A 132,886-nucleotide genomic window follows, 5' to 3' on the forward strand; every position below is an offset into this window, starting at 1 on the left:
ACCATGTTGTTACTAATATTAAACTTTTGAAAAACATAAGGGATGTGACAGGAACAGCAGTGACTTTGGCTGATGGAACTGAGAGAAAGTTTAACAAATGTGGCACTGTGTTCATCCCTTGTTTGAATGTAGATTGGGAAAATGTACTTTACATCCCAGAATTAAGTTCTAATCTGTTAAGTGTAGTTACCTTAACTGAGAACGGATATAGAGTGGTTTTTAGTGGAATCTATTGCTATATTCAGAGAGATGGCCGGGTAGTGGCCAAAGGTGTTAAAAAGAACAAAATGTACATGTTATTTGACAAGAATAATTTTCCAGATGGGGCACAAGTTCATTGTGTGAAGCAGAAGATTATGCATGACAGGTGTATCCATCATCTTCACAGAGTGATGGGTCATGCACGTATAGAGGTGCTCAGGAAGACTTTAGAAATATGCACAGATTTTGAGTGTGAGAAATATGAAAATTTGTTAGACTGTGCAGTTTGTTCAGAGATGGCAATTGAAACAAATGAGCTCCCTAGAAGATCTGGAATCAAGGTAAAGGAAATGTTTGAAATAGTTCATTTACATGTGACAGAATCTGATGTGAAAAGCCAGGGAGGTTCTCAATTTTCTTTGCTGTTAGTAGACAGACACACAAGATTTGGTTATATTTACTTCCTTAATGATTTGAAGGAAACAGTCACAAAGGTGTCTAATTGGATAGACATGGTTCAAAGGGTCTATGAAAAGCATGTAGGTCAAATAATTTTTGAAAAAGGTATTAATGTGTGTAATGAAGAGATGAAGACAATGTTGAGTGAAAGGAATATAGGATTTAAAAATGTAAAATCATTTAAACCATTTGAAGAAGGTGTGGCTCAAAATAGGATGAAGCAAATTCTTCACATGAATGAGTGTTTAATTAGAGATTCCAAAAGCTCAACTAAGAATTGGCCAGAGTGTTCACACACAAGTAATTATATTTTGAACAGGTTATGGGATGAGGAATTGGATGACATCCCATTTCGGAGAATGTACAAAAAAACCCCAAATCTCGGATATCTAAAAATATTTGCTCAAAATGGTAATGTACTAGTTCCAGCCAACCAGATGAAAAAGGGAGAGCTTAAGTGGAGAAGAATGCAATTCTTAGGCTACTACCAAGACAAGCTTAAATTTCACAGTGGTCTTGGGAGGCTTATTTTCTCAAAGAAGGCGTACTTTGAGAAGGATGAAGGCTGGGACAGGTTACATTTGAATAAAGAGATTTTGTTTAATAACAATTCCACTAAGGAAGCGGAGGTACAGAGAGCTTCAGGTGGAGGGGATTGTGTTGCTGAAAAAGGTGTGCAACAAACCATTAACAAACAAATGGTTACTCCAGAGAAACACGGGGAAGTACAGACTCCCCAGAAGAGTCAGAAGAGAGGGGGTAAAAGGAGAAAATCACCTAAGCTTGAGAGTGAGGAGCAGGTGACAGAAAAGAGTGAAGATGTATCTCTTCTCGAGACCGATATTGAATCGGATGATTGGTGGTCTCCAACATGTCAATTGGCACAAGTGTTGCCAAAACGCCAGAAGTGGTAAAAAGAGTGTGACTGTTTAATTGTCTGAACGGAAAATGAAGAATGTGTATATGTTCAGAGAGAGTTAATCATTTATTGAGAATCATTGGTGTGAAAAATAAAAATGTAATAGAGATAGAGAGTGAGAGAAAGAACTCTCTAGATTTTTGGGTGAAGTATGATTGTGAGATGACTTGGATTTAAGAGAAACTGAAATCCATTAATGAGCCAGCAGTGAGTTGAAATATAGCCTGGCAGCATTAAATGAGTCAATGTAGCACAATGAATCAAGTTTTCAGAGGTTGGGAAAACTATTAATGAACTGAAACAAAAGTGTATTGTGATATATTGCTAGCATCGATTGTGTTAATAAAGATGCGAGAAGAGTATTGATGTATTGTAATCAATGCAATTTACATGTGATTGAAAAAGACTGTATATATACATGTGTTATCTTGGAGAAGTTCAAGAGAGAGTTTGATCAAATGTGTAAAGTGTTTAAGTATGTAAAATATTGATTTAAACATTTCGGAGGGGAATTGTCAGGGTATTGTGAATTGTGTGAATTGTTAAAATCAATCTAGGCTTTTAGAAATGCCTTCTGTGTGAGTTTTGGCAAGGCATTTCAGTAACTATGGAGTTAATAAGAACCTGCTTTGATTGACGTATCACAGGACCAATGGGGTCAGGTTTGTTTGACCGGGACTTCCTTCTTGGTCTGTGGAATGCAGGGCAGTGTCGTCTGTGTGTGTGTGTTTTCGACGTTGAGCATTCGCTGGAGATGGACTATGAATGCAATGCTCTGAAGCCGAGAAATGCAACTGTAAATAGATTTGTAAATAAAGTTTAACAACAGTTGATTTTCAACTGACCCCTTCGCCTGCTGGAGTGTTTCTTGACCAGTGCTGATTCTCCACATGGGAATACAGTCTGGAGAAGGAGGTGAGACCAGGATGATGAATTTTGGAATCCACTCTGCACCCCATCATCCCCTGACATCAAGTACCCAGCCTTCCAAGCAGCAAGCCTATTCCATTGTATTCCAGCTCACCAAACAAGGATTCACATAAGAAGAAAATGGCCAGGCTTTGAGGCTGCAAAACTATTCATTGCTATTCCACCTGGTCAACAAATGATTCCCATAAGCTACGGCAACGCGTAGCCAGGCACAGCTAGTATTTTCATAAAATACATATTGAAATACACAAAACAAAAATTAGACATAGAATGAAAGTTTAAAATTCATCATTTAGACTGGGTAGGCCTGCCGGAAGAGACAGGTCTTCACTTGTGTCTTAAATTCTGACAGCTGAATGGAGCCGCACTGGTAAGTTGTTCCACAGTCCTAGGGTGGCCGATGAAAAGGTCCTCTGGATGGTGGTTGTCAGTCGGGTTCTGGCAGGCTGCAGCAGACCCTCCCAGAGGACCTCTGTGTCCGGAGCAGATCATGTATCCACAGGGATGGGATGTTGGAACATCTCTGCAGGTATTCTACTTGGTCTGTTTAGTTATGTATGCATAGCTAAGTAGCATCTTCTGGCCTGACACTTCCAGACTTATCAGGCAACCACTGCATCAAGAAATTGATGCGATCTAGTCAGATCGCCATTGGAGAGGAGGAGGAGGAAGTCTGCGACCCACCGCCAAGCAAATGATGCTCTCACAAGGAATTGTACCACAGTTCTGCTTGTTGCAGCCTCTCTTGCTCTTGGGAGAGGCTGGAAATCTTATCTTGCTGTGTCTTGATCACACACTGAACAGCTCTTTGGCTCTTGGTGCATCTACTGCATGGTAAAGAAGGTTTGTGAGGGCATCTTCGATTGTGGCAATACTGCCATGATTACAAGTTAACTTTACAATGTAAAGTTAATGAAAAAGGAGCAGTTATGGCTCTGTAGGAAATTGTCTATAAAATAGATTTCTTTTCTTTATATTCTGTCACCAGGAGGAGTTCACCAAGGCATCTATTATGTAGATGGAACCACTCTTTCTACAATGAAATATATTTTTATTGAAAATAATTATTTTTGTTAAAACTCTTTTGTATCTGCACATATCTAAACTGCTTTTTTCTTTTTGTTTAGTACAATAATTGTATTTGAATTGTAAGTTTCAGTATATTTCCACAGGAAAGTGTTGATTTCCTAAGTATTGCACAATTTAGCGGTTTTCATGTGACATTATCTGAATCAGGGTTTTCAAAATTCTGATGAAAAAGCTTTTAGCCAAATGTTCCCTTCCTTGAAACTCTGCAAAGATGCTGAATGGGCACAATGGATGTCAAATCCTTTAGAGAAAAACGTGACTGAGCTGATTTCTCTGGAAACCAAGTAACTGAGGGCAATTTCTTGCAACCATTTTTATTACAGCACAATCAATGTAATGTGTGACTTTTCCCAGTCATTTTGGCAAATTATTGAGCTGGTACCTTACTTACACTACAATAGTATTTCTTCATCCAATAAAATCGTCTCCAAGCAGGATGACGAAGGAAGGGCACGGTGACTTGAGTTGTGCTGTACCATTGTGGATAATGGGATACCCAAACACCAACTATCACAGAATCATAGAATCGTAGAGTTGGAAGAGACCTCATGGGCCATCCAGTCCAACCCTCTGCTAAGAAGCAGGAAATCGCATCCAAAGCACCCCCGACAGATGGCCATCCTGCCTCTGCTTAAAAGCCTCCAAAGAAGGAGCCTCCACCACAGTCCGAGGCAGAGAGTTCCACTGCCGAACAGCCCTCACTGTGAGGAAGTTCTTCCTGATGTTTAGGTGGAATCTCCTTTCCTGTAGTTTGAAGCCATTGTTCCGCGTCCTAGTCTGCAGGGCAGCAGAAAACAAGCTTGCTCCCTCCTCCCTATGACTTCCCCTCACATATTTGTACATGGCTATCATGTCTCCTCTCAGCCTTCTCTTCTGCAGGCTAAACATATCCAGCTCTTTAAGCCGCTCCTCATAGGGCTTGTTCTCCAGACCCTTAATCATTTTAGTTGCCCTCCTCTGGATGCTTTCCAGCTTGTCAACATCTCCCTTCAATTGCGGTGCCCAGAATTGGACACAGTTTTCCAGGTGTGGTCTGACCAAGGCAGAATAGAGGGGGAGCATGACTTCCCTGGATCTAGACGCTATACCCCTATTGATGCAGGCCAGAATCCCGTTGGCTTTTTTAGCAGCCGCATCACATTGTAGGCTCATATTTAACTTGTTGTCCACAACGACTCCAAGATCGTTTTCACACGTACTGCTGTCGAGCCTGGTGTCCCCCATTCTGTATCTTTGCATTCCATTTTTCCTGCCGAAGTGAAGTATCTTGCATTTGTCCCTGTTGAACTTCATTTTGTTAGTTTCGGCCCATCTCTCTAGTCTGTCAAGATCGTTTTGAATTCTGCTCCTGTCTTCTGGAGTGTTAGCTATCCCTCCCAGTTTGGCGTCATCTGCAAACCTGATGATTGTGCCTTTTAACCCTTCATCTAAGTCGTTAATCAAGATATTGAACAGAACTGGGCCCAGGACGGAACCCTGCGGCACTCCACTTGTCACTTCTTTCTAAGATGAAGACGACGCATTGGTGAGCACCCTTTCGGTTCGTTCGCTTAGCCAATTACAGATCCACCTAACCGTAGTTTTGTCTAGCCCACATTTTACTAGTTTGTTTGCCAGAAGGTTGTGGGAGACTTTGTCAAAGACCTTACTGAAATCCAGGTAGGCTACATCCACAGCATTCCCTGTATCAACCCAACTCGTAACTCTATCAAAAAAAGAGATCAGATTAGTCTGGCATGACTTGTTTTTGGTAAATCTGTGTTGGCTATTAGCAATGACTGCATTTGTTTCTAGATGTTCGCAGACCACTTCCTTAATCATTTCCAGGATCTTGCCTGGTATCGATGTGAGGCTGACATCCGGTAATTGTTTGGGTCGTTCTTTTTTCCCTTCTTGAAGATAGGGACCACATTTGCCTCCTCCAATCTGCTGGGACTTCTCCTGTTCTCCAAGAACTCTCGAAGAGAATTGCCAACTAGATGCAAGTAAGCCCCACTGAATTCTATGGAGTTTACTTTCAAATAAGCAGGCACTATTCTGTAGTCATAAAACTAATTCAGATAAGTTTGTTAGCAATCACTGAGTTGGAAGAAATTACAAGGGCCATGTAGTTCAACCCCCTGCCATCAGTGACGCAATTGTGATAGATGGCTAGCAGTGGTTTTCAACCTGTGGGTCCCCAGGTGTTTTGGCCTACTGTTATTTATTTATTTATTTATTTATTATACTTTTACCCCGCCCTTCTCACCTCAGAGGGGACTCAGGGTGGCTTAACAACATGGCCAATAATTCAGTGCCGTTTAAAACAATTACAAAGAAATTACAGAAAAGTCATTTAAAAATACATATTAAATTACAATTAAACACAGTTAAAACCATTAATATCACGTGATCCAAAAGCAAGGTCCAAGCCATTCCATTGGTCAAATTCCGAGTTTTTTATGTCTATTGCTGCACCAGGTTTTCAAAAGCTTGGTCGTAGAGCCATGTCTTTACTTTCTTGTGGAAGATCAAGAGGGAGGGGGCTGATCTGATCTCCCGGGGGAGGGAGTTTCATAGTCACAGGAGAAGTCACCGAGTCACTGAGAAGGCCCTGTCTCTTGTTCCCACCAGCTGTGCCTGCAAGGCAGGCGGGACCGAGAGCAGGGCCTCCCCAGACGATCTTGAATTGATCATTGATAGGAAGAGATACGTTCGGACAGGTAAATTGGGCCAGAACCGTTTAGGGCTTTATAGGCTAAAGCCTGCACTTTGAATTGTGCTTGATAGCAGACTGGCAGCCCATGGAGCTGGTGCAACAGGGGGTTGTGTGTTCCCTGTACGCAGCTCCAGTGAGTAATCTGGCTGCGGCCCGTTGGACCAGTTGCAGCTTCCAAACAGAAATCCCAGCCAGTTTACCAGCTGTTAGGATTTCTGGGAGTTGAAAGCCAAAACATCTGGGGACCCACAGGTTGAGAACCACTGGGCTAGGGGGTTCACACTGCATCAAAGATGTATACTTCTTGTACTGTGATGCTGCTTAAGATAGAAATTATCCTGGGAGTCAAAGATTTTGCCATTTCCATGTCATGAATTCCTGATTTTGTCAGATTTTCCTGGTACTTTGGCTACAATATTGTTTTACATTCTGGTGTCAGAGGCCCATGAGTTACTGCACTGGATGACACCAGCCCTAGTGATGCCACTGATACAGGAAAGTGTCGTACAACCTTCTCTTGTACATAGCTGGGTGCATCTAGACCTCATCTACACTGCCATATGATGCCATTTTGAACCGCATTATATGGCAGTGTAAATGAGGCCTTAAATCCACTGCAATTTCATAGGTGTGCCTCACTGCATGGCATCTCCTTTTAATCACTGCAGCACTGATCCTTACCCTGCAAAAGTCATAGCTATAGGCCATTCTATTTCCCCTTCCTCCATTTAAAAACAACCCACAAACAATGTGCTGTTGAAGGCTTTCATGGCCAGAATCACTGGGTTGCTTGCGTTTTCCAGGCTGTATGGCCATGTTCCAGAAGCATTCTCTCCTGACGTTTCGCCCACATCTATGGCAGGCATCCTGAGGTTGTGAAGTCTGTTGGAAACTAGTCAAGTGGGGTTTATATATCTTTGGGATGTCCAGGGTGGGGGAAAGAACGCTTGTCTGTTTGAGGCAGGCGTGAATGTTGCAATTGGTTACCTTGATTAGCATTAAATAGCCTGGCAGCTTCAAAGTCTGCTGCTTACTGCGAGGGGGGGGGGATCCTTTGCTTGTGGATTTCAATGGCTTCTCTGGGTAGTCTGACATGATGGTTGTTAGAATGGTCCAGCATTTCTGTGTTCTCAAATCATATGCTGTGTCCAGGTCGGTTCCTCAAGTGCTCTGTTATGGCTGACTTCTCTGGTTGAATGAGTCTGCAGTGCCTTTCATGTTCCTTGATTCGCGTTTGGGGAATGCTGTGTTTGGTGGTTCTTATGTAGACTTGTCCACAGCTGCATGGTATAGGGTAGACTCCTGCAAAGGTGAGAGGATCCCTCTTGTCTTTTGCTGAACATAGCATTTGTTGGATTGTTTCCTGTCTGGATTTCCTTTATTTCTGAGTAGAGTTCTTTTTTTTCTGTCCAGATTTTAGCGTCAAACTCATTTAAGTCACGATAAAGGTTTTCCCCTGACATTAAGTCCAGTCGTGTCTGACTCTGGGAGTTGGTGCTCATCTCCATTTCTAAGCCGAAGAGCCGGTGTTATCCGTAGACACCTCCAAGTTCATGTGGCCAGCATGACTGCAAGCAAACTCATTTACTGCCACCTAATTCTCTGCATCGCTCCACTTATTTGGGCCCTTCCACACAGCCCTATATCCCAGAATATCCAGGCAGAAAATCCCACAATAACTGCTTTGAACTGGGATATCTGAGTCCATACTCAAATAATGTGGGGTTTTCTGCCTTGATATTCTGGGATATAGGGCTGTGTGGAAGGGCCCTTCTGTCAATCCCTTCTGGAGTCACTTCGATTTTGGGACCCCACCCCTTCCCCTCTGCCTTAAAGGAAAGGAAATTCTTCAGGGTCTGGCTTTGCGCTCCCTCCCTCTCGCCTGCCCCCACCGTTTCCTGTCTTTCTCCGCCTCCTGGATGGCGGTGCATGATGGGAGGTGTAGTTCTCTATCGCTGCTCGGAGCGTGGCGTATAAGGCGGAAGCAGAGGACGGGAAGACTCCAAGTCCCGTGGTCCTCTGCGCGCGTGCGTGCATGCGGCAGCGGCTGCCTCCTCGGGGTCGGGGCGTCGGCTGGGCCGGAGCGTGTCGCGCGCGCGGCCCGTGAATAAGAAGCAGGCGGTTTGTCCCTGCGGTTCTCGGCGCGAGAGGGCGTGAGGCGAGGGGCAATGGCGGCTGACACCATCGCGGACACCCGTCGCCTGATCACGAAGCCGCAGAACCTCAACGACGCCTACGGCCCCCCCAGCAACTTCCTCGAGATCGACGTCTCCAACCCTCAGACCGTCGGGGTCGGGAGGGGCCGCTTCACCACCTACGAGGTCAGGGTCAAGGTGAGAGAGAGAGAGAGAAGAGGGTCCCCAAGGAAAGCGGCTGGAGAAGGGAGGAGGCCCTGAGGGAGGGAAGGAGGGAGGGAAGGCCGAGGGGCAGGGCCTCAGCGGAAGGCGGTGGTGGTAGTAGTAGTAGTAGTAGTAGGAATAAGAATAATACAAGGGTGGAACATCAACATATACAATTAAGGACAGGGTATTCATAATGATACGTTTGCATATACAGTAGAGTCTCACGTACCCAACATAAATGGGCCGGCAGAACGTTGGATAAGCGAAAATGTTGGATACTAAGAAGGGATTACAGAAAAGCCTATTAAACGTCAAATTACATTATGATTTTACAGATTAAGCACCAAAATATCATGTTTTACAACAAATCAATAGAAAAGGCAGTTCAGTACATTGTAACGTTATGTAGACTTACTATATTTACGAATTTAGCACTAAAACATTGCGATATATTGGAAACATTGACTACTAAAAGGCAGACTGTGTTGGATAATACAGAGCGTTGGATGAGTGAAGGTTGGGTAAGTGAGACTCTACCCTAACTCTTTTTCACCAGAGGGTGGAACATCCACATAGACAGTCAGGGTCGATGCACACTCAACATACAGGCTGTCCCCAAGTTAATAACAAGATAGGTTCTGTAGGTTTGTTCTTAAGTTGAATTTGTTTGTAAATTGGAGCAGGTACATTTTTAAGTTAACTCCAGCCGTATATCTATCTATCTAGGGATGGGTTAACACCTCTGTGATGTTTGTTTTGCTGTCTGTGCCCCTGTGTCCCAAAATCTGCCCTCGATAGACAACTAGCTTGGGAACCCGGGGTGCCCGTGTTGTTAGAAGAAGGCGCTGTTTGTTTTGGGATGTTAGGTAATATCACTGAAGTTTGATCTAGATCCATTGTTGGTTGGGTTCAGTGTTGTCTGGATAAGGGTGAACTACAACTCCCAGATTCCCAGGGCTTTTTGGATGTAGGTGAACTATAACTCCCAAAATCAAGGTCCTTTCCACTAAGCCCTGCAGTATGTTCAGTTGGTCATGTGGCTTCTCTGTGCCAAGTTTGGTCCCTGCCCATTTCAGTGGGAGGTCACAGTATCAGTGAAGGTATTGCAAGTCCCATTATCTGTCACAGGTTTGACCCAGATCCATTGTTGGTTGGGTTAAAAGTGCTCTCTGGATGTAGGTCAAGTACAGCTCTTGTAAATCATACCCTGTTTCCCCTAAAATAAGACATCCCCAGAAAATAAGACCTAGTAGAGGTTTTGCTGAATTGCTAAATATAAGGCCTCCCCCGAAAGTAAGACCTAGCAAAGTTTTTGTTTGGAAGCATGCCCGCTGAACAGAACACCAGAGCATGCAGGATCCGTAAATGTACGTACCACAAAGTGTTGTACATGGAAATATTGGTAGTAACAAGAAATAGGATTCACAGTTTGTCTGGTTATGCTATACAGTATATAATAAATGCTCATTTTTTTGTCCAACAATAAATATGAATTCTTCTTCATGGAAAAATAAGACATCCCCTGAAAATAAGACCTAGAGCATCTTTGGGAGCAAAAATTAATATAAGACACTGTCTTATTTTCGGGGAAACACGGTAGTGAATTCTCCCCAAACCTCTTGTTCAGTTGCTGATCGATTTCTCTGTTAACTGTGTGCCATAGGAAAGGGTAGGAACGAGTTAAGGGAGAAGCAATGGGCAGGGTCATGCAAATTTAGGAACCCTGAGATGTCTATTCTGGAGGAAAAACAGAACATCTAGGAGAAAATGGTCCCCGCATGAAAGCCTTCACTTGGGTGGAGGGCAGGATGGTGTTTATGGAGGACACTGGCAGGGTTTGGGCTACATGTTCATGGCACTCACTATAACCTGCATGTCAGTGGAGAGAGGGCCATTGGTGTCTCCTCCTCAGTGGGAACTATAGCCTGTTTATGGGTGCTGGAGGCTGTCTGTGTAAGTGGACACTTCCTCCACATACACAAATACACATTTTTCACTTTTATAATGCGTATAAATAGATGTCCTTATCCCCAGAGGATGCACCACCAACATATTAAGGACAGGATAACAACAATAATAATTCAACATTTATTAATAGTGCAATTTTCCCCAGAGGGTGGAACATCAACATATATAATCAAGGGGAGGACATTGATAAAAATGCAGTGTTTTTATGTAATTTTTTTTTCACCAGAGGATGCAACATCAACAGAACAACAGCAACATTAATAAAAGATTTATTAATAACACTCTTTTCAATTCAGGTTGGAATGTCAACATAAACAGTCAAGAACAAAACAACAAGAGTAATAATTCAGTGTTTATATGTAACACCTTTTTCACCAGATGAAAAGTATACAAAGACAGGGCAACAACAAAAACAGCAACAATAAAACATTTATATATAGCACTCTTTCATCAGAAGGTGGGACAGCAACAAATACAATCAAGGACAGGACAGTAAAACATTCCACTATGAATACAGGATGAGCATCCCTTATCTGGTATTCCAGAACACTCCAAAATTGTCCACGTGGGAGGCTGAGACAGTGACATTCTGATGATTCAGTATACACAAAATTTATTTCATGCACAAAATTATCAAAATCTTGTATAAAATTAGCTTCAGGTTATGTGTCTAAACTGTACATGAGATATGAATGAATTTCATATTTAGACTTGGGTCCCCTCTCCAAGATCTCTCATTTTGTAAGTATATGCAAATACAAGTATTCAAAAAAAAAATCCTGCATATAAAACATAATTGGGTTTTGTGTTTAGACTGAGGCCCATTTCCAAGATATCTCACTATGTACAGGCAGTCTCCAAGTTACAAACATCCGACTTAGAAATTACTCAGTTACAAATGGGAGTAAGAAAACAGGAAGAGAAATCTACTCTTCGGAAAGGAAAGTTACTCCTAGAAGAGTTATGGGGAAAGAGGATCTCAGCTGAAGCTTTATGACCAATTCTTTTTTCTCCAACAAGCCATTTTTTTCAATATCAATTTCACAAGGACAGCAAAACAAATAACGCAGGACTGTTAACCTTTCTCTATGCTGTCCAAAGTTAGCTGTGTGTGTATATATACACACACACACACACATACATGGCTGGAGTTACACTTAAAATGTACCCGTTTCTGACTTGCATACAAATTCAACTTAAGAACAAACTTACAGAACCTATCTTTCTCATAACTTGGGGACTGCCTGTGTATGCAAATTTTCCAAAACTGGGGGGTGGGGTTCCAAAATGCACAATTTTTCTTCTCCCAACTAAAGGATGCTCAAGCCTTTATGTATGAAATGAAATCCACTCCCAAATTTATGATTTTGTTGAAGAAATTAAACATCACACTTAGGAGTCCACTCTTCTGCATGGTGAACACTCTTCTGCATGGTGAATTTTGGCAAGGGCATCTTCAGTTGTGGGCCCACTGGCAGCTTGGCATACCTTGACATAAGGCACATCAGTTGTTTTATGAATTTGAAATCCTGTAGTTAGATGAGTGCTACAGTCATAAGTCCCAGTTTGTATCCTAATTCATGTTTGTTTCAGTGGCTCCTTATCTTAGCAGTCCAGTATTTCATGGTACAGTACTTTGGCTCTGTGCTGGACATGTGCTGACATGCAATGGAAGCTCCAGGTTTGGAGGATTCTTGTGCAACACATGCTCATTTGATCAATGGATTTTAGCAGCATTGTCGGCAACTACTGTTGTTTTTGCCCTTCATCAATGTTGCTCCTATTTGTTTGCCTGATAGTTGAAGAGCCAACAGTGAGCAACAGGACAGCAATACTTATAAATGATTAAAAAAAATTTGGTCATCTCTTCTGCAGGCATGAGGGAAAGGTTCAAGGAGGTCTTGTGAGTCCACCCTGTTATTGCGGTCTGGGCTCTGGTCAAGGGCCTCATGTGCTGACCCTTGACACTAGCCTTACTGATCAGGCCCTGGTGTTGTGTAAAGCTGACTTCTCATATCCTGTGTTTGCAGTCTTTTATGGGTCCCTGTTAATGCTTACATACTCCTGTTATCAACCACAGGTAATTCTGGAGTGAGGAGGGAGAAAACTAAGCTACTTTTTTTGGCTTTCTTTAGCTAGGTTCCCTCCAGAAAGAAAGAAAAGTTTTGAGAGAAATAATGCATCCTTTTGTTTTGTTTTTTAAAAAAACCCCTCTAGGTTGTGCCTTCATGTAGCAAAACTGCTGTCACTTGTTGTAGTGGGGTATGTTTTAAACAAAACAATATTAGAAAATTTGAGGAGTTGGTGACCCTGTGAGCTGGAAATATTACTCACATGCCACACGTTCTCCATTCCTGCTGTAGACTGATGCTGTTTTCCTTGTTTGTCTGAGAGCTTTATCTGTACTTCTATTAATTTAAAGGTTAAGCAGGATAATGTTCTTATTCCTGTTGTGGAATATTTGCACCATAGAGTTAACTAGACGACTGGGCATTGAAGAGGTCATTTTAAAGCTGGATAGCTGGTAAAAGTGAATAATAATAATATCCATTCTTGGGGATGGGGGCAGATGAAAGAGCTCTTATATGAGTAAAATCATGTTTGGTACCATCACTAGATTGTGTTGATTGTTTCTTCCATATATCCATTGTACATGAATACCTTGGTAGGAGAAAATGATTTATTATCTTCCTATCCCAATTTTCTGATCATGGTTTAGAGCAGGGGTCCCCAAACTTTTTAAACAGAGGGCCAGTTCATGATCCTTCAGACCGTTGGAGGGCCGGACTATAGTTGGCCATCGAGCAATAATTATTATTAATAATGATAACAATAATAAAAAAGAGAGTTGGAAGAGACCCTTTGGGATATTGAGTCCAATCCCCTTCTGCCTTTGTGCACCGAAAGCACAAGCAAAGCATCCCTGACATTTCCTGCTTCTTAGCGGGGGGTTGGACTGGATGGCCCATGAGGTCTCTTCCAACTCTACTATTCTATGATTCTATGACAGATGGCTACCCAGCCTCAATGTTAATAATAATAATAATAATAATAATAATAATAATACAGGGTTTTGGAACACAATATTCCTGACCTCACAATCATGTTAAAAAACAAAGTATGGATTGTCGATACTGCAATATCAGGTGACAGCAGGATTGATGAGAAACAACTGGAAAAGCTGACACAATATGAGGATTTAAAGATCGAATTGCAAAGACTCTGGCACAAGCCAGTCAAGGTGGTCCCAGTGGTGATTGGCAGACTGGGTGCAGTGCCTCATGACCTTGGCCCGCACTTAAACACAATTGGTGCTGCCAAAATGACCACCTGCCAGCTGCAGAAAGCCACCTTACTGGGATCTGTGTGCATTATTCACCGATACATCATACAGCCCTAGACACTTAGGAAGTGTCCGACGTGTGATCCAATACAACAGCTAGCAGAGTGTCTGCGGTGGACTCACCTTGTTGTGTTTCAAATAATAATAATAAGGGTTGTAAGAGATGAAGAGACCCCTTGGGTCATTTAGCCTTCTGCCCTTGTGCCGTGGGGGCCGGATAAATGGCTTCGATGGGCCACATTCGGCCCCCGGGCCTTAGTTTGGGGACCCATGGTTTAGAGCTTTAAAGAATCTAACAAGTACTATTTTGATATTCTGCTGTCTTAGGTGAACATATCTTGATTGTATCAGAAACAATATTCTGACTAAAGTTGCTTCCCTTTTGGTTATGATGATATTCCTGCCTTTATGAGAACTTTCTTTTAAGAATGAAATAAATTTCTTCACCTGGGTCTGGCTTGTGACTAGGATTTTTGTTGTAATTGTTCCTGATGTTCTGCTCATGATTTCTTCCATGCATATGTTTTTAGAGAAAACTAGGAAGGTGGTGTAAACTAGCTCCATTGGCCACCATGTTTACAGATTGAAAAAGCAGGCAATATCTAGAAAGCTCTGACCTATATTATCATAGACACATGTGTATTTAAAGGGGCCAGGAGGTTTATTGTGCATGCTTTGGCTGTGCATGTTGGACAACTCAAGGAGGGGACACGTAACACATACTTTACACTCAGAAGACCATTAACATCCCAGTTAAGGGAAATGTGCATAAAGAACTCAAGAAATTAACTGAAGAAAAACTTCACATAAGGAACCACCCAGATGACAAAGATTTAAACCACTGTTCCTTTTAATTGGCTGGATTGCCTTTCTTTTATGTATTACAGTAGAGTCTCACTAATCCAAGCCTCGCTTATCCAAGCCTCTGGATTATCCAAGCCATTTTTGTAGTCAGTGTTTTCAATATATCATGATATTTTGGTGCTAAATTCATAAATACAGTAATTACAGCATAACATTACTGTGTATTGAACTACTTTTTCTGTCAAATTTGTTGTATAACATGATGTTTTGGTGCTTAATTTGTAAAATCATAACCTAATTTGATACTTAATAGGCTTTTCCTTAATCCCTCCTTATTATCCAAGATACTCGCTTATCCAAGCTTCTGCCGGCCCGTTTAGCTTGGATAAGTGAGACTCTACTGTAATTGAATTTATTTTAGCTACTTGCTAACTGGATAGCTAGTCTTGGATAGTTCTATGTATTTATCAAGCCATCAAATTCACTGGATGGCTTCAAGCTGGTGTCACTTTTGATGTGATGTCCTCCACAGAAATTTTGTGATCATAAATTGGAGTTGAGGAGAGCCATTTATGCTCCCTTGAGTTTCATGGAAGAAAGATTGGATATATTAAGTGTAACTAATAAAAATAAAATGAAACTTTACTATATATCTTTATAGCTGCGTATAACCTAAGCAGAAAGGTCTCATGTTGCCTTCAAAAAGACTTTGGTTTGAATTTTGGAAAATTTTTATTCTAATTGAGTTGGTGGTTACTGCCTACATCAAGTGGGCATTCTAGGACATATGTACAATATTCTGGTCTTGATGTTATCTTATCACACTGTTAATGGATCATCATCTTTCAAGTAGAGCAATTCAGGTAAGCACTACTAGTAATATAATGAAAATTATGTATACATGAATGATTAAAGTTTCTAGATATAGGTCTAAGATTCTTTAGCCTCTTCACCAGGCGAGAAAGAGACTAAAGTATTCCTTGATATTAATGTGTGTGTATTTCTTGCATACATCCAGATACTGTGATAGGTCTTCAAATAATCAGTTTGTGTTCCATGAGGCTGTGCTTCATAAATTCCGAATAACATTAAAATTAGTTTTTCCTGGATTTAGTTTAATCATCTTTTTTGCATACAGCCAGGAAGATCAGAATTTCTTGTTACAGTACCTTTATGATCAGTCTTCTTCAAATATGAGGATTATATATAGAAAATTAGCTCATTTTTAACCATCCTCTAGATTAAGCTTTGTCAGCACATTATCCCATGAAGGCTATTAAAACTGGAGGCAGTTCACATATTAATGCAGGAGTAGCAAGTTCTATATGGCCTAATTAGGATCTCCTCTTTGTTTCGAGTACACCTTTTAGCTCTTATGATCCCTGTACTTTGCCCCCAAATGTGTCAAAAAAGTCTCAGATATATATTTTGTATCTTAATAAAGTTAACATTCATTAGCTTAGACCTTCTAAGTGTTTCTCTTTGCCTAAACAGGAATTGATGAATATTTTTTCCTCTACTATAACCATAATAATATGTGAATTTTATAACTTGCATATACAAGTTATACCTCTGATTTAGCTGTTATCTGATAGTACGTGATTTCCTGTGCTTCTCCCGAGAAGGAAATGGAGCAGGAAATAATGGAAACTAATACCAGAACAGCAGTAACAAACATGCCCAATTTTTCATGTACAGGTTAGGTTACTTGGTAACTGTACTGGTGTTTATATGGAAGTAAAAAGACTATTAACAGATCTCAGTAAAGAGCTTGACCCATAAATACACCATTTGCCATAATAGTCGAAACAGTAAGAGAACTTTGAAATAAGCATTGGCTAAAATTCAAGATTACTTCTAGGCTTTTATTAACTGCATACTTATTTCTGGGAGACAGCAGTGAAAAACTGTTACTGTCATACTCTGCTTGTAGGCTTTTCAGAGCCATCTGGTTGGCCAGTGTAGGAAGCAAGACATTGAGTTAGGTGAATTATGTTATTCACAAGTAAAATAATGGCTTTTAAATTAAGTAGATCCATGCTTTTGTCCTTCTGGAGGCATTTGCTTCTTTGTTGTTAACTGTTGTTGTTGAAGTCCACTACAACTTAACACCCTATTAATTGAGGGAGCTTTAGATCATACTGTAATCATCGGGTCTTACAGATTTGGGAAGTGGTTTCCTTTACTGAATCCACCCATTTGTAATGGTGTCTTCTGTTCCTACTTCCTTCTACACTAACAAGCATTATATGTGCCTGGACAGAGATTGAAAAAAAGTTCTTCTGTAAAAAATAGCCAGTTTTTAATAAGAATGGAAAACATGGATGAAAATGCTGTGGCACAGGCTGGTAAGTGGCCATCTGCAATAAATCACTATGGCCAAGAGGTCGTGAGTTCGAGGCCAGCCCGTGTCGGAGTGAGCACCCGACAATTAAAATAAAATAAAAAATAGCCCTGCTCGTTGTTGACCTAAGCAACCTGAAAGACAGTTGCATCTGTCAAGTAGGAAAATTTAGGGACCGTTTATGTGGGGAAGCTAATTTAACTGATTTACAACACTGGATGAGGATGAACTCCATCAAAAAGGACTTGTCGTCACAGTGGATGATGAAGCAGCAGCTCCTCCTGTGGCCGGAATCGAGCATACCCTCACAAAGCCAGAAGTTAAATAGCCTCTGTGTGTCTGTCTGTGTATTGTTTGTCTAATGGCATTGAATGTTTGCCATATATAGGTACATTGTGATCTGCCCTAAGTCACCTTTGGGGTGAGAAGGGCAGAATATAAATATTCTAAATAAATAAATCAATTGAGAAATCCTGATATGAAGAATCCTACACTGATGAGAATCTTCGCAATTCAGGACATATTATGTTACAAAAATTGTACATGGTTGTTTTGTGCAGGAAACTATTTTCTGAGCAGAAAACAATATGGGTGAAAAATAGTGTTTCATCACAGAAGTATCAATGTCTGTGCAGAAAATTCTATTTATTCTGTGGAGAATGCAATAGTTGGTGATTTATTATGCACAAAATTCACACATGGTTGATTTGCATAGAAAACAGCATTTTATGTTCAGAAAAAATAATTTTATGCGCGGAAATTAATACTTATTCATGCAGACATTAATGTTTATCCATGCAGTTTATTGTGCAAACCAGCCCTTTTAAAATTTTTGAACAGAATTAATTCTGAAGAACCTTTGAAAATGGAGTGGTTTTTGAAAAAATTTCTTGTTGAAATTACTCATTGCTATGTTAAATAAGAAACTCGGTGGAGCATTGCATCCTTATTTCTGAACTAGGTATGAGTTACTGGTATGAAGTGAGAAAGTGCTTAGTTGGATTGATGTAGTACACCCTAGATATGGGCTGAATTTCTATATTTTATGGTGTGTGCTGCTATGAGTGCAAGTACTAAATCCACTGCCTCTGTTCCTGAGCCATTAAGTGGATAAAAAAGATAGATTTCCCCCTTTTATGCTCTTTGAGCATTTACTACCGGAAGCTGTTTTAAGTGTTTCAGCATCCCAAGGCTAAAACTAATTTGTCAGCCATACTTGATTTTGAGAGCTCAGAAGGCTTTGTGGCAATGGCTGATATCAACTGCATGAATCTACACATAACTTGAGTACATCACCTTCACAAAAGACAAGGATAGATGCATTTCTTTGATGTTCCTAAAAGTTACTGTTGAGACTTCTAATGGAAGCTCCTTTCCCCTTTTTAGATTAGATACTTAAAGGCTATTATATATTATCTATTACAGATAACACTTAACCTATATTAACTTTTAACACAAAGCAAATGGATTTAATCCTTCGTACTCAAATGTTTTTAAACAGTAATTGCTACCTTAAGCACTCAACCAAGGAAGGTTTTATTGGTAAGTTGAGTAAATGTTCTGGTTAAACATACTTTCTATTCTTACCCTTTTGGCTTTCCATTAGTAGGACATCCAGACAATGTGAGGAAAACATAAAACTCCATTTTCACAGCTCTCCACAATTTCTTTTTCTCTCAGATGGGCAAGATCTCCAACTGAAGGTAAAATAGTGGATATTGCAAACCTTTCACTTAAAAATGCCTCTCTATACATTGCTGCGGCTCTTGGGTGTATTCTGGTGTTAAATTGAATACAGGCTTTGTTACTGGGGTCTTCTCTTGAAGGGATAGTGTACTTAAACACTTGAACTTCCTTTCATCAAAGCAAATGGGGGACTTTTCAAAATTCTGTGACTTTGAAAGTCTAGTCTCTGTTCTTTAAGGAGTTTGGAATAGCAGAATCAAAACTAGAGAAATACTAATGTTTTTCTAGATTTTTGAGTTATCTGTTTAATGGCTTATCGGTGGAGTGGCAAAATTCTCATTGTTGGTGGTGGGCATGGAGTAATGTTCTTGTGAAAACAGTTATGTCTTTCTTGGTAGCATACACTGTTTTTCACCATTTCAACTTCATGAAGAATCTTGTCAGGTTGGCTAGCTTGAAAGACAATAATCTGACCTAGCCTACTTCACAGGGTACCTTCATGATTCTGGTGAGGAATCTGAACCTGGTTCTCACTGATATGTGGTCGGCATTGATGCTGCCCTTGGAATCTCCAATTGTTCTCCTTTCTTTTTGACTTTACAGATCACATCCTGTCTTAAATATTATTATTTTTAGTCATATTGTTCTTACTCTGTAATACTTCTAAGCTTAGCTAGTTGGACTATTTTGACTATGTACAGTTGTCAAAATATTTACATTTACTTTTGTTAAAGTTACACCAGTTTTCCCAAACCTGATTCTCTCCAGCCACATCCCTTACCAACATGAAATGGGGGCAAGCTTCACTTATCACTTCACCTATAACTCAGTCACAATATTCAACTGTAGTCAACATTGGCAGTAAAACCTGAATTTGATAGGCTTACTGCTGGTAGATTGTCTCTTGGGACTGGAATGTCCTGATTTGATTAATCTGAATGTTGTAACTTGCTTAGATTTGCTTAGAACCAGTGGTATAGTGGCATATTCTCAGGTTGTACTAAGTGCGAGAAGTTAGGTACAGTTTCCTTCCTTATCTGACACAAGGGAAATGATGTTTCATAATGTCTGTGACCATTTTGTTTTTACTTCTGACCCTCTATCTGATCTGCTTCTTTTATTATATGCTTCTCCAGTTGGTGGGTGGCCCCCGCAGCGAGTTACTGCTGAGCTGCTGAACTTGCTGACCAAAAAGTTAATGGTTCGAATTTGGGGAGCAGGGTGAGCTCCCGCTGTTAGCCCCAGCTTCTGCCAACCTAGCAGTTCGAAAACATGCAAATGTGAGTAGATTAATAGAGACCACTCCAGCAGGAAGGTAATGGTGCTCCATGTAGTCATACCGGCCACATGACCTTGGTGATGTTTCTAAGCCAAAGAGCAACGTTGGCTCTTCAGCTTAGAAATGGAGATGAGCACCAATCCCCAGAGTCGGACATGACTAGACTTAATGTCAGGGGAAAACCTTTACCTTTACCTTTATCAGTTGGTGAAGGAAGAATTATGATGAGAAAGTGATAGGCTTGGAGCATTAAGGCCTTTGAGTTCAGAGAACACTGAGGTTTCCCAAGGTGCTCCTCCTTAATACCAGGATATTTCCAGAACAGGATGTGTAGTCCATTAACTTTAGAAGAGGCTGACCTGGTATGGGAAAAAGGTAAAAGACCTCACGACTTGTTTGCATGCCCCTTTTATGGTCTTTCCACCCATCATCCTGGCCAAGCCTTCCCAAAGCACAATGAACATCTGACTTTGGAAGTGGTTGGCAGTAGTTGTGAGGATTGCTGGTTCTCCTAGCTCCCAAAGGTTTTGTGAAGAGAAGCGGAGACTTTGGAGAGGGGTGGTGGCAAACCTGCAAATATTCGGGGGAGGGGGTAACGACTGTATATTACACTGGCAGCTTTTCCCAACTTGGTGCCCTCCAGGTGTGTTGGATCACAGCTCCTATAATCCCAGATCTAACTCCCATGTTAGAGAAGGCTGTTGTATGTGAAGTATATTCTTGCCACTCAGTAATGTAAGGTAGTTGCAGTGGTCGTAGTATATTCTCAACACGCATACCACAACTCTTGCAGTCAGACTATAAGCTCTCTTACTTACTTAGGCAATCCCTCGTAGTTCGAGGATGATGGTCCTCCAGTTACAGGGTCTTGGGGGGGGGTGTCCGCAGGTGGCTGAAGAGACCGATTCTTGATCTGCATGTTCTCCCGCAGTGAGGACATCGGTTTCCAGGTGGAAGGCGGTCCCGATCAGGGTTGGCTTGGTGCTCCTTTCTCTTGGCACGTTTCTCCCTTAAACCCTCCATTCGTGCCTCTTCGAACTCTGCAGCACTGCTGGTCACAGCTGACTTCCAATTAGAGCGCTTAAGGGCCAGGGCTTCCCAGTCCTTAGTGTCTATGCCACAGTTTTTAAGGTTGGCTTTAAGCCCAACTTTAAATCTCTTTTTCTGCCCACCAACATTACGTTTCCCGTTCTTGAGTTTGGAGTAGAGCAACTGCTTTGGGAGACAGTGATCGGGCATTCGGACAACGTGGACAGTCCAGCGGAGTTGATGGCATAGGAGCATCGCTTCAGTGCTGGTGGTCTTTGCTTCTTCCAGCACGCTGACATTTGTCCGCCTGTCTTCCCAAGAGATTTGAAGGATTTTTCTGAGGCAACGCTGATGAAAACGCTCTAGGAGTTGAGTGTGACGTCTGTAGACCGTCCACGTTTCGCAGGCGTAGAGTAGGGTTGGGAGGACAATGGCTTTATGAACAAGCACCTTGGTATCTCTACGGATGTCCTGATCCTCAAACACTCTCTGCTTCATTCTGAAAAATGCTGCACTCGCAGAGCTCAGGCGGTGTTGTATTTCAGTGTCAGTGTTGACTTTTGTGGAGAGGTGACTGCCAAGGTAGCAGAAATGGTCAACGTTTTCTAATGTTACACCATTAAGCTGTATTCCTAGCATTGCAGAGGGATTAGCTGGTGCCTGTTGGAAGAGCACTTTGGTTTTCTCGATGTTCAATGAGAGGCTGAGCTTCTCGTATGCTTCTTCAAAGGTGTTCAGAGTGGCTTGTAGGTCTTCTTCTGAGTGTGCACAGACTACATTGTCATCGGCATATTGGAGCTCTATAACAGATGTTGTGGTGACCTTGGTTTTGGCTCTTTGTCTGCTGAGGTTAAATAGCTTGCCATCTGTCCAATAGATGATTTCCACACCAGTGGGAAGTTTCCCATCAACAAGGTGAAGTATTATAGCGATGAAGATGGAAAATAAGGTAGGGGCAATAACATAGCCCTGTTTGACACCTGATTCCACCTTAAATGGGTCACTATAAGCTCTCTATTGCATGGAGATTCCCTCACTAGTAAAGAAGTAATGATTTTAACACAATTCAACAAATGTTTTTGGCCTGCTCTCTTATTTAAATCTGTATTCAAAACTTTGGCTCTTTTAGAATTTTCATCTTCATACGAGATTTAAGGAGAGTTCATAATACATATTGTTAGCCAGTGGATATTTGCCAGCAGGAGGCAGTAGAAAAGCACCATAATGCCATAATATGTTTGTGACACTCTCTGTGTCATGCACCCCCAGATGTGCTGGTTTCATCATTCCATACACTTTGCCCAGTAACTTAACTGTACAAAGTTTTTAAGGTGTTTAGTTCCTCTTACTCTATTGGTAGTTGAGTTGTATTGAAACTACCATATATACTTAGAGGTGACTTTGAAACTGGAGCTGTAGTAACATAATGACTTTGTCAAGAGAGATTTCTTTCAGGGAAAGTTTACTTACAGGCCTGTTGTAGATTTAAATAGAAACTGGTGACTAAAATGTGAAGATTTTTTTCTCTTCCAAGATATCTCAAGTGGTAGAAATGGGGTAAGATTAGAACTCTGCAGAATGAAAGGTGGCATATCTAATTCCTTCTCTTTGAAATAGCAACCCAAGTGCTGTATAGAGCTGTTGGCTATACAGTTCCACAAAGTCTGGCAAGTCTTCCACTGTACTTCTGTATTCATCATATTAAATGCCAGCATACTCATCTTGCTCATTTAGTAACGGAATAGGCCTTTTGACAAAAGCATGTGATGATAATACTTAGAAAATGCCTCCACAGGTGCTCCAATGACTGACTTAAGAATGAATCCCATATAAAGGCTTACAGAGCTAAGAATCATAAGAAAGAAGAGGCAGGTCAAGTCAAAGCCTGGAAAAAAATATGCATTTTCTGACTTCATTGTGAGTTCTGTTTAGCTTACAATTGTTCCCATTGCCACCACTGAAATCTGTGGACTTCAAAGTCATACCTTTGTGTGTGTTAGATAGGAAAGTAGTTAGCTCAGTGATTATAAAGCTTTATATATTCCATGCTTCTATTAAGAAGTTACCTAATAGCCATATGTCTCTGAGGGGGTTGATGGAGAGACAGATTGTTCTCTCCAGTGCACCTGGTAACTGTGTAGATTGTGGAGGAAGGAAAGGATTTAATTAACTGGATCAAAGTTCCCTGGGCTTTCTAGTGGCACATGGCTTCCTCTGATAGGTAGAACACAAACATAGACACTGTAACTTTTCTGTCCTTTGAAGAAGCTGGTTGCATGCCACAATGTAGCTTCAGCAGTTATTTACCTAATTGTGTGGCTGAATTACAATTGCTCAGTTATAATAACTAACATCGGCATTAAGAAAAATAAAGTGTATCTATCTGGTGTCAGTCAGTTATCTTGTTTTATCAGAGTCTTGAACACCAGTTTTCTTAGCTGTTGTGTTCTAGAATTCTGTGTACTTCTAGCCTCATAGTTCCACCAAGATTCAAAGTGATTGCAAAAAAATGGATGTAGTAGTTGGGGTGAATTTGTAAGCTTAAAGTGTTGGAAGCAACATCTCAGTGTATGCAACTGAAATGTCTATCAGCCTAGTGAATTCAATACTTTTGAAGTCTCTTCAAACAGGTGTCCTGCAGTAGTTTAGATCTAATCAGGAAGCTGCTCTGGAATACTGCAAGAGCCAAGTGCATTGGAATAGAATCATGATTATGTCAAACGTTCAAGGGGGAAACAATGGAAGGGGACAAGTACCAGCTCAGCTTACTTTACCTAACAATGCACTTCTAAGCCTTGTATGTTGCTTAGAGATTAACTTTTATAGGCTTCCTTATTTAAAAAAATAGAATTTCTGAAGCATTTCTTTCAGGGCTTGGTCTTAACTTACTGAATAAAAGAGCAGTTAACAAGAAGGCTTAGGTAACTTGAGAAAATGGAATGCTATAGGTAAAATCTCTTCTGCAGAAAACATGAAAACTGTATAGGCTTTACACACTTACATTGACTTAGTTTAAAAGGCTGAACTCTGCGGAGAAGCCAAAAGGTGAAACCAGAGAGCAATAATCCGCTGGGTGTTTTTCCCCTGGGAATATTTAGACTGAGTTATATGGAGAACTGTATAGTAGTGTTACCTAGCTGGCATAAAAATGCTTTCATAAAAGGCTGCATCTTTACATGCAAGCATGATTTCTAGAATAAAGGGTGTATTTTTCTTTAAAGACATTAATACAATGAGCTGTATTGTGCCTACCTGGGAAAGATTCAAGTACCCTTTCTGATTCTGCCTGGGTTGGGGTTCATACTATATACATACAGATATGGTATAATGTATGGTATGTTTCTAAAATACCATGAGATTTACCACTAAATTGTGGTTTCTCAAGCTTTTCTGCTATAAGCTTTTCCATAAAGAGGAAGGGGGATTTTGAATTGTGTCTTAATGAATCCTAGAGTATTACTTGCCTTAAAACCCTATGACATTATTGGGGTCGTCATAAATTGACAGGGAACTTGAGAATACACACACTATCTAGTTATAGGCACACATCATCATCCTTTTTGTCAGAAGTGGCAGATGGCTTAATCCTTGGGTTGCTTCTCAAATGGAATTCATTAAATAGCTTTGGAAGATTTCTTTGAAAAAGTTATATGGAAATGCAATCAACATATGCATCATGCATGTAGTCTTGAGAGCTGGAATAAGCTGCTGCTTCTCAATGTATATAACATGATGGCTGGAGATTGTAGGAGTTTTGTTCCAGAAGAGTAACTTCCTCACACTTAGGAAATGTCTTAACAGGTTTCTGTTGTAAGAAAGGCTGAGAGATTTTGCACCCAAAGGCCTAGAGCATATGCACAACTGGCCATAAAATAAAAGGTGTAAAGGCTTGAGATCTGGGTTGTTGTTGTTTATTTAACATATAACCATGCATAAGCCATTATGCAGATAGGAAGATGAGGTATTGGACTGCTGTGAAGGTCCTAAACTGTCAGCATTTTTGCTTCTTTCAGCCAGGATCTGACAACTCTCCAGATATTAGAAATGTGGCTGAGTATCATTTTGGTAAAAGGTAAGGCTGCTGCCACCTGGCATTTGAACTTGCCTTATATAGGCCACGAAGATCTCTGAAGGAAATCCGAATGAGAAGAGTAAAGTTAAACTGTACAAATTTTGCTTCTATCTGTACCATAGTAAAAATAATGCTGCTTGTGGATGCAAAAGAGACATGCTGTATTGTGATCCCATCCCTGTCAAGATACTTTGCTGGCAGTCACCTAATATTATATACCTGATGGTGGATCATTGAAGTAGAAATGGGTTTTTCTGATATGCTGTCTATGGTTTAGTATAGTTTGGCCTAGCCATACACTTCAATATACGTTGGCCAATAGCTGTTGCTGTCCATGCTAGTAGTCTCAGGTAGTGGTTTGACTTTCACAAGATAATTGTTTTAGAAGGTTTTAATATCTTTCAGCTTGGGAGAATGTCCCTAGTAATGTACCAGTCTACTCATACTGAAGTGCATACTCTCAAATTGTTTTTTGCTGGATGGAATGAGGATAATCTGAGAATCTGAGAGACTCTAACATTAACTACTCAATAGGGTGTGGATTTGGAAGGGCTTCTGAACCTTGGAAGTGGTGCATTTGCTGATTATGTGCCTTTGGAATGACTGATTGGATGTATAACTGTTGTAGCAAATTGCTTCTTTTCATTCTTGTGAAGCTCTGGTTGAGATGTGGGATGAGGAAATTTTGGGGCAGTTGATGGCTCATATGTGTTTTCCATTTCCCTGGAAGCTCAAGTGCCTTGGTTTTCCAGGACACTTTCTAAGTGGCAGTGTAACTTCAGCTACAATAGTAGAGAATGAAGAAGAAGATGTGCAGTGAGTCCAGCCAACACAAATTGGAGCTCATTAAAAGCTCTGTTTCATGATGGTGAGGGAAGTCTTCACCTTTGCATTGCCACAGCGTTGTCCAGGGCAGTTCCAAGTGGCCTGTTATAACTAAGCCATGGATGTAAAACGTACCTCCAAAGGCAACAAATGGGTGCAGTGCCCAAGAATTCTAAAACTGTGGCATGAGATGCCTATACCTGATGACTGCATAAATATAAATTATCATCATTCTTCAATTGGATGATTGCTTTTCCCATGGTACACAGCCCTTGGAGCTAGGGCAGTATAGGCCATTCTAGATCATCACACCTGTAACAAATGAAGTGTATTTTGAGTGCAGTATCTTGAAGGAACACAAGATCATCCAGGCCCTCAACATCACGGCAATTCTTTTATTGGATAAACTGACAGGTTGTGGATAATTTTTCTTTCAGACAAACCTTCCCATCTTCAAATTGAAGGAGTCTTGTGTCAGGAGGAGATACAGTGATTTTGAATGGCTTCGGAGTGAACTCGAAAGGGAGAGTAAGGTAAGTCAGGAGTGTTTTCTGGGATGTAACAAGTTAAATGGCTTTCTAGTGGGAAGAATTGCTGATTTGATGCTGAAATTTATTAGAGTCAGAGCACATGCAGTACAAGGCGTTCCACTTCCTCACAGCTGTGTTTAAGCTTTGGGTGATGAGGGGAGGGACACACATGAAATTGACAGTGCATCTGGAGTGCCACCTTTCTATAGAAGGGTTATAGTCCTAAGAAAAGTGGGTGAGCTGGTGAAGAATTATGGACATTGTAAAATCAAAAGGCATTTTTCCAAGGTGTCACCCAACATAATTAAGTACTGTCATTTGTTTAGTGTGTATATGTCTTAATCATAATAGATCATTTTTGTATAAGAGAGTCTGATTTTGGAATAATTGAGCTGAGGTCTAAAATGTTAACTCTCCCTTAGGTCGTGGTACCGCCCTTGCCTGGAAAGGCTTTTCTCCGCCAATTGCCTTTTAGAGGAGATGATGGGATATTCGATGATTCCTTTATTGAAGAAAGGAAACAAGGGCTTGAACAATTCATAAACAAGTGAGTAAATGACTGTTTTCTCATCTTGTTCAAAAACACAAATAGGATGCATTATGGTGAGTGAGACCAAATTCCTAGTTCTAACAGATACTTGATTATATATTACATGCCATCATCCCACATTGTACTGTAAATCTTTTTTTGTTCAGTGGAGCTTGTGCCCAACACAGCCCAACACAGTTTATGTTGTTAAAGACTCCTGAATTACTTTCCAGGTTGAACTGCCTGAGTGCTATTAATATCTGAACTGAACAGTGTGCAGATGCCTAACACTCGTTGCAGTGATTGAAGTATTTGTAGTGACCTGGGTTTTGTTTCTTAATTTATGCAAATTGCTGAAATTACAGCATGTAAAGATAGAATCGTGCAAATAAGGCTGAGAGGGGGGCAGGGGTGTGCATTTCATCAGAACAATTTGGCTATCGTCTCTGGCTACAAGTATGTGCCTTTCAGGCTGTGGAATGCACTTGCATGTATAATTCTGAAGGCTAAGTGGATTGGGGGGAATTGTCATGCTTGTCTCTACAATCAGAAATGCAGTCTCAACTGGGATTGCTACCACTACAAAATCAAATTGGCTATTGGCATGTGTTGGTCAAAGTTCTTGGGCCGTATGCTCACATTCACGATAGCTGGAGAATGCAATGGTTGGAGAGCTTTTGACCTTCGTGACTGCAGCTTCCATAATTTTTTATGATACAAAGGTACCCTACCTCTTTTCCAACTCGGGGAAAAAAAGGGAGAAATTAAGCAAACATCAGGATTCTACCTTTACCAAGTACTTCTTTTCTGAAACCTAAAAACCCACACTACCACCCAGGTATTAAACAAAACAGTCCTGTCTTGCTGAAAGAAGTCTGTTTTTCCATTGCTCAATTCTCTCTGGATTTATATGAGACAGAACAGCTCTTTGTCGACTGCATACTATCTCATCCCATTTTATTTCCATGAATCAGCAATGGCAGGATAGAATAATTATGTATTATTTATTTACGATACTTTTACCCCGCCTTTCTCACCCCGAAGGGGACTCAAGGCGGCTAAAATAATATTTATTATAATATTCTGAAAAGAGCCTGTCTCATTCATATGAAGAGAACTGCCGTGAAGATGGTGGTCACCTTAATGTTAGTAAGATGACTTTGTTGTAGTTTTGCGGGATTGATGTAGGTGCATTGGATCTTAGAACCAATTTTAGAAAAATATACAATAAAAATAGATGAGAGGCTACGAGCTGTTGCAATATTTCCTCCTGGCTAAATGTCCTGTTCTGCTGAAATGCTAACTTTGTAAATTCAACTCAGGAGTGTTGTATGTAGGCTAAGAGGTATGATTTTCCAGATTTCCTTTAGTTATGGGAATTTGGTTTGACTTGTGAGGACAGAATTGGAAGGCAGCTTTCAATATGAGGCTAGAAAGACTACTAACCTTTGCATTAGGTGAGGTGCTGCCACCACTGAGCAGAGGCTGTGCTTTTGTAAGTGCAAGGTGTATCAAGGCAAAGTCATTATCAGTGTAGCAGCGGCGTAACAATCTATTGCTCTTGCAGGAAAAGTAGAGCAGCCACACAACCTCTGCCCAGCAGTTGCTACAAAATTTAGTGGCAAATCACTGCCAATTTTTGATTTTCTAGAAATTTCTGGAGAAGTTGTGGGCAAAACCAAAAAGAGGACTAGGTGCCACATGTAGCCTGTCTACTCTAGATCAAGGGAGTTGATTATAAATTGCTGACATGTTCTGTGTTACATTCCCTTTCTATTGATGGGGGCAAAGTTCTTCAGACATCTGTATATTGAACAAGAGATATGATGATACTAAAGGAATATGTGGCAGACTTCTTTAAAGTGCTTTGTGCCTTCTCCTTTGATTGATAAATACCGGTGATGATACAGCGATGGTGTTTTGAAGACAAACGGTCAGTAAAATTGTTAAACACAACTTGGAATACCACCAGATACAGCTGGAGATCTCCTGTTCTTAAATAGAGGAGAAGAACTGAGAAATTCATTTTATGGGCATGTCTGTGTTACAGTCTTGGAGTATCTAGAAGCAAGTTGTTGACAGCATTGTCATTTTCATAGGAATTCATATTGCTGATGATATGTATAACCTTTCTTGTTCACTTTTCATTTTTTAGAGTTGCGGGCCACCCTCTGGCACAGAATGAACGCTGTCTTCATATGTTCTTACAAGATGAAGTAATAGACAAAAGCTACACACCTTCCAAAATAAGACACGCTTGAATGCCGCACAACACTTTAACTGGCTTAAATGTTAGTGATTAATTTACTTGGTCTAAGATATGTAGTTTAAGGTTTTAGCATGCTGCAGACAAACTGGCACAAGAAGCCTTCGGTATACTAAAGGCACTGCTTGGTCTTTGCATTCCTTTTATGACATTAAAGAACTGTAGGTAAATCTGCTGTCCGACTTCTGATTCAATGGCTTTTAAGACTCTAAATATTTTGAAACTCTTCCCCGCCCCCCTTTGCAATGACCTTGTGGTGGTTACTGACTTGGCCTTACTTGAACTTGCACTGTTCTGGTGTTGCACGTTCACTTTTCTTTGATTTAAAACACTAGAATGTCTCTGTAAAATAACTAGTATTAAATCTGCAGTTTGGTGACTAACATGGTGCATTGTTTTCAATACCCCTTGTGAATATGAGCACTTCTGTAGTTGTATCCTTCAGGTTGAAAAAAATAAACCTTTGTACTGAAAAGCAATGAGGGAACTATCTTTATATTGTGTAAAAAAAAAAGAAATCAGATTTGTATACTAAGATCATTTGTCTAAAGTTGTTTTGAAATAAAAAATAAAAATGCAGTTAATTGTCTTTTTTGCTATGGGAGAATATTGAATTGCCTCACTCATAGATGTTTCCCTGCAAGTAGTGCCATAGACTAAAAACATGAATAGTGCAATAGGAAGGCATAAAAGCCTCACTCCATTGGAAACTGAATTTCAGTAAACTTATACTAGAGTCTACAGTTATCCTTAGTTTTCCTTTATGCAATCAGCTGAGTGCCTTCCAATTTGAAGAGAGAGCCAGGTCTCCTTCAATTCTAGATGAGATACCTTTCCAACTTATGGTGAACCTGTCACTGGATTTTCTTGGCAAGATCAGTTCAGAGGTGGTTTGCCATGGCTTTCCTTTACCTGGGATGAAACATATTAGAAATTATTGTAGTAGAGGATCACATTTTGAAAAAAAATCTTAGCACACCTATAAAGAAAACAAATAGAAGCAAGTGGCTGTTTGGGTAATGCTTTGTCAAAAGAATACCAGCAGGCAATGGCAAGCGTCAGCAGAGAGAGAGCAACATTTCATCAAAGACCATACTGTTATGTATACTTAATATATTTTTATTTTTGTAGATACAATGAGTACAACCTTAACTTCACAAATCAGTTAATCCACTTTTGTACAGGAGAAGTTTTACTCATTCTATGATACTTCAAGTGCTGAACCTCTTTCCTCAGTGCTAGTTCCTAAAACAAATAAAAACTTTAAAAGTACAGCAGTTATCTTTCATTTTCTCCTACATTTTTGATAAGTCTCATCAAATTAAGCAGCTCATTATACAGGTTTTTGTGGGACTAGGTGGGCGAGTGGGAAGGGAGATAAGAGAAAAAGACTTTTATTGGAACCTGGAATTTTCTAAAAACTGCTAGACTATTCGGTTTGTATTGTTCAATCAGCCTTTCCATCTTTTGTAAGATTTCAAGCTGTTTGCTGTAATTTAAGTACCTTCTTATACATCTCATTGACAAAGAGTTTGGACCCATTGCCTTTGGTTTCAGCACTATGCCAGTGAGACAGCAATGACTTCACACTATCCTCTCTATTTTCTTTTATTTGGTTTTGCTGTTTAGTCTTCACTTAAGTGGTTTTAATAAAACTTTTAAAGCTCTTCTGTCTGAGATGCTAAACTGAACTGAAGCATTGCCAAGACTTATGTGTGAAGTTTGTTGCTTTATTATTATTTTAAACAGGCAATGTGGCCTATTGATTCCAAAATACTTTACTCCTTATAAATCCAAGGCCACTTTTATGATACGTTAGAACTGAAGGACACCTTTTGATAACCTGGTATTTAGTGTTATTCCCCTTATAAAAATGAATTCACCAAGAAAGTATTTTGGAGAGGAAACAATATTTTGAAGGCCACCTCATTACACATGACAACAGAATGATGTTTGGTTACCTTTTTTTTCAAATTATGAAAAAAAAAATGCTAAAATACTTTATTCTGTCAAATCTGCCAGCTAAAGGACAGACTAGTACAGGCTTTTGTTAACTGTGAATGACAACTCGATTGGTTCAACCAAATGGCTACAGGAGAAGCAGCTGCCAAATTTAGACCATTCTTTTTTGAGTACAGTAGTTTACCCACAGTCTCAAATTGGTTGGTTCAGAACTCTGTTTATTGGATTTCATTTTGTCAATAGGTTAAACATTTCCAAGCTTCAGCTTCTCATAGAGTTGGTTTTGTTGAGGCTTGCTCTCCAGTGTTTAAAAAGAATTCTTCATAAGCTGTCACTTTGATCAGTTTGTCTCTCTTCAGCTCTGTCTATATGTCACTGGATTTGTACATATCTGAAAGCAGTCTTGTAATTGGCACATTTCCAATGGTTTTTTTGAAAAAGACTTCTTCTATTGTAGAGGGGCTAATGGAGCGTAAAGCTGGCAAGAGCAACAAGAGTTTCCCAAAACGACAAGGCTGTGTGGGGTACCTAGAAGATAAACAACACACCATTATTGCAGTTTATCTAATCAAACCATTAATTCAGTTTAACTGTTGTCTAGATAAAGACAAACAAAATGTCGACCAAATAGAATATTTGATCTGCATTATAGATCTAGACTCAAAATGCAAGCAGTAGGCCAAGTGTTGCCGTCCAGATGTTCTTGAACTTCAGTTCCCAGCATTCCTCACCATTGTTTGGGCTGGCTAGGTCTGATAGATATACAGTTCGACAACATTTGGAGAGTCACACCTTTCCCATTCCTATACATTGCAGTACTGAAGGCAAGAGAAAGTGTGTGGATATTGATATCAGAAATTCACAATGTACCTGGTGCAATTTAATGTTACATTTTAGTTTTTAAAAGCTGTCTTTGAGCACAGCCTAAGAATTTGATTTCAGTTCTACAGCTATACTCACAGTCCTTTCTCCCTAAATCAATTCATGCCCGTTTCTGTTGTTGCTTTGTCAGACAGTTGGATTCTGATCAATGCCAAATGCTAAGGCTAAATCACCTAGATTCAGTTGATTCTCATGTACTTTATGGCCGTCCTGAGGTAATGGACAGAATCAGTGTTAAACTGGATCACATCTCTGTGCTGCCATGAAATATTAGTATTTCAAATCAATAGGAACCTTAAGAACTTAACTTGGGGTTATTCAGGTTCTTTACACAGTACATTCTCCCGGATTCCTCAGTTTAAATTAAAAACATTAGGGACTGAATCCAATTATTACTCTTAACTAGAGTATATCAGTTGATGTTGAATTGGTGTTGACTTGGTATATGCTCAGTGATTCAGTAGGTCTAGACTTGCTGGGACAAATAGTAAGATTTATCTAATTTTATAAGTGTAAAGCACCTAGAGCCCGGCAAATATAAAATTACAAAGTAAAACAATGTCTTTAACATAGCCATAGGAAATCATTAAGTCCTCCAGATGTTGAACTACAGCTCCCAGAATTCCTTACCATTTGTTTTGCTGGCTGCAGCATCTGGAAGATCCCATGATTCCCACCTCTATTCTAACCAAACAAATTAAAAGGTGGTGAATTAAAAGTGCAAGTGCTTTGAAAGAAAAAGGGGAAAAAGTCAATTATAAAAACCTCTGTTACTTCTGAAAAATAATTCCATATCATACTTAAAACAGCTTCTCATCCATACAGATGGTGGGAGACCCTGTTGAATAGGGTGATTTGTGGTATAGGCAGATCAGGGACCCCCCAAATCCTGCAGAAGGCAATTTTTGGATTTGACTCACCATGTCAGGGATAAGGAATCTTTGGCCTTCCAGATGTTTCAGACAACAGCTCCCACCATACGTTATCATCATCTTTAGTAATTGGAACTTCTGGGAGTTGAAATCCAAAAGTATTTGGAGGGCATTCCCAAGGCCTGTAATTCCTCAGTTATTCACATTAAGCCTTTTACTCTGCGATTCTATTTCATATTTTCACTTGCATGAATGACAACACAAATTCAGAGCTTGAAAAATATTCCCAACACTTGTGTCCTCACCTAGTATGGATGTAGCTGTTCAGGGTGAGTTGGGCTTCATCTTGAAGAGCTGCAATGGCAGCAGCATTTCTAAAACTTCTGAGTTCTGAACCACTGTGCGTAGGTACTGCAAAGCAGATAAAGGACACTTGACTGTAATCGTCAGAACAGTCCAGTCAGCATTAACTCTGTTTCACTTCTTTACCTTGCAATTCCATAATAGCACATGTAGGTTGTTCCCGTTTATCTGCTTATGACAGCCTTCCCTAACTTTGTGTTATCCAGAGCTTTGGATTACAACACTCAAAATCCCCAGCCGGCTTCCCCAAAAGCAAAATTTCCAAGCTTGTGTTGGACTACAATAGGGAATTGTAGCCAATTGGGAATGATTATATAATCTTAAGACTAAGACACCTGAGATCAGGGATTTATTTTAGCATTTGTGTTTGTTGCCAAGTCAACAAAATTAGAAAATTTCTGAGGGCCATTTTAATTATTATAAAATATCACAATATATTTAGTTAACAAAAAAACAGATGAAAGCAATGCTATTGCGTGTACAATTGCAGTTCTGGAAAGCTAATCAAGATTTAAGTCTGGAGGAAAAAAAATGAAATATTTTTCAAATGTTTTCCTTGTTTTTTCAAAGATCTTTATGTAAGACTGTATCAAATAATTACTAATATCTTGTCTCGGTTCCTTTTTCTCAGCTCTGTAGGAATGAGTGCATTGTGTTTGCTTGACTATACGGAGAACCAGTGGAGACAAAGTAATTTTCTTTTTTTCTGTGATTTTCTTTTTTGGTGAAGCAGGCAAGTTGTTCTTGCCTGCTTCACAAACTGATAAAACCAGAGATCCCTTACAGTTCAGATGTTCCTAACCTTGTAAGTTCCGTGTGTGGCAAATAAATACGTTCGATTGGTAAATTACATTCTGAGTAAAGTGTACTTTTACTGTATCACATGATACTTTTATGCTAAACCAAGCTATATACAATGCATTTTATATTCCTAAAATAACACTTTCTATTTGCAAAAGGTGCTAATACACAATGTTAATTCTTCCCCCAAAATGTCCATTTGTTTCTGAAACAAATTTCTACAAAAAATATTTCTCATGGCTTCAAAATATTAGGGAATTTTACATCTCTCATCAAAATAGGAAGATCATGAACATCTTCTGGACTTAGGCAGTTATTAAAGGAACAAGAATTTTTACACCTTGGAGGCTGTCCCAGGGTTGCTTCTCAGCAGTTTAATGATACCCAAGGGTAGGATATTGATGGCAGCATTAAGACTAACAAAGGGCATAGCATCATTGGGACGTAAAGAATACAGACGGTTGTCAGTATTCCTCTCTAATAGTGCTGCTCAAAAGATTAGGGAGTGAAAGAGACATGGCTCCGGCTATGCTACCGTCTTCCCTCCCCTCTCAAAAAATAAATCATGTCTTAAGTTATTCCTAGACTAGGAGAGGTCACTTCCCACTATCAGCTGAGATATTGTGTGTACCTAAGAAACATATCCTGTCCTGATCTTCAAATGTATCCTAAGAGCAAGCATCCACACTGATGAAGTTAATTTTGCTGGCAATCCAGATAGAGCAGAATAATGTTTCCAGTCCCTTCCTACCATCAAGTGAGGAAGCAACAAGGAGATGCAGAGCCTCTACGATGGTTTCATCACAGCTTTGCATACTGACAGGAAGGGGCTGGAAATGTCATCCTCCTTGAACCCCATTCAGCAGCTGAAAAGACCTTTGCTCAGTGTGGCTGCTGCCTGTTAAAATGGGGAGGCATTTACTATCATACTAATATTGCCACAATCATGACTATAGTGTTACTGAATGCAAAGCAGTTGTGAATGCATAACTGGAATACAGATTGCACAACATCTCTTGTAGCCCAATGTTGCTAATATTGACCACCAACAACTGGGAACACAATAACTGATTTCTGGGGAGAGAAGTAACCCAAAGTCTAAAGGAATGTTTACAATGCTCTGTGTAAGGAACAAGGATGGCCAGATCTTTTACACTGGAATTGTCGCTGTCCCAATTGAGGTCTCCTTGGCGGAGTACATGGCATAACTATTCAGTGAGGATGCTCACTGCCATCTGCTATTGGAAGGAGCATTCGGGGTAACTGTCCATAGCCTTTTGATGCATGCTAATAGCAATGCAATCCTGTGTTCTCTGGGAGGTATCTGAGAGGCATTGGATGGATTGGAAATTCTTCATAATGGGTGGCACAGTTGCAACGTCAAGGGAAGACGTGAAAATCCATGATCTTCATCTCTCCAAGACAGAGGTTCAATAACAGAGATAGGGAAAGGGAGAGGGAGTCAAGGTGTGTGTGTGTTGTGGGCCAATAAACCATGCTGGGAACTAGATTGGCTCTGAAAGTGTTCTGAATGTATTTCTTCCTATTGCATGCAGTGAGAAGGAAAGAGGAGGAGGAGAAGGAATAGTGGAAAACAAGCAAAAGCCACTTCTCCCTCCGCCCCTCTCCTCCAGAAGGAACCCAACAGACATGAATATTTCAGGTGTACTATCTCATAGTACTCCAACTTCAGGGTTAGATTGGTTTGCTTAGTCTATTTTCATGCTCCTCTTACCAGCTTTAAAAGTGACAATGCATTTGAGGCAGGCGAATTCTGTAGCATCTAACCGAAGCTGTCGAAATCTAGCCACAACCTCTTGTAACGCCTGTATTTCTGAGATAATCTTATTTAGCTTTTGAGAATCTGTGTTGTCACCATTCATGCCTGGAATACAAATGTGTGCAATATATACAAGATTAATTTATTTTAAATATCTGATAGATTTTATTTTTAAGTAAAAAGATCATATGTATCAATAGCCCATTCAATTGTCACTTTCTGAGATCTGCTTCAACACAAAACTGACTATATTATGGGAAAGTTAGTATGAAATCTTCTCTTGGATGATAACAAACACAGTAATTTGCATTTAAATGACAATGCAAGCCATCGTGAATGCAACAAAACAACATTATTTGCATTTAAATATAGATTTATAAATGACAGGTATACTCTATTGTTTGGAAGAGATTTGTTATTCTTTACATGTTGTCCTTTTTCAGTAATGTATTTTTATGGTAATTTCTATAACAAAGTCATTAAATTGTGCAATTCTTACCCGACACAGCCAGTAGAGTGTTAGCATCAACTGGAATGGCCCATTGTGCTATTCCTAGAACAAACAGTTCCCTCCAAGCATCTTCCAAAAGCATCAGCTGTCATACAATAGAGGTACAATATAACATGGTGTATAATTTATAGATTGATAAACAATTCCAATATGTTAATTTCTGTGTGCTTTTTAAAATAATGGCTTTTAAATGCATCTACTATTTCCCCTTTCCTACTCTTGCTTTGAATATGGTAGTTAATCCTTTCTCATTTTGATCCACAGACTATGTGCATCCATAGATGGTATGGAAACCTGTGTCTGTTTGTGGTGTGGTATTGCTTTGAAATTACAGATTCTTAGAACGTTTAGTAACATAAATAAAGGTATTGCACCCTATAGCATGAAACCACAGTGAAGCTCCATTCTTGAAAGTTATTATTACCTATCCTGTCTGGTTTCTTTTCCAAAGCATCGTAAAAAATAGAGCTAAATGCGATAGAGTGAACATATTTTTCTGAACTAATGAAGATTAATCCAACAACCAAATACTTTTGCAAACAAGCCCCACATGAGCTTTTGTATGGAAATTTGTGTAACGAAACAAACTACAGTTTTGGAATTCTATAGTCTTATTAGAACTTGTAACGAAATATTTATCTCTGCTGGAGTGGGAAATGCAAGATCATACATTCTAGCCTTCCTGTGGTCCTAATTCAACCGTTTGGGTTTCTGCTGCTGACCAAATTTCCTTTCACATGTCACCATTTTTACAGGTTTCTCTCCCATTGAAGAAAAATAGGAGAATGCATCTTCTTTAAGGAAACATATTTTGGTAATTTAGCTTTGCTTTTTAGCCTTTGACTCTAACCATCTTCCCCTGGGAAATCTGGGAAATTGAATGTACCTGTCAGGCTGAAAGAAATTCTGTCTCCTTGCTCCCTCCTTTTAGCACCCTCACTCTGCATTTTTATCCTACAGCATGGACCTGCGTTGGTCTTTTGTCCACTGTGTAAATCTACACTATTAGGAACAAAGCATGGAAGATCAGAAAAAGGATTCTGAATATTCAGAACAATATATTTTTGTTAATTGGGCCTGTGTGTCCATTGGTATGCCTTCGCTTCATTGTATGATATGATTTTCCTCGCAATTACTTCTATTGGTCATAATTAAGGCCCCTTCCACACAGCCGTATAAAATCCACATTGAATTGGATTATACAGCTGTGCGGACTCAGATAATCCAGTTCAAAGCAGATATTGTGGATTATCTGCCCTGATATTCTGGGTTATATGGTTGTGTGGAAGGGCCTATGCTACCTAAAGGCTGAAATGTTGGATAACCTCAACTAGACATGAAGTGCTGTCCCAGCTTCTCATTGGTCAGGAAGAGTATAAAGCTAGATGCTTCTCTGACTTCAGAAAAACACCAAGAGAAGTAACATTTTCTAGGCATGAATTGCCATGGAGCTCTCCTCATTTTGAGACTGACAGACCAGACCTCTTGGACTCAAAAATAGCTGACTACCTTTAAATACTGATGAAGGTGATCAGCTTCTCTTCATGTTAGAAAATTATAGATCTTCAGCCACTTAATTTACTGTTTTTGTACAATAAACAGAGGGAGAGATAAGATGGACCTCCTTATGTCAGCTCACCTGAGAAAACAGAAGTGAGCTGGAATAGAACTCAAGGAAGTTCAACCACCACACCATGTGGACTGCTCCAAGATCTGAGCTGAGAGCAACCTTCTCAAAGTATTACCAGTAACATCTGACCTCTACAGTTGTCACATAGTCTTGGGGTGTCTTGACAGATCATTGATCACTTCACTTGCAAGTTATCACTGCAAGCAGACCTATTATACATGTCAGAAATCAGGGTTATTCACACATGTTATAATTGTGGTCAGGAGGAAAAGGACTGTGCTAGTGTATTGGAAGTTGAATGTGTTTTACATAGCTACATCTCCACACCTCCTAATGCCACCTTCCCCAAACCTACCTTGTAAGCATCACAGCCCCTCAACACAGCAATTTTGTGTTACCAGAGTGCAGAAGGATCAACTCAGATATATCCAGCTCTTTTCCTTTACCTGGATGTGCTGTGATGAGTATTTGCAGAAACCTCCAAGGGTCCTTAGGATATTCTTGAGGATGTCATCTTGCAGCATGTCCAGCTATAGGAAACATCAGCGATCCTCTCACTCTCTCGCAACTTGGAAATGGCCAAGTTGGGAATGTGTGGCTGTACTTCTTACAAGGTGGGTTGGGGGAAATTCGGATCACCACATGATTGGAACAGAATCCTAACTTTTACAATGGTTTTAAAGAGTGAGTCACATAATTCTGACTTGCACTGTCATAATTCACTAATAGCATGCCAGCCATAGTCTCTGTCCTACCCTTACCTAAATAATTCAGAGGTGACCTTCAAGCGTTTATCTTTTTGTTGTGCTCTTTACATATGCAAGTAATTCTGACAAATGCTGTAATTGTAAACACAATTATTTAGCAGTAAGTCCAGCTCAACGAGACTGCCATCTGATGAAATATGCATAGGACTGGGCTACAAAGTGCACCATCATAACAGTACCAACAGCAACTTCCATCTGTCTTTCTGTTTCCCACATTATTGAGTATAATTATTGAAACTAGAATTTGCATTTGATGAAGTAGGAGAACAATGGGAAGAAATATCCTATCCTAAATTCCCCATTCTGAATTTTGGTTGAGCTAAAGCTGTTAGCTCATAGTCTGATCTCTAAAACCCAGAGAGGATAATGATGTCGTTAATAAAATCTTTCGTCTTCCTGGGTGGACGGGTGGGATGGGATGATTAATTTCACATAACGATTTATGAAACTTGCCTTTAATTTTCCCTGTTAGATATGCAGACTGTTCATTTAAAAATGACAGGATAATCTGATTTCTGACATGGATAATAGGCCTATTTTGTAGAGATCTGCTCAGTGATAACTTGAATCTCTGCTAAGCCATCCTAGTATATTGATGGGACTCTTAATTTCTCTGTGAAGTCCCCACCCTCATACTTTACCTCTCTTACTTCCAAGTCCCATTTCTGCAACTTGAACGGCCTTTCAGAGAATGTTCTACAGCAGAATGAATTAAATCTTGGCCTAAATTAAGGATGGAGAATATGCAACCTCCACCAGATATTGTCGCTTCAGAAGAGAGATGGAGACTATGGGCCCTACCACACAGCCCTATATCCCAGAATATCAGGGCAGAAAATCCCACAGTATCTGCTTTGAACTGGGTTATCTGAGTCCACACTGCCATATATTCCAGTTCAAAGCAGATAATGTGGGCTGGGCTGTGGCGCAGGTTGGTGAGCAGCCAGCTGCAATAAATCACTCTGACCAAGAGGTCATGAGTTCAAGGCCAGCCTGTGGCAGGGTGAGCACCCGACAATTAAAAAATAAAAAATAGCTCCTGCTCGTTGCTGACCTAGCAACCCAAAAGATAGTTGCATCTATCAAGTAGGAAATTAAGGTACCACTTATAAAGTGGGGAGGCTAATTTAGCTAATTTACGACTGCATAAAAAAAATCATCCAGCTGATGTTGGAATGAGGAAGTGCTATTGCAGTGGATGCTGAAGTAGCTGCTCCCCCCTGTGGCCGGAATCGAACATCCCCTCAGGAGAAGGTTAAATTGCCTCTGCGTCTGTCTTTATCTCGGTTCTATGTGTATATGGGCATTGAATGTTTGCCTTATATGTGTACAATGTGAGTCCCCTTTGGGGTGAGAAGGGCGGAATATAAATACTGTAAATAAATAAATAAATTTTATTCAGTTGTGTGGAAGGTGCCTAAGTGACCCCCACCCAGACAACAATTCCTGGTTATACTACACTGGTTTAGGACTGATGGAAATTGGAACCATGTGAACCTGTAGGGCCACATGCTCCCAACTATGACCTTATAGAGAAATCCATCATCTGCCATATTACTGGAAGGAGAGTTGTGGAGCCAGGGGAGAGCAGATAATTTAGTCAGGTTTTAGAGTTTTATTCTTTTGTTTAAGGCAGGAAAAGGAAAAGAAGACCCTCTTTAATTTAAGTTTCAATCACACCATTCTCAGCATTTATACCAAATCTATGTTTCCATGATGCTTGCCTTATATGTGAAAGACCTGTGCTCTAAGCATCGAATAAACTTGGCTTAACTTGATGTAAAACAAGGCAAATAAAGGTATGGTAACATAAGCAAAAATAAAATAAAGATTAGTAAAACAACCTTTGTCTTTTATTTCACATAAGTGTATATTCTTTTAAGTGAAAGCAGTGATTTTTTTTAGATGGATGGAATTAAGTCATAAATTTTTAAGCTGTACAATGTGTTTTTATTAAGTATCGTTAATTGTTTTAAACGTGCTGTTGATTTTTACTGGAAATTGTTTTAGGCATTGAATTTTGCCAACTGTTGTAAGTCACCTCGGGTGAGAAAGGTGGGATAAAAATGTTGTAAATAAATAAATAAATTCTGATCAGAGAAAATTAATTTTGGCTAATGTCTGAAGTTAATAAAAGACCCATTGGCCTCAGTGGGGTTGAACTGTAGTGCTGTTGAAGTGTGAGCCCACCCCACACATCTCAGTTCCACTAGCAAACGAGGCTGTGACAATCAGAAGCAGGGTCCCTATTGCAGGTCCTTGTCACAGCCTCATTTGCTAGTGGGAGTGAGATGGAAACATCGTCCACCTGTGTACTGTATCTTGGGTACAGCTGCTGCATGGTAAAGTAGACTTTTTTTGGAGACGTCAATTGTATTCATGCCAATAGTGTCATGATTGTGATCACATAAGGTTTGTGATTACAGATCATCTTCAAATATGGTGCTGAATGTCGGCCCTGCACATGAACAAATTTATCCACCAAAGAAAAATCATACTTGGACTCAATTCCATACCATCTAAAATTGAGTTCCCAAAGCTGGTGTCTTTGAGAAGACCTAATATAACAGACAGCTTGGTCTATTTTAATCAATTGTTGGACAACACAGCTCCACTAATATGGTCTGAATCAATCTTGAACAACATGCAGCTCCAGAACAAGGATCTACCCAGAGCACAGAAGTAACTACCATTTTTTTCAACTGTAAGATGCCGTCAATTGTAAGATGCATCCCCATTTCAGTGCCACCCTCACCAATAAAAATAAATGAGATACACCTGCGATACTATTTTTAGAGATGCTAATATAGGGGGAAAGCGTGTCTTAGAACTGAAGAAATACAGTAGTTATAGTAATGAGGTATAACAGCACACATTACTGTTGTAACTTGACCAAGGTAAACATACTCCTTTTTGGAATATAACTATAACTCCTTAGTTACTTCTATTGTCACAGGGTATGTTATTGCTAAATAATGAAGAAAGAATACCACATTGTAAAAGTATTATTTCATCCTCTACTAGAACAGATGTGAGAAAATTGTACTTTCTACCACTGACCAAAAGCTTGTTGAGTTCAGGTTTTAGGTTCAGGTTTAAGTAACAAAAATACATCCATTTAGTAACTTTCGAGAAACCCTAGGGCTAACTAATTCTGAAAAAGGAGGACCTTAGAACTGCTGACTGAGTCAGCAGTTCTAAGCTCCTCTTTTTATCTTTTGAAAATATCTAATTACCTTCCAAAAGTAATTCCAGGCCCCAATCCCTCCTTCATTCCCAGTTAGTTAATTTGACATAAAACTTACCTGGTCTTGTAATGAAAGGGTAGAAAAAGCTGGCACACTCTTAGCCCATTTAATGCTCATGAAGAGAAGCCTTGCCGCAGATTCACAAACTGATTCAGTAGCCACTTCATAGAGATACATGGGAGTCCCACTGACTTCATGTGGATACTAAGAGTAAAAAGGGGAAGGAAACAGTAGGCATAAGCTCACAGCTGGCTCAGAAACTCTCTCTAGTTGTAATGAATTGTTTTATTATCCGATCTGTTTCTGACAAAGAAAGATGTATTAATAAATGAGGAAGGGAAGAAAATTGAGGAGGGTCTCCAAAGGAGGAAAAGGGGAAAGACAAAATTAACAGCATTTAAAAGTTACTTTGCAAAGTAAGTGGGTAATGGAGGATTCTGGAAGTTGTACTGGTCCAAAACCCCATAATTTTCCAAGCTGTGATTAAAATGGATATCACATTCTGGCAGAAAGGGCAATACGAATTTGCATTTTTCTTGGAAGGCAATAAGGAAATTCATAAAACTAAACTGAAGAATTTATTATTCAGGAAGTCTTATCCAATGAAACATTGTGTAAATTAATCATAACTTTGAATGGCGCATAAAAGGTGGAATCTAGAATCTGCTTTTTCTGGATGGAAGGACTCTTTCCATTAACTTGAAGCTTCTAAGACAGCAGAAGATAACGGCTGGTTGAAGGGTGGAGGGAGAGTAATCTTTGTCAATTTGCATGATAAAAAAATCTCCCGTCCCCACTTACTACATCTGCCCTGAAAAGCTAAGGGACTTTTTGAGAAAGAAAGGGAGCTGGTACTGGAGTCTGTAAGTTGAGGAATTAGGGAAGATCTCATAGGTACACTACCACCTTGCCTTCTGCTGTCAGGAACTTTCGGAACAGAACTTAGAAAATGATCCTAAAAGGAGCTAGTTCCATCCTGATCTCATTCATATTATTCCTCTCATGTAATTACTATTGCAATGCAGACCTACGAAGCAGGTGGTGATGGGGGATTGCTGTGGGATGTTTAATTTCAAAATAGATTGGTTATGTTACGTAACACTAGCTGAGTGAAGGGAAGGGGTGGAAAAGGAACTCATGAACTCTCGCATACCCAAGTTCACATCTGCCAAATTTCTCTCTTGAATTTTAAGCACTCAGAAAACTTCTCCATAGAGGCAAAATGCAATGATTTTTGTAGTTTCGCCACAGGACAAAAAAAAAATTAGGATCACATGCCCTATTTTGCAGCACTAGCCTTCCCAGGAAACAATATAAATGTAATTTTATTTATACATTTCATTGCAAACACAAATAATCATTGAGGGACAATTTGGCTTGTTAGATCTTTTAAAGAGTTTTCCACAGTAGTGGAATCCACTAAAATTATGTGCTAGTCTCGATACAAATAATATAGCATTCCACCCATTTGACCCAGTGGCAAAATCTGAAACTGTCTCTCTGTCTCTGGGATGTAGTCATAATTTCAGAAGTGGAAGAGACAAACATGTACCCCAGAGAATAATCTAACACTAAGTCAGCATTGCTGATTTATATATCCTTAGAAACAACATGACCACCCAAAAAAGGTATCTTGTTTAGCATAATGCTGAAACACCTAGCAAATATTTGACATTACCATACAGGACGTAAAATACTTCCTGAAGGAAGCTGGCTGAGAAATTCTGGGAGTTGTAGTTAAAACTTTTCAAAGCTCTGCCATATATATCATAGCTGTCAAATCATAATAAAATTGCCCCCGCATAGCAAGGTATGTTTTTCAATCTGTTAATGATCATGTGTGTGTGTGTGTGTGTGTCTGTGTGTGTGTGTGTGTGTGTTATATAACAATAATATGGCTAATTGCAATAAACCATTACCTTAACCTAATTATCTAAATATTCATTTAACAAATTGATTTGTTCAATTTATTAAGTCTCCCTCCTACTACCACTACAAACTAGTAAAATAAAACTGACCAACTTGGACATAATATTTTTGAGTCAAAATAAGCTATTGGCCAGTGATTTAGGCAGAATTTTGAAATAGGTGCTCCCCATGCATGTTTATTTAGCTATAAATCCCATTGCTCTCTTATGATGTTTACTGGAGAGTAAACAACGTGGTCAGCAGTAAAGGATTGTGGTGGTCCTAGTCCAAAAATTTTGTTATGCAAAGATCTGATTTGCACAGATCTGTTGCCATGAATTTGCCCAGGTGACTGACTGCAGTACAGTCCATGCAGAAAATTGAGTGCATTGAAGGTTGCCATTTAGGAAAGCTGCCTTTCTTAAGAACCAAAAAGAATAAAAAGCTGACCTTTGGAGTTGGTTGAGCCAGTCCCACCAAGCTCTGCCTTTCTGGAGTCGTTGAAACGGCAGCCAGTTCTAGATTATGAGGTTCCAGTTGTGTAACTGTGGTGAAGAAAGCCGGGGCAGGGAGAGCGGCAGAAGGGAAGTGTGGCGTGGCTCCATTATCTTCCTTGTGTCCTCGGAAATACAGAGCTACTTGTTTCCTTATTGTGGATGTCCTTGGTCCCCTTTCATGTTGAACAGCTGAGGATTTTAAAAAAACAAAAAACAAAACACCTCTCTTAGCATTCAACTCTGAGTCAGAAAAATATCCTTTTGAAGTACAAAACATGTAACTGGATGAATTAGCTGTGCAAATACATCTCTAATTATATAAAAACAGGTTAAAAACCTGCTGTCCTCTATAGCAGAGCTTTCCACACTGTGAATCGCGACACATCTGTGTGTCGACTACAATGTGTAGGTGTGTCGCACAAACATGAGAAACCTCAATCTACATGAAATAAGCAATGAATCACATATTTTAAAAAATGTAAATGAAATATTTTAATGAGATATGCTGTGATTTCAAACATCTCATTATTACAATTTATGTGTCTGTATCTCTTATAAGGGGTTGGCTCAACTTCTGGTTTGCTAGTAAAACTGAGTTAATATGTCGCGAAATGATGTATGTCGAAAAAATGTGTCACCAACACAAAATGTTTGGTAAGCTCTGCTCTATAGTATTAACAATTCTCCATTTGCAGACCTATGGTTATTTCATGGAATGCTCACAAATCTTCTAATTCATTACAGCAAATATGTGATAATTTCATTTTAACACATGGAACTTGAATTTAGTTGGGAGAGAAACTTCACAGGGAAGCAAGCAAGGGATTTGCGGATGGAATCTTGGGAGTTAAGAAGACCGTGAAAATACAAAGCATGTTTTGCAGTGGGTAAGAGAGTGTGAGTTGAATTTCTCATATCGAGATGGACAAACCAGCCAAATTTTCAGCTGCAGATTTCCAATGACATTTAACTGACTTCAATTATGTTTAGAGGCTGATTCAAATATTTAGTGGGGCAAAGAGGCAGAGAACACGTACTGCTAACAAGATTGGATAATGACAAATTAAGTAGTCTCGCCAGTCCTCAAGAGAAATGGGCAGTATTTAAATATAGGAAAGAAAGCTATCATTTAGAAAAATCACAAAATGGTCAGCTCATCCTTTTTGGAGATTATTGTTCAAATATTACTTGTTTATTAAAAGAGCAGCTGGGAATTTCTTATTCCTGAATTGCCAATTCAAAGTAATGTCCTGGCATATCAGAAAGTAAAAATGTCCAGAGATCCTCATCAAATGAAGTGTTAGATGTGTAACAACTAACAAGTGGGGGAAAAGGTTCAATCAACTGAATCCCTTGATGGAAAGAAAATACTCATTTTCATCCATAGCAATAATATGTGATGCAATGTGATACACATTGGATGATGTTCCTCTGGTGGCATCTGTACTTGTGGAGTGACTCCTTGAGTTATCCCTCACCATGTGGATGTTATGTAGTGGTAGTACTTTTCTACTGTGGTAGGGACTATGGATTGTTGCTTAGAAATCTGGGGATTTGTCAGTTCCTAGGTGATATCATGAACTCAAAGTAATGTTCACATGAAGGAGTGTTTCCCTTCGGGTGAGAAGGGCGGCATATAAATGATGGAAATAAATAAATAAATAAATTTCCTTTTTCTTCATCTCCTGATAAAATACACCAGGAGATGTGGTCCTACTGACATTCTCCAAAGCGCTTCCACTGTAGTCCTTCTGCCATCTTAGTCATGTCTATTAGAAAAAAAACTCCACTGAGTATATTTGTGGGTCCCATTCCCAGGTTAGATACACAGAAGGATGCTTAAATGCCCCATTTTTGAGGACCCTTTTCCTTGGCAGAGGGTGGGGGCATGACAAAAGTATAGATGTCTCTTGGCAACTCCGATTTTCTTTCACAAGAAAGCATTTGTCCCTGGGGCTTGGGAGCTGGATTGTATGTAGAGGGAGGAAGATGAACAAGTTAAGTACCATCTTTATTCATGTTGACTTCCAAACATTTCTTCAGCCGACAGGCCCTGCATTGGTTCCTGTGTGTCTTGTCCACTGGGCAGCCTCCCTATAACAATCAAAGAAGAAAGAGAAAAATTGATCTCAACAATTTCATTCTGGAATAGGAGGAGACTTCATCCTTCATCTGCTGTAGAATTAATGCAGTTGGACACCATTTTCATTGTCATGGCTCAATGATCTGGAATTATGGAAGTTGTAGTTTTACAAGGACTTTTGCTTTCTCTTGCGCCTAACCAAACTATAGCTCCCAGGATTCCAGATCATTTGAGCCATGGCAGTTAAACTGGCATCAAACTGCATTAATTCTACATCGTAGAGTAGACACATCCACATACCCTTCTTTTCACCTGAAACATTATGGAGAGGAAAAGGCTCATCTTCAGCAGGTGAGACAGAAAGACTTGGAAAAGTTACTTTCTGGACTACAGCCTTTGGAATCCCCAAAGGGTGTGTTTACACTGTAGAAGTAAAGCAGTTTGACACCACTTTAACTGCTATGGCTCAATGCTATGCTATCATGGGAGTTGTAATTTGGTAGGGCACCAGCACTCTTTGGCAGAGAACACTAAAGTCCTTGTCAGACTCCAGGATTCTACAGCACTGAACCATGGCAGTTCAAATGGGGTCAGACTGCATTAATTCTACAGTATAGATGCACCCTAAGCCTAAGCTTTACATAGTGTTCCTCCACAAGACAGAAATTAGACACTGAGGGTGGTCAGTTTTTCCAACAGTCCCCACATTTCTAGCATTACAGAGAAAGAGGCACTGAACACCTACAACTCTTCCATTTGTTGTGGTTTCATTCTCTTGGTTACCTTGCCTGTTTTGGAGGTAGGTAAAGGTAAAGGTTTCCCCTGACGTTGAGTCCAGTCATGTCTGACTCTGGGGGTTGGTGCTCATCTCCATTTCTAAGCCAAAGAGCCGGCATTGTCCGTAGACACCTCCAAGGTCATGTGGCCGGCATGACTGCATGGAGCGCCATTACCTTCCCACTGGAGCGGTACCTATTGATCTACTCACATTGGCATGTTTTTGAACTGCTAGGTTGGCAGGAGCTGGAGCTAACAGCGGCCGCTCCCGCCGCTCCCGGGGTTTGAACCTGGGACCGTTCGATCTCCAGCTCAGTGCTTTATCGCACTTCGCCACCGGGTACCTAAACAATATTTCTAAAAGTCCAATTGAAGTTTTAAGCAAATGCAATGGTAGAAATTTGTAGACTGATACAAAACTTCATTGAGAGGGATTTTTACTTTTTTTTTTTTACATATTTTTTACTTGGGATGATCATTTTTAGCCACTCCTTTCTTCTGTGAGATCACAATGTCTAGCATCCACCGCAGCTATCTCCTCCTTCTTTGGGTTTTCAGCATTGTTCCCTTCCTTGTTTGCTTATCAGCCCAGGGGATGTCCAATGGATGCTTGAGGTAATGAGTGCTTGAGGTGAACCACTTTGCCCAAAGGGGCTGCTGAGAAATAACGGCATTTCAAATTGCTTTAAATACTTGTGTATTTAAGTGAGGAAGGGGAGGACTTGCCCTTGGAAGGCCTCTTGGGAATGAAATGCATCCAGACATTTAGGCTTTCTTCCCAAGGATCAGAAGTGGTGGAGGAAAGGAGATGTCTTTCTCAGAACAACCCCATCTATGTCTAATTGGAGGCACTGAGTTCCTTGCGATGACTCCAAAGTCAAGAAGCGTGCAGCAGGTTTCACTTGCTTAGATGGTTGCAAGGAGGCCTGGCATGAACTGCTTGGTTTGCAAGCTGTGTTGCGCGGTTGAAATCAAAGGTATCCCCAGCCTTGTGCGAGGGGGAAAGGCCGCAATGAAGAGAAATGCCCGACATTGAAAGCAGGCTGTTGTACAGTTAGTTCTCCCTTGTTCTGGAGGAGCCCCCGTTTTAATCCTCCCATTGATTTTGTAAGGATCTTTCTCCTTTTGTGGGTGCGTGCCTCCAAGTCGCTTGTCGACCTATGGAGAGATCATGAATTTAATATAACTTACAGTGCCTGATATTCATTGGCGGTCTCCCATCCAAGTACTAACTGGGGCTGATTCTGCTTAGCTTCCAAAATCAGGCAAGTCTGGTACCGTTACTGCATTTAAAGGCATATTTATATTTTATGGCAAAGAAGGAGCTAGGAATCAGCTTTGTGTGCCATTTTTAAGTAGTCAGACTATAATTATGCATCGAAATGTCAAATGTATAGCCTCTTGGAAAGAAAGATATAAGTACCCTGTTTCTCCAAAAATAAGACATATCCATATAATAAGCCATAGCAGGATTTCAAAGCATTTGCACAATATAAGCCATACCTTGAAAATAAGACATTGATAGGCATATCGGCACGGAGCAGTAAAGAAGATGGGCAGCCCTTCTCATCTGCCTCATCATGACAGCTGCTATCTCAGAGGTGACTGGAGAGGTGCAGGCAGGCCCATCAATAAGGGATAAAATCATTGACAGTATTGTTGCCAATGTACTCTGAGCAGGTTACATGGATAAGAGCTGCTCATTTAATGAGAGCTCTATTGCTCGACATGAAAGATTGGGGCCAATGGTTCTAAAAGAAATGGAATCGCAAGAAATTCAGGATAGAATTCCGGGCTTGGAGAGTTATGATGATGTTCCAGAAGAAGATGACTTAACTATATTAGAATAAATGTAGATTGCTGTACCATACTTAATCAAAATAAGACATCTCCTGAAAATAAGACATCTCCTGAAAATAAGCCATAGTGTATCTTCTTGAGGAAAAATAAATATAAGACAGGGTCTTATTTTCTGGGAAACATGGTAGGTGTCTTTGGTTCAAAATGAGATTGGCACCTTCTGTCCAAATCCTAAATCTTCCTGAACTATGATGACGATGAGAGACAGAAATAATAATAATAATAACTTTATTTTTATATCCTGCCACCATCTCCCCTCAGGATCTGGGGGCGGCTCACATGGGGCGAAGCCCAACAACAAAACTGAAATAAAATGATCAAAAAATACATAGTACACAATTCACAGCATAACAATAGAATAAAACAGCAATACAGTATAAAACAGCAATATTATAACAGTGATTAATAATATCAACCAGCAACCAGGCACAGTTTATATCGTCTTCATGGTAGGGTAGACTAAAACAGCAGTACAGAATAGAATGATGACTAAAGTGCATGAAAAAGTAGGAACCGAATAAAGTGCAGGATAGATTATTAGTCCCATTTGGAGCTGGTTATCCAGTGACTTTATATAACTTTAAAGGAGAAAAGAAACCCTTTTGGGACTGACTGAATGAGAAAAGGCTGAGTCCTAAAGCTGGCTCTGAGGATGAAGTTAGTTTTGCTTAAAGAAAGATTTTAGGGCAGCCTTTTCCCAGTTCTATCATTGGCTGGGATTTCTTCTTTTTGCAAAGGGGTTCAAGCCTAAAGAATAATAACATGGTACTTGGTATATATAGATGCAAATTTAGAAATAATCAGCAGAGTTTACTGAAATTTCACAAGCCTTTGCTTGATTTCCCAGCCCAATCACTCCAAATAAATCCTACCATTAACTTCACTCTCACCCCCAAACCAGTAGATCTTCTTCAGTTAATCTATCCTCCCATTTAACTTCCCAACCCAGCGAAGCTCCAATTCAGTTCATAACCTCCTCCCATTACCTCTAGAGTTGGGGAAAGGGGTGTTGTAGTTCAGTTGCAGGTCAGGTAAATTATAACTTTCTCCATCTAAAAGGTGCTAGTGTGCACATTAGAGAAGGAGAGAGATTTATATGAGGGGTGGTGTAATCAACAGCTTTTCCTAAATTCTTTCTCAGGCAAATATGTGCATTCATATTATGCACCCAGAATCACAAGTAAACTGGGAATAAGGAAGGTAAAGATCTATGGCATTTCTAAAATCAGACTTCCCTGCCCTATATGCCAGTTGTTAGGCCTAATTTTTGATACCAGAGACCACTAAGAATCCAGATATGTGCACCTCTAACATGAGCTGCTTCTGATACATTGTTCACTGGCACAGATGTGGTGGCAGTTGGTGGCTTTGGCTGCATCAATATAGAATGAATGCAGCTTGACCCCACTTTAACTGCCACTACTCAATGCTATGAAATCCTGAGAATTGCAGTTTTACAACGTCTCTCATATTGTCTTCCAGAGTGCTGGTGCATCACCAAACTACTGCTTTCAGGATTCCATAGCATTCAACCATAGAAGTTAAAGTGGGGTCAAACTGCATTAAATTGACTGTGTAGGTATACCCTTTGATGACAGTGTGAGAGTGAATCTTTTGTGTGTTCCAGTCTAAACTTTAAAGGAGCTGTGTCGTGCACTGAACTTTAAAGTCTGAAATAAACCTGGAATGGATTCACTGTCCCACTGCCATGGAAGCAGCAACCTCTACAGCACAAATGTCTTCTGTCAGAACTATGCCGGTTTTCAATATTGTCTAGCCCTAACTCAGTGCCCAGCTACTAAACACAAAATCAAAACACCTTTACAAATATTTATGCATAGTTTAGGAAGAGCACCAGAGGAATGTTATTCAAATTGAAAGAGTCCTCTAACCTGAGTTCCCATTGTATTGTATTTTTGCACATAATTTGTGTGGAAAAAAAGATGAGGAGAAAGGAGATGCATAAGGAGCTGGAAGAAGATAACAAAGGTAAAAGGTATAGCTATGGGAGGTAGAATGAGGGCATTGCTCCTTCCAAAGAAATTTTCCTTTATTCCCCAAACGTATAACTTCAGTTGAGCATTTATAAATACAGTTTAAACATCCAAAGAAAAAGTGACCAAGGGAATGAGATCACAGCAAATACAAGTGTTGTAGGTGTGAGTGATTTTCAGTGTCTTGTGTGATGCTATAAACTTGGAGACTGGAGGAAAAATCTGAGGATGCAGTGCTTATTTGGTGGCAACATCTTCACTTTGCCCTCCCTTTGTATCTCCATCTCTGATACAGGCTAGAAGATAATTAAACTGGGCAGTAATCAGGAGGGAGGACCAGAAGACAAGGGGAGGAGAAGGGGGCTTTAACAGAAGTGCACCAGAGGGAATTGCTGCAGCTGCTGTTCAGCATGCATGGGATGATCGAGGTGGAAGTGAGAAGGAAAGAAAATGTGTGTAGACAGAATGAGAAAGGAGCATCGGAAGATCCTTGGAGCATGAGGGCTATCAGAGCAGATTTCCCCCCACAAATCCCTTACATAGGGGAACCTGACAAATGCAGCCCTCTTCTCTGCTTTCTTTCCACTTCAGTAAGTACTGGAGATGGTCTGCTACTTTTAAAAATTCAGGTTTTTGTATCATGAAGAAAACATGGAGTCATAAATAAGAACAAGAGGATTAAATTGCAAATTTGGAGGAAGGTGTTAAAAATTGGTTAGGACAAAGAGCAGGGTAGTGGGGTTGAGTGGGATGAGGTGGAGGGACTTGGCATTTTGGGAAATCAGGAGAAGTTTGATAGAAAGAGAGGCTGAGATGGATGACTGCCTGGAGAAATGAGGATGTTTTTCTGCATGTTTGACCATCACAGTGCACACAGGCCACCCTCCAGAAACTGGTTACTTCTAACAAACCATCCTTACTGCAGAACTATAGCAGTTTGACACCACTTTAACAGATATAGCTCAATTCAATGGAATCCTGGGATCTGTACTTTGTCATAACACCAAAGCTCTCTGACAGAAAATGATAAATATCTCACAAAGTTACACATCCAAGAATTCCATAGCATTGAGTTATGGTCCTTAATGCAATGTCAAGCTGCTATAATTCTGTGCTGTGGATTAGAGTGATGATTGACAAAAAGATAGGTGGGTAAGGAAGGTAGATTAGCACTCCTATTTTCTGTGTTGTCGAGGGAAACAATCAGGGCCAGCTAACACCTCCCAACAAAAGATTCCCCCAGGCAGGAAGCTGCAAGGTCATTCAATGCTAATCAAGCTGGCCAATTGCAACATTCACACTTGTCTCAAACAGACAAGAGTTCTTTCCCCCACCCTGGACATTCCACCGATATATAAACCTCACTGGCTTTGTTTCCAATCTATGTCACAGCCTCTGAGGATACCTGCCATTGATGTTGGCAAAACATCAGGAGAGAATTCTTCTGAAGCATAGCCATACAGCCTGGAAAACTCACAGCAGTCTATTCCTGTTTCCTGGGTTTTTTTTTTGTTTGTTTATTTTTTTTTTGTTTTTTGTTTTTTTGAACACACATCCACAGCATCTGGTTGTTCTTCCTAATGGATTGTGAGAGTGGCAGTCTCCAGGAGAAAATTTTCCAAGCTTTTCATAGAAGGGTTTCAAGTCTGGAATTGACTCACTGCTAGTATATTGTAAGTTGCTCCTTTGGAAACCATCAGTCAATACAAGAGTCGAGGGCCCAACTTCTCTTTTCTCTACAGGTGGACCCCAGTCCACGGCTGCTTCTTGAACTGCTGGGCTGCCCTCTGCTGGGCGCTTCCCTCAGTCCCCACCACATTCTTGTCTTGCCTTTTGAGCAAAGAACACTTAAGTATGTGAGGTGATGGCTGAGATTCTGGAGGCTATGTTGGGTCCAAAGAAAGTGTAGGTAGGACAGATCTATGTCAGATTAGAATGAAAGATTCTTAGGTCCAAAGGCTATACATGATGGGGTACAGAGGTCGCTGTATTCATTGTCTAGAAGCAGTTGTCCACCTTGTGACCAAACCATGTTTTTCAGCAATGCAGAGGTCATATGTGACCCTCAAGTCATACAATTCTCACCCTTGAAATAACTTGATTTTTTTTTTTGCTTGCCAATACCCCAGGCATATCCACATTGTCTTCCAAGTCTCCTTGGTATCTGTCTGATATTAACTCTCCCATTACTTGCTGTACCTGAACACATACTTGTTTGTGGTATAGCTTCTCTTGAAATCAGTGGGACTAATGGGCTCCACAGTCAACTACCTATCCACTTGGTAGGCCATCATATTCTGGCAATGAGGGATCGCCTAAGAAAGCAAGTAATCCAAGTACAAACAATTGTGGAGGGAGGCTGGGTTGTTCAAGAGACCACTGCAGTCACCAAGTTCCTAGCACTTTGAATGGACCCTAAAGTAATTGTAGACTGGAACCATCAACTGTTAAGAATACTGAATTCTGCTGATTTCAGTGGGAGACTGAAATTCCTGTTATTGCTTGCACTGCAGGGCTTGCCACATTTATCCATAAGCCAGGTTGAAATTCTTTTATACATCTCTTTCACATGAAGCATTGAATTAAATGTAATTTAAAGAAGCCTGACTTTAGTTGGATCAGATGAAAAGGATTTCAAGAGGAATTTCCATAGTTAAAACACATTGGCTCCTTCCCTCCACAGGTCATCCTAGAGATGGATGATGAGTTCAGAGCAGTTCTTGATTGCCTGCAGGTTTTGAAATTTTTGATCTTTGAATATGAGAGTGACTTGTCAAAAAATGTTTTAGCAAATGCTTAATCACAACCTATTTAATAATATTGGATATGTTAAATCAATCCCATAAACCTGTACATAGAAAATACATTGGCAAAGGGTGAACAAACACACTGAAATACAAAAATGTCAGGGACACCTGTGGTGTAACTCATTTTTCTCATTGAGTTGCTGTGAGTTTTCCAGGATGTATGGCCATGTTCCACAAGCATTCTGTCCTGACTTTTCACCCACATCTATGGCAGGCATCCTCAGAGGTTGTGAGGTATATTAGAAAACGAAGCAAGGGAGGTTTATATATCTGTGGAAGGTCCAAGGTGGGAGAAAGAACTCTTGACAGTTTGAAGTAACTGGGAATGTTGCAATTGGCCAGCTTGATTAGCATTTAATGGCCTTGCAGATTCAAAGCCTCTCTGTTTCCTGCCTGGAGGAATCCTTTATTCGGAGTTGTTAACTGGCCCTGATTGTTTTATGTCTGGAATTCCCATCTTCTGAGTGTTGTTCTTTATTTACTGTCCTGATTTTAGGTTTTTTAAAAAAATACTGGTAGCCAGATTTTGTTCATTTTCATGGTTTCCTCCTTTCTGTTGAAATTGTCCACAAAGAATTCCTCCAGCCAGGCTTTGAAACTGCAAGGCTATTCAATGCTAGTCAAACTGGCCAATTGCATCATTCACACTTGCTTCAAGCAGACAAGAGTTCTTTCTCACACCCTGGACTTTCCACAGATATATAAACCCTTTTTTTGCCTAGTTTCCAACAGACCTCACTACCTCTGAAGATGCCTGCCATAGATGTGGGCAAAAGGTCAGGAGAGAATGAATCTGGAACATGTCCATACAGCCCAGAAAACTCACAACAACCCAGTGTTTCCGGCAATGAAAGCTTTCAATAACACATTTTCCTCACCGAGTTATTGGATACACAGGGTTGAGGGTAAGGGAATCTGAATAGTTTATCTATTTATCAATCTCCAATTGGAGTAGAGGTGGGAGTGGGTGGGTGGGAAGATAGAATAATTAAGTAAGAATAGTGTATGTTGCAGTAGCCAGTACCTGGTTTCCAGATTTGCAAACATAGGTCCTGTTTCTTCTGATGCTTCGCTTGAAAAACCCAGAGCACCCATCGCAGGCGTAGACCCCATAGTGCTTGCCAGAGCTGCGATCACCACACACTTTGCAGGGGATGTCCAAAATCCGGCCTGGAAGTACGGAGAGATTGAGAGAAAGATAATGAGGAAAGAGAGTAAGTAATCTGCTTCAACGAAGTCAATGGCATCATGGCTAGGCAAATGAAGATGACAGAAAACCTAAGTGGGAAGCAGAGCACAGAAAAGTCACAGGAATTTTTTGGACTTCTAGGGTTGTGGGACTCGGGGAGTTGGGAGCCAGAATGGTGTAGTGGTTTGAGCATTGGACTATCATTCTGGCGAGCAGGGTTGACATCCCCACTCAGCCTCAGAAGCCCAGAAGTTACTCCCTCGGCCTCAGAGGAAGGCAAAGGCGAACCCCTCCTGAGCAAATATTGCCAAGAACCACTTAGAGTTGCCTTCAGTCGGGAAACCACCTGAAGGCAGGCAACACGAAGTCTCAACATAACTTTTCAGACTTTTACTACAAGGCGACCTCCAAAGTCATCTAATGTGATTCCCTGCCAGCAGTCCTTACATATTTCAAGAGAAAGGCCCGACTGCTTTCGGGGACTTCTTTCAGGGACTGTTAAGACTACAGGTGTGGTTGCCAAAACTGTAGCTGAAAGAATAAGTGGAAAGTTGCTGTAAATAACTTGGAAGTAGAAGTTTTTCCTCCTTCGGATTTGTCCCATATTTTGGATACTTACTTATGCATAATGATATATATTTTGCAGATGTGACCTAAGTCTAATATGAAATTATTTTATGTCTCATATATACCTTATACACATAGATTGAAGATAATATTACAAACAATATATGTAATAATGCTATGCACAAATGTTTGTATATCTTGAACCACCAGAAAGCAAAGTTGAAGGCTTTCATGGCCAGAATCAGTGGGTTGCTGTGAGTTTTCTGGGCTGTATGGCCATGTTCCAGAAGTATTATCTCCTGACGTTTCGCCTGCATCTATGGCAGGCATCCTCAGAGCAGCTTCACGGACTGGCTGCTTACTACACAGAGAAGCCATAGAAATCCACTAGCATGGGGACAATTTCAACAGAAAGGAAACCATGAAAATGAACAAAATCGGGATGCCAGTATTTTAAAAACTCTAAAATCTAAAATAAAAAACAACACTCAGAAAACAGGAAGATTCCAGACAGAAAATAATCAGGGCCAGGTGACATCTTCTAGCAAAGATTCCTCTAGGCAGTAAGCACCCAGCCCTTGAAGCTGCAAGACAATTCAATGCTAATCAAGGAGGCCAATTGCAACATTCACACTTGCCTCAAACAGACAAGAGTTCTTTCTTCCACCCTGAACGTTCCACAGATATATAAACCCCTTTTGCCTAGTTTCCAACAGATCTCACAACCTCTGAGTATGCTTGCCATAGATGCAGACGAAACGTCAGGAGAGAATGCTTCTGGAACATGGCCACAGAGCCCGGAAAACTCACAGCAACCCAGTGATTCCGGCCATGAAAGCCTTCGACAACATACTGGGAGAATCACGCTGTCTGAGCCTCAGAAAACTCTGCGATAGGGTCGCCTTGCGGTCATCTTAAGTCGGAAAGAACGTGATGGCACACAATGACAAAACATATAAAAGACTGTGCTTGTGTTCAAATCGCTTCCAACTTATGGCGACTTCTGGAGAAGGAGATTCCACCATGCTCAACGGAGGCAACAAATCCCGCTGTCAAATCAGGAAGTTCTTCCTCGTGTTTAGGTGGAATCTCTTTCCCTGCAGCTTGAACCCATTACTCCATTGTGTCCTGGTCTCCAGAGCAGCAGAAAACAAGCTTGTCCCCTCCTCACTGTGACATCCTTTCATATATTTAAACATGGCTAGCATGTCCCTTCTCAGCCTTCTCTACTCCAAGCTAAAATCCTCAGCTCCATAAGCCGCTTCAATGTGAGTTTCACATTTGTGCTTTCACTGGAAGCAAGACCCATTTTTCCGTCCGTCGGACCGAAATTGAATTAAAAACATTCAATTAACTTATTGGTGCGTCCAGGCATAGCTAAATCCCATTGATTCATTGGCTCTACACTACTTCTATTGCTACTCCAGATAATAATTGGTAAGGGGATTACTTTCATGGTCTACAACTCCTAGAACCCCCTAGCCAAAATAATTTTTTTTCTGAGTTGCTGAGAGTTTTTCGGGCTGTATAGCTATGTTCCAGAAGCATTCTCTTCTGATGTTTCTCCCACATTTATGGCAGGCATCCTCAGAGGTTGTGAAGTCTGCTGGAAACTAGGCAAGGGGGGGGGGAGGTTATATATCTGTGGAAGGTCCAGGGTGGGAGAAATAACTCTTCCTTGAGGCAAGTGTGAATGTTGCAATTGGCCAGCTTGATTAGCATTGAATGGCCTTGCAGCTTCAAAGCGTGACTGCTTCCTGCCTGTGGGAATCCTTTTTTTCTCCCAACTGCTGACCAGTCCTGCCATTGAGTCAAGTGATGCAACTGCTTCAAACAGCAAACCACAAGAGTCAAGTTCTCACAGAAAGGGCAACACCACTCCATCTACTTGCGTGAAGATCCAAGGTGCGTCTACTCTGTAGAACCAATGCTATGGAATCCTGGGATTTGTAGTTTGGCGACTCGTAGACGGAGAAGGCTAAAGCCCTTGTAAAACTACCTCTAGCACGATTCCATAGCAGAGCCATGACAGTTAAGGTAGACTCAAAGTGCATTAATTCTGCCACGTAGATGCACCCATGGGTGGGAAACAACATCAGCATTCACTTCATATTGTTTACTAATATTTTCCTTTGCTTGGTTTGTATGTTTTGGTGGTTGTGAAAGCACCTCGAAAAGGCCTTAAGAAACCGCTCTAACAACTCCCTAGGAGTTTGATAACAAAGCAGCGCTTTATTTCCTCTTGTTATGGACAGACAGATATCACCATCACCCTGTCCATCTGCCTCGACGAATCTCCCTGAAGACAAGTTTGGAATGTCTGCCCACTATTTATTTACATCTCCTTAATTTCTAATATTTAAGGGTTTAATATTGCTACATACAAATCTGGAAGGATATCAGCTGAATGTAGGACCCGAGAATAAGTAATGCTTCCCTCACGAATTAATTACACGTCCCCACGGCTGGAAAAAAGTATTTAAAACCCATTAAAGGGAGACTTTCCCTGGTTTATCTTTCCTCCCTTCTCTCGACTCGAACTTTTATTTATTTTGAATGGTTCTGAACAGCTAAGGTTGGGTAAGAAGTATCCTAAACTTAGACTTCCATCCTTTTATTTTCTGCCTGCCCAATAAATCGTCTTTGTTGGACGGGTACCATCTAAGAAGTCGTTTCTCTGCTCATTGTTCCAGCATAAATATAGCAGACTACCAGAAGTAAACTTCATAACCAGCAGAAATTTACAGTGTGATGAACTAGGATAAGCTATTCCTCGGGATGGTTTAGGATTGCAGTCAGAACTTTAGGTTCAGAAATATGTATTGAAGTAAAATACTTCAAGACCTGGCTCTTTACTAGAGCTTTTAATCTATGTTAATTTTATTAATATTTTTATGTATGTATTTTTATCCTTTACAATTTTATCTTGTAAATCGCCTAGAGCATCGTGGATGGAGGGCGATTAATAAGTTATTAAATGATGATGATGATGATGATGATGATGATGATGATGATGATGATGATGAAAATAAATAAATTCTTGATAGAAAAAGTCTTGGAGCTAACTAGCTTACTAAATCTCATCTTCTAAAAAGGTAAAAGGGTAAAAAGTCCATGCAGTTACATTTTGCCTAAGGTAAAGGTTTTCCCCTGACATTATCTAGTTGTGTCCGACTCTGGGAGTTGCTGCTCACCTCAGTTTCTAAGCTGAAGAGCTTGCGTTGTCCATAGACGCCTCCAAGGTAATGTGGTCAACATGACTGCATGGAACACCGTTACCTTCCCGCTAGAGCGGTACCTACTGATCTACTCACATTTGCATGTTTTCAAACTGCTAGGTTGGCAGAAGCTGGGGCTAACAACGGAAGCTCACTCCGCGGAAACCGCTGTGCCACCGGGGCTCTTAGAGAGAGGCAAAAAGTGATAGATAAAAAGAAAGGCAGAAGACGATGGCGAATGGCCACATGGGCAGCTAAGGGCAATAAAACTTAAAGAGGAAGTTGCCTCACAAAAATCAATTGCTACCTTATCAAAGGGGTGTGGAGATAGTGGCTAGCGGGAGGAGGAAAGACAAAGCCCTTTTTGGGAAAGCAGGCATAGGAATGTGGGGGAAGGAATCCCTCAGCTTAGCGCTGTCTCTAGCCTAACTACTCGTTGAGGACTGGAGACTTGATGACACAAGAGACTTGCGCAGTTCAGGGATGAGACCCAACAGTTGCAAGTCCAAAGTTCAATCATATCCGGTCGGTCCGTATACATAAAAGGAAAGCCCAAGGGCCGTCCTGACTGAGATGCTAGCAAAGGAAAGTGAGCTCCAACAGGTCCTTACAAGCCATGAACCCAAGAAGCCAGGACATGAAGCTGGCAAGGCCATTAATGCTAATCAAGGTGGTTACACTGGCCTCCAACAGACAAGAGTTCTTTCTTCCACCCTGGACTTTCCACAAATAAATAAGCCTCACTGGTCTAGTTTCCAATATACCTCACAACCTCTGAGGATGCCTGCCACAGATGTGGGCGAAAGGTCAGGAGAGACTGCTTCTGGAACATGGCCATACAGCTCGGAAAACTCACAGCAACCCCATGAACCCAAGCCCTGGGAGCAGAGCGCCTCTGCCAAAGGAGAGCAAGCCTCTGAGATGCAGGGCTGGGGAGGCTTCCCTTGTTTTGAAAGGAGGCTCTGGGGATCCCGAGGAAGAAACGGTGGCCCTTTGGGTGAGGGAGATTTGGGGCAGAGGGACAGAGAGGGGCAGAAAGATGGAGCCGAGGAGGAGTTGAATGACGCCGGAGAGATTCTTCCGCTCCTTGGAGACGGGGGTGCCACTGGAGGGCGGGGGCCTTTCAGGCCTGCCTTTCTCCTTTCGGAGAGCGGGGGGGGGGGGGGTCTGCAAGACAATGCCTCCCCGCCTGACAATAGGCACATTAGATAAAAGTGTTAACTTAATGATTTTACCCCCATTGAAAGCTCGTTTGACTGCTTCCAATCAGCACAAGCTGCCAGCGGGCCCGCGGCTTCTCCTCCAAATGCAACTCGACAGCTGCTGGGTGCAGGAATGGAGTGGAGGAATGGCGGGATTAGGGATGGGGAAAGGAGGGGAGCGAGGGGAGGCAGGGAGGGGGACCCCAGGGAAGGGGAAGGAGAGCAGGGGCGGCGGCGGCGACAACAACAACAACAACGGGCCCAGCCCAGAGGCAAAAGCTTGCCCCCCCTCTCTCTCAGCCTGGTCTGGATGGGTGGCGAGGAAGGTAGGAGTTGGGAAGGCGACCCCTCCCTCCCTCCGGGAAGTGGCGAGAGCCAAGCCGGGCTTCTGGAGCTGTGTAATTACACGCCCTCCTTGCCACCTGCCTATTGGGCCACCAGTGACCCGTCAAAAAGGGTAGCATGGGAATCCGGGCTGCACACAATGGCTGCCAGGCAGAGCACTCGACTTGCCCCCCAACCCCCCCCCCCCCATCATCTTCCCAATACACTTTCCCTCTCCCCCTCCCTCTCATTCACACACACACAACTCGCTCCCCCGCCAGACTTTTCTACCTTCGTCGGGGGCGAAAAGGCAAGGCACATTGGACTCGAAACGAGGCCAGTCCTTCTCCTAATAACAGGACAGAATGCAAGGAAGGGGTCTTTTCTGCAAATCGCCAGCTTAGCCTTCTGGCCCTGAAGAGAGAATTACACCTCCACCCATCCCATCCTCCCCACGGCTCCCCAAAAGGCACCCCAACTCTCTGCTGCAAAGAGAAAGAACACTCGACGTGACTCTTCCCTTCACAAACCACGACCATGTCAGACTACACAGAGAAGCCAATTGAGGAACCAACCTGGACACAGCATATTATTTGAGAACACAATAATGCTGGACCACTCTAACAACCACCATGTCAGGCTACACAGAGAAGCTGTTGCAACCCACAAGCATGTGGACATTTTCCACAGAGAGGAGGAAACCATGAAAATGAACAAAATCTATCCAACAGTATTTTAAAAACTCTAAAATTAGGACAGTAAATAAAGAACAACGTTCTGAAAACAGGGGAATTCCAGACATGAATAAATCAGCGCCAGCTAAAACCTCCCAACAAAGTATCCCCCCCCCCAGGTAGGAAGCAGGCAGACCTCGAAGCTGAAAGGCTATTCAATGCTAATCAAGGTGGTCAATTGAAACATTCTATAAGCAGACAAGAGTTCTTTCTCCCACCCTGGGCATCCCAAAGATATATAAACCCCACTTGACTAGTTTTCCAACAGACTTCACAACCTCTGAGGATGCCCGTCATAGTTGTGGGCAAAACGTCAGGAGAGAATGCTTCTGGAATGCGGCCATACAGCCCGGAAAACTCACAGCAACCTAATGATTCTGACCACGTTAGCCTTCGACAACACAAGTACCTTTTCGACCCCTCCGAGGTCAGTAACTTGACCCGAGTGGGCCTTACCGCCGAGTCAATGCTCTGAGGAAGGAGTTTCAGTCTCGGAACCTCTGTGGGGCAGAGATGGGCAGTTTGGGGGGGGGGGGCAATTTCCGTCCCCAGTGGGCTCCCCAAATGGCTGAGCTTTGCCTAAAGTTGGCCGAGGAAAGCGGGACTGTTCCAGCCAGGCGGTCTCCTTGACACCAATAGAGCAAACGGGGAGAGATAGACAAAGGAAAGTTGACTCTCAAATAGTGCTGCTGAACTCCCCAAAACCGTCCGCTTTGCAACGCGCCCAGCGAGCGAAGAAAACATGCCGATTCATGCAGGTTGTTTCGGTTTGCGTAGAAGTACATGAGCAATCTGCGTGAATGAGTGTATACTTTCCTCTAAAATACAGAAACTACAGAAAGGGCCAACGCTTTGACCCACAAGCGTTTGTGAAAGTCAGAAATAGACATTTCATTAAGACCCGAAATAGAGGATTCCTTCAGCCCGAACAGCTATCAAAATGCATTGTATCTCTGTCGCCTGAGTCCACGGAAAAAAACTTGTTTCGAAGCTGCCCCCTTTCCTTCACGAGATTTACAGTAGCCCATGAAGAAAATATCAACATTTTATGCCATTTGCTCTGTAGTATTTACCGCCAGAATAAATGGCGGTAAATATTGTCCATAAACAGAAAATACACAGTTGTGGGAAGGTCACTTTTTAGGGACCTTTCACTTCTCTGGGACCCATATACACACGCACATATATCACTTAAATACACGTCTCGTTGTATTTAACTTCTTTTATCTAAACACACCTCCAAAGTCTCGGTATGATCGCATTCGTCTTTGATGGGACTTTAGGGCTCCCTGGATTCATATCCATCCCAATTGGTCTCTGCCGTGTTTAACTCTGTGTCGAACTAGAAAGCCTGTTGAATGCGCCTCTTTATTTGGCCCTTTCAGAAAATGCACGACTATATTCTCCTTATCTCAATTTTAAATAATTTATGTCTAAATAATTTATTTCCCGGAATAACTCTCGGAAAATACAGAATTAAACATACATTCCCACAAAAGTTTGAGTTTTTTCGCTCTCCTATTCTCGCAATAGAAGAACGTGAATACTTTCCCCGGAAGATTACAGCGATTGAATTAACGCGGCGAGAGAAATGTAAATGAAATTAGTCTCAGCGAGAACGGGTTTACAGTGCATCTACACCGTAGAATTAACGCAGTTTGACCCTAGTTTAACTGCTATGGTATCATGAGGGTGTAATCTGGTGAAGCACCAGCACTCTTTGACAGAGATGGGTAAATACCTTGTTAAAGTGAATTAACTTTTCAGTGTAGATGCACTCCCTCATTGATAAAAATAACAACAATCCCAGGTGCCAGTCCCGCTGTTTCAATAGCTCTACTGGAGGCTGGATCTACACAGCCATATAACACTATGTAACACGATTTTTGTTTCTGGTTTATCAATATCATTTCTTAATTGGTTCTATAATAAACAAATATGGAAAAAGTTTATTAAATTGCAAAAAAAACCCCTGTTGTTTTGGCGGCACATCCTGCAGCACATTTTGCTATAGCTTTTCCATGAATATATGATAGAATGTCAACACAATTCAACATAGGGTTGCTGTGAGTTTTCTGGGCTGTATGGCCATGTTCCATAAACATTCTTTCCTGACGTTTCATCCACATCCATGGCAGGCGTCCTCAGAGGTTGTGGTATCTGTTGGAAACTGGGCAAGGGAGGTTTATATATCTGTGAAAGGTCCAGGATGGAATAAAGAACTCTTCTCTGTTTGAGGCAGGTGTGAATGTTTCAAGTGGCCACTTTGATTAGCATTGAATATCCTTTCAGCTTCAAAGTCTGGCTGCTTACTTCCTGATGAATCCTTTGTTGGGAGTTGCTAGCTGGCCCTGATTGAGTAATGTCTGGAATTTCTCTGCTTTCTGAGTGTTGTTCTTTATTTACTATTCTGATTTTAGAGTTTTTTAAAATACTGGTAGCCAAATTTTGTTCATTTTCATGGTTTCCTCCTTTCTGTTGAAATTGTCCACATGCTTGTGGATCTCAATGGCTTTTCAGTATAGTCTGACATGATAGTTGTTAGAGCGGTCCAGCTTTTTTGTGTTCTCAAATAATATGCTAACTTCCACAGATATACAAACCTCCCTTGCCTAGTTTCCAACATACCACACAACCTCTGAAGATGCCTGCCATAGATGCAAGCGAAACCTCAGGAGAAAATGTTTCTGGAACTTGGCCATACAGCCCGGAACACTCACAGCAACCCAGTGATTCCGGCCATGAAAGTCTTCTTCCACAACACACAATTCAGCATAGCTTGTGGCAGCCGTAAAAACGGAAGTTTCTGGAGTATAACAACTACTTTCAGAGTAAGTACCGCACAGTTCAACCGGAAATAATACATTCAAATCAGGAACAGATTTTTTCCAAATGTTGTTACATTGTTACATGCATTTCGAACTGAATTACTATATAGCAGAGTAGATCCAGTTCTACACGATTGACGGGATTTAATCCACTGTTATTCCTGGGCAAAGCTTTTCAAACCCTTTAAGATAGAAGTGGGTGGACTTTAACTTTAACTAACCCTAACCTGGCTAGTTTATGTGTTTCCCTGTCTCATCTTCTGCTCCCCTTATTTCTTTACGGAGAGGCCCGTTAGGTGGTTGTTTTCTTTCTTTTTGGGACACTAAGTGTGGGGGGGAATACTCTGGGGCTTCCGAGGGATGCCCCTTCCCCCTACCTTGACTCTGGGTCCAGTTCGGAGGAGTCTTAACTGGGAGAGGAGGCTGGGAAGCGGCGCTGGGCCGACCCGCCGACGGGGCGTCCCGGGGCTTTGGCTTTGTGTGCGTGCGCGCCTCCGCTCCGTAATTGCTTAAAGATATATGGCAGCTTCGATTACTGTAATTACCATCAGGGGCTGTTGAAAGAAGTTAGGCGGCTTTGCGGGGACTCCTCGGCGGGGTCTGATTACCACCCAAGCAGAGAGATCACATCTGACATCACTCCGGAGCAGCAGCCGGGCGGAAGGAAAAGCGGGGGGAATTTGGACTTCCAACTCCTACCATTCCTAACAGCCCCAGGTCCCTTCCTTTTCCCCCTCAGCCGCTTAAGCGGCTGAGGGGGAAAAGGAAAGGGCCTGAGGCTGTTAGGAATGGTGGGAGCTGAAGTCCAAAACACCTGGAGGGCCCAAGCTTGCCCTACAAAGGATTCCCCCAGGCAGGAAGCAGCCAGACCTTGAAGCTGCCAGGCTATTCAATGCTAATCAAGTTGGCCAAATTGAAACATTCACACCTGCCTCCAACAGACATGAGTTCTTTCTCCCACCCTGGACTTTCCACAGATATATAAACCCCACTTGCTTAGTTTTCCAACAGACCCCACCACCTCTCAGGATGCCTGCCATGAATGCAGGCGAAACGTCGGGAGAAAATGCTTATGGAAATGGCCACACAGCCCGGGAAACTCACAGCAACCCACAATATCTGTTTTGAACTGAGTTATCTGATTCCTCGCTGTCATATATTCCAGTCCAAAGCAGATATGTGATTTTATCCAGCTGTGTGGAAGGGGCCTCAGATAACCAGTTCAATGTAGATGGAGCCCGAGAGAAATCGTGGAAAGAACCCACGGAAAAAACTGAGTTAAGTATCTGTCTGGATCTACATTACCGTAGAAAGTAGTGGGAATTGCATTGGAGATGGTTAGTGTAAAGCCACTGACCATTTAATGACATATAGGTCTACACTAAGCATCTAATGCAGTTCCAACTGCATTATATGGCAATATAGATCCATCCGAAGACTTTGGGACGAGCTACAAGGCTCTGAGAAACCAAGGAGACCCTCAAATCCCGTGCGCAATAACCTTGCAGTCTGTAAAATTAAACTCAACCGAACTACAAAAATGTTGGGTTGCTGTGAGTTTTCCGGGCTGTATGGCCATGTTCCAGAAGCATTCTCTCCTGACGTGTCGCCCACATCTATGGCAGGCATCCTCAGAGGTTGTGAGGTCTGTTGGAAACTAGGCAAGTGGGGTTTATATATCTCTGCAAAGTCCAGGATGGGAGAAAGGACTCTTGTCTGTGTGAATGTCTGAGGATGCCTGCTATAGATGTGGATGAAACCCCAGGAGATAATGCTTTTGGAATATGACCATACACCCTAGAAAACTCACAGCAACCCAGTGATTACGGCCACGAAAGCCTTCCACAGTACAAAAATGTTCTCGTACTATTTCAAGTGTTTCGAGAATCCACACTCTTTCCCCCTCTTATTTTGCCGCCTCGGTTTCTCCCTCGGGGTCAGACTGACCCCAAATTCTTGTTCCTGAAAGGGTTTGAGACCCCATTCTATACAATTATCCTCCCCAATTAGTTTACTTTCGCTTTAAGCCCTCTGGGAGAGCCTGGTTGAACGCGTGGGTTGCCTTTTCACCATCCAACCTAACACCAGAGAGAAGTTTTCAACTGATTGTCTAGGGCCCCTTCCACACAACTGAATAAGATCCCACATTATCTGCTTTGAACTGGAATATATGGCAGTGTGGACTCAGATATCAAAGCAGATATTGTGGGATTTTCGGCCTTGATATTCTGAGTTATATGGCTGTGTGGAAGGGCCCTAGAATATAAAGTTTGGAGAGCAGAGATGAAACGAGGTCAAGGCGCGCGCAAAAGTTAACTCAGGGCCCTTCCACACAGCCCCATACCCCAGAATATCAAGGCAGAAAATCCCACAATATCTGCTTTGAACTGGGCTATCTGAGTCCACACTCCCATATATTCCAGTTCAAAGCAGGTAATGTGGGATTTTATTCAGCTGTGTGGAAGGGGCCTCAGCCCGCACTCCCAGCAAACCCAGCACCAAATCTGGAAGGGGGAGAGATAGAAAGAGAGGGGAAAGCGCCGTTTTCCAGCCGGCCAGTCTCCGGGCACGTGTTCCCTCTGCTCCTTTCCTCCCTCTTCCCCTCAAAAGTCATTAAAAATGTAATTATGGCCCTGGGATCGCGCTCTGAAACGGCCTCCTCGGCCATCACTTGTCATCGACCAAATTGGATTGTGCACGTTACTGACCCCATCACGCACATTTCAACTCCCAAATTTCCTTTTCAGATTTTTTTTGCAGCGTCTGAAGCCGACTCCGACCCGAGCAGTCAATCAGACTTAAGGGGGGCGAGAGAGAGAGAGAGATTTGGGGGGGGGGGGGGGAGAGGAGGAAATTCCCCAGTTATGAGGTGTATGCATGCACCCGGATTTAGGATTAAGCGAAATGTGACTTTTAAGTAAGTTGTTCCTGCTTCTCTCTTTTTTTGTGCAGGATTATTATTCGGTAAGGCTGGAAATGGTGTGCAAAGGATTCCCGTTCAATCCGCTTTCCAACAGATTGCCCCCTTCTTCTCCCCACAAACCTCTGGCTAAGGCTTACGCTCGCGGAAGTTTCAGAAACCAAACATGCATTGAATGCAGGAAAAGAAGAAAGAGGAGGAGGAGGAAAGGAAGAGGAAGAAGACCAGAAGGAAAGGAAGAGGAAGGAAAAGAGGAGGAGGAAGAGGAGAAGAGGAGGAAGAAGGCGAGGGAGGAGGAGGAGGTCGAAGAAGACCAGAAGAAATGGAAGAGGAGGAGAGGAAGGAGGAGAGGAAGGAAAAGGAGGAGAGGAAGAGGAAGAAGACCAGAAGAAAAGGAAGAGGAAGGTGGAGAGGAAGGAAAAGGCGGGGAGGAAGAGGAAGAAGACCAGAAGGAAAGGAAGAGGAAGGAAAAAAGGGGAAGGAAGAGGAGGAGAGGAAGAAGGAAGAAGAAGAAAAAGAGGAGGAAGAGGAAAAGAAGAAGAGGAAGAAGGAGGAGAGGAAGAGAAAGCAGGAGGAGAAAGAGGAGAAAGTGGGATCCATAGTTCAATACACAACACAAGCGCGCGGCCATTGCGTTTAACCAGTCCACACTGTAAAACGAATGCAGTTTGACACCATTTTAACTGCCTGGGCTTTTTTTAGACCTTTTCTATCAAGAGTGCATTTCTTTTTTACTTCCATACATATTTTTGAACCTAAAGTTCTGACTCTGCCATCCTGAGGAGTGGAAGCTCGTCCCAGCTCACTAAACGTAAGTTTCTGCTGGTTATGAAGTTTATTTCTGGTACTGTAGTTATGGTGGAACCACCCCAACTGAGCCTAACCGCTCAGATCCCCCAACACCAAGCTACGTGTAAACACGGGAGTTGCAGCCCGGCAAGGCCTTTAACCTTCTCAAACTGCAATTCGCATGCATTAAAGTGGTGGCAAACTGCTTCCAATTCCCAGGCGTGGGCAAACTTGGGCCCTTCGGGTGTTTTGGACTTCCAACTCCAACCATTCCTCACAGCCTCAGGCCCCTTCCTTCCGCTTAAGCGGCTGAGGGGGAAAAGGAAAGGGCCTGAGGCTGTGAGGAATGGTAGGAGTTGGAAGTCCAAAACACCCGAAGGGCCCAAGTTTGCCTAGGGCTCATTGAGACTGAATGTTCTTTGCCACCAAGGGCTCCAAGGCATGGACTCCCGGGATGTGCAGTTTGCAGAGGCGGGAAGGCTCAGGCCTTTGCAAAAGCCCACCTGTTGGGGTGCCCTGATAGTTCAAGTGGTGCCCAACTGCATCCACCCTGCCTTCTTATTACCCACTTGTTGATCCCGCCGGCTTGCTCATGCTGGCGGCTTCTGGCGAGGAGACGAGGCGGGGAAAGTGCTTTTTCGGCTTGGATGGAGCGTTTCCTCCCGCGGCTTCTTTTTCAGGCGCCTCCTCAGAAACGGTCTTAGTCCAGCCGCCGGGAGGCGAAGAGGCGCATCCTCCTCCTCCTCCTCCCTTCCCTTCTCTTCCTCTTCCTTCTTCTTTCTCTTTCCCTCACTTTTCCGACGACGAGGGAACTTGTCGCGCCGCTGCCTGCCTGCCTGCCTGCCTTCCTTCCTCCTCGAGGGAGCCCCGCGCGCGCCTCCAGCCAGGGAAAAGAACTTTTTTTTTTGTGCGCGCGGTTTTCCTCCTCCTCCTCCTCCTTCTTATTAGATCAAGAAACCCTCCCAGGCGCCTAAAAGTTAGGCTTCCCGACCAAAAAGTCGGGGATGCGGAGGATGGGTCTGAGAGAGAAAAGGGCTCCGGAAAAAGAGCTCAGAGAGAAAGAGAAGCTGGGGGAAAAAAATCAAACCATTAAAAAGAGAGGAGAGAGTGCGCGCCCCTGAGAGGAGAGGAAGGGGAGGAGGAGGAGGGGGGGGGGGGCTCAGAGGAGGCAGTTCTCAGAAAGTGAATGGCACACAGACCCAGCAAAAAAAATATACAAAAAACAAGAGGGGGTGTGTGGGAGTGAAAGGTTTCCAGAAGTTCATCCCACTGGCTGACTTTGTGCTTTGAGCGTTCAGCCTGAAGCGCCTATAATATCCCCCGGGGAGCTCTGACAGGGGAGGGGGAGGGAGGGAGCTCCTCTGGCCTCCCCCCTCCCCTACCAGGCTGTGACGTCATCGCGGGGCTGGAATAAGGAGCGGGAGGGGAGGGAGGGGGGAGCCTGAGACGCCAAGGATGTGAATGAACCTCCCTCCCTCCATCCTTCCTCGCCGCCTCTTTGCGCGGTTGAGTTGGACGAAGAGCCTCGGAAGGAACAGCAGAGAAAGTTTTCTTGAAACATGAAAAAGATTTAAAGGTTTTTTGGGGGCTTGTGTGTTGCCGGGCGGAATCCGATTTGCCTCCGCCGTGCCGTGGTTGACTTGTTAATGCCGATTGGGAGCCAAAGTGTCACTTGAGGCCACGCAGAGGAGGAGGCGCTCTCCAAGGCCAGGAAAGGAGAGAGGGGGGGGGGGCGCGTCTACACTGCACAGTGGGGCGAATGCAGTGTGGCACCGCGTTAACAGCTCAATGCTGTTGAATCATGGGCGTTGTAGCTTGGTACACAAAAAAGGACAGAGCTACAAGTGCCAGGATTCCACAGCATTGAGCCATGGCAGCTACAGCGGTGTCAAAGTGCGTTCATTCTATGGTGGAGATGCACTCTGCTCCCAAGTTCAAGTTAAGGCAAAAGATTCGCCCTCAGGTCAACTGGAGTGGAGGCCAAGGATTCTCCATGTCGACTAAAACCAAGCCAGACCGCATGCTTCTGTCATGTACTACATTAGCATGATATTCCTCCTCCTCGTTCTCCTCTTCAAGTCGTTTCTGGCCTATGGCGACGCACTTATAGGGCTCTCCTGCTAAGATTTGTTGGAGAAGAGGTTTGGCCATTGCCAGTCATAGAGTTTTCTGCGTGGGAGGCGCGCCTAGGACTTCCTCGTTGCTTTCCATGCCCAGGTGAGGATTGGAGACCTCCAGAGTCGTCCAGCACTCAAACCACCACCACACTAGAGTGCTCGTCATAACCTACATGTTAAAGGTGTTGATCATGTTCTTAGGAAGGCTGACTTGAATAATTGAGGTTGTCCTTGCCTCCTCAACCAAGCCTTGGAGATACTAGGAGCTGAGAGGAGGAAGGAGGCACGTCGGACACTTAAATGCAGGACGATCAATGTGAGAATGCCTTGCGCTGATTTGGGCGCCTTTCTATGATACAGCTCAGTAATTAAAAAGAAAATAGAATCAAATTGCCAAAGCCTGGATCAGAGAAGAACCAGAATAAATGTAAGAACACCCACAATACATGAGTGGGACCTAGGAACTGAAATGGAAAGTCTGAGGCCCTTCAAAACGTTGCTGGTTTCTGCCAGTTCCCCTACAGCAACAGCTGGAAGCCGCAGTCCAACATCTGCGGGGGGGCTCCCTATTCCCGATTTGGACCTAAACCCATTTCCTAGTCCCAAGTATAGTGTGGTGCTGTTGTGTGCTTTGTAATTTCTGACCTATGTTGATCCTAAAATGACCCTATTGTGAGGTTTTCTTGGCAAGATTTGTTCACAGGAGATTTGCATGGATTCCATCTGGAGCTGAGAAAGTGTGACTTTCTCAGCCCCAGACCACTCAGGGAATTTCCACGGCCCTCCAGGTGTTTTGAACTTCAACTCTCACAATTCCTAATAGCTGATAGGCTGTTAGGAATTGTGGGAGTTGAAGTCCAAAACACCTGAAGGTCTGAAGTTTGTCCATGCCTGCTCTAGAATGAATGTAGTTCTGCGTCATTTGAACTGCCATGGCTCAATGCTGTGCAATCTGGGAGTTGCAGTTTTTATTAGGAATATATTCATAACCTGATAGGATTATGATACCAATATGGTTAGATATTGGTGCAGAGTAGCAAAAACACAGAAGACTAGGGGTTTATGTGAGCAGAGGTGAGAAAAAGCAAAATAGCCAGCCTCCCTTTCCCTTTAAAGAGTAATGTGCATAAAATAAGCATCAGAGACATCAAAAGTAAAATAGTAAAAATATGTTTACTCACAATCTTGTATGATGATGGTCATACAGGTAAAAACATCTTAGTTCCAAAAGAATACAATTCAGGATACTACATATCTCTTAACAAAGAGCAACATCAGCATGGCATGGCAGGATCAAGAAAACAGGAAGAGCAGAGAGAGAGCAGGAAGACAGTCTCCCCTTTTTATGCCTTAAATTCTAAAGGTGTACATCACTTCCCATGTGTCCCCAGAAAGGATACTCCCCTTTTTCTCTTCACATGCGCAACCCTTAAAATGGTGCCATCAACTTTGGAATGCACCTTGACTCAGGTTACTAAGCAACAAACAAAACTAACTACATAAACCATCCCACATTGAAAATGCATGCATGATTGCTTAGATAACCCAACAGCCCTCCTCAATTTGTCATGCATTTTAAACCATTAGTCCCATCTTGACACGGAGGTCTTGGAAACCATCTCTAGGTGATGGTTTAGTTAAAATGTCTGCCACCATCTCTTTTGTTGGACAGTATATCAGTCCAATCATTCCATCTTGAGAAAGTTTGCGTACACTATGGTACCTTATTCCAATGTGCTTTGTACGCATCATCATCTTCTCAGACTTGGCAAACTTGATACAACTTTGGTTGTCCTCAAACACTTGAATAGGTTTCTGCTCATCAATTCCAAAGTCAGTCAGAAGTTGATGATGCCATAAAAATTCATTTGATGCTAGGGAAACGGCTATGTATTCTGCTTCTGTAGTAGATTTAGCCCATAATTCTTGCTTCCGGCTGGCCCAAGCAATAGGACCATCTCCGTACAGAAATAGGTATCCGCTAGTTGATTGACAATCCAAAGAATAACTAGCCCAGTCAGCATCTGAGCAACAAATCAACCTTGGTTTGTCACTTGCTGGTAACTTCAATTGTAAATCCATTGTTCCTTTCAGGTATCTTACAACTCTCTTGACAGCTATCCAATCTCTCTGAGTAGGTGCACTGACCTTCCTGCTCAGAATTCCAACAGCAGACAATATATCTGGTCTGGTATTGGTATAGGAGCATTCCTATAGCAGTTCTATACTGGTTGTTGTTTGGCAAAAGTTCACTTTCTTCATTGTTTCTTAAGAAATCTGTAGTCATTGGTGTAGCTACTGTTTTTGCATCTTGAAGTCCAGTAACTTCCAGCAAATCTATAATTTTTTGCTTTTGACTCAAGATAAAAGATCCACCTTCCTCTCTCTTGATTTGTATTCCAAGATAGTACGTAGCATCTCCAAGTTCTTTCAATTCAACTTGTTTCCTCAAATGTTCTACAACCTTGGTGTAATCTTCATCTGATTGACTTGATACAATAAGATCATCTACATAGGTCAGAATAAAAGTACAATGTCCATTTTTGGTTCTAGTGTACAAACACTGATCTGCTTCTCCTTGCTTGAATCCCAACTACTTCAGCATTTCATCTAATTTCTCATTCCAGGCTTTTGCTGATTGACGAAGTCCATATAGACCCTTGTAAAGTTTACAATCAAGGTGAGGTCTTCTCTTGTCCTCGAAACCAGGTGGTTGTCTCATAAATAGATTTTCCATAATCTTTCCATGCAGGAATGGAGTCTTAACATCTAGATGTCATACAGTCATCTCCTTTGAAGCTGCAACACTTAGAAGTAGTCTTATGGTGCTGTGCTTCACAACAGGTGCAAAAATTTCATCATAATCAACTCCATATTTCTGAGAAAATCCCTGGGCAACTAGTCTTGCTTTGTAGCATTCATTTCTTCCTTCTACATCTTTCTTTAATGTGAATACCAATCTGCATCCAATTGGCTTCTTACCAGGTGGAAGTTCAGTTAGTGTCCAAGTTCCATTCTTGTGTAGAGCATCAATCTCTTCTTGTGCTGATTTCCTCCACTGTTGAGCTTCTGTGGCAGGTAGCATCTCAATTTCCTTTATTGTAGATGGTTCACTGGATAATGTTGACTCTGCAAGGTAAGACAATCTCGAGGGTGGTACACCTCTGTTAGGACGCAATGAATACCTGTGAGTTTTTTTCTGGAAGACGACCTACCTCTGCAGATCCATCTACTCCAGGACCCAACTCACCAGCATCATCTTCTGGCCCTCCTGTTTGTGTACTGCCTGTAGCGTCTCTGGTGCATTCCTTGCCTCTCTGGATGAACTCCTGTGGCATTTCCAGCATATCAATTGAAGAAATTGTTGGTACATCATCAATGGACTCTATAAGCTGTAAAGTAGTATTCTCTTCTTCATCTGAAAAATCTAGCGCAGTCCCTTTTACATTGACTTTGCTCTGTTCATCAAAATGCACTACATGTCATGTAGATACTTCACCACTCATTAAGTTCATGACTCTATAAACTTTATCTGCAGGTGCATAGCCAACTAAAATAATTTGTTCAGATCTACAATCCAACTTGTGCCTTTTCTGCTTGGGAATGTAAGCATAAGCTATACTTCCAAACTTTTAGATGTGTTTCATACTTGGCACATTACCAGTCCACAACTCAAAAGGAGTTTTGGTAGCACCTTTCGTTGGTAGACGATTCTGAAGAAAGGTAGCAGTGACAAAAGCTTCGCCCCAAAGGCAATCTAGAAGATTTACATCTTTTAACATACACCTTGTCATCTCACCTAGAGACCTAAGTTTCCTTTCAGCCACTCCATTTTGCTGAGGAGTATAAGGAACACTCTAAATATGCTGAATTCCATTCTCTTCCAGGAATCTGTGTGCGGTGTGAAGTGTACTCACTACCACAATCAGTTTGACTAGCTTTTGGTGTGCATCCAAACTTAGTTTTCACCATAGCAACATATCTCTGCAACATGTCTTGAGCTTCAGACTTATCTCTCAAAATGTAAGAAACACAAAACCTCGAAAAATCATCTAAGAAAATAACTGCATAACGATTTCCTCCAAAAGAAGACATAAAGGGGCCACAAATGTCGCTGTGAATTAAATCTAGAATCATAGTAGATCTCTTTTCTGTGTTGACTGGAAAAGAGGGACTCACTGCTTTCTGTTGAACACAGACTACACATTTATCAAAAACTGTATTGCTTATCTCAAGGTTTGTAGCCAAATTGTCTTTCTGCAACTGCAGAATAGCATTTGCATCTCTATGACCAAAATGTCTATGCCAAATTTCAAGATTCTTTCCCTCAACATGTGTCTTAACCATGTTGGCTTGCTCAGATGAAACACACAATTCATACATTCCATTCTTTTCAAAAGCTTTGGCATATAAAACACCTTCTTTTGCAATATCACAATGACCATTTTCAAAATGAATTGCAAATCCCTTCTTGTCCATGGAACTAACACTTAGCATATTGCATTGAAGTGAATCAATGTAAAGAACATCTGAAATCTCTGTAACAGCAACCTCATCAGGCAAACTACATTTCACAATACACTTTCCAGATCCTTTTATTTCCAATAAATCTCCATTATCTACTCTCAAATCATCTTGATTCAGTTCAACAAAATTCTCAGAGTTATTTGAGCTATGCTGTGTACAACCTGAATTAACAATCCAAACATCATCTTTACCTTTGTTCTCATTAATTGTTAAAATAGAATGAGCAGCCATTAAACTTCTATGTGCCTGCCTGTTTCCAGCAGACTTGTTTGTAAAAACATCCTTTTCCTGCTTTATTGCTTATTGCCACCAGATGGTGTGCCATCTTTCTTTGGTAGGTGACAAAACCTTGCAATGTGACCAAATTTGCCACAATTAAAACATGTACTCCCATTGGGCTGTCCCTTGAAGCTCCGCCCCTATGAGTGTGGCTGCTAGACGCCATGTAACTTGATGCATTCGATCTACAGCTATCCACATGTGAATTTCTATGCTGGTCATCACAGAAGTCTCTGAACCTTACAACAGCCAAATTAAAAGTTATATCTGGATTTGATTCAATGGCAGACATATATGGCTCAAATGTCCTTCCTAAAGATCCTATCAAAAGTCCAACCTTATGAAAATCTTCAATGATAAAATCAGACATCTTTAACTTATCAAGCATTTCTGTAAAATTCTCTAAATGTTTATCACACTCTTTCTTATCATTAAGCTCTGTTTTCATAAGCCTCTTCAACAATCCAATTGCAGCCAGCTTAGAAATATGACCAAACATGCGTTTGAATGCTTCCAGCATATCCTTGGCACTCTCACAATCCCTTACATACATCATTTGCTTTGTTTTCAGAGTAGAAGTGATCAAATATCGGGCTTTTGCATCCTTCACCTTCCAATCTGAAATAGCTTGCTCATTATTCTCTGAACATGTTCTCTGAATACAATCCAACACTCTCATACTCAAGGAGTATGAATACTTTATCATGCCAATAATGAAAATTATAACTGTTTAAATCTTCCCTCCACAAATACAATCTCTCTCTATTATCCATCTTTCAAACAAAATTCCAAAACAAAATCTTCAATCAAAATATAGGAATTCCATAAAGAGAAAGATCAAAATCAAAATCTCAAAATCTCAAAATATTGGCTTAAAATGAAAATGAGTCAAAAAGAAAAATCAAAATAGTTCTCTGATAAGCACATGCAAAGGAAAAAGGAGGAGGAAAAATGTGTTGTTTTAAAAAGCCAAGCCTCGTGGCTGGCAAGGCCTGCAAAACATTTAATGGTTATCATGTGGCCAGGTGATCTACAATACAAAAGCTTAGCCTTTAGGCAATCTCCAAGTTTCGGCCAGAACAATAGAAACAGAAATGCCTTCTCAATGTGAGCTCTCTTTACTGTAAGGAGATCTGAAACTTCCTCACCAAACAAAGAGTCAAAACAAAATATCACCTTTTAAAATTGCCCTTTTAAAAATATATCCCCTTTTTGTCTGGAGTCCATAACCTATTAGGAATATATTCATAACCTGATAGGATTATGATACCAATATGGTTAGATATTTGTGCAGAGTAGCAAAAACGCAGAAGACCAGTAGGGGTTTATGTGAGCAAAGGTGAGAAAAAGCAAAAAATAGCCAGCCTTCCATTCCCTTTAAAGAGTAATGTGCATAAAATAAGCATCAGAGACATCAAAAGTAAAATAGTAAAAATATGTTTACTCACAATCTTGTATGATGATGGTCATACAGGTAAAAACATCTTAGTTCCAAAAGAATACAATTCAGGATACTACGTATCTCTTAACAAAGAAGTAACATCAGCATGGCATGGCAGGATCAAGAAAACAGGAAGAGCAGAGAGAGAGCAGGAAGAGAGTCTCCCCTTTTTATGCCCCAAATTCTAAAGGTGTACATCACTTTCTGTGTGTCCCCAGAAAGGATACTCCCCTTTTTCTCTTCACATGTGCAACCCTTAAAATGGTGCCATCAACCATTTGGAATGCAACTTGACTCAGGTTACTAAGCAACAAACAAAACTAACTACATAAACCATCCCACATTGAAAATGCATGCATGATTGCTTAGATAACCCAACAGTTTTGCAAGGTCTTCAGCTTTTCCTGCTGGTGCCTCACCATAGTACAGCTCTCAGGATTCCATAGCACTGAGCCCTGGCAGTTCAAGTGGGGGGGGGGGGGGGGGGATCAAACTGTATTAACTGAACAGTGTATCACTGATTCCCAAGCTCCAGTCCTCCAGATGTTTTTGAATTCCATGTTGGAAATAGCAACTTCCGAAACCTTTCACTATTTGTTTATTAATGTATATATGCTAACCTGTATTGTATGTATGTTGATTTGCCAGTTTGACTGTACCTCTTTGGTGTGGTAGGGACTATAGACATGTGATTATACTGAGCATGTTCAGACTCAGGACTCCATTTTGTATTCAGTGTAATTATGGGCTTCAATTTTAACAGTCTACTTTAGACCTCAGTGGAGGTGGATGCATGTATGCTAATGGAGTTCAGTGAGTACAACTATACTTAAAGACTATGGACTATTGATTAAGAATGATGCCCTGTGTACTTAATGCAGAGAGAAGCTACATCCTATCCATAACTGAACTACAATAAGAAATGTGCCTCTATGGTGAATTAATACAAGATGTTTGTGAGTAAACAAGATATGTTATTTTTCAAAGAAGACTTTTTTTTATATCTCTGAGTGCATATTTTTAAACTAAGAGGTTTCAAGGAAGTGTATATGTTTTGGGCAATTACAATTGCAATTACATCTGCAACTTCAACTTCAAAGAAACAACCACCCTCTGCTAACCAAATATATTTTTGTAGTGCCATGTTTTTGTCCTTGGCAATTCAAAGACATGGTACTTCAGTTTAACAGCTGAGTTCCCTGTGTGCCATTACACGAATGCTTATGAATATCACTTGTTCAAAGAGTTCACTTCTAACAAGGTCATGCTTTTCTTGACTAGTGGTTTTCAAAATGTGGTCTCGACATGTTCATGGGGATTCACATTAGCCAAACGGATATGACATCATTTTTCCTTTTCAATAAGGTTATGATTGCCATTTATTTCCAAAAGGTTATTGCTCTGGAGAGTGGGTGTAGTTATTTCCAAAAATTCAACTTCTCCAAGCCTTGCCTGCTAAATTTGGCCAATGGGAGGGCTGGGAAGCACTGGCGCTCCCCTCGCCCTGTGCTCAAACCATTACACCAGGCTGCCTTCTCCCAAGAAGAGGAGACTCCTGAAGGTAAGCCAACACCTTGGATGCCAGGGCCATGGGTTCTGCAGATCCTGTCCATCCATTTAGGCTACACAGAAGAATGGTGGAGATATTTCTACGGAGGGTGGAAATATCTCCTGGCATCTCCTACACTTTTCAGAGAGGAGGAAAAACACAATCCTTGAATTCAAGCCTGGGCTGGAAAGGCAGCCCCTCATTGGTCAGGTTTCCCTGCATAGGAAACCCAAAGAGCCCCTGGGCTGGGCGGGGCGGGGGGGGGGGGGGGAGAGAAAAGGCTCCCCAAATCTGCCCCTTCCGGAACACCCACCCACCCAAACGCCCTGGGCCTGTGTGCCCATTCCCCCCTCATCCTCTGAGCCCCCAATGGGCCTGGGCCGGGAGGGAGAAGGAAGAGCCGGCCTTGTTCACTAACGGGAGGCGTTTCTCCGCGGCCCTGATCTGGGAGAGATTAATAGTAGACCCAGCCTCGAACTTTAAACCCAATCAGAGACTCTGTCGGCAGAACAAGCGCTTATTAACCTCTCCCAGGGAAGGGGGCTGGTTGGGGCGGGGCGCGGGGGTGGGGGGCGAAGCAGAAGCCCCTCCGGCCCCGTCCCACCCGCGATTTAAGGCGATTGCGGCTTTGTTTGGCGGGTCGGGTCTCTCTCCGACGCCGCCGCCGCTCTTGCTGCGGGACCCGCCTCTAATTAAACCCGCGGCCTCGGCTCCCTAACGAGATAACGAGGAGATCCCTTGACTCCAAAGTCCCCGCGCGGAATTGGTCACGGCGCATTGGTGGATTTGAGGCACATAATCCCTTCGTTTAGAAGGAGAAAGGAGGGCGGGTGTGTATGTGTTGGATAACAGGTTAGTTTGATGGTAGATGTTTTCGGATACACCCTTCTCCAAATTGCAGGGCCTTGCGGTCACTTTTGTTTTGGGGAGGGAGGAGAAATAGGGCTCAAGAGTCGGAAGGCATATTCCTCGTGGCTCAATCTACACCGTAGAAAGAATGCAAGTTGACACCATTTCACCTGCCATGGCTCAATGCTATGGAATTACCATAGTTGTCGTTTTATAAGACCTTTAGTCTTCTCTGCCAAAGAATGATGGCGCCTCACCAAACTACAAATCCCTGTGTTGTCCAAGGCTATCATGGCCGGAATCAGTGGGTCGCTATGAGTTTTCCGAGCTGTAGGGTCATGATCCAGAAGCATTCTCTCCTGACGTTTCGTCTGCATGGATGGCAGGCATCTTCAGAGGTTGTGAGTTCTGTTGAAAACTAGGAAAGAGGGGTTTATATATCTGTGGAAGGTCCAGGGTGGGAGAAAGAACTTTTGTCTGCTTGAGGCAAATGTGAATATAGCAATTGGCCACTTTGATTAGTATCAAATGGCCTTTCTGCTTAATGCCAGTATTAAAACAACTCTAAAATCAGGACAGTAAATAAAGAACAGCATTCAGAAGATAAAGAATTCCAGACATGGAACCTCCAGCTAACACCTCCCAACAAAGGATTCCCTCAGGCAGTAAGCAGACAGACCTTGAAGCTGAAACCTCAAGAAACATAAAGAGAAAGCTGCATATCAAAACATACATATACAATACAGTAAGCAATCAGATTCACATATAAACCAGATGACCACGTGATCAGATCTGGGACTACTCAGAGCTCAGACTCCATTTTAGATCACAGAGGTGCTTTACACTTTGGACTGTTAAGATCATGAGAAAGATGTCCTGTGTTATTTGAAACTACTTCAAATCCTATTTGTAACTGGGCTGACAAGTTATGTACCAGTATGCTGAATACATGAAGGTTGCGAGTAAACCAGATATGTTACTTTTAACAAAGTCTATTTTTGTTTCTTGAGAGCATGATATAGAAACTAGATGTTTTATGGGAGGATAGATGTCTTCTGGGCACTGAAAAGAACACTTCTATAGAACTGCTATATTTTGTGCATTAGCATAATTTCTCTTCCTAACAGATCAGAAATAACTAGGTTATTAGTTGAGCACAGTGGTTCTCAACCTGTGGGTCCCCAGATGGTTTGGCCTTCAACTCCCAGAAATCTATCTGTCTGTACATCCTTAAATCTTACTTCTTTATGGTTACAGGGGAAATACAGGTAGAGGCCAAAATAGATCTTCCAGGCCAAGCAGTTTGGAAATCCCTTCCACCCATTCTGAGCTGATCTGCCATGCCTTCATTTGAGGCTGAGAAAGTGTCCCTTGCACAAGGTCATCCATTCGGTTTCCATGACTCAGTAGGATTTGAAGCATGATACCCCAAAGTCTTGATCCTATCATATTTGCTTTGAACCTGTGGCTCTCCAGCTCTTGTTGAACTCCATTTACCACCAGCCCTTGCTAGCTGGTTAAATGGGAGATGATGGAGAGTGGCAGTTCATCAACATCCTATCTCAGGAAATGTAGGTGTGACACCAGATTAAGCTGCAATTTTATACTTATTTAACTGCGATTACAGTTAATTCACTGTATTGTACTCCATGGTCTTATTTCATGGTAGAAATATATAGGAATTAATTTGAAAAACATTACAAAGTAATACTACATATAAGAAGAAAGAACCACGAAGTTCAATGGGCCTTACCCTCAGGTGCATGTAAGGCCTTGAGCCTTACAGTGAATCAATACAGTGCAAGTTTAAATCAATATATTTGATTGTATCTACCCCACATAATTCCCTCATCAGAGACACACTAGACCTATTCAATTTGTTTTTAAAAGCTTGATTCAAAGAGAATTTTACAAGTCAATATGAACTTGATTTTCCAACAAGTGAAAATCAACACTTTTGTAAATTTAATTCATTGGGTCTATTATACTTGGAACTGTTGTTAATTATGATTCGCAAACAGAGTAGATCCATTAAACTGATTAAGCTTACTTAAATAGATTAGTGGGTTTACCTAATTATTTAAATAAGGAAATAAATTCCTTATTAAAACTAATTTGTTTGAATATACGTATATCACTGGTGCAAATCTTTTATGATTTGGATCTAGACAAATGCTGAAGAATGTTAATGCTGAAGAACTTCTCCAAGATGATGCCTTCCTACTCCTGCCACTCCTCCTACCCAATGGCCATACTGGGTGCAGTTTCCAACACATCTGGTGGATACTTGGTTTGGAAAGACTGCCATAGCCAAATGGCCAAGGGAAGAGCAATACCAACTATCTCTAACAACTATCATGTCAGACTTGAAATCCACAAGCAAGTGAACAATTTCAACAGAAAGGAGTAAACCATGAATATGAACAAAATCTGGCTACCCGAATTAAGAAACTCCAAAATAAGAGCAGTAAATAAGGAACAACACTCTGAAAACAGAGGAATTCCAGACATGAATCAATCAGAGGCAGCTAACACCTCCAAAAAAAGGATTCCCCCAGGCAAGAAGAAGCCAGGACATGAAGCTGGTAAGACCATTAATGCTAATCAAGGTGATCAATTACAACATTCACACTGGCCTCAAACAGACAAAAGTTCTTTCTCCCACCCTGGACCTTCCACAGATATTAAATAAACCTTCCTTGCTTGGTTTTTCCAATATACCTCACAACCTCTGAGGATGCCTGCCACAGATGTGGACAAAACGTCAGGAGAGCTTCTGGAACATGGCCATACAGCCTGGAAAACTCACAACAACCCCGGAAGAGCAATAATTCCCAGAAAAACATCCTGGGAATGTTCATCCAAATAAGATCAGAGAACCACTGGAGAAACTGTCCGTGAGATCAATTGCCCCAGAAGGAAGGCATAGTGGATTATATTGTAAGCTTCTGAGGAATGCAGCAAAACTAACACGTACACAACGTTCCCTGCTGTCTTGTCTTGATCATCCACCAAGGCAAGCAAGATTGTTTTTGTTCCCAAACTGAACTGCATCCTAGAAAGCCTGGATTTCTTTGTCTAATGATTTAATAAGCTAAGCCTTGCAAATCTAAGTAATTGTACTCAGGATTGCTGTAGTGTGTGTATAAGCATTCTTACATAGGTGCTCATCACTTGTCTCTTTTGCATTTTGTGATGTGACACCAGAATATGAACAGACTCTGTTTAAAAGTATTCCATTTCATGTGATGTGGAAGCTCTGTCTATGATGATCCATTCATATTTTCAATACATCACGGGGTATGTGGTGATAATGCAGATGTGTATAAGAACTCTGGGACTGGCAGCCAAATGTCTTAAGTGGCTCCTCTTGAACCAATTTGATACCAGAGCCTACACTTATCACTAGGGCCAAAACCAGTTTGGATATTCTGGGCACTGTGGTACAAAAAAACATGCAATTCTCCATGTTAGATGCAGGGCCTTGGAAAGAAATATCAGAACAGAGCCAAGAGGAAGAAAGAAGATACATGGGATGAAATGGAGACAATATCAGCTGACCATCTACTCAGCAATTTCCTTTTGGGGCAGCTCTTGGGAGAGAGGCAAACTGCAGAGAATGTGGAAGGGAGTCACAGGTGAGCTCAAGAGCAAGCCAGTAGAGTGAGCCAGAAGACTGGTCACTGACACCCAGTCTCTAATGTATCTTCAATGAGAGGCAAGGGGGAGGAATAATGCCAGAGCCCAGGCTGTTTGCGCTAACAAAAGCTATCAGTCACCAAGCATTCTCCTGGTCCCTTCATTCAGAGATGAAGCAGTGCAGGCAATTCAGCTGCAGTTCACTTGCAGCAATGAAACGGCCCATTAATCCCAGATGCCTTCAGAAAAGGAAATGCCAGTCCCAGCCTGGCTTGTATGCCTCCGCTGGTATTTGACCCGTTTGAGAGACAAATTCTTTAACGAAGCAATTCTAAAAGAGGCCTGGGTTTACTTGTTAATTAACTTCTGAGGGTAGTATATTGATTGATCCAGTTGTTAACTTCAGCCGAGGATGACTTTCAGAGGAAATGGGCCTAGTGAGTTGTAGCCTCAAACTCTTAGTTAGAGAAGGGGAAATGCTGCGTCATTTAGGTTGCTCTCACTTCCAAAACATGGGCTCTGGTTTCTTGAGACACAGATTTTAAGCAGCACATAGAGCCAGTGTGATACACAATTGGCCCTCCACACTGGTAGGTTTAAGTTTTGTGGATTTATTTACGTATTTGATTAATATGTTCTGCCTAGATCCTTCAGTATAACTCTGTGGTCAACTTTTATTTTCAGGGACATGAAAGAAGTCTCCCAGCTAACACATCTGGGCGTCCTCTGGGCAACGTTTCTGTAGGCGGACAATTCTCTCACACCAGAAGCAACTTGCTGTATGTTCTCAAGTTGCTTCTGACAAGATAAAAAATAAATAAATCTGGAAGTGACATCTTATTCCCACCCTTATTGAAAATCTCCATCTAAAAAAACAACTAGTTGTTGGTTAAAACTCAGTTAGGAGGGCAGCCATTGAGCAAAACATTTAAAGCTTGGGGTAATAGTCATATTGAAATAGCAATTTTCATCCTCATGACAAAGTACCAGTGTTGTAATAAAATTTCTTTGCTATGCATATTTACTGTAGTTGTAGAATGTATGGTACGTAATTAATATAAGGCATCTTTCCATCACTAGATGCTCCATTATATTCCAACACTGAGGGATGCATGGAAAGTGAATAAAATCCATGGACATATATGATTTACCACAACGTTTCTTACTAATTTGCTCCAGAACGAGTGTTGTGCTTTTTAAAAAGCATTTTCTCTTGCTTCTGAATGAAAGAAATATTCATATTATGTACTGGGCTCTGAAAAAAAGTTTACATGACATAATTTGTGTACAAGAAGAAAATGAACTAATAATAATAATAATAATAATAATAATAATAATAATAATAATAATAATAACTTTATTTTTATACCCCACCTCTATCTCCCCAAAGGGGACTCAGGGTGGCTTACATGGGGCCAAGCCCGAATAAAAACAATAGCAATATAAAACACAACAGTAAACAAGAGACATGCACAATTATAAAAATTTAAACATTACCCAATAAAAACAAATGACAAAAACTAATAAAAAAACATGGATTAAAGGGTTGTAAAAGTTGTAAAAGTAGACTGGGTAAGGTGCTATATACTCATGTATAAGTCTAGAAAGATGAGTAAAAAAAAAACAAGCTAAAAAACTGCAGTCAACTTATCCACACATCAGTGTGAATACTGTACCACAGGGTTTCTCAAACTTTGATCCTCTAGGTGTTTTGGATTTCAGCTCCCACAATTCCTAACAGCTGGGATTTCTGGGAACTGAAGTCCAAAACACCTTGAGGAGCACAGTTTGAGAAACTCTGCTGCACCTTAACTGTTATAAAAAAAAGAACAATCCTCTTCTCTGAGTAGAGTAGTGAAAGGCAAGAGCTTAGTCTGTTCTGGGAGAACCTAAAAGATGCACTAAGCTCTTCTACTGTCTCTGCTGTGGTGCTGCTTCTGGCCTCCTTGAATGCATGGGCAGCAAAACGTTGGTGGTAGCCGGGGGCAGGGGGTGTCTGACTCCCGGAAGAGGCACCAATGCCTTCCCCTCTCAGTGGAATGACCCTCGATTTATCCATAGGTCATATCAAACTTCCTCATTTTGCTCCTCAGACCTGCTCTCAACTTATCCATGAGGATGACTTATATATGAGTATATACGGTAGGTTAACATATTAAACACTAAGGGCTCTCAAAATGTACCCAAGCATAATTCAAAAATTTATAAGGTGCTTGTGGGTTTGTTTGTTTTTTGTATTCTGTATACAAAAGGGAGAGCCCCTGGTGGTGCAGTGGGTTAAAGAGTTGCTAAACTTGCTGACTGAAAGGTTGGCAGTTCAAATCCAGGGAACTCCAGCTGTCAGCATCTGGCTTCTGCCAACCTAGCAGTTTGAAAACATGAAAAATGTGAGTAGATCAATAGGTACTGCTCCAGCAGGAAGGCAATGGCGTTCTATGCCATCATGCTGACCACATGACCTTGGAGGTGTCTACGGACAATGCCGGCTCTTCGGCTTAGAAATGGAGATGAGCACCAACCCCCCCAAGAGTCAGACACGACTAAACTTAATATCAAGGGGAAAACCTTTAATTATACAAGAGGGTGTGATGTGTTTTTCTGACCGGACACCTCAAACTCTGTACCTATCCTCTTTTTTGAAATGGAAGAGGCTCTGGAAAACATGATTAAAATATGTACTGTATATGCATTGTATTTTAAAGACAGGGAGCAGCAGCTGGTTATGTGAAGTACCACAGCGATTGTATGGCGTGCTGATCCATGACAATTGTGATGGTGTAAGATCTTTTTAAATCTATGTTTTATAAATCAAAGAAGTAAAAAGTGGAGGGAAGAAATACAGTAGCTAAGACCACAATCTGTAATAGGATTTTTGTGCTAACTTATTCAGCATATGAGACAATGCAATGACATTTGATCATATTGTGACTGGATGTGTTTATCACATGGGAAGAGATTCCCACTTATTGCAACTGATCTGTCTTAACTATTCAATTGATGTACTAGAATTATGGTAACTTACAAAAGCAAAGCAATATTCATTAAATCATTGCAAAGAGAAAGAGCAAAGAAATATGTGTTGCCATAATCACCTTTAGTTCCAGGTATAATGATTTGTTTACAAGTGGTTATTATCCTACATTGCACCCTACACTTTAACAAGATTGTGAGTACAAGTATGCCTGTCAGATTAATCTGAAATTCTACAACATTAGTATTTAACCACTTTCCTTATCTCACTAACTATTGTTTAAATATTGTTGACACTTTGCATATGAGACCATTGACAGTAAGTGGTTTGAACTAGTGAGTACTTGTCAGAGACCTCCTGGAGTTTGATGTGATTTGAGTCTGAAGTATCCAATCACCTCATGGATAAACAACAGGTCATTGCCTTTCAATATTCTCTTCACCACATATGAGAAAGTGATTCAGAAATATGTCCAATGCCATGTAACCAAGGTGCATACTTCCGCACTAAAAGAAGAAGAACTAGGATAACACATCCAATGCCAAGGAATTCCATAGAAAATATAGAGTGAACAACACAGCTAATTTTATTTATGCATAATTACCATATTATCAACTTCTTCCCACCAGGTTTATTGCCCAAAACAAACTGCTACACATTCCTTGGGACTGAAATAATGGATTATGTTTCAACAATTGAGTAAACTGAGTGCAAGGGCTTTGCCAATATATAGAATGGCAAATCCAGTGGGAAATGCAATTGCTAGTGCCAGTTAGAATAGACCCAGTCAGTGACTGGGGCATATATAGTATAATTGTTGATTTATCATGTAGCAATTGATGCTGAAACTGCACATTCTGAAACAATGTTTCCCAATCAAACCTACTGTGTATCTGTGTTTAAAGCAGAACCTGGAAAAGTGACTTTTCTGGCAGTACTGGTCATGTTGGCTGGAGGATTCTGGGAACTGTTGCCCTCAACATAGCTTTTCCAAGCTCTTGTGAAACATTTTGAATTAGTGCCTTTTAAAACTTCATGTGGCCTTTTTAAAACCAACCTTTTCCTGACTCAGTATCCATATGGATATCTAAAATGTGGCTTTGGGGCTAAGCCTTTGGTCAGTAAATTTGAACAGTGCAACAAGAAATTGAACAAACAAATGACGAATGGAATGGCCCTGGAGTATGACTTGGATTTCGTGATTTTAGCTGATGTTTTTAATGTTGATATTTTATTTTTTTGTTTTTAATGTGTTGTTTATTTACCAATATGTATATGTATGGCATTGAATCGTTGCCTTTGTAAGGCTGTTCTGAGTCCCCTTTGGGGTGAGAAGGGCAGAGTACAAGTGTGACAAATAAATAAATCAATAAATATGATATATACACCATCTTATGAGAAAAAGTGTACTGAAAATGGCTAAGAAAGCATCAACTTCTCTAGAGAAGCCATGAGAAAATATGCATGGGGGCATGGCATGGGCTGTTGCCTGGCAGTAGTCAAGTGACTGAGGAATAACACAATGACAATTTTATATTTTAGTGCTGGGAATACATTAGTTTTCAGGGAGAGTTGGGGAGATTTGAAATCAAGCAATTTAAGGAAGTTGTAGATACTGAGATCCGGACTGAGGACAGCGAAACCCACGCAGTGGATACCTAGACAGGTTAAGTGGGTAACCAGTGCTTGCTGTGGGCTGGCTGTGGATTTGTGCCTGGTGGGACGAAGAAGCTATAACTCAATGTTCCCCAATCAAAAAGTCTCACTAGTTGAAGAAAAAGCCACAAAGGTATTTTATCCAGCTCAACATCAGTATCCAAAGTCAGAGTCTATGACAGATAGTTCCGTGTCTCAGTCCATACAGAGAGGTGGGTAAGCAACAACAACAACAACAACAAATGTGGTCAGTCAATCAAAAAACTAGTGTATTTTAAGAACATTTGCAGTGACTTCTTCTTCTTCTTCTTCTTCTTCTTCTTCTTTGCTTTCAAAGTGACTTATGGCAACCCTATCAGAGGGACTTATTGGCAAAATTCATTCAAAGAAGGTTTGCCGATTCCTTTCTGCAAGACTGAGATAACATGACTTGCCCAAGGTTGCTCAATGAGTTTCCATGGAGAAGTAGAGAACTGAACCCTCATTTTTCCAGAGTCCTAGTCCAATATTCAGATCACTATACTACACTGGTTTTCTACTACTTTTCATACTTTGTAATAATATATCATTGTATGTCAGGTATATAGTTCTAAATATTAATCCTTTATCTACATCTTATTCACAAAATGGGAGAACCATGCCTGCCTTGTAGCACTTGAGGCTGTAGAGAGAAATTCACATAATTCCATGTACCTCATTCAATAAAGAAAACCAGAAGACCAGGCAGAAAGTGGAATTTTTCTTCCAGGATTCATATGTGTGCAAAGGACCACCATTTTTAATGTGTTTATGAGAAAAGTATTCAGTCATTTCAGTCCCCAGCTGCTATCAGCTAGTCAGGCTCAGTGAGACCTGGGGTTATAAAATAAAGGTCTGTTAACCTTCCTTCAGATTTTGATTTTAATATTCTTATATCTCTTAGCTATCATGTGGACATGTATATTTGCATGTGTGTATATTTGTTAGACGAGAGAAGACTAAAGGTTCATCCAATGAGTGTCCCTAATTTCAGTCAAAAGTAATTCTTACACATATGGATCTGTCACCTCTGCTGGGAATACACAGGTCATTGCATTCAGTGGTGATTTGTAAAGTAATCAGATAGCTTGGAAATAGCAACGGCTTTTTTTTTTGCTCATTGTCTTGTACCAGGTGGATTTGCCCAATGACAACAGGTTAGGCAAAAATGCCACCATGGTGCATAGTTCAGGGTCTTATGAAAATCTTTTTCATATTGAATTCATACAGATCTCTTAGCAAGGCATTTGGAGGCTGCCAAACCGACCCTGCCTAATGCAATGCTATGTAGTAATCGTGATAATGATATGTAAAAGACTTTCACCCCCTCCCAAGTCTTTAAGAAGTCAAAGCAGCTGTACAAAGAAGCTTGGCTGCTACATCTGTCTTGAGATGAACAGAGCCGTTTCATCCACCCCATGGATTCCTTCGTCACCTCAGCCTCAGGACGAATGTACTTAGCTGCCACACCTGCCCAGGCCAGATCTACAAAGAAAGAGCACAACGTCAAATAAATGATAATAAAAATAATAATGACAACGACAATGATGATGGCCTCTTTTTTTCTTTTAGGAGGTTGCTGCTGACAAATCTATCTATTTGGGGCAAATTGTCAGTGAGAAACTTCCGCTCGAACTCTTTGGGACAAAACTGGCTCTTTGAAAGGATAAATCCCATTGCATGAAGGCCCGAACAATGGCCAAATGTGTTGCTGTTGCCTTTGCTGCTTCTGCTGCTGCTGCTGGGCCTGGGCCTCTGACAAAGGGCGGATTAATTGGTGCCGTGGCTGACTGGTTCGAGATGGCTCCACTCAGAGGGCACCGCGGGGAGCCCCATTGACTGGGACCCGAGTCCCACTTTTCACAAACTCCAAACAAAAGTCAATTTCTTTCTTATAAGGCTGGGGAGAAAAGGAGGGGGGGATCGCTTGGTGTTTGAGCTGGGGAAGGTGACTTGTTGGATTAGAGGACGCCATGCTCTCCCCTGGCTGTCTCTCTCATGATTCAAAGTTATGTCTCCAAGAATACAAAAGTTTTTTTAAAGTGTGGGAGAGAAAGGGAATGCCTAAAAACAGGTCGAGTTTTTGAGGAAGATTTCTCTCTTCTGGGACAGTTAAACCTGACATCCAATCAGAAGACTACTAAGCATGAACCTGGTGCGAGGGTTCATACATTAATAGTGGAATTCAGTCCATACACACTCAATAGGTCCTACTGAGTTTTATGGGGCTTCCTTCCATCCATGGAAGTGTGTGTTATAACTGCAGCCAAAACAGTTGTGGTGATAACTCTGTATTTGTTATGGGTTAGTTGCTTTCATAGGTTCCAAGTACGGTATGACACACACCCCTATCTGTGGGGGAATGTGTCCCTGGGCTTCGCATGGATACAGAAAACCATGGATAATAATGAAGAGAACCCCTTTAAAATTATATACTTTCAGCTCAAGAATCCCATGAAGTCTTACTGGAAGGAGCCTCCAGTGGCACAATGGGTTAAACTCTTGTGCCAGCAGGACTGCTTGGTCCGAATTGGGGAGAGTGGGTGAGCTCCCTCTGTCAGCTCCAGCTCCCCATGCGGGCCATGAGAGAAGTCTCCCACAAGGATGGTAAAACATCAAAACATCTGGGCGTCCCCTGGGCAACATCCTTGCAGATGGCAAATTCTCTCACACAGAAGCATCTTGCAGCTTCTCAAGTCGCTCCTGACACACACTCACAAAAAAGAAAAATGTGCAAGACCTAGAAAATGCCTAAGTTGGCCATATTTTGTTGGAGGTGGATAAATGAAACCATGGCTACTGGCCCAATGGATATGGGGCTTGTACTGTACTTAATTCAGTTTTTAAAAGACACTGACAGTTGACCCTGATGCTCAATGACCTCTATGCAATTACTACAGAGATGCTTGTCATTTTAAAGGGCAGTTGTATAGGAACTGCTATTCTGAATTATCACTGCAATGTAAAACATAGTATATTGCTCATACCAAAGTATATCAGATCTGAGAGAATGCACTGTTGCACTTACTTTTAAAGTGTAAGTTTCAGGAAAAAAAATGCATTGTAAGATTTTCTGGTTAAATGGGAAACAGAAAACCATGTGAGTTTTAATTTTCTTTCTGTGAAGCTATGGAAATCCATAGGATGACCTTGGGCACACTCTATCAATCTAGGAGGCAAGCAATGACAAAGTCTCTTCTGAATAAATGAATTTGAAGGCACAGAAATTTGATGATTGGAGATAAAAGTTCATGCTGGCATATTACTGTTGTCTGTGAACTTTGTTATTACAATCACTATTTGCATCCTCAACATTATTAGAATATATTAGCTGCTTTTTATCCAAAATAGGTATCAAGAGCATTTGTCATTCAGGAAAAACTCATGACTTAAATAGGAGGAGTCAAATGCAAAGAAAGGGGAAATCAAATATGGCCAACTCCCTGTGGATTTTGGTTTCCCGCAGTTTTTTCAAGAGGCAGAGTTTCAAATAGACTTTTTTGTGCAGTACTTAATTATTTTATTCATTATGATGATTGCCTAGTAGTTGATTTCTTATTTCATTATCCTATTCTGGCTTTTTAAAAATAATCTTTGATTCCTATATCACTATACAAGAGGAAGGAAGAAAAAAAATAACGTGTCTACTAGATTCCTTGTTTCATTAATGCTGTATAATAGACATGCTCAGGTCCACCCTAATAAAAATTTGGGAAAGATATAAAAGACATTTCTATTCCAAGACCCCATTGAAGATATCCCCGCTGGAAGCAAACCAAAGAAGATTGTTGGGATGGACAAAATGGCCTACCTATAAGGAAATTTTGATTAAAAAGAATGGTAGGTTCCAACTGAGAACTCAAGAGGAATTAACCCAAAGCTACAAAAATCTCTCTTGGTTCCAATATATGCAAATTAAAGAATACTATAATATAGATAAAAAAAAACTGGCTTCAATGATAGTGAAGAATTTTGGGACAAAGTGATACAAATGGATAAGACAATAACCAAAATATACAATTAACTAATTGAATGGTCCACCGAAACGGAAGAGATCAAGAATTGTATGATAAAATGGGCTATAAACATTGGTAGACCGGTTAAACTATCTGAACGGGAGCAAATATGGACTAAGAAATTAAAATACGCTCATGGATCTGAAAGAAAACTGGCTTAAAATGATGCATTGCTGGCATATGTAAAGGTAAAGGTTTCCCCTGACGTTAAGTCCAGTCATGTCTGACTCTGGGGGTTGGTGCTCATCTCCATTTCTAAGCTGAAGAGCCAGCGTTGGCATATCCCCCCCCCCCCCCCCCCCCCGCAATTAGGAATAATGTATAAAAACACACAGAATAAATGCTGGAAATGTAGATCACAAGAAGGTTCTTATTACCATATCTGGCAGACCTGTAAGAAAACAATTGGATATTGGAAAATGATACATGAAAAATGCCAAAAGATCCTGAAAGTAAAATTCTCAATGAAATCTGAATAATATTTATTAGGAATGATGGATATGGAGATAGATTTCTATGTAAACAAAGACATACTACTTGCATATTTAACAACTGCGGCAAGGACAGTTTTCACAAAATATTGGAAAACAGAGAAACACCTACCAAGGAACAATGGCTAGACAAAATAACAGAAATAAAAGACATGGACATACCAGCATTCTTAATGAAGAGAAACACTGGAAGAGCTATTAAAACAACTGATTGGAGGCTTCTCAAAGACTATTTAAATACATAAAATGGATAAAGAAAGAAAGAGTCCAAAATTAGGATGATGAAAAGGGGATAAGACAATTTATTTTTCTTTATTTTTTCTTTAAATAATAAAAGAGACTAAAAGTAATAGGTGTGAAAGTAAGGAAGTAGAATGGAAGACATAACTTTTTCTTTGTCTTCCCCCACCCATCTTTTCCTCTTTCCTACCCTCTATCTCTCACTTCCCAATACCCACCCCCAGCCTTTTCCCGACCCATATCTTTCCAACCTTATAAACCCTATCTTTTTTTAGGTACAATTAGAAACTTCTCTAATAAAAATTATTTTTAAAAATTATAGACACACTCCATCTCCTTAGCATATGAGTGAATCAAACAGTCTTGATATTAGCTGGCACTCATTTTGTTGGTGCCAATTTTGTAAGAAAAATAAGGTTTTCCTCCTGGGTTTTCTTTTTATGTATGTGGTGGACAAACTAATTTATCTATTTATGTTTCTTCTGTTTCACTTAGGGCTTCTTAAACCTCTGTTTTTTATTTTTTGAATCTTTTATTATTAACTATTTTGAATGATTCAAAAAATAATAAGCAGAGGTTTTATTTTTATTTTATTTTATTATTAACTATTTTGGATCTGGAGCCCCTGGTGGTGCAGCGGATTAAGCCACTGAGCTGCTGAACTTGCTGACCGAAAAGTCGGCAGTTTGAATCCGGAGAGTGGGGTGAGCTCCCGCTGTTAGCTCCAGCTTCTGCCAACCTAGCAGTTCAAAAACATGCAAATGTGAGTAGAACAATAGGTACAGCTTGGGCAGGAAGGTAATGGTACTCCATGCAGTCATGCTGGGCACTTGACCTAGGAGGTGTCTATGGGCAACACCGACACTTCGACTTAGAAATGGAGATGAGCACCATCCCCAGAGTCGGACATGACTAGATTGTCAGGGGAAAACCTTTACCTTTACCCTTATTTTGGATCTAAACTTTTTTAAAAAGAAAAATAGTCAGGTTCACAAAACAGGAGAGCTTTGCTAACCACTGTACTGAATTTCTAACCACAAATTTAGAGGTGGCATCCACCATAAGAGGGGAATAACAGCAAAAAAAGGAGAGAATAAACATTTGGCAAAATACATTCACACACACATGCATACATATATGCATGTCTACATTCAGAATATGTCTTGTCTGTCTAGAAGATAGATATAGATATATAAATTTCTAAAACCTCAACGAGAATCCATCACATTCAGTTACCATGGGATATTGTGTGTTACTTGAAAAAAAAGTTGGCAAGCTGGAAAGGGAATGACAGAATGGAATACTATGGAAGAGGGTAATGACTTGTTACCTGGCCAGAACCCTCAACAGAATTACAATTGCTGCTTCCACTTGTTTAACACATTTACAGCAGGTAATAGCAGCAGAGAGAAGAAACGCCCACAACATGCATCATTACTAGTCCCAAAGTCTTTGAGAAGTGGCTTCACATTATTGCATGGCTGAAAACACTTTGCAAGACTTGCTGAATGCGTGCTGAGCTGCCTTAAAAATGAATTTTGCTGATTTTTAAAAATGACTGGTTCAACACGACTTGAAAATGAGTTTGCAATGATGCCATGCAATTATACGTCAGGGAGCCTGCAACACAGCTTACAAGCTTCAAGTGATAACGTCCTAGGTCATGGAGCAATGGATACAAACTATAGGAAAAGAGATTCCAGCTAAACATTATGAAAAACTTCCTGACAGTTAGAGCTGTTCAATAGGGGATTATGTTGTCTTGGAGTGTGATGGAGCCTTCTTTTATGAAGGTTTTTAAACAGAGGCTAGGTGGCCATTTGTTGGGAGGGCTTTGATTGTGTTCCTGCATGGCAGAATTTGCTTGGCCTGGATACCCCTTGTGTTCTCCTCCTACTCAATGAGTCTATGATTCTAAAACAGCAGCAGCAATAAAACGATGGAGGATGCGAAAACACAGCTGCACCCATCGCTCTTGTGTGTGCGCGCATGCATAGATATGTATATAAATTCACACTTGGGGACTCAGATCCACCAGTCAAAGTAATCGGTGCCTCCTAGGGCTAATAAATACCCCTTTCCTGTTCTGCAGTACAATAAAGAAAACGAGTTCCATAAAATGTGGAGAAAGAATAAAAGAGTAAACATTGTAAACAGCAAATTACACCTAAAATGAATAAATGAATCCGGGAGCCACTGCTTTCTGAAGCTGTGGGTCACAGGGCACTTCCCTACTCATGTGCTTGATTGGGGCCTTGGGAGCAGGCTATAGCACAATCATTAACATCATTGACTCTGTCCCAACACTATTATGATTATCATTATTATCTTCCAACCACCATAATCTATTGCTGAAGGTGTCTTTAAAAAAAGAATGCTAAGCCATCTGAGGCCACTCCTGGAATAGACCTTATCATTAGCTACAAAGGTGGAGGAAAGATCAAGGAGGAAGGAGCCTGGAGAAGGAGCTGTCTGACCTGCATGAAAGAAGGTCATTAGTGATTTTAGTGAGAGCATCTCCATTGGAATGAAGTGTCTGAAACCATACTGGAGAGTGTCAGAGAGGGACAGAAGTGAGTTCAAGAGACTGGGGAGAGATTCAACATGGGAAGACAAGGATGGCAAATAGCCGGGTGTGAATGCAATGGCCTTGAGATAGGAAAGGTTGAGAGGGAATAACAAAATGGCAAAAGCATAAATATGGAGAACAACAGCAGGGAAAAATATTAAACAGTGCTGGAAAAAATGTTTACATTTCCTAGGAACCCAAACCATTCTATAATAACACCAGTATTGTTGTATGTCTTTCGGGCTGTGTGGCCATGTTCCAGAAGTATTCTCTCCTGACGTTTCGCCCACATCTATGGCAGGCAACCTCTGAGGATGCCTGCCATAGATGTGGGTGAAACGTCAGGAGAGAATACTTCTGGAACATGGTCACACAGCCCGAAAGACATACAACAACCCTGTAATCCCGGCCTTCACAGTGTGTGCCTTCAACAACACACAACACCAGTGTTCATAAGATCCATCCAAATTAGTTTTCCAGGCACAAACACACAAATAAAAAGGCCTAAATGGTGATAATATTATTGTTATGATTACTACTCATCATTACTAGGAACCCATTTTGGATTTATTAAGCTACAATTTTTACTATTTGTTTTGTTCTACTGTGTTGAATGTTCTCACTTGTTTAAAGCTGTTTCTAACATACATGCATATGTATTCTACTCTGCATTTAAAATTTAAATAAAGTCACCCTTGTGCAGTGACCTTTCAGAAATGTTGCATTTTCTACTCTACGTTTGCCTAGAGAAGTTTTGATCATAAAGGCAAGGAGCTTTGATTACTGAAAAGTACACAGAGCTTTGCAAAAATCATCTTGCAGAATGAGACCACTGCAGTTTCATGCTATTTTCGAACATTATGAGGACTTGACTTTAAAATTGGGATTATCATATACAGCAGATATTTCATGGGTTGATTATTTTTCCTTTCCTTATAAAGTGAGGCTCCTCTCTCTACAGATCATAAAATTTCATACAGTATTCAAAATGAATATGTTTTATATATGTGAAAATTGAGGGAACTTAGATAAGAAGCAACTTATCTATTTCACAAAAATACCCTGTTTGTATTAGGAATATATTCATAACATGTTAGGATTATGATACCAATATGGTTAGATATTGGTGCAGAGTAGCAAAAACGCAGAAGACTAGGGGTTTATGTGAGCAGAGGTGAGAAAAAGCAAAAATAGCCAGACTCCCTTCCCCTTTAAAGAGTCATGTGAATAAAATAAGCATCAGAGACATCAAAAGTAAAATAGTAAAAATATGTTTACTCACAATCTTGTATGATGATGGTCATACAGGTAAAAACATCTTAGTTCCAAAAGGAATACAGTTCAGGATACTACATATCTCTTAACAAAGAGCAACATCAGCATGGCATGGCAGGATCAAGAAAACAGGAAGAGCCAAAGAGAGAAAGAGACAGAACAAAAGAAAGTCTCTCCTTTTATGACCCAAATTCTAAAGGCATATGTCACTTCCGGTAAGTCTCCAGGAAGTATACTCCCATTTCCCACATTTCCCATTTCCTTAAAATTGTGCCATCAACTCTGGATGCAGCTTTGGCTTCAGGTTACGAAGCAACAAACAAAACCAACTACATAAACCATCCCACATTGAAAATGCATGCATGATTGCTTAGATAACCCAACAGTTTGGGATGATGGATCAGTAATACAGAGATCAGTAATACAGAGAATCTTGCTCTAACCACATACAAATGTGGATATCATTATGCTTTTGTAGGTTATAGGTTAGTTATACATCAAAACTTAAGCACTTTGGGTACTGGGATCAGCAATATGAAGCTAGGCATCAGAGCTTGGCTGTGGACAATGGTCCAGAGTGAGCTAGGAATTAGAAACCAGATTCAGATACTAAATCAGGATCAGAGGACACTTAAGGTGTCTGTCATTGACACGACCATTTTATCTGCAGCTATCATAGCATTTTATTGACTATTTTAATTAATAGGGGTTTTATGCTGTTTTAAGTACATCTGTTTTATGTTATAGTTTCAATTGTTGTATATTTTACTGTATTTTGTGTTATGTGTTTTACTGTATTTGTATATTCCACTGCACTACCACGTGCAGTGGAATATACAAATACGGCCTGAATCCCTTTTGGAAGATGCCATTATTATTATTATTATTATTATTATTATTATTATTATTATTATTATTTAATTAAATTACTAGGCCTGGCCAGGAGATAAGCTAGAACTCTCTATGGAACATCAGTCAGGATCAGAGGGCAAAAAAGGGAGAATCTGGGGCCAAAATAAACAGGAGTAACCCCAAGAGACAATAGAGCTCAAGTACACCTTGTTCAAGCAAAATCCAAGGTGGAAAGCCTTATATATTTTTTTCTGCTCAAGAGGAGCCAGTGGCCAGCTCTGGGTTCAGACACTCTGGTTTGCTGTTGAGAGCCATAGGATATGTTTAGCATATCCTTGCTTAGATAGGCTAAACCTTGTCTAGATGCTAAACCTTGTCTAGATACTGAAATTGATTTCAGCCTGTTGGTTGCAGCAAATGACCTCAACTCTCTATGGGTTTTAGTCACTAACTTCTAGTTTTACCTAGTGATAAATTGATATTATGTGTTTGTTTATTTGGGTTTTTAAGTTTTATTTTTGCTTTTTTGCTTGTTATTAAGTTTTAAAGTTCATATATTTCTGATGTGATCTGCTTTGTTGTAATTTGTTTGTATGTTTCTCCTTACTGGCATTGAATGTTTGCCATATATGTTGGAAACAGAGTCCCTCTGAGGAGATAGAGCGGTCTACAAAAAAAGTTGTATTATTATTATTATTATTAGTAGTAGTAGTAGTAGCAGCAGCAGCAGCAGTAGCAGCAACAGCAGTAGCAGCAGCAGCAAGTGGGTCCTGACACCAGGATTACCCTAATGCTGGGCTGTAGGTGGCTGTAAAGGGGCACAGATATAGGAAGCATTATTATGTGAGGTTACTTAATAGCAGTAGATCTTGATTATAAGATTAAAAAGAGACTCTGGTCCACTTCATTTCCTCTAATAAAGATTTGCCTCTTTATTACCTTTGTATTTCATTAGCCATTTTGAAGTGACCTCCTAGAAGGAACTAAGGTAATATGAAACTACTAAAATTTTGTGCATCCTTTTTTTGCTGATTTCCAGCACTATTTACAGAATGTGGATTTACTTATGTTGCCCTCACTTATCATAAATCTTAGCTGCCCTCATTTACTCTGTTATTTTATCACATGGTCAAATTGTATTAGTTACAATAGCAGTATGATGTCATACTAATTCATAAACATGGGAGAAGAAACACATAGTCCCGAGTTCTTCACTTGGGGTCCATGGACCACTAAAGAGTTCAAAAGTGGTCTTTGTGGGATCCCCATCTATTCTACTATGTCATGCAGTTTGAAATTGTAATATATGGTCAGTGTAGGCTCATATAATGCAGTTAAACTACATTATTTGAGTCGGCTGACCATATCTGATCATAGCTTTTGTCAGATGTTTCAGGACAGCAGCTCCCACCAGCTCTCAGAGATTTCTGGGTAAGGGTAATGGGAACTGCAAACCAGAAGCATCTTAAGTCCCAAAATTGTCTACCTCAACATATAACCTTCTGGGAAAGCATTCTTTCTGCTATGAGGAGTACTACAGATGCTATGTGTGGATCTCAGAACTCTTTTCACTGTTCCATGTAATTATTAGGATCATAGCCTTGGAGCAAAAGGAGGCAAAGAAGAATGGCAGCACAATTTACAAAAAACCCCTGGCTGCTTTTATTAAACAACTTAAGACATGGTTCTTTCAGTGTGCTTTCGATTAAACAGACACTACAGACCCCTCGACAACTATGCTGCTATTTTTGCACTTTACCTCTGGTCCCACCTTATCCTACCCCTAACGCCATCTGAGGTAACCTTGGAACACTTGGCCAGGCACTTTATGGAATTCCTAGTTATCATGCACTTTGCTCTGACTCCCCCCCCCCTTTATTTTGTCCTTTTGGTGGTTGAAATTGAGATTGTTTTAAAACTCTTTTACCTTGTCTTATGTATTTATATATAATTGTGCTTGAACTTATTTTGATTTTATTATTATTTTATTGTTTGTTTTATATTTTAACTTGTATACACTTTGTCTTTTCTGGGCTTGGCCCAATGTTAGCCGCTCCGAGTCACTTCAGGGAGATGGTGGCGGGATACAAAAATAAAGTATTATTATTATTATTTTATTGTATGACACAGCAAACAAGATAGACATGCTGGATTTCATATCACAAAATCACAAGTCGAACACTTCCCAAGTGTCTAGGATTGTGTGATGTATTTTTGAATGATGTGCACAGCTCCCAGTAGGGTGGCCTTTTGCAGTTGACAGATCGTAATTTTGTCAATGTCTATTGTTTCCAAATGCTGGCTGAGATCTTTTGGCATGGCACTCAGTGTGCCCATCACCACCGGGACCACCTGCACTGGTTTCTGCCAGAGTCTTTGAAGTTCAATCTTGAGGTCCTGATAGCGGCTGCTATTATTATTATTATTATTATTATTATTATTATTATTATTATTATTATTACAAGGTTATTAGTCTTCTCTGCCAAATAGTGCTGGTACACCACCAAACTACAACTCCCATGATTCCATAGCAGTGAGCCCTGACAGTTAAAGCAGTATCAAACTGGATTAATTCTACAGTGCAAGTGTACCTGTAATCTAGCTTTGATTAGTTAGACCAACTCACTGTGATCCGTGTATGGTTTACTGATAATAATAGAATAGAATATTGACATTCAAAATGGTGGTTTGGTTCAGTAACTATTTGATTGACACCTCCCAAGACCAGGGCCCAGATCAATATTTGTGACATATTGTTATCATGTTTGCATAGTTGTCTGGATATTCTCCGCAAACTGGTAACAAATGACTTGTTGTTTGCTATTGTTCCATAGCCCACTACTTCAAGTAGCACAGTAGCAATCAAAAGCAATGGTTTAATCAATTATCCTATCTTAGTGGTTCTCAACTTGTGGTTCTCAACTCCTAGAAATCCTATCCAGTTTACCAGCTGTTAGGATTTCTGGGAGTTGAAGGCCAAAATATCTGGAAATCTACAGGTTGAGAACCACTGTCCTATCTGATTATCTATATGCTGCTTGCTGGGCCTCTTCATTTCTATTGTAAAATGTATAATATACATTTCAAAACATTGATGATTTCAAGATTTCCTTACCCAAGGAAGCCATTTTTAGGAAATAATGGGTTAAAATTGGAGATGGTTGTTCTTTGATGATCTTTTGTACTTTGAACAAGACAGCTGGAAGTTTAAATTAAGACAGATGCCTTTTAAGGAAGGCAAAGCTCTCAATTGGTTTGCTTATATGCAACTTAAGGATAGATTTAATCAGGGTAAGAGAAATGCAGCCATTGAGGTTGAAGAAAATGAGTTTTATATAGAGTTGTATATAGATGATGATGTAATTTAATAAGTGTTTAAATGGTTTTTGAAATTAGACAAAAGATGAATCTGTACATGACAAGGTGAGGCCAAAATGTTGGGCATAGCATTAAAGATTAGAGAGATGGGTCAAAACTAACAAAATGAAGTTCTACAGGGACAAATGAAAGATACTCCACTTAGGCAGAAAAAATGAAATGCAAAGATACAGAATGGGGGATGCTTGGCTCGGCAGCAGTACGTGTGAAAAAGATTTGGGAATCCCAGTGGACAACAAGTTACACATGAGCCAACAATGTGATGCGGTGACTAAAAAAGCTAATGGGATTTTGTCCTGCATAAATAGTGTCTAGATCCACAGAAGTCAAACTATTCCTCTATTCTACTTTGATCCGACTATACCTGGAATACTGAGAAGAGACATGATGAGGGCCATGTATCAATATGTGAGGGGAAGTCATAGGGAGGAGGGAGCAAGCTTGTTATCTGCTGCCCTGGAGACTAGGACGCAGAACAATGGCTTCCAATTACAGGAAAGGAGATTCAACCTGAACATTAAGAAGAACTTCCTCTCTGCGAGAGCTGTTCGGCAGAGGAACTCTCTGCCCCAGAGTGTGGTGGAGGCTCCTTCTTTGGAGGCTTTTAAGCAGAGGCTGGATGGCCATCTGTCGGGGGTGCTTTGAATGCGATTTCCTCTTTCGTGGCAGGGGGTTGGACTGGATGGACCACGAGGTCTTTTCCAACTCTATGATTCTATGATATCAATGCTTCAAAAAGTATGGTCTAAAGAGATAAAATGTATCTTGTGCAGTAATTTAAAGTAAACCAGTATAAGATGAAGTACAGATGATATCTAACCTCAGATAAGCTGTTGAAGATGTTCCAGAATGTTCCAAAGCAATATTCGGGATGTCAAGATAAGGGAGGGGGCTCTTTCTTCATGTGTGGTGTACTTGTAAGAATGTAAAAAATTGCTAGTCTAAGATTTATATGCCAATTCAAAAACGTTTAAGATAGATTTTGTGATGTTACCAGAAATGTTGGCATTATGGGTAAAGATTAGGATAATAAAAATGGATTACTTCTTTAACATATGACAACAGCAATAACAATATTATTTTCTCAAAAATAAATTTATGGAAGCACTGATGAAAAAAGAATGGCTGGTTAAACTTGCTGCTTTCATCCAAATTTCCAAAATAAGGTGGGTTCTAAATGGTAACCAAAATGAACATTTTATGAAAGGCTAGAGATTGTTTGTGGGCTTTTTCAGTTATGAGAAACCTAATACTAATCTGTCTTTATGGCTATTAGTAATTAGTAGAATTATGTAGTTAGATCTGTAATGTTAGAAAAATATTTTTTCCCTTTTTTCTTTTCATTACAGTTAGGATTGCGGACTCAGAGCCCTATTGTGTTATATGTCTCCCATCACCAACTTTTCTCTTTTCTCTCCTTTTTACTTTTCTTTCTTTTTCCTCTCTGGATGTATATTACTGTTTGTGAATTAGGTTTTTAATTTTAAAATGTGTGTGTGTGTGTGTGTTTGCGGGGGGGGGGGGATAATGAATGATAGTTCACCTTGATGTTGATGTTGTTATAAGGTTTTATAATGTGTTTTAACGATGTTATTAATATATCTGTTACTGTTTTGTTTTTATGATTGTATTCAGGGCATTAAATTTTGCCAATTTTTGTAAGCCGCCCTGAGTCCCTTCGGGTGAGAAGGGCGGGATATAAATGTTGTAAATAAATAAATAAATAAATAAATAATTCTGTTAGCTATATTTAATTTCAGTGATAACTATAATTAATGAGAGTTTAATCTGAATGATTAGTCATGCTGAAAGAAAGATGGTATAAAAATGTTTGAATGAATAGATAAGCAAAGCTTCATATTCCATCATCATCATCATCATCATCATCTTGTTTTTTTTCCTCACTCTTCTTCCAAGAACCTTGAGCTGCCATACAAATGTATGCTAAAATTGTTATGAGGATGAAATAGTGTGAAAAGAACGTCCAACTATTTCATCTTCCCAACAACTTTGTGAGCAGGTAAAATGAGACAATGACCACCACAAGGCCAGTTGGTTAGCTCTCTCATTTTAGTCCAACAATCAAATCTTTGCACCAGAATATGTCTCAGACTATTTCACCAGTTGTTAGTTTGTAGTTAAACATAATCACCACTGTTGAGACTATAAGACTTTTGATAACATTTCACTTTAATTTGTTCAACTATTATGTATTTGATGTTGGTTTCATGTTACAGCAATTTCAAACAAAATGAGTTATAATATCACTGATTTAATAACAAGGCGTGACTTTGAAATAAAATGTATATAGAATGCAAGAAAAACATTTATTGTGAAGAAGTGTCTCACAGCTTTCAATCCTTTCATTTTAGTTGGATCCTGAATTTGAAAGAAGTGGATTTGTTGTCTCTGCTTCCAGTTCAGAAGCCAGATCAGCTGAGATTCTGTCAAAAGCAAGAGGACTAATTCCATTTATGGTCCAATTCCACTATGATCTTTTAGAGATACTGAATTCTATCCGCACTGTGTAGATTGGGTATGTTGTGTGCATATGTAACATTCAGACACTATCACTGTTATATACCTTATAGCTTATGCAGCAATGTGTTTGGTGAACTGAAACTCTTTCATTGGCTAAGTTCACATTTTCTCAAAGTAATTGGAAAATGCATGTGGATTTAGAGGGACTTTGCTAATTTGTTGTATTCTGAATGGAAATATTGGTATAAAAAGGTGTTTCAATTATTTTCTAAAGCAGGGACCTATGTATTCTCTGTACTCACAAAGACTTTAAATGGAGTTATTTCTCCCTGCCTGTAATCATCCCCCCCACACTTTTAAGTACCCAGGCAGAAAAAAGTAAGTTTACTGCTCCTAACACAATGGTCCTCTTCACTTTTAGGTTTGGGAGACCTGGGTGACCTACGAAAGTTAATTAGAAGGCTAACAAAGACTAAGGCAGAGTAGAATACATCGCCTCTCCTCCAGCCAAAGATGTCATCCATTAATTAGGGAAATCGTTAAGGTGGCCTTTATTGAATCCATTGAAAATCGGCAGTTGGCGGTCGACAGTTTTGATCAGATTTTCTTCTCCCCAATAAAGCTGCCCTTAATGATATGAAAAGTAGAGGGGCTGAGAGTGGTGAACTAGCAAGAAGAGCGAAGGGGGGCAGGACAGGGGCTGGAAGTATGTGTTTCAGTGACATTACAGTTAAACAGCCACCAATTGTAATGGCTTTGATTCTCAGGCTACATGGCATAGTTTCTCCATGATGTAATCTTTATTGAACCTGGAATCTGAAGGGGGAAACCAGCCAATGCTGCTCTTGCTGTTCTTGGACTTAGAGAACTCTGGAAGTTGATAGCACAGTGAATCGTGGTGGTTTGCCCCATGGTACACTTTCTGCTGGCTGGCTAAAGATGCACCTACAATATAAGTGTCTACACATTTGCAAGGCAGGAGTGTTTAAGTGGCCATAGTATGCTTGCTTTCAAGAATGGCCTTTATGAACATTGTGGCTGTGTTATTTACATTTATCTGCAAGTGATAAATGTAAATAATGCAAATAATGATAAAGTGATAAATGAACACTTCAGCAAGCAAGAGTCCAAATGTGGCAGGCTAAAACCCAGAACCTCAATCTGTGGCTGATACCAGATAAGAAACTCCCTCCTGGGCACACAGAAGATTAGGCAACAAGATTCAGAGTCAACCATAAGAAATGGGGCTACAAAGTGGGGTGCATGACATGCAAGAGCAAATCGCAAATCACTTACTACGATGCAGCCTGAGCCCTGCCACATGCACAATGGAGGACCTTCTTACAGCGACACCAGAGGCACTCCAAGTGGCCAGCTTCTGATCCAAGGACATTTAGTATAATGCCAAGTTCTTAACTTTGTCTGACACAATAAATAAACAAATCTGTATTTTAGAACAAAATATATTGTTTTCCACTTCACTCTTTCAAGTGTCTTGTGACTCGAGGATATCATGGACTAAAATTCCATTTCTAATCCCAACTGGAGAATATTGGTTAATTTTGTTGCTAAATGGTAAGTCAATCCTCACATAAATGCTATGATTCAATGAGTATACTTTCGTTGAACTAACAGGTGGAACTAGGTGAATGGAGCCTTATCTCATAATTCTCTACTTAGAGTTGCTTTTGAATTGACGAGGAAAGAGAGTCTTTCAGCTGTGAGAATTGCATGGAGCTTTTACAATGCTTCTGTGTATTATCTTATATTCTTAAGGAAGTTATTTTTCACCCCTTTGCCTGTTAAACAGTGTATCTCTTCTAAAGGAATTCATGCACTTAAGAATCTGATCTCTCTTTTTGAAATATAGTAAATAAAGGATTCACTGAATCAATATCTGTACAGGCCTCTTGTATCCAAGCAACTTTTCATCCAGGGAGAAGGGGGGGTGGGGAAGGAGGGTGTCACTTTGCAGTGAGTGTAATACTGAAAACAGATACTCCAGAATTGCATGTTTGCCTTCTAAGAATTGTAGCAGTAATCCCATATTCACTGCATCTATCTATCTAGTGAGAGCTTTAAGTACACAAAGAGATCAGCCTCAAAATGAATATTTGGATAATCATACATATTCATTTCTGAAAATTGTACAAAATGGTACAGAAAGTTAATTTATTTTTTTTTCTTTCTGTAGGAAAAGTAAGACAATCAACAATAATTTTATTTCATGCATTTTCCTTACACTAAGACTTTATTGGTATGCATACTAATCCCACTGACTCAGAAAGGCTTAATGCAAGGTAAACATGTACAACACACTGTTGTCCCGAAACAGGGTTGGGCAACTGTGGCCCTCCCAATGGTTTTGAATGGCTACTCCTATAATCCTTCCCAATTGCCTATGCTGGTTAGGGCTAATGGAAATTGGATGAAGAAAGGCACAGTTGCCCAAACCTGTTCTAAACAAATCCAAGGAAGCTCAAATTCTTTACACAAATACACCATGTAAATCCACATATTATGTTGTGTGTATATATGCAAACTTCCTATGTTTGAATAAACATGCTCTATTTAAATGTTTCACGTTGAAGCTATTGCCTGACATATTTCAGGATCTAAAATTCAGGGAGAAGAAATAGGATACATGAAGCATTTCAGGTATTCTTGCTATTTTCTCAAAATAAAGTTAATTTACATTCATAAGATCTTCTGGTTTAATTTTTGTGTCTGCTTTTCTTTTTGCTTCTTTCTGGTTAACTTGTGGTTGAAGATCATCTTTGTTGACTCCTTCTGAGGCCTGAAACTTTGCTTTGAAAAGTGATTTTTAGAATAACATAAAAACGTATGTACCACTTATGAGAACAAAGCCTTTTAATAGATAAAATTTCTCTCATTTAATTTTTAATATCAAATTATCTAATCTTCCAATTATTTGATTTCTGTATTGGCCATCAAGTGATGTCAGTGTATATATATTCATCTCTTTGGCTGCTTGAAGAATGCTTTTCTGATGAATGAACTGGTGGGTTTGTCAAATTCAGTCAGCTGCTTTCTTGTTTCATTTCTTGATCCCAAGCCAAATGTTTGATCTTTGATTCTGCTCTGTTTCCTACTTTTGCTTTCCAGTCATCTATGATGAACAACAAGTCCTCCTTTTGAATATTATTAATTTCTTCCCAAACTCCAACACAGAATCCTTAATTTTTTTTCTTTTCTGCCTCTGTAGTTCGATCATAAACTTGGATTATGGTTATATTGATGAGTTTTCTTTGAAGTTTTACGGATATGATTTGGTCAGACTTTGCATTACACCCTTTCACTGCTTTTACTACAGCTCTCTTAACTATTAATGTCATTATGTTTCTTTTTAGCGTTTCATTTTTTGAGGAAAAACTGTGTAATTATCTGACTCAAAATGTCCTATTCCTGTGCACTTTAGCTTGCTTGCCCCTATATTATGTTTATATGCTCCAATTTCTTGTTTTATTGTTCCTGGCCTTCCTGACACATGCTTCTCGGATTCCATGTTCATATAATATGAGTTGTGCAGTTTTGGACTTCCTTTTTACCTCTGAATAGCTGAATGCCCATTTGGTTTGAGTACAGTTCCATCATTATTCACAGAGTGGTTGTTCTCTGCTTTCCCCTAGTAGCTCACTGAGTGCCTTTCAACCTGAGAGTTTCATCTTCTGACATTGTCTCTTGTTTTATTTTGCATTGTCTCATAGAGTTTGCCCATGTGAAGGGTCAGTCTATTGATGAGGTCTGGAAAGGACTTGTGTCCAACACTCCATATTAAAGGAATGCAGTGTGAGAGTAGGAATATAATGCTTCCTTAATGGGCTCCAAAGATTTGACCTGTATTTATGATATTATCCAAGACCTCTTATTCTTCATGGCAGCTCAGTTGGAGAAGGTATTTCAGGATGCTATCCAGAACACCTGAAATATAATACCAAGACTCTGTCCCTTTTAATTTGTTAATGAGAGATGACCCAGTGGAAAGATATACAGCCGGTATAGTCATCAGAATGTAAAATCAGGATGAAGAAGAACCAGTTCAAGATGTTGTTCAGTTCTGACTAGGCAACTTTCATCTGGCAGCTGTGTGTGGGAACTATATACATTACTTTGAGCATCAATATAAATGTAATAAAGATGTACAGTAACATTTAAGGATTCACTTATTTATTAAATGGATGTATGTCCCACTCTTTAACAATATTTCTAGTGCAGATTAAAAACCTTTTTTAAAAAAACCAAATTCAGGAAATTCTAAAATGTTAACAATGACTACAATCATCACAGGCAGGTATATCATCTGGAACACATCTACATTAAAATTTGGTTCCTGTTTGATTCCATGGCATCACCCCACAGAATCCAGGAATTTGTAGTTTGGTGAGGTATGTATAATCATCTGTGAGATCAATGTTTCATTAGAGAGCTAAAGCCCTCAGAAAACAAAATTCCAAGTCCCTTTCTAGACTACAAACCTCAGGATTCTGTGGGAGTCAAGGTAGTTGATTTGGTCACAAACTGTTGTAATTGTTTTATTTACTTGTTTTATATGAACTGTTGTTTTGTAGATTGTTTTATATGAATTGTTGTTTTTACATTGTTTTTAGGCATTGAATTTTTGCCTGTTTACTGTAAGCCGCTTTGAGTCTCCTCGGAGAGAAAGGCAGGGTAAAAGTGATGTAAATAAATAAAAATAAATAATTGTGTGAACTGACTCCTGGAGATACCTAGCTGGGTTTGAACAGGTGCTGATTTGAATTCTAGCCCTTGCTGGAGCAATGTATGAATTCCTTAACGCTGTCCTAGGTCCTGTAGAATAGGCTTGTGGCTTCTTCTTGCACTTGCTGATCCAGACAAATAATCAAAAACCTTGTTGGGCATCTCCAGGGTATTTAATGGTATCTCTGAACTACATCTCTGAAGTGGACATATGCAAAACTGAGGCAAATGTAATCTATATGCTTTGATTTCTCTAGTCTCTTATATGAGGAAAACAATTATTTATCATATGATCAGAGACAATATATTTTTACCAAATGAATGAGAGAAGCCTGCCAGATCCTGGTGGTCAAGCGGGGTATATGAATAATAAATGGTATAGTGTGACACAGCCACTCCAAATGGAAAAAGGCTGGGCAGTAATAAATCAAGAATACAAAGGCTTCAGTTCCTAGGCCATTAAATCATCATCTTCTGGTAGATTCATCAGTTCCTTACTATCAAGTAGATTCTTTCAGTTCAAAAATAGCTCTTCAAAATGTTAACATATTGTCATTCCCAATAAACTACTTTGATTGCTCTCTTGTGACCTATGGACTGGTTTTTCTGTTAGGTTTCTGTTCAGTGGTGAAGGTGCCATCTCAATGTATCCTTACTCTTAGTATAAAAATACATAATCAAAGATTTCCCATAAAAAGCCACAGTCAACATCAAGGCTAAAACCTTTCTATTCAGTCAAGCTTTTAAAGATGAAGGGTTTAAAGATAAGTTCAGAGGGGTGCTGTGGTTTTAGCTTTGAATATACATCAAATATGTTTGAATGGTTTTAACTGTGGATCTTTTAATACTATTTCTATTTAATTCTGTTTTAGTGTTTGTATATTTGTATATTTTAAATATTGTGCTAATGTTTTTATTTTAAGCCACTTTGAGGCTCCCTTCAGGGGAGACAAAGCAGGGTATAATAATAATAATAATAATAATAATAATAATAATAATAATAATAATAATTATTATTATTATTATTATTATTATTATTATTATTATTATTATTATTATTCCGAGTTGCCATGGTGCTAACCTGTTCCAACAAAAATAGAGTTATTTGGCACTTTGAAGGCTTGCATTTTGGCATAGGGTTTTGTGACCAGTTTAAAAGATGCTTAAATTACAGTCTTCTAGAAACGTAGGGTGGGTTTTATACAGTAGTGATTGGTTTTCCTTTATCTTGAATCTTATACTCTGTGTTGGAAACCAATTATTGTTTTCTCCACATATTTAATCTATCTACTACATGTTTAGTTTTAAATGACTTTCTCACCATCCTTCTTATAGGATGGCCCATCACTTTTACTGTGGCAGAGTCACCCACTTCATGTTAATGTTCTCATATAATGTGGCCTTATATCTCTATGCCCTTGCATTATTACTCAGCATAAGGAAGAGTATGGGTGGGTTGAGGGTGGGTGCATTAGCCAATCACTCCTTTCCTAATGCTGGGATTAGGAGTTAATCAGAGCTGGTGATGAAAGTTATTGAAATGTTTTGCCAATGCTGCATACGTGTCTAGTCCTGGTGCTTTCACTATTTATGTAATATTGCTTTTTGCCTTTTTTCGGTTTGTCTGCTAATAGTTTTGTTTTATTAATCTTCATTTCTTGTTGGGGAATCTGAGCTGTTAGGCTCAAAATAACCCTCAGTTGGGGCAATTCCACCAAAATATAGCAGAGTACTAGACGTAAACTCCTCAACCAGCAGAAACGTATGTATGATGTGAAAGGATAAGCTTCTATTCCTTAGGATGGTTCAGGATTTCAGAATCAGAACTTTAGTTCAAAAATATTTATTGAAGTGAAAGAAATACATTCTTCACAGAAAAGGTCTTGGATCTAACTAACTTACTAATTTCATCTTCTAAAGGAGGTAAAAGGTAAAAAAAATACCCATACAGATACATTTTGCCTAGAGAGAGGCAAAATGTGCATTTTCACAGGAAAGGAAAAAACAGAAGAGGCCCTAAAATGGAGGAGACTCCATGGTCAACTCAGAGCAGTTTAAACGGAAGAGGAAGTTCCTTCACAGAATTCCATTCCTAAGTCATGAAATGGGAGGAGACAGTGGCTAGCAGTGAAGAGTAAAGACAAAGCCTTTTTAGGAAACATGCATAGGAATGTGGGGGAAGGAATCCCTCAGCTTAGCCCTGTCTCTAGCCTAGCTACTCACTGAAGACTGGAAACTTGATGACACAAAAAACTTTCACAGCTCAGGGATGAAACCCTGATGGATGCCTTCACTGGACAAATTGAGCAGGAGCTGGCAATAGTATTTTTATAGTTGTGTAAAGGGATTTTCATAGGCTGAGAAAAGAAAGTTGCATTACATAAAGAAGTCAGTTATAATGAAGCATTTATATTTGCCTTTAAAAAGGATACTCAGCTTGGATGAAGTAAAGTATACAGTTGAAAAAAAAACCCCTGCCTACTGTGAAACAAAATCAAAATAATGTAAGTTCTCTACAGCAAGTTCTGTTTTTCTTGGCATTTTAGAAGGCCCAACTGACTATAGAAAGCTTCTTAAGTAGACATGGCCATAAACCAGGTTCTGGAGAAATGTACAATCCAAAAAACACAAGTGGACTTTTACCAAACTAGTGGTACCATGCACAACAAATAAGACTTCCAGATGTACCAGGGTGTCATAAAAGCGTTATGAATGAACATATAACAGCAGAAGTTGCTACAGATCATCGCCTGCACTATCCTCTACACAAAGTTCAACACAGTCACCAGCAATTTGTACACACTTCTGCCATCATTTAACACAGGCATCAAAACAATTTTGGAAAAATTCAGGGTTTTGCTTTATGACCCATGATTTTAAAGTTGTAGTAGGTTGTCTTGTTGGACCTCTGAAAGACACTCTGCGTGGTTTCAGATTCAATGACTTGAATGACGTTAAAACAGCTTTTAAATCATGGTCCAGGAAGCAAAACCCTGAATTTATCCAAAATGGTTTTGATGCGAAGGGTAGTTTTATGTAGAGGATAGTTCAGGCTATGATCTGTCGCAACTTCTGCTGTTATATGTTCATCCACACAGTTTTTATGGCACAGGAGGCAAAACCTTTTGATCCATCCTCCTATATTTATATTATACTACAAAGAGATTTCTGGGAAACTCCATGAATCTGACTTGTTTGGCGTCAAAGCATTTGTCTGTCAGGTTTTCATCCAACACGAGAAGCTAGAGACAGTCATACTTCAGTTTCCTTCTTCTATACCTTGGATGCAAGTCCACTTTTTTCCATAGATGTTGTCTGTTTCTTTCCTTTTGAGAGAGAGAGAGAGAGAGAGAGAGAGAGAGAGAGAGAGAGGAGGAGAGTTTGGGGGTGGGGTGGGGGTGGGGAGAGAAAGACATTTTCTTTCACACGAGCCCTCAGAATTACAGTTCATGAACTATTCAGTAAACTGACCGGCCTGAACCTCCCCTTCAACGGCCTAATCTAAGGGGTGGATCTATGTGTTTTGTTGCTTGTCAAAAACAATCACTCCTCGGCCCATTACATTTACAGCACGTCGTCCTTTAATTGGTGTAACACACTGAAGGCTGAAAGGAAGAAAGTCCTACAAAAGAGCCCGAGTGAATGAACCCTGACTCACACAAAAATACTCTTCAGAAGTTCAGAGCCGGGCATTAACAAGGAGGTAGAGAGTTGGCTAGAAAAGAGGTTAAGTTCAGAAATGTGCCACCTTGAAGATCCTCCCATCAAAGCCATGATAACATTGGCAAGGCGAAGCTGGGGGGGGAAAGTTAGTCATTGCTGGGCTTTGGGAGGATTTAACAAAACGGGAGATCCAGAAGATCCCTTTGCCCTAGTTTCAATTTATTTATGTTGAAGTCATGTTTAAAACAAAAGCTGGATTTTGTGTATTCTTGAGTTGCACTGCTTTCTTTATAGTCCCCTGTTTCTTCAGGCTTCCTGAAATGTATCTATTGATGGCATATTTCTAAAAGTAAAGAGTCTGGGGTAATGGTAAAAACAAGGGCTATAATGATGATGGAGGAGGAGGAGGAGGAGGAGGAGGAGGAGGAGGAGGAGGAGGAGGGAGAAAACGGCTAAACTTCACGGGAGAGTGGGAAGGAGAATAAATAGCAGGGGGTGCTGGTGGTGGGCTGCATGGGGTGTGCGGGAGGGGGAGAGGGGGAAAATCCGGCCCTTTCTCTGACAACTTTGATTACTGTGATCTGCATGGAATAATTACAACATATCTTCTGTGTCACAAAGTTCCAGGGACTTTTCTTTCTCTGAACTCCCAGCCATTTCTTTGCTTGGTAGCTGTCAGGGGACTGGTGAAAAGGAGTTGGGGGAGAGAAAGAAAGAAGGAGGGAGGTGGGGAGGGAGGAGACAGGCCGGGAAAGTCTCTTTTTAAAGCGCCAGTTCAGTGGAGCCGAAAAAGTCAGATTCCTGCCTTGCTTCTCCTCATTTCTTGTTCATGTCCTTTGTGAAGTTTCCCCTCCAACAAAGCCTCCTCCATACAAGTTAAAGAAAGTAGATCCATGATGTGAGAGAAGACAAGCTATATGGGGTGGGCTGAGGAAAACATTAAAGAGAATGTATTGTCGAAGGTGTCGTCGAAGGCTGTCGAAGCCGCCGGCATCACAGGGTTGTTGTGTGTTTTTCGAGCTATATGGCCATGTTCCAGAAGTATTCTCTCCTGACGTTTCGCCCACATCTATGGCAGGCATCCTCAGAGGTTGTGAGGTATATGGACCTCACAACAGAGCTCACAACCTCTGAGGATGCCTGCCATAGATGTGGGCGAAATGTCAGGAGAGAATACTTTTGGAGCATGGCCATACAGCCCGAAAAACACACAACCCTATTGTCGAAGGCTTTCAGGGCCGGAGTCGCTGGGCTGCTGTGGGTTTTCCGGGCTGTAAGGCCATGTTGCAGGCACTCTCAGAGGTTGTGAGGTGTGTTGGAAACTAGGCAAGTGGGGTTTATATATCTGTGGAAGGTCCAGGTTGGGAGAAAGAACTCTTGTCTGTATGAAGCGAGTGTTAAGGTAGCAATTGGCTACCTTGACTAGCATTGAATGACCTTGCAGCTTCAAGGACTTCTCTTACGATTGTGGATAGCGTGGTTAATAGTGATGGCATTGTTTTAAATGTTTGTAAATGTTTTAATGTATGTTTAATTCTATTTTAAAATGTTTATTTTAATTGTACATTGTTTTAAGGCATCAAATAGTTGCCTATGTGTAAAACCGCTTGAGTCCCTTGAAAAGTAGGGTAGAAATGTCGTAAATAAATAAATAAATAAATATTCCCCTGAGGCGCCCATCCAGGCCTGGTTCTTTCTCCCTAGACATTCCACCCCACTTGCCTAGTGAACTGAACCACCTCAACTGGGCTCTACGGGCCAATGGAGACTCCACCACAGACATCAGAAGAGCTGCAAGGCCAAGAACAAGTCAGGAGAGTAAAGACGAAGATCCACCCAGGGGAAAAGTGTTCTTACCATACATCAAGGGAACCACTGACCGGATAGGCAAGCTGATGAAGAAACACAACCTACAAACTAGTATCTACAGACCCACAAAGAAAATCCAACAAATGCTACATTCAGCGAAGGACAAGAGGGATCCTCTCACTTCTGCTGTGGACAAGGCTACATAGGGACCACCCAACTCAGCATTGTCAGACTACATAGATGTGGGCGAAACGTCCGAAGAGAATGCTTTTGGAATATAGCCATACAGCCCGGAAAACCCATAGCAACCCAGTTATTCCGGCCTTAAGAGCCTTCGACAACAAACACACACTTTCCCGCGCTTTCTGAAGCCCTTTTCTTCCAGTTCCACAGACTCTTGGTCTCCTTCAAGCAGAGTTATGACTCTTCATCGTCCAGCCACACCAACATGGCGCTCACAGACATTGTCTCCCACACGCACTCCCTCGGGGCTGTTGGTTCAGTTTTAGGCGGGGAGAAGAAGCAGGTCCCCCCACTCCTTCTTTCTTTCTTTCCTTCCTTCCTCCCTTCCTTCTTTCCTTCCGCCTCGCCTGCCCAGGCCTCGCAGTTTGGGCTCCTGCCTTTGTCTGGCTTTCCCCCCTCCTCGTCCTTCCCATACAGAATAAAGTCAGTCTGCATTTAATGGTTATGGCGGATGTGAGGAGGATTTGGCAAATGAAGAGGCCTTTTGCTCTCAAATATTGCTCCGTACGTCGTGTGAGTCTACCAACCCACCGCGACCCCATATTCTTCTCCCGGTGTCTGACTCGAATGACAAACGAGCTGATTTTTTCAGGACATCGCTGGGAAATGTAGTGGGGTGATAATAGAGATTTCTCTTTCATTTTTTACGCTTGACTTGGTTATTGTTGCCTTTCTTTTCCCGTGATTCCTTCGGAGGATTAGCCCTGACTTCCCCACTATTGGCGGTCAAAGTGGCCCAAACTCTGGGTGACAATTGATGGGGATCAAGGGATTGCCCATTCTGCGCCTCTGAGGGCTGCTTTGCGCCAGAGAAACTCATCAAGTGCAGGCCAAAGAATGGGGAGGAGAAAAGAGGAGGGAGATTGGCCGGGGAGGGGGGAGCTCAATGTATTCATTGAGCCCGCCTCTCTGAAATGGCTCCGAAGTTTCCCTCCTGAAAAGTAACGCTTGCAGCAATCAACGGCTTTTTGACGGATTACAAACCTTGGGGGGGGGGGGGGCGCTGAATATATAGGACTTTATTTTCGAAGCGCCTCCTCTCCTCCCCATGGAGGCAAAGTGGAACGAGGAGGGCTCTGGGAACAAAACACAAAACTAGGGGATGTGATGTGCGGAGAAGTAATGAAAGGTGCATTAATTTTTTAACATGGCCAAAACAGTGAAGGTGTGTGTGTGTGTGTGGGGGGGGGGGGGTGAAAGAACAGCCCCAGGGATCATTAACTCCCTACTCCAGGCACCCACCCAAAAGATGGCATTTACATCAAAATAGCAAGAAGAAACAGAGAGAGGGGGCGACGGGGGGGATCTGGGCAGAGAATGAAGTGCTGGACAAAGTTCATTAAAGTTGGGAGTGATGCGGACGGAGTGGGGGAGAAAGCCGGCTTGATCCCCAGTAAGAGCGGAGCTTCCCTGCAAGACACTGATCCGCCCTGAAGGGAAAGGCAGTCAGTCCCCTCTTCCGTGAGACGCCCCTGAGTGAGGCGCCCATCCAGACCTGCTTCTCCCTTCGCTTCTGTGGAAACGAGGACGTTTGGTCTGGAGCTCACCTTAGAAAACAAAATGAAACACAACGACCGAGAAGGAGATGAGACAATACATTCTCTTTAATGGGTTGGTTGCTATGAGTTTTCCGGGCTGTATGTCCATGTTCCAGAAGCAGTCTCTCCTGACGTTTCGCCCACATCTATAGCAGGCACCCTAAAGCCTCGTGACTTGAAGGTTGGGTTGCTGACCTGAAAGCTGCCAGGTTCGAATCCCACTCGGGGAGAGCGCGGATGAGCTCCCTCTATCAGCTCCAGCTCCATGGGAGGGCATGTGAGAAGCCTCCCACAAGGATGGTAAAAACATCAAAACATCCGGGCGTCCCCTGGGCAACGTCCTTGCAGATGGCCAATTCTCTCACTCCAGAAGCAACTCAAGTTGCTCCTGACACGGAAAAAAACCCCCTCAGAGGTTGTGAGGTATATTGGAAACTAGGCAAGGGAGGTTTATATATCTGTGGAAGGTCCAGGGTGGGAGAAAAAACTCTTGTCTGTTGGAGGCAAATGTGAATGTTGCAATCAATCACCTTGATTACTATTGAAAAGCATTGCAGCTTCAAGGCCTGCTGATTCCTGCATAGGGGAATGCTTTGCTGGGAGGTGTTAGTTGGCCCTGATTGATTCATGTTTGGCTGTCTTCTCTGACTGAATTAGTCTGCTGTGCCTTTCATGTTCCTCGATTTGCGTTTGGGCAGAGCACTTGATGAACCAGTCTGGACACAGCATATTATTTGAGAACACATAAATGCTGGACCACTCTCACAACCACCATGTCAAACTACACAGAGGAGTCAGTGATATCCACAAGCATGTGGACACTTTCAACAGAAAGGAGGAAACTATGAAAATGAACAAAACCTGGCTACCAGTATTTTAAAAAACCCCTCTAAAATCAGGACAGTAAATAAAGAACAAAACTCTGAAGACAGGGGAATTCCAGACAAGAATCAATCAGGGCCAGCTAACATCTCCCAACAGAGGATTCCCCCAGGCAGGAAGCAGCCAGGCTTTGAAGTTGCAAGACTTTTTAAAATATGAATCAGTTGCAACATTCGCACTTGCCTCAGGAAGACAGGAGTTCTTTCCCTCACCCTGGACTTTACACAGATATATAAACCCCACTTGCCTAGTTTCCAACAGACCTCACAACGTCTGAGAATACCTGCCACAGATGTGGGCGAAACGTCAGGAGAGAATGCTTCTGGAACATGGCCATACAGCCCGGAAAACTCACAGCAACTCAGCGATTCCGGCTAAGAAATCCTTGGAGAACAAATCAAAAGGGACCGAGGGAAAACCTTTTCCCGAAAATGTGAATGGTGAAGCGGGCATATGGAAGAGCGGCAGAGGACGACATGTGAGATATTTGTGCTGCAACATTCAAAGAAGAAATCAGCCTGAGGTATTTGACTAAGTGTAGGGAGGCATGACAGAAAAGACACCGGTTGATCTCTGGGAGGAAAAGGTTAACTTTGGGGAGTATGATGAGAAGAATAACAGCATGTGAAAGTGTGACTGAGAGAGAGATCAAGTGGTGGCTCACACATGCCACCATTCCCTACACTTTTTCCTCACTCACGCTTCCATTCACCACAGAATGTGCATTTTCTGCCTGGAGCCCATCGCTTAAAGATAGATAAGTGCCTTTCAGGTTATACCAGCTGGGCTCATGAGAGGAATCTCTGCAGGGAGAACAGCAAGGGCTGGAGGGAGCTTGAATATGCAAGTAAACAACTGTGCCGCATAAGAACATATGGGAGTCTTCGGATCCATCGCCATCTACACTATGTAGAATGAACGCACTTTGATACCCCTTTGACTGACATGACTGAAGGCTATGGAATCCTGGGGAGTTGTAGTTTGGTGAGGCACCAGCATTCTTTGGGCAGAGAAGGCTAAAGGCCTTGTCAAACTACAGCTCACAGGGTTACATAGCCTTCAGACATGACAGTCAAAGGGGTGTCGAACTATTGGGAATTGGCTGGATTGCGACCTGTTAGGATCACAACCTAATGGGATAGCAGAGTTTATTTGGTGATGGATGATATTTTGTTTCTATTAGATGCTTTCAACAGACACTGATGCAAGCAGTTTTCTTTAAAGTCTTTTAAAGTCACAAGATTGTTTACTAATAGCTTAATGTACAGGCACATTTCTTTTCAGGTTAAACTTCAAGAGGTTTAGAGAGCTTGTATCCTAAATTTATAAACTTTAATAGTCTCTTCAGTAAACTATATTGCTTTAATAAGAGTTTACTTCTCAACAGTTCTAACTTCCTTCCTACACTGCCTTCTGCACTCTAACAGACTTCTATATTCAAGCTGACTCGAGGCTCAACACTGACTTCTAACAGGCTCAAGGCTCCACTGACTTCTTCAACTAACATCCTTTTAAAACCGAACATTCTAAACCAGGGGTCCCCAAACTAAGGCCCGGGGGCCACATGCGGCCCATCAAAGCCATTAATCCGGCCCCCACGGCACAAAGGCAGAAGGGGGTTGGGCTAAATGACCCAAGGGTTCTCTTCTTCTCTTCCAACTATTATTATTATTATTATTACTATTTTATTATGACACAGCAAACAAGATAGATATGCTGGATTTCATATCACAAAATCACAAGTCGAACACTTCCCAAGTGTCTAGGACCCAAAATGAACAGTCACAGAAATATACAATGCCAGAAAACTGCACAATTATTATTATTATTATTATTATTATTATTATTATTATTATTATTATTAACATTGAGGCTGGGAGGCCATTTGTCAGGGGTGCTTTGCTTGTGCTTTTGGTGCCCAAAGACAGAAGGGGATTGGACTCAATGGCCCAAAGGGTCTCTTCCAACCCCATTTATTATTATTATTATTATTATTATTATTATTATTATTATTATTATTATTATTATTATTATTGCTTGGTGGCCAACTATAGACCGGCCCTCCAACTGTCCGAAGGATCGTGAACTGGCTCCCAGTTTAAAAAGTTTGGGGACCCCTGTTCTAAACCGTCACTGAGTCAGTCACTTGACCTGCAGCCCCTCCCACTGCTTTAGGTATATGGAGATAAGGATACTGCAAATCAAAAAAGATATATACTTCAGGATATAAATCGACACAACATAAAAACACACCAACATCAAATAGAGGAAGCTTGAGAAGATTGATTGCTTCCCCCAACACGAACTGCATTTGTGTTGACAATTGGAAATGAAATGTATATAGGGTGCCTGTGGGTGCGCGCACGCCCCCCCCCCCCCCCCCAGTCCAGCGAGAAAGGGAGACCAACGGAATTTGCGACAGAGCGCGCGCTTGGCTTTGAAAACGTGAGCGCGAGAGAGGGAGCCGTGTGCGCATGCCCAGCTGCGAAAAGGAGGGCTGCTTGTGATGCTGGAAAAGAGGGGGCAAGGATGTGTTTATTGCTGTGAAGAAGGGAAGATGTCTGTCTGGGGTCATTTTTCCCCAGTGGTAGCTCACCCACCTAGCAAGCACACCGAATAGGCGATAAAACTCCCTGGGCCTCTAGTGGGGCTACCTTCTGAATACTAGGGAGCTTAAATAGTGTTCCCAAACTAACCTGCCATTTTAGTTTTTCTGCCCTGAAGAGAAGCAGAGGCATGGGGGCAATGCTGACAGGAAGGAAGAGGGTGGGAAGGAGCGACTGAGGGGAAGGAGGGAGACTCTAGAGAGGCGGCAAACACGGCCACTTGCCACGCTGACACCTACAATTAACCCAGCTATAAGGGCGTGATTCCTCAGCAAAGCAAAGGGCGAAGTCAATGCAGAAGAGCGGGAAGGCTGGAAGTTCGAGCACAGAGAAGTAAACAACTTTATAGATAAGAGTGAAAGGAAGAGAAAATACAGTAGAGTCTCGCTTATCCAACGTTCTGGATTATCCAACGCATTTTTGTAGTCAATGTGTTCAATACATCGTGATATTTTGGTGCTAAAGTCATAAATACAGTAATTACTACATAGCATTACTGCGTATTAAACTACTTTTTCTTCCAAATTTGTTGTATAACCTGATGTTTTGGTGCTTAATTTGTAAAATCATAACCTAATTTGATGTTTAATAGGCTTTTCCTTAATGCCTCTTTATTATCCAACATATTCGCTTATCCAACATTCTGCCGGCCCGTTTATGTTGGATGAGTGAAACTCTACTGTAGTGGGTTGCTGTGAATCTTTCGGGCTGTATGGCCATGTTCCAGAAGCTTTCTCTCCTGGCGTTTCACCCACATCTGTGGCAGGCATCCTCAGAGGTTGTTTTGAAACTGCATGAGTTCTGCCTCTGAGGATGCCTGCCACAGATGTGGGCGAAACGCCAGGAGAGAAAGCTTCTGGAACATCGACATACAGCCCGAAATATTCACAGCAACCCAGTGATTCCGGCCACGAAAGCCTTCCACAACACATTGAAGAGAAACTAGTTCTCTCTTCCATGCCAGACTACACAGAGAAGCCACTGAAATCCACAAGCATGTGGACAATTTCAACAGAAAGGAGTAAGCCATGAAAACGAACATCTATATTAACAAAAACTCTAAAAGGAGGACAGTAAACAAAGAACACCATTCAGAACACAGAGGAATTCCAGACAAGAAACAATCAGGGCCAGCTAATCACCTCCCAACAAATGATTCCCTCAGGCAGGAAGCAGCCAAGCTTTGAAGCTGCAAGGCTATTCAAGCTAATCAAGGAGATCAATTCACACTTGCCTCAAACAGACGAGAGTTCTTTCTTCCACCCTGGACCTTCCCCAGATATATAAACCCCACTTGTCAAGTTTCCAACAGACCTCGCAACCTCTGACGATGCCTGCCAGCTGCCATAGATGTGGGCGAAACGTCAGGAGATAATGCTTCTAGAACATGGCCATACAGTCCAGAAAACCCACAGCAACCCAGTTCCCTCTATCTTTTGCTTTTACCAGTTTTGTATCAATAGCTTCTCTGAGTTCTTTCAGGTTTAGGGGAGATGACAACTGATGGGTTTCAAGTTCTAGCGCCCTGTTGATTTTCACCTTACCTTTGCATGTCCACAATTGATCAGAGGATCATTATCCAGGCCTCTCAACAATTGTCAGGTTCTACGACTAGGTAAAGGATTTTACCTAGTCATAGACATATCAAGCTCCTCAAGCAGCTCTGTCCAGCAGTCTTTCTTAGCATTAGTTATGGCTGTAGATAATTTGTGGCCTGCTGCTTTAGTTTAATCACTGTATAGATTCTCTTGAAATAATCTGAGGCATTCCTGTAGTTGAATTAGGATTCTTCATTTAGACTGTTTGTACGACAGCCTCTAGTGCAGTGGGTCTCAACCTTCCTAATGACACGACCCCTTAACACAGGTCCTCATGTTGTGGTGACCCCCAACCATAAAATTATTTTCGTTGCTACAGTACTTCATAACTGTCATTTTGCTTCTGTTGTGAATCGTAGTGTAAATATCTGACATGCAGAATGTATTTTCATTCACTGGACCAAATTTGGCACAAATACTCGATAGAAATATTTGAAATTTTAATACTGGTGAGGTTGGGGAGGGGGTTGATTTTGTCATTTGGGAGTTGTAGTTTCTGGGATTTATAGTTAACCTACAATCAAAGAGCATTCTGAACTCCACCAATGATAGAATTGAACCAGACTTGTCACACAAAACTCTCATGACCAACAGAAAATACTGGAAGAGTTTGGTAGGCGTTGATCTTGAGTTTTGGAGTTGTAGTTCACCTACATCCAGAGAGCACTGTGGACTCAAACAATGATGGATCTGGACCAAACTTGGCACGAATACTCAATATGCCCACATGTGAACACTGGTGGAGTTTGGGGAAAATAGACCTTGACATTTGGGAGTTGTAATGTTTTCTGATGATCTGTGGTGACCCCTCAGGGGTCTCGACCCCCAGGTTGAGAAACGCTGCTCTAGGGATTGAGAGCCTGGAGGATCTTTTCACAGCTTCTACAAACTAATCATAGCTTTTATAGAAGGTTCTATATCAGGGAAACAGCTGCTTCCAGGTTCTCTGTAAACTTTGTCCAGTTAGCTTTATTGAAATTATATCTTCTAGGGAAAGGGACGCTTTTTGGTCTTACAGTTGCATATGCTAGGCAGCATATTGGTCTATATTAGGTATTGAGTTTGCTACTCTTTTAATGAATTGGTGGGCATTTTATCAGTTTTAAACTTATTTTATGCAATGTTTATGACACAAAATCAATCAATCACAAGCCCTAATTTCAATTTTCTGTGTGTTTTTGACTCGATTTTTTAAATTTATAAAACAAATGCTCATTTAAAATCTAATTTAGTATGAAAGGGAAGAAATATATAAATAGAGGAATGTGTGTGATTAAAACAACCAGGGACACAACTCCCGGGATTCACTATCTGAATGGTGGGAGTTGGAGCCCAAAACACCTGGAGGGCCAAAGTTTGCCCATGCCTGATATATAGGGTGTGCGGGCCATATGACGCCGCTTGACAAAGCACCGCCTCTGAAGTCATGTCTTTCTTATTATATGGTCAGTACAGGCTCACATAATATTCAATGCAGTTAAACTGTTGGGGAAACTATTGCAATGGTCAAGCCCCTTGCACGTTGTCTGTGTAGGATCACTAGTTGCTTGTCAGTTTTATTGTCCCCATAAACTTTGCATGTTGGGGTTTGGGGGAACTATCGCCATCGATCTCACAAACCTCATAAAAGGAAGAGGTTATCCTTGGTTGTTGTTTGGTTCTCTTATCTCCTCATGTTCCTTTCTTGCTGTCAATCTGGCATTGCCTAGCTTCGTTTGAACACCACTTTGGCAATGTAGTTTCCTACACGCTACGTGGGGCCTCCTTCTTCATTTTAGGTCTCTTGTGATTTTCTTGCTGTGTCTTTTGGATATATACCTGTAACCCAAGATTTGCCTGTATGATCTTCTTTCATGCAAGTTTTTCTTCGTGAGTAAACTGTTTTACTACGTTATTAGTGTTCTTCTGAGTATCATTTTATGTATGCTTCTAGATTGAGGGTGTGCGCTGTTAGATCAATAGTTCAGACATAACTTTTTAAACTCTGCCTTTTGGCATACCTTTGCTCTAAGCTCCAGCTGTGCGTGTCTTTTTTTCTTTGTAAGCACTCTGCTTTATGCAATGCATTTTTAAGGGAAGTTACCTGAGTCAAACAGTTCAGTCAAGCGGCTGAGGTCTCCCTATGTTAAGCATTTGCACAATAATATCAACATAAACTGCATGATAGGAGACTACGGTGGCCACATCACGCAGTTTCAAATTGCACAATATGGAAATGTAGATGAGACCTATATTTCCACTAGTGAAATACTTTGTGTTTTTCCTGCATGGCAGGGGGTTGGACTAGATGGCCCATGTGGTCTCTTCCAACTCTTTGATTCTATGATTTCTGTTTCCAGTATGATGTTGTCGCCCTTTAGAGACTAACTGAGAGAAGAAAATTGACAGCATCAGCACTCTACCCAAATCCCCTGTTTCCTCTATATTCTCTGGCTGTCCTGCAAACCCAGGAGGGAGGGCCCCACAAAGAGAAAATGGCAAATGGCTGAGACAGTGGAATCCACGCTGTAGAATGACTGTAGTTTGACACCGTGTTAATGGCTACGGCTGGATGCTAGGGAATCCTGGGAGCTGTAGAACTCTTTGGCAGAGAAAACTAGAGACCTATTAAAGACACAGCTCCCAGAATTCCATAGCATGAAGCCGTGGTAGTTAAAGCGGTGCCAAACTGCATCCATGCTCCAGTGTAGACGCCCCCTGTGGCCGCAGCGGTGCTCCTGGGCCGCCTTTGGGCCGGATTTCCATAAAAGCGCGCTCTTGGCCTCGCTTCTGCTCTCGGGAGGGTGCTTGAGGAGCGCGGGAGGCCCTCTGCGATCCCTAATTAGTGATTTTTGTCCTCTTGTTACTGGGCTCAGCATCGCATGCAAATGAACCCTTCAGCGCAGGCAGGCAGGCAGGCAGGCACCATCACCCCCCCCCCCCCCACCCTCTCTCTTTCCTTGCTCCAGAATTAACTGACTCTTATCTTTAATGATATGCTACTGAACTTCCCCCGAGCCCGGCTAGCTTTTTATCTTGATTACTCTAATCAATAAGAAATGATAGAGTAGAATTATAAACTCTATTGGCTTTTTAAATGGTGCCGACAAGCCCTCTAGATCGAGGCGCTTCCCTTTCAATGTTATTAACGGGATCTTCAGCTAACTGGGGATGCGAAGGGGAAAGTGAACCGGTGTGTGTGTGTGTAATTATGACACGTGAGAGGGCCTCGCCGACGCCTCCATCTCCCGTTCACACGTCCGGAAATCCAGCTAGTTAATTACTCTCCTGAGTTGGGGGGCAAAGAGGCAGGACAACGTTGATGAATGTGTGTGTGTGTGTGTGTGTGGGGGGGGGGTGATGGTGGGGAGAAAAAGTAGCAGCGGCATTGGCAAGGCATTAGGACCCACGACCTTTCTCTGCTCCGTTTGCCCAGTCCCCACCAATGGCCTCCTGACTTCCTAGTGACCAGCACAAAAAACAGCAGTGTTATTGTTTTGGAACACAGTCTGAGGGTGCATCTACATCGTGGAATGGATGCAGTTTAGTACCACTCTATATACTATGCATGGGCAGACTTCGGCCCTCCAGGTGTTTTGGACTTCAACTCCCACAATTCCTAACACGCCTGCTCTGTACCATAGCGGAATCGAATAGGTCTTTAGCCTTCTCTAACAAAGAGTGCTGATGCCTCAACAAACTACAGCTCACGTAAACTGGGCTCTACAGGCCAATGGATACTGCCCCACAGACATCAGAAGAGCTGCAAGGCCAAGAACAAGCCACCAGACTAAAGACAAAGATCCACCCAGAGGAAAAAGTGTTCCTGCCATACATCAAGGGAACCACTGACCGCTTAGGCAAGCTGATGAAGAAACACAACCTACAAGCTATCTACAGACCCACTAAGAAAATCCAACAGATGCTACGTTCAGCGAAGGACAAGAGGGATCCTCTCCCCTCTGCAGGAGTCTACCGTATAACCATGCAGCTGTGGACAAGGCTACATAGGGACCACCAAACGCATGAAACAAGGAAAGTGAAAGGCAATGCAGACTAACTCAACCAGAGAAGTCAGCCATAGCAATGCACCTAATGAACCAACCTGGACACAGAATATTATTGGAGAACACAGAAATGCTGACAACCACAGGGTCAGACTACACAGAGAAGCCATTGAAATCCACAAGCATGTGGACAATTTCAACAGAAAGGAGGAAACCATAAAAATGAACATAATCTGGCTATCAGTATTTTAAAAAAACTCTAAAAGCAGTACAGTAAATAAAGAACACCACTCAGAAAACAGGGGAATTCCAGACAAGAAACTATCAGGGCTAGCTAACACCTCCCAACAAAGGGTTCCCCCAGGCAGGAAGCAGCCAGGCCTTGAAGCTGAAAGGCTATTCAATGCTAATCAAGCTGGTCAATTGCAACATTCACACTTGCCTCAGGCAGACAAGAGTCCTTTCTCCCACCTCGGACATTCCACCGATATATAAACCCCACTTGCCTAGTTTCCAACAGACCTCACAACCTGTGAGGATGCCTGCCATAGATGTGGGTGAAACGTCAGGAGAGAGTGCTTCTGGAACCAAATAGACAAAAGTCCCCCCCCCCCCGGTGAATGTTTCACAGATATATAAACCCCACTTGCCTAGTTTCCAACAGACATCACAACTTGTCAGGATGCCTGCCATAGATGCTGGCGAAACGCCAGGAGAGCCGGGAAAACTCACAGCAGCCCTGAGCATTTTGTTCTAACAGGTTGGCTGATAAGCAAGTAATTAAATCGCACAGGGGGAAGAAAACCTCAACGGAGATTTGGAATCAATGCACACCCTAAGGTGTATCTACAGTCTACACTGTAGAATTAATAAAGTTTGGCAACACTTAAACTACCATGGTTCAATGCAATGGAGAAATGGAAGTTGTAGTTGGAGGGGGGGGGGCACTAATACTCTTTGGTAGAGAAAGTTCAAGACCTTGTAAAACCACTGCTACATAGCATTGAGCCATGGCGGTTAAAATGGCGCCAAAGTACACTCATTCCACCTTGTGGATGCATCCCAACCCGGGGATTTTTCGGCGATGCAAGGCGAGTCCATCTCCCTCTGGCTTAGTTCACAATATTCAGAAAGTTGTGTGTGTGTGTCCTTGAGCTGCAGGGGAGGCGGAGGCGCAGGAAGGGCTTTTTCCCCTGCCTCCAAATCATGCCGACATCTCTCCCCCTCGTTATTAGGAGGAATGATGACTAAACTGGCAGGATTATTCTGGACTGTAAGTTATCAAGAGCCCACTAATTTCACATTAAAGCCCATTGACTGCAACCGCGTGATTGAAGGGTTTTTAACAATTAGCATAATCAGAAAATGAGCGGAGATAATTTTTATTCAACTCATTACTTTTTAATCATGTATTTCTTTTAATTAATATCGTCTCGGTGAAAATAACAGGGGTACAATAATAAAAAATGAAAGAAAGAAAGAAAGAAAGAAAGAAAGAAAGAAAGAAAGAAAGAAAGAAAGAAAGAAAGAAAGAAAGAAAAGAAGGAAAAGAAAGGAAGGAAAAAAGATCCGTGTCCCTTTACTGCTACTTCTGGTCCTGGCGGCGAAAGCGACATGGATGAATAAAGAGTACAGTACAACTCAATCCGGAGCAGGAGCAGGGAGGCCGTGTAAAAGGGGGAGAATTGGGCGCCGAAGGGGAGGCGGATTGGTTGGAGGGGGAGAGTGACCACATCAGGTGCCCAAATGTCAAGCCTGCACCTCTGGTATTTCAGGTGCACACACTTATACAAGGCTTCTTACTTAATGTGTTGTCGAAGGCTTTCATGGCCGGAAACGCACAGCAACCCACTTCTTAGGTTTAGGAAGAATGGGAGTAATTTATTGTTGTGTGCCTTAGTTTCCAATTTAAGACGACCCTATCCCATGGATTTCTGAGAGTGTGACTCGCTCAAGGCCAACCCAGTGGGATTCGAAATCTAGTCTCCGGAGTCTGAGAGTCCCGCTATTATACTGTAGTATAGTTTTACACTACTTTAATTGCTGTGGCTCAAGGCCATGGAATCATGGGAGCTGTAATTTTATCAGACCCCTTTGCCTTCTCTGCCAAAGAGTGTTGGTGCCTCAATAAATTACCACTCCCATGATTCCATAGCATGGAGCCATGACAATCAAAGTGATGTCAATCTGCATTGATTCGACAATGCAGATGCACTCAAGGGGGCTCTTCCTTGCACAAACACAAATCAAGGAACATGAAAGGCACTGCAGACTAACCTAACCAGAGAAGTCAGCCACAGCTGAGCACCTGCTGAACCAACCTGGACACAGCAGATTATTTGAGAACACGGAAATGCTGGACCACTCTAACAACCACCATGTCAGACCACACAGAGAAGCCACTGAAATTCACAAGCAGGTGGACAATTTCATCAGAAAGGAGGAAACCATAAAAATGAACAAAATCTGGCTACCAGTATAAAAGAAAAACTCTAAAATCAGGACAGTAAATAAAACCAACACTCTGAAAACAGGGGAATTCCAGAAAGGAAACAATCAGGGTCAGCTAGTACCTCCCAACAAAGGATTCCCCCAGGCAGGAATCAGACAAGCTTTGAAGCTGCACGGCTTTTATGTGTGAACCAAGATGATTAATTGCAACATTCACACTTGTCTATAACAGACAAGAGTTCTTTCTCCCACCCTGGGCCTTCCGCTGATATACAAACCCCACTTGTCTAATTTCCAAAAGACCTCACAACCTCTGAGGATGCCTGCCATAGGTGTCGGTGAAATGTCAGGAGAGGATGCTTCTGGAACACAACACAACAAAACAAAACTTTATTTATATACTGCTCTATCTCTGATAAGGACTCAGAGTGGTTTACACATCATAAAAACAATCAATACATATACATAATACAAAATACAGCAGCAATTAAAAAACATGTTTAAAATTCCAACATTTTAAAACAATATAATACCTAGTAAGAGCAATTGCAGATCACTCCATTGAGTGGTTCTACAATGAAAAGGTATAATATATAAAATATATAAAACAGGCAAGATGGCAGTATGACCGGAATAGGACTCATTTGGTAAAAATGGCATAAAGCCAAGGTCAAGAGTGATAGCAAGGAATCAAGGCCAAAATTCCACACTTCGGCCTACTGTATAGCTATCAGGTTGGACTAAAAAAATAAACACCATAACAGGGTCAAAAGAGCGGGTAAAATACAGGACAAGTGTCATGCAATAATCAAGTATGGTGTCTAGAATTGCAGAGTAAGCACTTCCAAAAGCCAATTTCGATCCCAGTTTTCATTCAATGGCTAAACCTAAGGCTTCAGGTTAATCATTTCCAAAAACCTGTTGGAACCACCAAGTTTTCAAATCCCTACGAAAAGATGTTACTGATGGTGCTAATCTTAGCTCTTTGGATAAGGCGTTCCAGAGGCAGGGGGCCACCACCGAAAATGCCCTCTCTCTTGTCCCCACCAGCCATATCTGGGATGGTGGCAGGATTGAGAGGAGCACCTCACCAGAAGATCTAAGGGTCCACGCTGGAAAACTCACAGCAACCCAGTGACTCCTGCCATGAAAGCCTTCGACTACACAATTAAAGTGATGTCACTCTGCATTGTTTATACAATGCAGATGCACTCAAGGGGTGCTCATCCTTTGGGCTAATTATTGAAAAGTTTTCCAGATAGTTTGAGGGGACTCTAAGGCTGACAGTTTCTGGATCAGAGCATTCAGAGTTTCTGCTTGTTTGTGGACTCTGATATTTATTTATCAAAATTTTCCTACGCTTCTGGGCCTTTTGGGAAACATCTCTTCAGGAAAGATGGGGATGAACAAACCTGTAGGTTATAAACTAGACCTTTTCTATCGCTGTATTTCTCACTACGCAGCATGCTTTCTGTAGAGGTTTTGTAGTACTTACAAAGTATATTTTATCAAAAATTAAAATACAACTCTAGCCGAGCAGACCTTTTTTCTTTTCTAAGTGAGTCTAGTCCTCTCTGAGAAAATTTTGCTGTGGGCTCAGAAGTATGACTTTTTTTTGGCATGATCAAGATGCAAAAAGACAGAAATAGTACAGAGTTTTTACAATGATGATGCTCTGCCTAACTGCTGCATATAACGATTGTCTTCTAACAGTGAAGCCCGGGGTTAATCACAGTAGCCTTATGTTTTGTTCTAAGGGTGTGGTGTATGTGAGAGTGTGTGTGTGTGATGAACACTTTTATCAAAATGAATGAAAACCCTTCAACCTTAATGGAGAAAACAAGAAGCAAAGTCGACCCCTGGTGGAATAAATTCAAAATGGGAGCATTTGTTTTTATCTCCAAGAAGCAAGGGGGTGAATTTTTCATGAACTTTTCATAATTCTAAGAATGAAAGGAAGGGGGGGGGGCGGGAAACGGGGAAGGAAGAGAGAAGGGTAGAAAGTAAGTAAGAAAGAAAGGAGGAAGGATGGGAGAAAGAAGAGAAACTAAGGAATGAGGGAGGATTGCCAGTCTTGAGGATTTTGAAAACTTGAGTGTGAGGGCAACAATCTTAAAAGTATTTCTACACACTGTGGAATTACTGCAATTTGCTGAGCAGGAACAACCAGAAATGGGAAATCAAATTATTTTGAATGACATATAATTGTGAGCTAATGTGGCAGATCTGTAAGCACTTCCTACCTTGGGTTGCTGTGAGTTTTCCGGGCTGTATGGCCATGTTCCAGAAGCATTCTCTCCTGATGTTTCACCCACATCTAGGGCAGTTATCCTCAGATGTTGCGAGGTCTGTTGAAAACAAGGCAAGTGGGGTTTATATATCTGAGGAATGTCCGGGGTGGGAGAAAGGACTCTTGTCTGCCTGAGGCAAGTGTGAATGTTGCAATAGGCCAGTTTGATTAGCATTAAATAGCCCTGCAGCTTCAAGGCCTGGCAGATTCCTGCCTGGGGGAATCCTTTGTTGGGAGGTGTTAACTGGCCCTGATTGTTGTTGGCTGAGGTCCAAAACACCTGGAGGACCGGAGTTTGGAAGTTGCTGATCTAGAAGCTTTAATTATGGCACAGCACCACTATCAGAATGGTAATAGTGACAAATTATTTAGGCCACATCACACCAATTTGGTAACATTTAGAATTCATTTAGATCATACCACACCAGTTTAAAGATAACTGAGCAGTCTGTTTGTTTCCAAGCTCAATAGAACAATCTACTGAAGTTCAATGGCCAAATCAGGGGTAGAAATTGTGTAGGCCCTCTAGATGCTGTTGGATTGCAACTCCCAACAGCCCTAGTCAGTTTAGTTAATGGTGAAACATTCTGGGAATTTCATTATAACAAAATAATAATAATAATAATAATAATAATAATAACAACAACAACAACAACAACAACAACAACAACTTTCTTTTTATATCCCGCCACCATCTCCCTGAAGGGACTCAGGCCGACTTACAAAGTTTACAAGCTAAAAAGACATTTAGAAACACAATAAACATATAGCAATTTGATTAAAACAATTACAAATAGCAAAACATAAAAACAACCATAAAATAAATAAAAACAAACCTTAATAACCATAGAGTCTAGGACTGCACAATCTTCACCTGAGTCTTACAGAGATGGCACATAGTATGCAAAAAAAATACTCTAACTGATCTTGCAAAAGATTATCCTTCTTTATTGTTGAAACTTATACAAAAAGAATAGATACACATGCACCCTTGACCTCTAAGAAATATATTAAACTGCTGCTAGTCTAGGTGTGAGGAGTTTCCAGCACTGGCTTTGCCCCTCCAGATGTTTGGACCAACTCCCAGAATCCCCAGCAAGATAACTCATTAACTGATAACTTACATTCTAAAATATGTTTTCCACCCCCCTAAAGTTCCCAGTCTCTGTTTTGATCCCTTAATGCCAAGAATGTGGAAATAAGAATGAGACTTTTTAGAGCTACTTCCTTTAAGGCCAAAATGTGAAAACATTTGAGAAAAATCCTAAGAAATGCTTTAATACCCATGCAGTCTTAGAGTATGGCCTCTGTGACTAGAGCATATTCCAGTCCAAGTTGTCTGCATTTTACAATGACCCCCTGATGCCTTTTCTGAATGCATCCTCTTTGTAAGTGAGAATACGGTCAAGGAAAGAGAAGGGGGGTTTTTTGTCCCAAGGAAGAGAATGTCCTCCCAAAGAGACTTCCTTCCAGGCACCTCTGTGACAAGTGAAGTAAAAGCAAGAATGAAGACTGAGAAACAGACAAGAAGCAGTCTAGAGACAGGAAAGCTGGCAAGATGTCAAGAAGGAATGAAGCCAGACGTTTCAAGGTACAAAGTCTGAGAAGTCCAGCAGGTCTGCTCCTTATTGCTCATTCGCCTTTCATCATCATCAGTCAAATTTGGCTGGCTAATCTATGACGGTGACACTTTTGATCACTTCCTGCCATGTCAAGTCTTATTTTCTGTGGGTCTAGAAAATAGAGCAAAGGATTTAAATGGCAGGGAAAGAGATTCCACCTGAATATTGGGAAGCATTTCCTGATTGTAAGAGCTGTTTAACAAGGGAATATGCTGCATTAGAGTGTAATGGAGTCCCTTTTTATGAAGGTTTTTAAACAGAGGCTGGATGGCCATCTATTGAGAGCGCTTTGATTGTGTGTTCCTGCATGGCAGAATGGGGTTGGATGGCCCTGGGGGTTTCTTCCAAATTTATGATCATATGATTCTATCTTTATTGTACAAATAGTTGACACTGATCACAATAATAATAACAATAATAATAATAATACTTTATTTTTGTATCCTGCCACCATCTCCCCGAAGTGACTCGGGGCAGCTAACATGGGGCTAAGCCCAAAAGAGAACAAGATGTAGACATATTAAAATATAAAACAAAAAAATAATAATAATAACAATATAACAATCAAATAAAACAGATTTAAGCACAATTATACAAAATAAAACCATAGAAGCAGAAAGATCATAAAAACAATTTTTACCACCAAGGGATAAAATGGGGGGCGGCAACACAAAGTGCATAATAATTAGACTGTTTATAAAATGTCTGGACAGATGTCCCAAGGTTTCCGGAGGAAAGGTCTGGGAAAGGACGGGGTGGGGCAAGGGATGAAGTGCAAATAGCAACATGTCAATCAAGGGGTCTAAATGTCTTTTGTTTACACGAAAGCACACTGGAAGCACTAAGTTTTAAGCCGTTTAATGAAGGCAGACAGGGTTGGGGCCAGCCTAATCTCCCTGGGGAGGGAGTTTCAGAGCCGGGGGGGGGGGGGGGGGTCACCACAGAGAAGGCTCTCTCCTTTGTTCCCACCAACTGGGCCTGTGATAGTGGAGGGAACCAGAGGAGAGCCTCCCCAGAAGATCGGAGAGATCGTGCAGGCTCATAGGGGGAAAGGCGATCATGAAGGTAGGCGGATCCCAAACCGTGCAGGGCTTTGTAGGTGATTACCTGCACCTTGAATTGGGACCGGAAAATGATCTGCAGCCAATGGAGCTCCTTAAACAGGGGGGTTGACCACTCTCTGTAAGTTGCTTCAGTCAGCAGTCTGGCTGCCAATCATTGGACTAGTTGTAATTTCTGGGCCGTCTTCAAGGGCAGCCCGAATAGTCCATTCTGGAGGTAACTAAGGCATGGACCACCATGGCCAAGTCAGACTTCACGAGGTACGGTTGCAGTTGGCGCACAAGTTTATTTGAATCTAATGCCCACCTTTTTTGGCTAAATTACTTTGCCGAAATTAGGGTGCACATTAGATTGTCATTGTACAGATGCAGTTACTATACAGACGAAAGGGAAAGTGGGATGAACTGATCTATGTGTCCCGTTTCATGTCTATCTGTGTGAGATAGGGCAGCAGAGGAGGTGGAGAGAGGCGCCCAATGAGGTGCCCACCTCATTACTATTAACAATACAGTCAGCTCATTACATTCATTCATGCTAGGGGCACAGGAATCCTACAAAAATATAAATCCATGAATTAAAAAAACCCCTATTTTTAAACTGAGAGAACACCTCTCTAGGAATTTCTAGGACCTCCAGCCTGACTCTCGGATCAACTTGACCATAGAATTGCCCTGGAGGATCTAGAGCAATGGTTCTCAACCTTCTGAATGCTGTGATCCTTTTACAGTTCCTCATGTTGTGGTGACCCCCAAACATAAAATTATTTTTGTTGCTACTTCATAGCTGTAATTTTGCTACTGTTATGAATCATAATATAAATATATGATATGCAGGATGTATATCACAGGACCCGAATTTGGCACAAATACCCAATATGTCCAAATTTGAATACTGGTGGGGTTGGGGGGGGGGAGTTGATTTTGTCATTTAGGAGTTGTAGTTGCTGGGATGTATAGTTAACCTACAATCAAAGAGCACTCTGAACCCAGCCCACAATGGATCTGCACCAAACTTGGCACACTACCTACCTACATGGCCAACACTGAATACTGGTGGGGTTGGGGGAGGGGCTGCTTTTGAATTTTGGGAGTTGTAGTTCACCAACAGTAAGAGAGCACTCTGTACCAAACTGGTGATGAAACTAGTAAACTTGCCACACATATCCAACATGCCAAACTTTGAATACTGCTGGTGTTTCGGGAGGATTGACCTCAGAGGTTGGGAGTTATAGTTCACCTACATTGACAGAGCAATGTGCACCCAACTGATGGATCTGGACTAAACTTGGCACAAATACCCAATATTACAATTTTTGAATAGTAGTGGGGTTTGGGGGGGGGTGACCCAACATGATAGTAATTATAGTTTCTGATGGTCTTTGGCGGCCCCTCTGACACTCCCTCATGACCCCCCCCCAGGGGTCCCGACCCCCGGGTTGAGAAACGCTGAACTAGAGATTCCTAGAGAGGTGTTCTTCAGTATGACCCAACCTTCAGTGGATGTGAAGGGATGACTATATATTTTAACACTGCCGTATTTCACTATATGACTCTCTACAACCCATGCATCAGTTTTTCTGAAACTGGTCTGGCTGTAGTTTCACACAAGGAATAGCTATGTCCTTTAAAAAAGAAGTTATTGTATTTTTTTAAAATTCCCCATTGTAGTGATTGTGGAAGTCTTCCAAAGCTTTGGAAAATGACAGAAGTGTTTGAATTCAAGGCAATGTTCATGGTCTATCTGTGCCTGAAAGCCAAGGCAACCCTTTACTCAGCATGTTTCAAGGTGAATATTTTGTTCTATGAACAGCTCTCCTCAACATCTCATCCGCAGTGTTGTCTCAGTTGAACAGCGAGTATTTATTCTGTGTTGTGTAAAACTGGAAGCGAGTACTTTTTCTGTGTTGTGTAAAACTGTAAAAAAAATTATGTTGCAATGTGACTCTGCACATGGCTATTGGAAGAGAGTGGTGGATGAGCCAGTACACAAACCACTTTTCAAAAGGAGGTCAGATGTGTACAGAGTTTTTGAACATACATTATGATATAAAATTGTGTGCCTTGAACTTTTGCTGATCAAAGATTGGTATTCCTTTCTGCTTTCAAGAGTCATTCTCAAATCCTTTTATTCCTTTTTTCAACACTGTTTTGTTCTTTTCAGAAGGACCATCCTGTTCTCTTGTCACAAAAGACATCCAGTATAACAGCTTTCCTTTCATTTTA

At 41.2% G+C, this 132,886-nt stretch overlaps 2 protein-coding genes and 1 long non-coding RNA gene across 4 annotated transcripts; 2 read left to right on the forward strand and 1 right to left on the reverse strand.

The window, feature by feature from the left end:
- The first annotated feature begins 8,312 nt into the window (after positions 1-8,312).
- snx3 (sorting nexin 3) lies at positions 8,313-29,892 on the forward strand. Of its 2 annotated transcripts, none has more exons than XM_008120839.3 (4): positions 8,313-8,617; positions 26,426-26,521; positions 26,941-27,065; positions 29,203-29,892. In XM_008120839.3, the coding sequence occupies exons 1-4, from the start codon at positions 8,465-8,467 to the stop codon at positions 29,306-29,308; spliced, it is 480 nt and encodes a 159-aa protein (XP_008119046.1). In that variant the 5' UTR covers positions 8,313-8,464; the 3' UTR covers positions 29,309-29,892. The 2 variants fall into 2 exon arrangements, with proteins under 2 accessions (XP_008119046.1, XP_003215662.1); XM_003215614.4 differs by having other exon boundaries at positions 8,315-8,629.
- Positions 29,893-30,411: 519 nt separating this feature from the next.
- nr2e1 (nuclear receptor subfamily 2 group E member 1) lies at positions 30,412-69,137 on the reverse strand. The gene is made up of 9 exons (XM_008120825.3): positions 68,396-69,137; positions 55,080-55,225; positions 46,541-46,628; positions 44,488-44,723; positions 42,187-42,333; positions 36,473-36,569; positions 35,929-36,078; positions 33,335-33,440; positions 30,412-31,803 (listed from the first exon to the last, which is right to left on the reverse strand). The coding sequence occupies exons 1-9, from the start codon at positions 68,418-68,420 to the stop codon at positions 31,641-31,643; spliced, it is 1,158 nt and encodes a 385-aa protein (XP_008119032.1). The 5' UTR covers positions 68,421-69,137; the 3' UTR covers positions 30,412-31,640.
- A 12,575-nt stretch (positions 69,138-81,712) lies between these two features.
- Positions 81,713-83,060, forward strand: LOC134295560 (uncharacterized). The gene is made up of 2 exons (XR_010002186.1): positions 81,713-82,226; positions 82,912-83,060. It is a non-coding gene; the product is annotated as an uncharacterized LOC134295560 (long non-coding RNA).
- The last annotated feature ends 49,826 nt before the right edge of the window (positions 83,061-132,886 follow it).

This window comes from Anolis carolinensis, chromosome 1 (assembly GCF_035594765.1).
Source record: "Anolis carolinensis isolate JA03-04 chromosome 1, rAnoCar3.1.pri, whole genome shotgun sequence".
In the NCBI taxonomy this organism is placed as follows: Eukaryota; Metazoa; Chordata; class Lepidosauria; order Squamata; family Dactyloidae; genus Anolis; species Anolis carolinensis.

Coding starts and splice junctions, on each gene's coding strand:
- snx3 (XM_003215614.4), top strand. CDS start 8,465: ATGGCGGCTGACACCATCGCGGACACCCGTCGCCTGATCACGAAGCCG. Junction 26,522..26,940: donor AACTCGAAAGGGAGAGTAAG/GTAAGTCAGGAG, acceptor ACTCTCCCTTAG/GTCGTGGTACCGCCCTTGCC. Junction 27,066..29,202: donor CTTGAACAATTCATAAACAA/GTGAGTAAATGA, acceptor TTCATTTTTTAG/AGTTGCGGGCCACCCTCTGG.
- nr2e1 (XM_008120825.3), bottom strand. CDS start 68,420: ATGAGCAAGCCGGCGGGATCAACAA. Junction 46,629..55,079: donor TTTGCAAATCTGGAAACCAG/GTACTGGCTACT, acceptor TGATTGTTATAG/GGAGGCTGCCCAGTGGACAA. Junction 36,079..36,472: donor CACTCTACTGGCTGTGTCGG/GTAAGAATTGCA, acceptor TTTGTATTCCAG/GCATGAATGGTGACAACACA.